This window comes from Lepisosteus platostomus, chromosome 21 (genome assembly GCF_059453375.1).
Source record: "Lepisosteus platostomus isolate fLepPlt1 chromosome 21, fLepPlt1.hap1, whole genome shotgun sequence".
Classification (NCBI taxonomy): Eukaryota; Metazoa; Chordata; class Actinopteri; order Semionotiformes; family Lepisosteidae; genus Lepisosteus; species Lepisosteus platostomus.
In genome coordinates, this window is record NC_142631.1 from 5,902,704 (window position 1) to 6,024,599 (window position 121,896).

A 121,896-nucleotide genomic window follows, 5' to 3' on the forward strand; every position below is an offset into this window, starting at 1 on the left:
TGGCTGCCGTCGCATCATCCAGGTGGATGCTGCACATTGGTGGTGGTGGTGGTGGAGGGGAATCCCCATTACCTGTAAAGCGCTTTGAGTGGAGTGTCCAGAAAAGTGCTATATAAGTGTAAGCAATTATTATTATTATTATTATTATTATTATTATTATTATTAATCTGCACAACCTTCTTGTCCACAGTTCTCTTAATCATCCATTCTAGGTACTTTTGTATGTAAGAGCAGTTTCTACACTTGCAAGTATGTATCCAGTATTGCATATATACTGTACATGGCATCTTAGGCCATTTCAAAATCACCCAAAGAACATGATCTGTATCTAGTAATGTTATTTACTGTACTTTACATTGACAAAACAGGAAGAAGACTGGCCTACTATTTCTGGGAAAATGTCAGAGTAGGGAGTATCAAAGATCTCTCCAAACTGATAGTTCTCCACTTCACCTCTCCTAGCCATGATTTCACTGACTCTTCTGTTTTTTAAGTGGATTTCAGACAGACATCAGAACATCCTTAAACTTGGATCACACCTCTCCTTTCTCTCAATGATAGACTTTCTTTTTAGAACCTCTTTATTCATTTGCAGATTTCATCTCTCCCCAGATATCCCTTTTTTTGGACAGTTTCCCACCTGGTCTGTGAGGTTTATATTCCAGCTATCTTCCTTTCTCTTTCTCCTAAAAACTGAAGAAGGCCCGACAGCTTAAATGTTGTGTTTTTTTCTTTTTACACTTCAGCTTGGAATTAACCTTTAGTTGAGTTCCCCACTCAAGCTTCATTTGGTAATATATATATCTAACTACTGACCTATAGTAACTGTAACTATTCATGGAAAAATAATTGGACTGACAGTATGCTGGAAGTTTAGTAGACATGCTTAGTAAGCTATCTGTATTTGAAAGATAAATTCAAAAATGTAAAAAAGCAAATACCATTTTAGTACTGTGGTCAGATCCTAAAAAAGTAAAATATACAGTAGAGAAAAAATGTATTAGAGGTTGTTTGGTATAACTTGTCTTGCTGAGGGAATGGCAGCCTAACTGTAAGAATGAGGCTGTCCAAAGCCAGGACTCCCTTTTTTCTGAAGAATGAGCCTGCTGCAAGGCTGTAGATGGGGTGGCAGGGGTGTGAGAAAGACACACAGGGTGAGATATACAGATATATGTACAAGAACTGAAATATGCAAGATTGGGATCTGACTTTCCTCACATTTCTGTTAAAAAATCCAAATGGTGTTTGCATTTTCTGCATAAAAATATAAAAATATTTTGCAATAAAGTTCATGCAAACACTTATGAGTTTGGTAGTTGTGTTTAAGTTTACTGTGACTCTTATACAGCAAAGTTATTTATTGAATCTACATTACTTTTGTCTAGTTTTTTTAAAACCACTTTAATTTTATCCGATCTTATCTGATACATGGTAGTATTTAACTTAAACTTAATGCAGTCTTGAAACACAGGATAATTTTCTCTAATCATGTCTCCTTTTTGCTGATGGAAAATCTGACTCCAGAGATATCTATCATATATAAAAACATTCAAGTCCTCTACAAAATTTATTTTCAAATGTGGGTACAGTATGTCATAAAAAAGTATATCAATGCTTAATTCAGTTAATCTGTTGTAATAGAAAATTATACATTCATAGACAGTGTGTCTGTAATAGCAATTAGAAAAATGAAAAGGGAATCTGTCTGTTCAATTTAGTTCCGGTATTGAATAAATGTCTAGGAAACTGCATACTATAGAAGAAAGAAATTAATAAGATTTACACTTGCTGGCTTAAGGTTTAAGATAATGAAGTTTACATTTATGCTGACTGTGAATCTCATTAATGGCATTCATTCCATCCCAATATTAAAGAAGAAGGCTGACTTAATTTTTGGCAGGCATTGTTTTCAATACTATTAAAACAGACAAATAATAGAAATACAGATACAAGCACAGCATACACAGCAGTTAATTAAAATACAGATACAGTATTTCAGATTGACCCCAGATCTCAGAGGAGGTACTACAACTCCAAGAAACCATCACTATGCTTTCAATCTCATGTTTGTTTAAGTTATTAAGTTTAAAACTGTTATTTCCTTGTAGCATAAGTTCAATTCATCTAACAGTCTTTTTTCAAAGCATTTATTTTTTAAAGGGCTATTTGAAATGAAAAGCTCACTTGAAGACTCACTTGCTATGGCTAAGCATGATGCATTGAAGAGATAGATGAGAAACTATCTTGAGAATAGAAAAAAATAAAGCACTTTTGTAGAGGAATAGCAAACGATCATGAATGGTCTTCCTGCAGTATCTGCAAAGCAGACTAATTCTATGGTCTTTGTCAAGACTTTAATGAGACCGTTTATTTTCAGCAATGAATATCCTGTTCTTTTCACAGTCACCTGTGTAGGGGTTTTGTTCATTTACTGGGACAATTATTAATTGTAGCAGTAAGTCACAAAATGATTCTTTGATGGCTATAGAAAACCGACCTTGCGGGATAACTCAGCAACACACACGCACCGGTACTAATCCACGAGAATGCATTTATTAATATATAAAATGTGCATATAAACATAACAGATCTTAAGAGTGAGGGTTAGCAGAATACAAAAGGTATATATTCAATCACGAAGAGTTACAAACCAAGAGGGTCATACATTCAGTATACCATTCATTTATACCGTTTCGTAAATTAACTTTGATTTCAACTTCTACAGTACATTAGATACTCAAAGGCAAGTACATCACTCATAGGAATTAAATTGATATCAACTGGGGTTGAGGTAACAATTGAATTCTCGAACTGTAATGCAGAATGTTGAATACTCATCCAATCTGTGTGGATTCAGATCTCCCGCGGACACAAGGAAACAGTGGCAGGCTGTTGCCGTCTCCAATCGCCATCCTCTGGCCCGGTGCCAGCCTGTCCTGTTGCAGCTGGAGGTGTGGGAGAAAGAGGGAGAGATTTCTGCTGCGGCACACTAGCAGTGGGCTCTCTGAAGACCGGCTAGTTAGTTCTGGCTTTACTAGCGAGAGTTTGTGCAGATGAAAAGCGACTGCAGGTCCAAGCAAGTCACACTCTTTAGAAGGGAAGAAGACCAGTTTGTTCCCGATGCAGCGCTAGTCCTGAATTCTGAGATTCAGCTGTCCACAGTTCCGACCGTAGTTCACTCGTTGACCAGGCACTCGGACACACTGGCCATTACGTGATTGTCCGAGATGAGTCTGAGAATGTCCTGGAGGAGCCCCTTTCTGGGCGTTGTGCTGCCTGTTTTATCTGGAGGAACTACGGTCGTTCATTGGTTGAATGTTTTGCGGGCATTCGAGACCCACGTGGGGTTACCCTGCCCTACCAGTTCCTGATTGGCTGATCGAGGCAGAGGATGAGTAACCATGCTCTCTGACATTAGGGTTGTAAACATCCTGGGATGAGACTCTCCCAAGGAATCTCCCAGACAGTAAGGCGCCAGAGATGACCATTTATTAGGGTGGCTGGAGAATCTCAGCCTTCGGAGTTGTTCCTTATCAAGATACTCTATCAGCTAGAAAAACACCTTAAATGTGAACCAAATGGAATGGCCTCTCTGTATCCAGCACCACTGAGATGAGGAAGAGAGAGACTGGCAAGGGAGCAGCAATCTTAATTCCTGTATTTTTAATAAACCTTGCTGCTACACCTGAAACCGAAGAACGTTTGAGACAGAAATGACAATATGGTTGCATGTTGGGTGACCTTGAGTAGACTTTAAATCAAACCTATAAAAGTGATTTCAGGTTTTAACAATTCAGCATCTCATGAGGGAAGGAGACAGGTCTTTGATGAGGGATTAATTAGGTTATTTACCAAGCTATCTGAAAGTGTATCAGGCGAGACATCAAGCCCCAAAGAACCTTTCAAATGACAAACAAACCTAAATATTTACAGGATATTATAGGATAGCCAAAAAACTAAAAGAAACAACATCACTTTTGTACCATACTGTACACTGTATATGAAAAGTTGTATATGTTAAATGGTATGATGATGTATGAAAATATTAAAACACTAATATCACTAGAATTACAGTACTTGTTTTAAACTAGTTGAGCCAGAAGGCTGAGCAAACTTTATAGTTTAAAACCACTAGAATTTCTGGGCCTAATTTCCTGTTTTTATCACATTGGTCAACCATTGAACGAAGTTCCTCTAATCTAGTGTTGTCAGTGGCATTTGAATTACTAAACAGCAAAAGACTTTCTTTGTATTTACTGTGAGCACAATTCTCTTCAGTATTGCTTCTGATTTTGAAGATTGCCTTCTATTGCTTTCCCTTCAGCATTTCTGGGACTGAGGTTTGGATGCTCCGTGCCTCAAGCTGGTCAGTGGAGGTGTTGTGTAGGTCATGAAACAATATATATTGAAACAACCTCTGGCAGCTAAGGCCTATAGAAAATCATGCATCAGAATGATGAATGGCTTTCCTAGCTTGGTAATGATACTAGCTCTCTCTTTTTTTAGTTGCTGTTGTTATTCTTGCTGTTCCCTAAACCTTTCAAAGTGGTGAAGTACAGCACCCTCCAAGGATACTAATTTATTAGCTGACTGCATCAGTTACCGAATGTTTCATAATTGAATCTTGTATTACAACAAAGGTTTTGAAAAAATGTCCCTCATGATTACTGACCTGGAATCCTACACATTGAGGGTTGAGAAATGGCCACTGGCAGGTAGAACTGTCTTTGACAGCTGAATATTTTTAGTTTTGCCTGGAAATACAGGTGCTCATGATACTCATGGTTTGAAATTGATTGAAAAGAGATTCTTCTGATCACAAATGAGTGCTGGCCTGCTTCCTTATTAAATTTCAAGATGTGGTTATTCATCAAATGTTTGAATACACTGTGTATACTCAATGAATATCTACTGATGGGCAGAGAGTATGACATTATATATTGTGAAAATATATAAATTATTGTGAAAAAAAAACATTTCAGTAGCAGATGGGAAATCTGTTGAAATCATATTACCAGATTAAGTGTCATATAGATAAAGTGAATCTTTTAAAGCTTTAGTATAAAATATCATAACTCTTGGTGCCCTTTATACCGTATATTTGATTTCTGCATCTGTTAATTTTCAATTATAGAATATTGTCTTGTGAGTTGATTCCACTAAACTGTAGTTTAAAAATGTTGCCATGTTTTGTAAGAATTGCAGGGCTGAGACCAGTCCTGATTTAGTTAATAAACTACTAGTTTAAACATGAAATCAATGTGCTTCAAAGTCACCAGACAAAACAAATTCACATTAATGCATAATAAATAGTGTAGCAGAAAAATCATAAACCCTCTTTTATTGTCTTCTTTGCCTTGTCTAAATAAGAATATTTTTTCAAATGTGCTCAGGTTTTTAATTGTTTTGTGGTTATCCAGGTAGAAGACACCTTGAAGTTCAACACTGAAGTACTGTAGATACAAATAAGACACAACTAGGAGACAAACCCATTGAAATGCATTTAAGTCTCCCTTTTTTCTATTATGAATATTAAATGTATTCAGTGATCAATGTTGTTATACCCCTTCCAGGGAACATTTGCATATTAAATGTGAAAAATGGTCCTTACTTCCTACCACAGAAGGTAATTTACCCAAAAATGAGCAGTACGTGTGCATGATTATTTTCACATCTTTTTCAAAGTTTGAATATGTAAATGAGGCTTTATATTCAATAATGGTTCTCCATATATACTGTTGGAGAAGCACTGCAATAACCCCGTCTTCATAAGTTTCTATAGGAACTGTATATTGTGAAGACATGTGGCTGTCTTGAAAGCACTGAAATATCAGGCTTTGTTTTCTATCTCTGGTCACCTCTTCTGAACAAACGTAATCTTCATATTACAGAAACTTTCATGTTTATTTGAAGTGGTAAGAGGATTTTAAGATAATTTAAAAACAAAATGTAGTCAAGACCGGTGAGCATGTATCTGGATGAAATCAAATACGTCTGTCAATCAGTATGATAATTATGTGCTGACAGAATAGCTACTGTATATACTAATAGGTTCCCTAAAGGAGCCTGTCTACCACAGGTAGAATTCCCTGCTAGAGAAAAGACATTGCTGTCTACATCCTGTTTCTTTGTATTCTTTTCTTCAGCAAGTGGAGACCTAATTAAAACTGAACTGTGTCACAAACACAGTCCTCACAGACCAGCCTGACTTCTCAGCAGATTCTTGGCAACTAAGTGTTACAAGCCTGTAACAATTGCAGTTTTTAAGTGCTGTGGAGAAGCTGGAGAAGCAGCTGGTCCTTTGAATCTTAGTTTTACTTGTAATGAGATTTTTATGAACACAAAAGAGCACTTTTATGTACAGAGCTAAGAATCAAATTAATTTGCAAAAATCTGCAGCTTCCAAATGCAGTTGCGAGGCACAGAAATAGACAGTCCTGGTTAATACATTTTATCTGGCTTTCACTGACATTTCCTAATTTTTCCTCATCCTTTTCTTTTGTTCTTTATATATCAAGGTAACAAAGCCAAAGAAAACAATATTAGAATTCAAACATAGGTAAGCAATGTTCAAAGACAATTACATCTTTGTTAGTGAATCAGTAGTGTTGCAGTTCATGTCCCTGATTTCAGAATGAACGGGGTTGGCTTATTATTTGTGTCCTATTATTTGATCTTTATCCAGCTCCCCTATATTTCTTGTGTATGAATATGTTGACTGGTCTGTGTCAATAACACTGTATATAAAACTGGCTGACCTTCAAATTACAAATAGTTCTGAGCATTTCACCTCTGTTTCAGACTTTATTCATCATTTGTTGTACTGTTTACACAAAATTGTGTGGTTATAGATTTAAATAGTACTCTATGTATAGCCTTATAACCTGAATTTGTTCTACAAGTAAAAAGACACATCCCTCCCTGATCACAGATGGATGCTGAGGTGGGAAGACATTTTTCATGGCTATAAATGTGAAGGAGACAATGGAGAATAACTAATAGACACTTAAGCTGCATGTCTTTAGGAGAAAAAAAAAACACCAGAGTTCTTGGTGGAAATCCTTTAATGGACCTAGAACCTTTAATGTAACAGTACCGGCCAACAAGATTGTCCATCTTAAAAGGCCATTTAATTAATAAACTGCATGATTCTATCAAGAGGATAAATAAAAGGAGGTGTCTGCATGCCTCACAGAATGGTGAGGTGCATGTTTTCATCCAAATGAACATTTGGAATAACCAGAAGGGGTAAACTTTCTGATAATATTTTTGGACTTCCTTTCTGGGCTCTGTTACATAAGCTGAAATGCCAAGATTGTCTTGCTGGGAGGCTGTTCAAGCTTGGCATGGCGTAGTTCCATTCTGTGATTGGTTTGACCTTTACACGCAAAGCTGGGAACCTGCATGACACAATGAATGTTGCTCAGATGGTACTCGGTGAGCCCCCGGAAGAAATAGTTGAGACACCATAAAAGTAGGAAAAAGAAAAGATTAAAAAAAGAAACAACATATGCTACCTCAGAAATCCATTACCAATGCCTTCTGAGGTGTTGCTCAAGGGAAGTTAGTGCATAATGTGCTATAACACTTCAGAAAGGGTTTGAGTAACAGCATGAAACCAAATCCAGAAAACATAACAGGGCTATCTGAAAACTAGAGGGCACAGTTTATAAAAAAAAATACTATATTAGAAACCATGTAGTAGATGGCACATAGAGTGTCAGCACTATAAAGCCAAATTTAATCAATGAACATGTTTTTTTCAAATTCTGTCTGAAAGTATTACATATGGTTTAATCTTCAGCCTATGTTTAACAGCTTCTTTATGAAGGTCTCCGTATAATTCTTCCAGGACTTACTGTATTTGACTGTTTTACATCTTTTCTGGCAATTTGAAGTTTAAGTCAGATTTTCAGTTGGTCTAACTGAGGAATTGTACTATATACAGTATGCTTTGAGATGTCAGTAAGTTCTCTTCATATCCATCTTACTTCAATTATTAAAGTGAGAGAAGCCACAGAAAACACTTGAAACCTGTACATGTAACATGTCCTCTTTCTAAACAATAATAATAGTAATTGCTTACACTTATATAGCACTTTTCTGGACACTCCACTCAAAGCACTTCACAAGTAATGGGGACTCCCCTCCACCACCACCAATGTGCAGCATCCACCTGGATGATGCAACGGCAGCCATAGTGCGCCAGAACGCTCACCACACATCAGCTATCAGCGGGGAGGAGAGCACAGTAATGCAGCCAATTCATAGATGGGGATTGGGAGGCCATGATTGGTAAGGGCCAATGGGAAATGTGGCCAGGACACCGGGTTACACCCCTACTCTTTTCGAGAAACACCCTGGGATTTTTAATGACCACAGAGAGTCAAGACCTCGGTTTTACGTCTCATCCGAAGGACGGCGCCTGTTTACAGTATAGTGCCCCCGTCACTTTACTGGGGCATTAGGACCCACATGGACAGCAGGGTGAGCACCCCCTGCTGGCCCCACTCACACCTCTTCCAGCAACAACCTTAGTTTTTTCCAGGAGGTCTCTCATCCAGGTACTGACCAGGCTCACACCTGCTTAGCTTCAGTGGGTTGCCAGTTGTAAGTTGCAGGGTGATATGGCTGCTGGCCAATAAGTCTTCAAAACCAGGTACACATTCAACATCAACATCAACTGAATATTCAAGGTTTTCATACTTACAGTAATATAGTACAAGTCATACAGAACAAATAAGTAGTATCCCTTAGCTAGGTATCAAGCTAATCAACTTTCATGAAGGAACTTGACTGTCATTTCAACAGACTGAAGCAGGAATTAGTTCTTGTAAATGCCAGTGTGAATTGGTCTTCTTTTGGACCCCCCTCGAGGACCCTAGTTCTTCTATAGCATTCCCCTCTGATTTCCTTCCTTTTCAGAAACTTTCACTTGGCTGTACTTATGCACATCACTGGTATTTCTCCTTAACTGCACTGTATTTTTTTAATTGCCAGGCATTAAATTAGATTAATTAATTAGATCACCCAACTATAACTATTACTTCATCTCTTCACCAAGCACCAGATTTTCACCAACAACCAGTAAGTCATCTTATCACTAACTAAGTGGGCTGATCCCATTTGGCCACGTAGGCTTCTCTGTACCCAATACTTGGATCGCTGACACAATAACAAGTTTATTGTTGTCTGCCGATTATGGTCTTGGGAGTAGGGAGTATTTGACACTCAATGAACTATCTAGTTTTCTCTCACTCTCAGAGGTGGGAGGAAGATACAGTATAGTGCTCTCTTTCCAAATAATGCCTCAATACTCTAGGTAACAATGTCTCCAGTCAGCCCAGGTTGAGCTGGCTAACCCCATTTCTGACCAGTGCAGCCCTATTGAGCCTAGCAATCAAACTACCACACAGCCTGCTTGTCCAGCACCTGTGACAGTGCTCAGGACAACCTTAGCAGTATTTTCACAAGCATTCGTAGTTCCCCGAGTCCCACAGCCCTGTAAGCCACCCATTCTTAATGGGCATTTTCTCTCTGAGAAAACTCCCTTTCACCTTCCATACTGGAGCTTGTAAGCAAACTGATATTCTTTTCTTTTTTGCTGTTCTTATAAGTCTCTTAATTAGCCCAGTGGAGTGGCTAATTCTATGTAGAGCCTATCCAAACAGCTTATTTCCCTCACATGGAATTTCACTCCCTCTTAGTGCTAATTAGTCAATCAGATCAGCTATACAGTGCCTCCTTTTACAGGATTTTCTAATTAAAAGGTGGCTTTCTCACAAAGGCACCTCTCGTTACTCACAGCAAGAATCTTACATTTAATTGAAAAGGGTAATACAAAGTTTTTAGTTTTAATACTAAAATAATATACTAAGGTTAGATAAAATATTAATTTAAAAGCAAATATTCTATCCCAGTATATGTATAAAAAGAGAAGACAATACAGATTTATGATAAATTTCATTGTATTTTATATTTGGCTTATATTGACTTTTCAGAGTTTAATAAAGCTTCGTTAAAACCTACAGTGAAACAACATTAGTTATATACAGTGAGAAATGATGTAATAAGTGTGATCTTTTAAAGATTTTAAAGATTCTATACATTATGGTTATATACCATGTTATGTACTTGTAACAATTATGATTTAATTGGCTTAATGATTTAAATTACTTTCTCTACCAAAGAAATACATACTGTATAAATAAAAAAAACAACTCTCTTTGCAATGTAATGTCACAGATGTTCAACAAATTTCTGATACATACACATATCTACCTTTCATCCATAATTCTGTAGGGGAAAAATCTGGCAGGAAAAGGTTTGTTCACAAACATCAAACATGTATAGTCAAACATCGGAGGAATGATACATAACATATATAAAGCCTAAATTTGGTCATTTGCCAGTCAATATTTTAATGAGTCAGAGAGCACATATATAATGCATATACAGTATCGTAGGTGTCTTTGTTGTTCCGATCTATCACATTTATATTTACATACAAATATTTATTCTTATTTGATACTGACCCCTGATACCACAAATTCAAAATTTTCTAAATTTAATCTCCATAAAACAAAGGCTTTTTTTAAATGTAATTAATCACAAATTAATTACATCACATCAGACGCAATACATTACATGAATTTCTCCCACTGATACTCAATGTGTTATGCTCCAGCTCCCCCAAGACTCTCTATTGAATAAAGCAGTCAGAAAATGAATGGATAGATGGATACTCCAAGCACCATTAAAACCACAGAGAAACTATTTCTCTATGTAATCTCTAGGTATTTCTCTTTGCCATCATGAACAGTGCCTCTCATCCGCTTCATGGGCAGCGGAGCACTTTTAGCAACAGTGTGCTCCAGCTCCGGTGTTCAAGAGAACGTTTCCGCAGGTTTTTCCTCCTGGCGGCTGTCAGGGTGTATAACGCCGCCCTAAGCTAGGACTGTTAGCCCTTCATTTGCTTGTCTATGGACAGCATGTTGCACATACTGTATTTTATTGTTTTTACAGTGACTATGATCTGTGACTATGATTTTGCACACACCTATGTATTTATTTTTATTTATTTATTCTATTTTATGTTTATTTTGTATTACTGTACGTATTCTAATTTTTTGTCTATTCTGATGTCTGTTTTTTTTTGCTTGTCTTGGGCTGGACTGCTGTAACACATCAATTTTCCTTCGTGATCAATAAAGTCTTATCTATCTAATACTCCTTTTCCTGGTCACTTCATTGCCTTAATTTTTGCTTACTGTATTTATTTTTACTTTGAAACACATCTTATTTTTCTAAATTCTACCAGACTTTCTTTTCTTCAGGTTTTTAGTTTTGTACTTGAGTCTAGTAGGTAGTTATTAATGGATATCACAGAATAGAGGTTTGATCTGTACTTAACTCCTTACAAGGCCCATAATGCCCAACTAATTTGGAATTGCCAGCTGTGATTTTATGTCTTCACTTGCAGCAATGATTTTAAAAGCTACATGGGCAGAATGAAGAGGGCGTGGACAGGCAACTATATTTAACACGTCAACCTGCTGAGCCATTTACATTTTTTCTCATTGCAAGCTTTATAGCTTTATACAGGAAGCCTAACAGTGATTGGAGGAGTAATGTTCTAACATTACACACTGCAGCACTGTGCCATGTGCACATGGGAAATTCAGGTTACACATCACAGATCCTATTTCAACTATTTATTTTTTAATGTTTTTCTTTCTTATTAAAGGTTAGCTACGAGAGGACATAAAATAAGTTTTAATGGTAACAAATGCCTCAGATGACGTTTATGGTCCATTACTGCAATGCAATTCAGTTGGAAAATTAGGTGTAAAGTTAATATTTATGGCCTGTTATATTCTTTTCAATGCGTAACAAAATCTGGTGCAACGTCATAGAAGGAGTGTCCTTTGGGTCTAGAGTTTTAAGAAGCCTCTACCCTCTTTGACTCTGTCTCTTTTAAAAATTGTAGTTTTCTCTGTGAAGGACAGGTAGAGAACTACACATCCCAAGATTCCATGGGGAGATGGCCTACTTATTTCCTGTCTAAAGAGTCTCAGCTGTGAGGGATTAGCTACCTTCTTTCTGGTTTAAAGAGGGCATGGCAAGCACAAATTAGGACTGACTTTTGTGGACTCTAGACAAAGAAATACTGATGTTTAGTAGTTATCTTAAGTATTCTAATTACCTATGTTATTCCTCCTAAAATGAGGGAGTTTGGTTGTGTTTGTGGGTACTGTTTTTGTTAAAGACTTGAGGCCATGGTACTTTTTTTCTGGTAAAAAAACATTGAGATTCTGGTCAGTTATGGCCCGAAAACTCCTGAAAATGTCACAAATGCTTATGTTTTCCTTCTAAAGTATGGCCTTGAAAGGTTAGTAACTTTTTAAAAGAATCATATTGAGGTGTTGGATTGCACGGAGTTTTTGGCATTAGTAACTGCAAATCAATACCAGGAACAAACGTTTCCTATAACTACTTTTTGGATTCTTTCACTCTGAACAAAAATGGAATCATTGTTAATGTTTATTTTCCTTTGACTTGTTACCTTTTTTTTCTATTTAATCTTATTTGGCCATTGCTGAATACAGTCAACAAGCGGGACTTTAAACAAAAGCTGAGGTCAAATTCTAATCTTACACCTCCACTCGGTGTGCAGACTCTGACTAAGTGTAAAAAATACTTGTGGAGTCCCAACTTTTTCTAGCTTTCCTCCTCCCATCCTCCACTGCACCCGTTCTTTTGCCTCTCTGGTTCCTTGTAAGCGAGAGGGAGTGTGACAGTGCTTATCTCTGGCCCGCTCTGTCATTTTCTCAGCCAGGTGAGTTAATGCCAGAGCATTAAATCTGGTTATGTTTTTTGATTCATTTAATTGCAATTAGAATTTGACCAAATAAAATGAATGTTGCTGGAAAACCTGCAGCATGAGGTATTGTCAAAATTAAGGGTATAGCTGCTTATTTTTTTCCTCAAACAAAATTTTACAAATAAAATGTTAAAACAAGATTTAAACATGGAAACTTAGATCATGTTGCTTTCAAAATAACAGTCCCTGCCTTTTCAGATTTACAATCAACTACTTTCTGTCAAATGCATCAACAGCACACTCTTATAGCTTAATTTCTTTGCTTGTTTTCACATGGTATTTTATTTAACATTTTCTACTATGGACTATATTACAGTGCCTACAGTGCCTAACTCTACACACTCCCTTGGCCTTTTTCACATTTTATTGGGTTACAGCATGGAACCATGATGTATTTAACAGAGAATTGTTGCCACTTATCAACACAAAATACTCTATAATGTCAAAGTAAAACTAAAATCCAGACATTTCACTAAATTCAAAAATGGAAAATAATTGAATGCATAAGTATTCACCCCCCAGAGTTCTTGATAAGACCACTTTTGGCAGCAATTACAGCTGTGAGTCTCTTTAGGAAAGTCTCTATCGTTGCACATCTTGACAATAGAATTTTTCCCTGTTCTTCTTGGCCAAATTTGTTCAAGCTCCATCAAGTTGGACAGGGACTGTTTGTGAACAGCAATTTGAGTCATTCCACAGATGTTCAATTGGATTGAGGCCTGGGCTTTGACTGGGCCACTCCAGGACATTAACCTTTTTGATTTTAAGCCACTCCGAGTGACTTTTAGTGTATGTTTTGGGTCATTGTCCTTTTGGAAGATGAGTCATCTTCCAAGTCCTGATGCTCTTGCAGATTGCAACACATTTTCCTCCAGGATTTTTCTGTACTTGGCTCCATCCATTTTTCCTTCTATCTTTGAGTTTTCCAGTCCTTGCTGCACAGAAGCATCCCCAAAGCATGATGCTGCATCTGCTTCACTGTAGGGATGGTGTTCTCAATGTGATGTGTTGTGTTAGGTTTGCGCCAAACAAAGTTTAGTTTTGGTCTCATCAGACCATAGAATCTTCCTCCGAATTGTTGAGTCTCTCACATGCCTTTGGGCAAACTCCAGTCAAGATGTGATATGAGTTTTTTTCCCCCCCCAACAAAGGCTTTCTTCTTGCCATTCTTCCGTACAAGCCAGATTTATGAAGTGTGTTTGCTCTTGTCTCATGCAGTTTCTCCCATCTCTGTCATGGAGGACTGTAACTCCTTTAGAGTCGCCGTAGGCCTCTTTTACTACGGCTGTTTTTGCCCGGACACTCAGTTTTGGAGGACGGCCAGTTCTGGGCAAATTCACTGTTGTTCCATATTTTCTCAACTTTTTAATGATCAATCTCATTGTGTTTTGAGGTATACTCAATGCCTTGGAAATGTTTTTATATCTTTGCCTTTACTGGTATTTTTCAAAAACCTTGTCTCAGATCTGCTTAGAATGCTCCTTGGTCTTCATGGTATAGTGTTTCCTTGGAAATACACTACCTAAGTGGGGAAGCTCCCAGACAGGTGTATTTATTCTGAAATCATGTGAAACACCTCAACTGCACACAGGTGGACTTCAGTCAAGTAATTATATGACTTGGAGAAGAGAGTTGGTTACTTCAGAGGTAATTTAGGTGTGTCAAAGCAAGGGGTTGAATACTTATGCATTTGATTATTTTCTGTTTTTTTAGTTTTAATTAATTTAGTAAAATGTCTGGATTTTTTGGACTTTGACATTATAGGGTACTTTGTGTTGATAAGTGGCAAAAACAATTCAGTTAAATACATTATGATTCTGTACTGTAACACAATAAAATGTGAAAAAATCCAAGGGGGGTGTAGACTTTCTATAGGCACTGTATGCATCTCTTTGCAAATACAAAGATTCACTTCTTATATCTGCACAAATTTGCACCATTATCCATCACATTTAGTGAAATGAACAGTGATCGCCATCCTTGAGTTAAATTACTGGTTATCAGATGACAGTTCTCTCACATCAGTGACTGATACTGAAATCAACATGTATATTGCAAATTAATGTAAAGGCAAGGAGCTTTATCTTGCAACAAAATCTTCAGGTTCCTCTTTAAGTGTTACTCGACAGGTCCAGATGAGTTAAAAAGGAGAAATATATACAATTGTCTTTTCACCTTGGAATCTATCCCTGTTAAATAACTTAAGAACCCCTTGCAAAGGAGTGCTTAACCAATTTAAAATGCTACATTGTGTTCCACTGTTTTTGACAATTATATATAACATGTATAATAAACTTGAGGCTATTCTGAGATTTCCAAGATCATTTTGCTTGTGAACAAAGGAAGATGGGAATCAGCTGTTGAGGGAATTGATCTGCTGTGAAAGAATGTTACAATTTATCTAAAGAGTTATTAGTCCCCAACTGTTTTTAGAACAGAGCTCCAAAGTCTATACAGTATATGTTTTTTTTGGCCTATATATTAAAATTGTTCTACTACAATAAAAATCAAACATGAAACACTGTGAAATGGAGGAAGCCCGAAGTATTATCTCAAAGAGACCCTTTAAGGTAAATATTGCAAAAAATAACAAGACAAGATAGTGTTTTGAATCTAAATTAAAACTGATATCACCTCATTAGTGTTCAGAGTCTAAAACATCTTAATTAGGCGCTTACACTGCAGATGGTGTAGTAAACCCCTGCACCCATCTAAGCACGTTACACTCATGCTTGGGGGGATTAAAACACTTCTTCCAAGAGCACAATGTGGAAGAGTAGTTTCAATAGTATTTTTATTTCATTTTTTATACATCAATACATTAAGTGCATTGTACCTGAAATTCATGCTTATTCATCCTTTTCTTATTTTTATTTATTTTTGTTATATACTGAGAAGCAGTCATTTTGTATAACTTTCCATTCCAGATAAGTGTCAAGGTCACATTTTCACAGGGTGAACTACATGAAGGTCAACAACTACAGCCATGATACACAAAGAAAGCATAAGGTGGTTGGAGCAAAGAGTAGGTCTTTGCTACTTTTTTTTTTGGCAAGCAGGTACTCATAACTTTACCGTATTGTTAGAACAGGTCGTAGTCTTTTATTTTATCTTGTAGACTTAAAGTAGGGGTCTACAAGATAAGAAATCATCAGAAATGATTACCTTATTTGTCTGTATATTTATATTAATGCCTTTTAAAATATTTTTAGTATTGTTCTGGCAGACACTTTTTGTGTCTTACAATATTTTGTGACTACCTAGCAAAAGAAGTATACTGTAAGAACAAGTACAAGTTACAAAACTTAAAATTCCTTAAAGAGTAATACAATAGCATTTTACGAGAGTAATAGCTATAGAATTTGTTTTGACAAGGTCTAAAATTTAGTGTTACTGAAGGATAAAGATACAATAATGCCTCAAAGATTGAAAAGACCATTGAGTAATGGGACATGCAACCAATCTGTTATCACTAAGCCAGCTGCTAACTGGACTCTCTCTCCAGAAAGCTTTAGGCTTAGGTGGGACTGAGCTCACAACTTTCCCCCCTCTCATGGATGGAACTCCAGTCCATCACAGGACCCCATTGAAAAAGATTATATTTATAGCAAAACAAAAAAAAAACACAACAAATTGGAACTACTACACCCACAAAAAAAACCCTTTCTCTAAGAAAGAGATCAAGAGTTCTACTACACTTAAGTCTTATCAGCTCCACACTAGAGCGGTAGTGAGACTCAGTCCCCCTAGATCTATCTCCCCCTCCTAAATAGGTACCATATAGCCCTGCCCCCTTGTACTGTACCACTGTTACAAAACTATGGAGCTGCATTTCAGCCCAGATAAACTAATTTCCCTAACATGGGAATTCATTTTTACTTTTAAAGAATAGAGTAAACAGAATGTACAAAAGAAAAATACCAACTCTGAATACTTTTTACTTATCTTTAACCTCCTGAAAAAATGGTACTTCCTTTAATGAAATATGTGCGCATGCACTATTCGGCATTGACAATATAAAGCCAAGCTGACAATGGGTATCGGTTTGGACCAATGAGGCCACCATACCCGGAAGTCGGACAGCAACACTGAAGAGACAGACAAACAGACAGAGCGCTCTCTCAGACAGATAAGTACAAATAAAGAGAAAAATTTACAACAGACTACAGAGTTTGTGTTTATGTATCTTCATGAAACAGGAACTGGATTTGAAATAAGAGGTGTTAATGTATTGCGTGCATGAAATAGGAGACTGCTAGCCAAGCCCCACCATGAGCTAGCTAGCCATCAGGAAAGTGTATGTAAGAACGTGTCTAACTTAAGATGGATAATGAGTGTTGTGTACTGTACTGTCTGCGGCCAGTGACAGAGATTCCTCTGTCATATTACCTCCCTCCTCTTCAGGATTGACGAAGGTCGGCAATCGCGATAAGTAGTCCGCAGTGATGTTCAACTTGCCAGCTTTGTGACGAGTTTTAAGATAATATGGTTGTAACGCCAAGTACCACCGTGTCACCCTAGCATTATGATCTTTCATGGTCTGCAACCAACTGAGTGCTCGGTGGTTAGTGTCCAAATCAAACTCTCATCCAAGTAAGTAGTAGTGGAGACTATCAAGGGCCCACTTGATGGCCAGACATTCCTTCTCGATGGTGGAGTACCTGACTTCTCGGGGCAGGAGCTTGCGGCTCAAATACAAGATAGGTTGCTCCTCCCCTTCCATCCCTTGAGCTAATATCTTTCCAATGCCCACAGCGGAGGCATCCACCTGTACCAAAAACCTCTCCTGAAAGTTTGGACTATGAAGCACTGGGGCAGAGCTAAGATGGTTCTTGACAGTGTTAGGTTCTTGAGAGAGTCAGGTACTCCACCATCGAGAAGGAATGTCTTGCCATCAAGTGGGCCCTTGATAGTCTCCACTACTACTTACTTGGACGAGAGTTTGATTTGGCAACCTCACTTATGGTGTGTAAGGTGGAGGAGGAAAAGGATGACTTTGCCGGCTTAGAGGTATGGAAGCAGCAGGCAGAAATGAATCTAAAACACCTGACTAGGGGCCAGATAGCAGAGTTGCAGCAACTGCTTGAGGAGTTCCCTGTCCTGTTTGCTCAGAAACCTGGGAAAACCAGCATTCTTCACCATGCCATTCACCTCAAGAATCCTATACCAATTCGCCAGAGACCACATCTCGTGCCTGAGAGGTTAGCTGGAGCACTGAAAGAAGAGATCCAAACCATGAGAAACATGGGAGTTATTGAGCCATCAACCAGTGAATGGGGTAGCCCCATAGTCATGGTACTCAAGAAGGATGGGTCACTAAGAGTTTTTTTGGATTGCCGTAAGCTCAACGCTGCCTCCCAGTTTGATGCCTACCCAATGCCCCGTATTGATTACCTCCTTGAGAAGATAGGGGCTGCCAGTTTCATTACCACCTTGGATCTCTGTAAGGGGTAGTGGCAGGTGCCCTTGGAGGAAGCATCCAGACCTTACACCGCATTCCGAACACAATTGGGATTATACCATTTTACGGTGATGCCTTTTGGACTACATGGAGCAGCTGCAACATTCCAACGGTTTATGGACCAGGTGCTAGAAGGCTGTGAGGATTACAGTGCTGCTTACCTGGACGATGTGGTTATTTTTAGCAACACCTGGGAGCAACACCTCAAACATCTCCGCCAGGTCCTGGGGAAAATACACCATGCCGGGCTGACACTCAATACCCAGAAGTGTGAATGGGCCAAAGGAGAGGTACGGTACCTAGGATACCATCTGAGGAATGGCCAGGTCCGTCCACAAGTTGACAAGGTGGAGGCCATTAGGAATAGCCCTCGTCCTCGGACCAAGAAACAAGTAAGATCCTTCTTGGGTTTGGCCGGGTGGTACCGACGGTTCATTCCACACTTTGCCTCCATTGCTGTATCTCTGACTTACCTCACTACTAAGGTGTCCAAAAATCCTGTTGTATGGACAGAAGAGTGTGAAAGAGCATTTAACACCCTTAAGAACCATCTTAGCTCTGCCCCAGTGCTTCATAGTCCAAACTTTCAGGAGACGTTTTTGGTACAGGTGGATGCCCCCGCTGTGGGCATTGGAGCAATATTAGCTCAAGGGATGGAAGGGGAGGAGAAACCTATCTTGTATTCGAGCCGCAAGCTCCTGCCCCAAGAAGTCAGGTACTCCACCATCGAGAAGGAATGTCTTGCCATCAAGTGGGCCCTTGATAGTCTCCACTACTACTTACTTGGACGAGAGTTTGATTTGGACACTAACCACCGAGCACTCAATTGGTTGCAGACCATGAAAGATCATAATGCTAGGGTGACACGGTGGTACTTGGTGTTACAACCGTATTATCTTAAAATTTGTCACAAAGCTGGCAAGATGAACATCACTGCGGACTACTTATCGCGATTGCCGACCTTCGTCAATCCTGAAGAGGAGGGAGGTAATGTGACAGAGGGATCTCTGTCACTGGCCGCAGACAGTACAGTACACAAGTACCACCGTGTCACCCTAGCATTAATCTTAAGTTACACACGTTCTTACATACACTTTCCTGATGGCTAGCTAGCTCATGAGGGTGCACACTTGGGGCTTGGCTAGCAGTCTCCTATTTCATACACGCAATACATTAATACCTCTTATTTCAAATCCAGTTCCTGTTTCATGAAGATGCATAAACACAAACTCTGTAGTCTGTTGTAGTTTTTTCTCTTTATTTGTACTTATCTGTTTGAGAGAGCGCTCTGTCTGTTTGTCTGTCTCTTCCGTGTTGCTGTCCGACTTCTGGGTATGGTGGCCTCATTGGTCCAAACCGATACCCATTGTTAGAAATGGGGGAAAAAGGAGCACCAATCTGAGTCCTGAATCAAACCCATGCCTCAAATTTCCAAGGGTCAGAAGAACTGCCTAGCCTAACACACAATCCTGACAGCTGACTTATAAATGTGTTCTTATCAGGTCCTAATGGAAAATAGGATATATGTAAAGAAACAAGTAAAGATTTATTCCATGCTGCATTAACATTCCATTGCATTTATTCCATGCTGCATTTACAGCCTATGCATGCATGCTAATGCAGCTACCTAATGTACTTCAGCTACTATGGGATATATGTAGTCTGGCACATCCATTAATAGATGGTTACATTGTCCCAAATTGTTTGCAGCTCACAATTTACCATTGGTAGCCGCACTTGGTTTACTGCCTACAACAGAGCCCTATTGAATTGAGTGCTACATCAGCTTCCATGAAACAGGCTTTCAAGTTTGCATGTTTGACATTACTGCTGAGTTATTAATAATGGCAACATTTTACAATACCCTAAAAACTGTTGTATACTACAGCACTAAAAGCCCAGGGCAGTTTGCTCAAACATTTAAGAGAGGAGCTTCAAGCCAGTTGTACACTATTTCACTGCTTAGAGTTTAACAGATTATCACCTTTGAATGAAGGAGTCTACACTCTGAAATGTTAAAATGAACATCTGCAATTTACATAATGTATTAATCAAAAACTATCAAATGCCTGCAGACAACTTTGTTGCTAAGGAACATGGAAGAGCACCAAAACAACTCGTAGCCACAATTCACATTTTCATCCATTTGCACCTCCTTTTGGAGCTTCTCACTGTGGACGTGTAAATAGCTTCAAAGCAATTTCTCCCTAGCCAGCCCAGAAGCTGTTTACAGGGAGAAGTTGGGAAGGAAGGTAAACAAGTAAGTTCCCCTAAGAGAATAAAATATTGAATAAAAGGTCATGACATGATTCTGCTCTGACTTTCAGCATTAACTGGGGTCAGAGAGAGTACATTAATTTCTGGAATAAGTGAATAGAGATTGCTCTTTGGATGGATAAACAATTCATGAGCTTCACGTTTTGACAGTTTTGTATAGAACATCTGACACTTTCAATATTGGTGCATGAGCTGGCCATGAACTATGAACAGTTTTTGGCCATGTAAGTTTAACCTTTGTGCTGAGTTGGCTTCTCATCCTAATTAAGTTTTATTTCTGATGCCAAGACATGCATAACTACACTAGCAAAAAACATTGAGTTTTCATAACTGTGCTCAACCATTATTGTATAGGGAAATATCTGCACTGCATTGCAGGTGATTGAATAATGCTGGTATAAGCCAAACACACCATTTTGTCATGTGATTTTGTAATGTGCCTGCCATTAGCTTGCACTGTTGCCTAGGGCAGGAAGTAATATTAAATATTCCAAACAGCTACACAATGTATGCCTTGGAAGTGATAGCAATTTAGACTAGTTGAAACACTGCATAAAAAGCCAGCTTCTGTATAAATCACTATTTACTGTATTTAAGCAGTAATGTTTTGTTGAATCCAAATGACATATTTTTGTTTTAAGGGGTGTTGAATCCCATGATGAAAGCATAATGTCAGATTTATACTTGCGAAGCATTCCAGTTTGCTGATATAAACACGTTTCTTATTGGATATGAACATTTATGTCATCTGAAGTGTTTAGGAGTCATTTCATTTTAAGTGTAAAAGTGGTGTATTCTGTCAAGACCCATCAGTTCTAGCAAATATGACTGTTATAATCTGTGTACATTAACAAAGCATGAATATTATTGGATGTTTTTAACATGCAACAACAGAGTATGTTTATACCTTTTGGTTTGCATGTGGATAGATACAACTGCCCAAGTTTGATGTTATTACAGCAAAGATCATTTTTAAGCATTAAATGCTTAAACTGCCAGTTGTATCTTGAGATTGGTTTACATAATAATGATCTATATTAGAATGTAGTAGGTATTTACACAGCCATTACTGTGGCGCAGTGGTTACCTTGCTGCCTTCTAGAGTTAGTGCCTTTGGTTAATTTTCTGGGATAATATCTGTACAAATTAGTGTTAGCAGTTCAGTGCATTGCCCATTGCCTTAACAAAAATGAGATTCCAATCTGCATGTTTCCCCTGCTATCCTGAATTGAATCAAGAGGTTAAATCAAAATCGAAAGGGATTACTCAGCTGATGGGGTACTGTAGCTCTCGTTTTAATAATTATACTGAATTTCACTGGTAAATCATTCTTTCGTTGTAAATTTAAAAAATGAACTTGTCATTCAAAATTGTATTACAAAAAGTGAAGTTCTTGATTATTCTTCAGATGCACGTAAGGTCTCGTAAGTATAGAAAAATAATTAAAAACATCCTTGAGACATGTATAGAGGGAATGTAAGTTTAAATTGTAAATTTTAAATAAGTAACCTGTCTTCCGATCCCATGTAGGGTACAGATGGTCACATTTATAATTCATTGTATGCAATGTAGTTTCTTCAGCTCCCTATAAATCATGCATGGGAAAGCACTACCACTCTGCCCTATAAATTTATTATTGTATCACTCTACTGTGAGGTGTCTGTGCTGTGATATATTATTGATGGCAGCTTTTGCCACCCATGGAATCAGAAATCGATTTAAAATAAGCATGGAGTTAAATACTAAAGGGTTAGTACACTGTTGATTTGGCAAGGCCAAGGAAATGATTAAAACAGATAATTGACTTGTAAAAGCTGACATGATGGCCTGTAAATAAACAGTACCTAGGTCACATAGTGTAATGGCAATGTACTGTATAGCAGCTAATGACCTTGCTTTGAATGACTCCTAATAGTGAATGACATTTTATTTCACTACAATTAGATGTCATGTGACCTTTGAAAATGGTAAATTGCTGTAGACTATGCTCTAGTCTATTCCTATTTTCAGTGTCATTTCACACTCCAAAAAGTTAAAAATATAAATGTGTGGGAGAATTGTTTTGCCTTTGGTGGGCGAGGGGTGAAACCTTTAATTTTTTTTGTATTGCCAAAAGTGGTTACAAACATAGTAGAGGCAATTCTTGGCTGACCTGAATGAAAGATATGCCAGAGAGAGCAACAGCAGCAAAGTACAGTATTTGATGCTTGCCGCTTTCCTGCTTGCTCGGGGGAAGGTCATCAAGCAATCTTATTTGAAGAGGATCCTAGACCATAAATCTAGATTGACCTTGCACTGGAAACCCTGAGTCAGTGGCAGATTCTCTGTGGCAGGAATGATGACCATAAGACAACAGCATCAGGTAAAAGTGTCAATGGCTACTGTAGCAGGTGTCACGCTACACAACATTAGCTTTAAAATGTGGCCTTTAGGAAAGATTGGGATCATCTGAAAGGAGGCAGCTGTAATGTCGCTTGTTTTGTTGATACTGCAACAGGGTACATGTCAGACAAAAACATTTGGAAGTGAAATAACAGTAGTACAACTGTTTAGTATATTATTCACTTAATGGTGTAAAAAGTAAAATTACTGCAGTTTAATACTTTGCATGAAATACCCACTACTAAAGATAAAAGGGGACACAATGTGGTATGGGTCCAGACACACAATAATGGTAATATAAAATGAATCAATCTTTTAAAAAAGTATATAAAGTACTAAAGTCCTAGGCCTATGTACAGTGTATATTGTATAAAAAGTGTAAATATTGTATTAATAACTATTACATCAACAGACATTACTTATTGTTGTGTTAGAAAAACTACATTTGTCTGATTTACAAAGGTAAATGGCAGATTTGATTATGGTATCTTTTTGTCACTTGGGCATACTTATTCACATTCATATCCAGTGTCCAGCAGTGACTTTTAAAAGAGAGAGACAAATTTCTTCCACAATTACGTTCAAGGAAGAATTCAGATACTCAAAAACATTTTTTGTGTCAATCCATAATGTAATTAACTTAATGTTAATTGTTGATACATGTCTTAGTACTACTAGCTATAAAATGCATAAAATAAGAATCAAGCAGCCTTGCATCTGTAACTTGCTCTGTTGCAGACAGACCTGCCATGAGAATGATGTTATCTGGGCAGAAACAATGGATTTCAGGTCTCCTTTACTATTTGGGCCCCTTAAGACTCTCTTGAGGGTTTCATTTAAACTTGTGTTCTGAAAAAAGCATTCTAGGAATGCTATTCAGAGGCAATTTAGCCAATTAAGGAAGAAACTTTCGATTGGTTTTGTTTTAATTTTAAGCACTGTATGAGCCTATTGAGTTTATTTCAGTCATTTATTAATCACATGAGGCTAGCAGCCATATCACTCTACAACTCACAACTGGCAACCTACTGAAGCTAAGTAGGGCTGAACCTGGTCAGTACCTGGTTGGGAGATCTCCTGGGAAAACCTGTGGTTGCTGCTGGAAGTGGTGTTAGTGGGACCAGCAGGGGATGCCCACCCTACGGTCTGTATGGGTTCTAACGCCCCAGTATAGTGGCAGGGACACTATACTGTAGTGGGCGCTGTCTTTCGGATGAGACGGTAAATTGACATCCTGACTCTCAGTGGTAATTGAAGATCCCCAGGTATTTCTCAAGAAGAGTAGGGAGTTATCCCAGTGTCTGGGCCAAATTTCTCTCCTCAGCCCTTTCTGTGCCCTCCAAATTGTCCATATTTATTATTAGCTTGCACTTGCCCTGTGAAGGACTGGCACCCTGTCCCAGGTGTACCCTGCCTTACGTTCGCTGCTTGTCGGGTATGCTCCGACTTCAACGCGACCCTCACCAGGAAAAGCAGAAGTGAAAATGGATGGATTAATTACATAACTTGTCTACGATTAGCACCCCTACAGTTCAATAAAGCTTAATCACTGAAATACTGAAAGTTCTAACCGCCGTTTCGACTAAGTTAGAATAAAACCAGAAGGGTTTCCTTCTGGTTTGAAAAATTTTACGTTTTTACATTGTTAACAAAGAAAAAAAAACTAATAGATTTATTGAACAAGACGACACTTTCTGTGGTCTAACCGGGTGCAAATAGGAAAAGTTGGTAGCAAAATGACTAAGTAAAACACAGTGAGACAATTATATATGAGGTTTATTAAAAAACTTAATGAGAATTTTTAATCAACATTTACTTCAAACCAGCAGAAACAACACAATCTCAGTGTGATGAGTGAGTTTGCCTCTTACTTCTACATTTTTTTAAAACATTTGGAGTCATGGATGTGAGTTGCAGTCTCATGTTTGACTCTGTATCCAATCTGTTGTGATACTTCGTTTTTGTGGACACGTATGACAAAATCCAGTTTCACACAGATACTGTAGGTGAACAGGAGAAGAACAGAAAGGGCATTCCCTGATAATACTGGATATTTGTTTTTGGTGCTGCACCAAAATCTGCCAAGTGCACTTCATTTAAAGCTGTTTGGAAGTAAGATTCTCAAATCAGGTCAATGAACTTCTCATATCCCTGTGACGTGAAGTCTTGACGTTTTTTATTGCTTTTCACACTTTTTCTTTTTTTTGTGTGGTTGCAGTAATTTCTTAGCGATATTTCTACCTAGTAATTTCTATTACTATTTTCTCTCATTGCAAGAGTTTTTGAGATTTGCCGGATGGCGAAATGGCAAACGGTTTTATCTCCAAACAAGATAGAAGTGCAGATGGAAGAGGAAATTTCATCCGCCATCTTTGAGGTACCTTCTTATGGAAGCCCGTTTCTTCCAGGAAGTAAAAAAAAATTAGCTAAGGTATCTCGCAATTGTGACTTTGTATCTCAGAATTGCGACTTTATACAGAATCTTAGAATTATTACTTTATATCTCACATTTGCGACTTTGAAATACTCCACATTTCATTGTCTGTCCTTGTGTTAATGTAATGGATTCGGGTTCTAGGGCTTTTTATCTTACATTTGTATGGAAGTCCATTTCCGCCAGGGGTGTAAAAAATGCGCTATGGTATCTTGCAATTGCGACTTTGTATCTCAGAGTTACGACTTTATATCTCTCAATTGCAACTTTTTATCTCACATTTGCGACTTAGAAATTTGCCAGCTGAGCTAAAGACCTTCTTTTTTAAGTAAAAAGGAATTGTACCAAAATTGTTTTGGATAGGTTTGCAAAATGTTATTGTTAAACATTAAAAGGTAAATTTTAAATTTAAAGATTTTGATATTTTAAATTTTATATTTAGATCTGGTTGGATAAAGGATATGTTCTTATTATTAATATGTTAATTATTTTGGCGAAATACTTCATCTACAAAAGTGAATAGTCTAATATTCAGTCTAATAGTCTAATGCTCCCTCTATTAATGATTTTAAAGTAAAATTCCTTTTTTACTTAAATTCTATTAGAAATTTAAAGAATCAGAAGGCAAGACATACAACGGAAATATGTTAAAAGTATAAGTTTCAGCTTTTATAATTGTGAATTCCTCTGGATGTGAAGTGTCTATTTCTGTATCTTTTTTTCATATTCTGTCTCCTTTTTTGTATTTCTGGTGTTTAAATAAAAACTTTTTTAAAAAGCCCACCATCCACTATTCCATCCGGGTACTATGGAAGCCTCCCTGGCGGAAATGGGATTCCATAAAAATCAGTGTAATTAATTTGATTTTTATCAGGGCAATTGACAAGACATGTCTTCAGGCTTATAGATCCTATAATCCTGCACTATTTATGAATTTAGTGTAACAGAACGGCCGACATACAGGTTGTACGATCTGGTTACAGTGCGGTGATGGCACCGTCCTCCCCTGTGCATAACAGGGATGTTGGCCGGTGGGGCTAAAGAAGGTCGTCAAACTTTTTGACAGGTGCCACGCCCCCCCTTTCAGCCAATGAGAGTCGCTCTATTATAACCCTAGGGAATCGGGGAGTTACGGCGGCGTGTGGAGTCTGGTGACGGCCGCAAAATCCCGGGTTGTGAGCGGCACCAGCCATGGTCGGGTGTCAGAGTGGTTTTCCGGAAAGTCGGTTCATACGTTGCACAAGCCGTGCGTGTGCGCTTTAAGAGAAACAGGACGCTGGTACCCGAAATGAACTGGCAGTGGCAGTTTACCCACCCAGACGTTTGAACTTTCCATTTCTTCCAACCAAAATTGACAAAAAAATGTTTTTCACACTGTGTCGTACGTGTGCTGAAACAAAACAGACCACTCCCTGCAACACGGTGATGAAAATTGCGCTTTGACTGGTGGCTGGTGCACTCCGGAATTACAGATGGCCTTAGATCTGGGGTATAGGGTGGGTAAAATGTAATAAATTTGGCATTTCGAAAAGTCCTCACACGATCTTTTTTCCGAGTACATCAAGCTAGATCTGAAAGGGAAACAGGAAGCTTCGGTGTTTCCAGAGTGGTGTACTGATGTTTCGAAACAACAAAGATATATCGACGAATATTATGAAAAAGAGGGTGTCCAACTGGACCCCGGCAACATTAAAAAGAATCCAGCCAAAATACAGCTTTAAAAAATTGCCCTGAACAGTTTGTGGGGCAAGTAAGGTCAAAGACCCAATTTACCACAGACCACCATTGTGAGAAACCCAGATGAATTGTTCAGGTACTTATTTGTGCCTTATCATGAGGTGTCAGCCTGCAAGTTTATCAATGAAAACACAGCCTGTGTTACGTGGAAACACACTAAAGACTATACAGGACTATACAGGCCATTCAAACACTAACATTTTCATAGCTAGCTTCACAACCGCCTATGCCCGCTTGGAGTTATACAAGCTGCTAAATGCTTTGCAAGACTGCTGTCTGTACCACGACACAGACTTCGTTATCTTTGTGAGCCTTGAGGGTGTGGAATCCGGAACTGGGTGACTACTTGGGTGAGCTGACCAACGAACTCGATGCTGGTCAACACATCACCGAGTTTGTATCAACAGGACCCAAGTCGTACCTTAAAGAAAACTCAGAAAGTGGTGTACGACAAGCAGGTGCTGCAAGAACATTTTACATCATTGCCATACGGATATTAACACACTGGATGTCAGGTTAAAGCACCCTTTTTCATGCATTTTGTCCGGACCCTCGAATTGGAGTTAAAGTTATTTTATAAAACAACTCTTGGAGAACGGTGATGACTCGTAAATCCGAAAACATCGTCTGGTGTTACAGCTACTGGCAACCTTTACACGTAGAGTTGCTTGTGAAATTTCCATGCATTCAGTTTATAGAAGGTCTACCAACGTCGTTTTCCGACGATCAGCTAGTGCCACCTGACAGAGTAAATTTGATTATAGTTGATGATTTGATGGAGTCTGCATGTGAAAATAATGAGATAGAAAAAGCTTTTACCAAATACGTACACCACAGAAAGCTTAGCATTATGTATAATGTCCAAAATGTGTTTTGTCAAGGCCGGAAAAGTAGAACCCTAGCGTTAAATACAAAGTACATGGTGCTGTTTAAAAACCCTAGAGATAAACTACAGATTACAACCCTGTCCCGGAAGATGTAAAGCCAAATTTGTTTTGGAAGCGTTCGATGACTCGACTAAAAAACCTTTCGGTTACTTGTTGGTGGATTTAAATGCCAACACCCCAGATGACTATTGCTTGTGAACAGGTCTTTTCCCCCCAGATGTACCCGTGGCTTATGTATTTAAAAAATCTAAAAGTCGGTGATCTCGCAACCACAGACTCAGTCGAAAAAACACGTTCGGTCCATCGACATGTCTTCATGCGTTCCTAGAAACCTCACTCTCTTACATTTTCTGACGAAAGCCGGCCCCAGTCAGTGGAAAGCTATTCTCTGCGGGGCTTCAAATGATCTTGTACAAGCCATAGCTGAAATCGCCTTGAATACCTTGAAAGGGAACATACCATTATCTGCTAAGCAGTTTGGGACCCTGAAGAGAAAGCATAAGCTTATAAGGACTTTGAGTCGAAAGGGTCTTTCTCTTAAAAGAAAGAGAATCTTGGTGAACCAGTCCGGCGGTTTTATCGGGACACTGTTGAGTATTGCAGTACCATTGATTATGGGGCTTCTACAACGCCGATAATGGAGCATGCTGAAAAAATGTACCTTGTACCTCAGAAACAGCTCGATCGATTCCGAGAGCGGTCTAGCAACGAAAGCGATGTGAGAAAAATAACAACCCGCAGGTTGGATGATGAAATGAGAGACATTCTTCAGAACTCGCATCTGGCCAAATATGAAAAAGTGAAATTGTACAGCCAGGTATTACAACCGTATTTGACATTAGTACGTCAGGAGGCTTCTGAAAAGGGGACTTTGAAAATTGTTGTACTACTCGAAAATGCTCCCACCGATCTATCCCGCGCGCTACCACATCAGTCGTCATCGATCAACGCTGACTTTGGGTATATTTTAGACAGCATGTCTCAGAGGTTCTGGAGAAATGCCGAGATATTGTTAAAGACTATAGCACGCAATGAACCGTTAATAGCCTGGAATGAAAAAGGAGAATTTGTGTACAAGGGGGCACCCGTTGAGGGCTCTCACATGATTGATCTTGTCAGAGCTCTTACACAGCAGCAACCAGTTGCAGCTGGTAAGAAGCCAAAAGGTTGGGATGTGTTCATGGAGGCTATGGCTAAGATCAACGTACCGGGCACATTGCTAGCCAACGCTGGATACAGAGAGCTACTTGAAAAACTCAAGTCTGCCCTGCTGGGGTGTGCAGCGTCTGTCAAAACTTTAAAAACCCCTGTAGAGATGTCGACCGCCGACCCGGCCTCTAAGATAATTGCCGAAATGTCTAGGAGACGAGCATTAATACCGAGACCCACATGGTTGTCTTTGTAACATTTTTTCTTTCACCTGAGGGTATGTGTGTTTGTGATAAATGACTTGACTTGAAATGTATATTAAAAAAGCATGAGCATTATAGTTACGGTAAAAATGTTTGTTATAAATGATTTGGATGCAATGTGTATTAAAAAAAAAAGCTTGAGCAATATAACCTTATATAACTGTGAATGTATAATAAAAATATTGTATTGATTTTAATTTATATTTTGTGTTCTTTTAAAAAAAAAATAACCACACAGACAATTAAATGGTTTGAATTCATTTTTATTTTAGACGGATGATTAACATTTATGACATGTTTTAAATTGTCGTAAGCTCACACATAATTGAACATTCGTATTTTCAAATGGCTTAAAAGGGTACAGGGGTCTTTTTTCAGAAACATTTCAACCATGCGATCATTCTGGATTGTATTTGTAGAATAAAGTTCTAAAATGTGTCTTAAAGATAAGCCTTTACATCTATGGTATAGAAAATCAGTCATCATCGTGTAGCGGCGAGGCTTATTAATAAGAAAGAATTAAGTGTTATGAGCTTTCCCAAATGAGGCCCCATCTCTGTGGTGCAGCCACAGAGAAACTATTCATGCAGGCTGATTTAAGGTTTCCTTTGATAAGGGACAGCTTCCAAAGGGGGATGCACTTAGCTAAGCCTGGCTATCATGATCAATGGTCATACATTGGCGCCTATCTGCCTAGGGAGTGCCAGATGGACATCTGGACTGCATTCCTAAGTGTCAGGAGTAAGTGACTCATATCTCACCTTGATCAACCAATCAGGGACTGGTAGGGCCGAGTAACCCACATGGGACTCTGATGCCCATTGAACTTTCAGCCAATCAACGAGCTGAAGTTCCTCCAGGTAAAAACAGGCAACACAGAGAGCCTGAGAGGATTCAGTAGAATTCTGTGGACTTTTCTAAAGGGAATTCAAAGGAGAATTCCAGGGCAGGACGGCCCAGGAGCAGAAGGCTCCCAAAGGCAGGACATTCTCGCAGCGCGCCTCCTGACCATCCTGAGACTCAGCCCGGACAACCACGGAACAGCCAGTGTGTCCGAGTGCCAGAACTTTCCTTTGTTCTAAGAGTCTAGAGCGGAGGTTGCCAGAGAGTAACCAGAGGATCCACCCGAGGTTAGCACCAGCAGCAAGCCTCATGAACAGGTCGGAACTGTGGACAGCTGAATCACTATTCAGAACTAGCTCTTCATCAGGAACGAACCGGTCCTCTTCCTGACTTGCTGGGACCCACAGTCATCTTTTCTCCTGTGCGCAAACTTCGCTAGTTAAAGCCAACACTAACTAGCCGGTCAAAGAAACAGCTGCAGCGCACCGTCACAAGCCGCACAGCACAGCCTGGCACCGAGCCAGAGAGCGCGGACTGGACAGCAACAGCCTGCAACTGTTTCTTTGTGCCCGCAGGAGATCTGAATCCCCAGAGATTGGATGAGTATTCAACTTCAATGCATTACAGCTCGAGAATTCAATTGTTATCCCAACCAGTTGATATCAATTTAATTCCTAAGAGTTATGTACTTGTTTTGAGTATCTAATGTAGAAGTTATAACCAAGTTCATTTATGAAACGGTCTAAATGAATGACATACTGAACGTATGTCCTCTTGATATATGTAACTCATTGTAACTGACTGAATTTATACCTTTTGTATTCTGATAACCCTCTCGATAAGATCTGTTAGTTTTACATGCATATTCTATGTATTAATAAATGTATACGCGTGTATTAGTACCTGTGTGTGTGCGTTTGTAGTGGAAATCTAATGAGTTAATTGATTCTTAAAAATGTAGAGAGCTTTGCAAAAAAATATATTGGTGCTTTTAGATAATATTTCAAGGATATAACTGCTATGCTACAGTACGTGCAGAATTTTAGAAAACAGTTCGTCAACAAAGTACACTGTTTAGGTTAGTTTAGAAGACAATGTACCAAAACAATATATGGTGTCTGGGTCATTAGAATTAGCTGAAAGTAACTGATAAGCTTTGAATAACAAATCTAGTTTTTCTTCTCTCGCTCTATGATGTAATCTGTTTTCTCTTAGAGAAAGGGGAAGTTTTAGAAGGGACCAAGTGCTGAACTTTTTACAGCGCAATGTCTTATAAAAACCCTGTACTGCTTGTAACAAATTGAGTCTCTGGTTGCACTTTGCGAAGTGGCAGCAGGGCTCCCAATATTGCAATATTGAAATAAAGACCTTACTCAGGTGGGAACTCTCTCTTGTGGCTTCCTTGATAGTTATATTTCCATGACAGCGTTGTTTGAGTTATATCGCATGGTTGGATTCTAAGGCCATCAAAAGAATCATTTTGTGATTTACTGCTACAATTAATAATTGTCCCAGTAAATGCCCAAACCCTAGAGAACTGGTGCCTTCAGAGAGCACACTACATTTTTTATTGGCGTCCCTGGGTGGACTATGGCAACACTACATTTTTTATTGGCGTCCCTGGACCAGCTATGGCAAGACTGAAATGAGTCAACCAAGCGGAATAATTCAATATAAAACGCAGCGGGTTTCATACACGACAATACAGTGTGCTGAAAGCCGAAAGGAAAAAAGTTCCCCTTGCTCTTTAAGCAGTGCTTGATTGTTTTGGGATCTTTTGCAATCTACCAGGTTGATTGCATACTTTATCTTGTTTTTCTGTGGTAAAACTGTGATTTCGTACTTAAAAGTAATACTCTTTAAGTTTAACGATGGTTGCTAAAAGGTCTGAATTCGAGTCGCTATTAAGCACTCTCTCTAGCAGCGACAGGTCTGACCACGATCTCTGCCATATCTCCGTCAGCGGAGAAGCTAGAAGAATAAATCTCCATTCTCTGAGACAGCTAGCGAAGGACATAGAGAGATTTGACCCCGCAGTGTCAGAGAATAATATCGAGAGTTATATTCAGGACCTCAGGTATACCCTGCAGTACCTGCCAAACGCCACAGAACAGGAGAAAGTGTTTCTGGTCAGGAAAACTACCAGCAGAGCTGTACATGAGTGGATGGCTAGGCAGATGAAAGAAGTCTGTAATGACTTTGAACAGCTGTGTCAAGCACTTATCCAAGAATACAGTGCGTTTATTGACCCGACTGCCGCGATAGCCGCCGCCCTTAACATGAAGCACGAGAGAGCAGAGTCCCCTCACGAATATTACGAGAGACTTAGACGAACTTATTTTGCAGGGCGAAATGATGAGGGTTGCGAAGAGAACACACATTTCAAGGGTTTATTCATTGCGAATCTCCACCCATCAGTCAGAAAGATGATCTTAATGCATACAGATGCACAGACCATGAAAATGACTGATATTAAGAGATTCGTGCAGAAAGCCTGGGAGTATGATGTCCAAAGTCGCTCTGAGCAAAAAGCTGCTAAAGCGACTGTGTTCGCCGTCAGAGCCAGCAGGGTTAACTCCCCCCTGCTCGAAGGAGCACAGGCTCCTGAGCTGGCTAAGCCCCGTTCGAAAGCAGGCACACAGGACCGCACCCAGCGTCCTAAGTGCCATGAGAACACCGGGGGAGGGAAAGGGCTAGAAAAGGCTGAACAAAAGGATTCAGTAGCCGTCCGCCTGGCCAGGCTTGAACAAGCTTTATTAGGACAGGGACAACCGCTCCCCAAGGCTGCCGGAAGCGTGAATGAGCTGATACTCTCCACTGGAGGAGGCGGAGACCCGCCCCCTCTCCCTCCCTCAGTCTATCTGATTGAGCAGAAGGGTTCCTGCCTGGATGGGGTCAGCCACTCCCAAGTGAGTGCTGACTCCACCCCTGAAGTCACAGAGCAGGCAGTAAAACACAGAGGAAAAGCAGGAAGCTTTTACCTCGAGGCTGCCATGGGAGATGTCTTACCCAGTGAGACACTGATTGACACTGAGGTTGAAAGGTGTTTGATGTCACACGGCAAGCTCAAACGGGTAGAAAAAGAAAAGGGCATGCGACTCAGAGTGGAACCTTTGGTGGATCACCAGAAAGGCAAAGTGTGGAAACAGGTCAAGGCTCCTAAGCCTTCTGTACAGAAGGAAAGGGGGGCCAAGAGGCAGACCGTGCTCACACAGTGCCCACCGAACACAGAAGCCTATGCGGAGATTCCTTCTGTTCCCTCTGGACAAGAAATAAAAATATTTTCTTGTTCCCCGGATATACAGGGAAGTCGTGTCCCGGCTGAGGTCACAACAGCCTCCCTGCCAAAAGAGCGGTGCTCCAAGCAGCCGCCTGATCCACCAGGTAAAGCACACACCTTTTACATCCCTAAAGAGGAGCAGATCTCCCCACCTGGCGATGAAAAGGAGCTTTCCCTGTGCACCCTGGCACCCAAGAGGGGTCAGGACCACCACCCCGCAGTGGTGGAAGGGATCCAGATGGCAGGAGAGCAGGTTGATGATGTAGCCCTCACCCTTAGACCTGAGAGGTCCTCTATAAGTGAGGAACTGCTTGAGCAGCTGTCACAGGGCCACCACCAGGTGCCCCTGGTGCAACATTCACAGGTTAGACAGGAGGTCCAGCTCAAAGCTGAGACTACCGCGCTGTGGACACACCTGATCCCAGATGCCGATTCCCTCTGCTGTGACCCAGGGAACCTGCAGTCAGGTAACATTATTTCTCACAACTACCAGGTAGTGAGTGAGACTGACCTGATTGTTCCTGCCTCGACAGCAGGGTTTCCAACACACCCAGTCCCCAGGAAGGGACAGGGAATGAAAGCTGAGCCGGTTTTCTTACAGCCACCAGCTCAGTCTGTCAGTCTGAGTCTGACCAACAGTGGTTCAGCCAGACTGGAGCTGGATGGTCAAGCCACCCGCCTGCCAGTGCAGGACATCGCAAAGAGGGGTGTCAGAATCCCCGCCCGCACTGACATGGGCCTGGTGAGTGATAGTAAGTTCAAAGACAGTGAACTAGCTATCCCAGTGCTGGGGCAGCTCCCTGAACCCCTAGAGAGGGAAGGGGGGAGCGAGCAGGTGTCCTACACCCACCCCCAGCGAACGACTGTAAACATGCCGATAGAGGGATTCCTCAATCAGGAGGTGTGCAGGGTGGACCTGAACAGTGAGAATGGGATAACAATCCCAGATCACTCAGGTGCTCCAGATGACCACTCAGCCGAGGGTCAGGCATGCTCCACTGCTGCACCACCCCCTGCAGGGTTCCTAGAGCACAGGCATGAACAAATTGAAAAAGCAGATGCCCTGGAAAAGGAGGAGCAGCATCAGCCGCTGCGTCAGATCTCCCCAGATTTCCAGGACGTTGGTGCCTAAGATGCCACAGGGCATACTGAGAAAGACACCATGTACACCCTGCGCCAGCTTAGAAAGGCAACAGTCACTCAGAAGGAGATGACTGGGATCAGCCACCCGAAAAACGTTTTGGGAGGACTGATTGCTGCCGCCATTGTTGCACGTTTGCTTTTTCTGGTAGGTTTGTGTGCTACTGGCACTCTCACCCTGACTGCCCCAAGAAGGCAGGTGTCAGAAATGCCAGAGGGTAGTGACAGACTGTATCGACAGCAGCAAAAGTTGGAAAGCTTAGGGAAAACCCTACAGGCAACTTCCTATGCAACAGGGTTAAACCTTATTCCCCAACCAGTGGACATGATTGTTGGTGTTATACAGTGGGTTTATGCTTGTGTGCAACAGGCCAGAATGTTGACACAAGACCTGTTGAGGGAGCTTAGTGCCACTGTAGCCAGTCTAACCACGGCACAATTCCCAACCCACTTGATTCCACTCTTCTCAGTAGAGGAGTATGTGACATTAACCCCATCGCTCATAGCTCACCCAAATCTTGAGATGGGTATGGCTACCAAAGCTATCCATTGGCTGTGTCTAAACGATTCACCAATGAAGGGTGTAAAGCTACTAACGAGCAGAGGGAGGTTAATGAACCCCATGAAGAGTAAATGGCTGGTCAGCACACCACATTTAACTGACACTGTGACTTGTGACAGGTATGATACAGCTACCACAATGCAGCTACCTAATCAAACAGTTTTCCTGCAAGTTCCTGAGGAGGCCATAGTACAGCTTGAGCTTAACACTGTACGGTCTGGAACCAGACAATATAAGACCAAACTTGAGGTCATGGATGCCTTCAGGTGCCACACTATTGAATTGGATAGAAATCCAAGAAACAGTAAGCCCTAAAGAGGTACAGGTAGTTAATTTGCTTTAATGGAACAAACCTCCAAACCACCCTAGCAGATACCCAACACAGGTGTTGTGGTTTATCGGGGGGCTGGGAACAGGAACTGGTGTTATTGTAACACTACTGCCGGGAAGTTGGATCATGACTGACAATGTACTCTGAATGCTGTAGTCTTACATCAAGATGTACTCCGGGTAGCATGAATGAGTCAAAGGTAGCATGCCAAAAGAAAGGAAGTTACTTCTTCCCAATTATCTGCCTACAGAGGTATCAGATATTGACAGTGAACTTCCTGATGTGTAATTCCTAGACTGAGATAATGTCTCCTACCGTGTTTATACATACTCCAGATGTTATTCATCCTGTTTGTTCCCAATGCTGGTTCCGGTATGAATTCTCAAGGAGTAATGTGAACATTTAAGATTAATGTTCTAATGGCAAGGGACATCACTTAACTCTGTTTTGTTTTGAAGGCAACAACGCCCCAGGACCTCGTGACCTTCAAAAAGGGGGGATATGTAGCGGCGAGGCTTATTAATAAGAAAGAATTAAGTGTTTCTGAGCTTTCCCAAATTAGGCCTCATCTCTCTGTTCATCTCTGTGGTGCAGCCACAGAGAAACTATTCATGCAGGCTGATTTAAGGTTTCCTTTGATAAGGTTTCCTAGGACAGCTCCCAAAGAGGGATGCACTTAGCTAAGCCTGGCTATCATGATCAATGGTCATCCATTGGCGCCTATCTGTCTAGGGAGTGCCAGATGGACATCTGGACTGCATTCCTAAGTGTCAGGAGTAAGTGACTCATATCTCACCTTGATCAACCAATCAGGGACTGGTAGGGCCGAGTAACCCACGTGGGACTCTGATGCCCATGGAACTTTCAGCCAATCAACGAGCTGAAGTTCCTCCAGGTAAAAACAGGCAACACAGAGAGCCTGAGGAGATTCAGTAGGATTCTTGAGAGAATTCTGTGGACTATTCTAAAGGGAATTCAAAGGAGAATTCCAGGGCAGGACTGCCCAGGAGCAGAAGGCTCCCAAAGGCAGGACATTCTCGCAACGCGCCTCCTGACCATCCTGAGACTCAGCCCGGACAACCACGGAACAGCCAGTGTGTCCGAGTGCCAGAACATTCCTTTGTTCTAAGAGTCTAGAGCGGAGGTTGCCAGAGAGTAACCAGAGGATCCACCCGAGGTTAGCACCAGCAGCAGGCCTCGTGAACAGGTCGGAACTGTGGAAAGCTGAATCACTATTCAGAACTAGCTCTTCATCAGGAACGAACCGGTCCTCTTCCTGACTTGCTGGGACCCACAGTCATCTTTTCTCCTGTGCACAAACTTTGCTAGTTAAAGCCAACACTAAGTAGCCGGTCAGTGAGCATCTGCAGCGCACCGTTGCAAGCCGCACAGCACAGCCTGGCACCGAGCCAGAGAGCGCGGACTGGACAGCAACAGCCTGCAACTGTTTCTTTGTGCCCGCAGGAGATCTGAATCCCCAGAGATTGGATGAGTATTCAACTTCAATGCATTACAGCTCGAGAATTCAATTGTTATCCCAACCAGTTGATATCAATTTAATTCCTAAGAGTTATGTACTTGTTTTGAGCATCTAATGTAGACGTTATAACCAAGTGCATTTACGAAACGGTCTTAATGAATGATATACTGAACGTATGTCCTCTTGATATATGTAACACTTCGTAACTGATTGAATATATATCTTTTGTATTCTGATAACCCTCTCGATAAGATCTGTTAGGTTTATATGCATATTCTATGTATTAATAAATGTATCCTTGCGTATTAGTACCTGTGTGTGTGCGTTGTTTGAGTTATGTCGCATGGTTGGATTCTAAAGCCATCAAAAGAATCAATTTTGTGATTTACTGCTACAATTAATAATTGTCCCAGTAAACGCCCAAACCCTACAGAACTGGTGCCTATAGCCACTACATTTATTTTGGCGTCCCTGAACGGCTATGGCAACATTACACGTTGCTAACCACGTCTTTGGCGATGTTTTTAGCTGCCGATGACATGTGCGGCTTAGCAATTTCAAACCCTCATTTCAGAAAAGGCACGGCTTTTCTAAATAGTGCTCTGAAAATACCCCCTATACCCGCGCCGTACTGAACTGGTAGCCCAGAAAATCCTGGTAATCCATAACCAGCCTGTTGTTTGTACTAGTGTGTACATCCTTTTAGATGTTTTGTCGCTTTCACAGGTCTGAAATGCAGCTTGACGATGACCTTACCAAATGCAAATGACACATGCTCGTTTTGATCCATCTTTATTTCAATAGTGATGGTGTTAAAATGGTCGATGCTCACCGGCACATAATGGGGCTTGTGGTACAATACAGTGACGATTTCACCATCCACACCTCTGAAGGGCACACAACACAAAAGCGGTGTGTAGACGTCACCTATTAACTGGTGTTCTATGATATCTGTGTATATATACATGGTGTTAAATCCACCAGTCATATTGACGGGGTACGGTGATTTTACACTTCGGACACCCTATTTGAAACCCAATACCCTCGCCAGATGGTTATGCACATGCATAACAAACCGGTTAACACCATCAATCCTTACCGACCGGCTCACACCCCAGGATCTCACAGCCCTCACCAGAGTCCCCACGCCGCTGTAACTCCCCGATTCCCTAGGGTTATAATAGGGCGTGGTCAACATGCAGGCAGACATGATCACCTTCCAACCCTAATACACGCTTTCATACACTTATTTATAAATCGAGGGATACGGGGCTTTTGGACCCTGAGGCTCAGGACCGCTCAGTGGGGGAAGGCGGGACATCCGACCCTTAACGACACACAATTGGCTCAGGAGGGGGCGGGACATTCGACCATAACAACGCACCATTCGATGACAAGGGGGCGGGACATCCGCCCACTGCGGTCTCCCATTGGCAGAAAAAGGGGGCACCTGTCAAAAAGTTTGACGAAAGATGTCGCTTTATTCTACTCTTAATTGATAAATCAATATTGCACTCATCTCTGTTTAATGCATTTGTAGCTGTATTTGTAGTCCAATACAATTTTCTTACTTACTCTTCTGTTTTATTGTCTTATGGTAAAGCTTTTCAAAACTATTGTTAAGAATTTAAATGTACAAAAGCTGTTTGTGGTTCAGCCACTGCCTTTTACTATCAACATTAAACAGAATGCAAAATACATTCTGGAAAGGCTCTTCACCCAGATATCTTCTTCCATTCTCTTGACACTGACAGCATTGTCTTGGCTTAAACGTTTAATAAAATAAATTTGTTTTGAATTGTATTTCAGCAGACTCAAACTATTTGATGTTAAGGAGAAATCGCCTACAGCATCCCATTTTCACATCCCAAAGTGCATTTTAATCATAATCTGAGGATCCTATGCATTTCCCTTGATATACTGTAGCTTACTAAATATAGAACTAGTATAAATATTTCATTTTCTGAAATATCCCATTATATGAATGTGAATTTATAAATTTGAATGTCTTATTCCCATATTGTAAGTTTGTGTTTTAATGTCTTTCTTACTGATTAACAAAAAATTAGTTGTTTACTCAAAGTTTAAAAGATTAAAATGAAAAAAACATGTTTACAAAAACCTAATGTTGAAGTTTCCAACATTGTGGTAATATTATTTTATTAATGTTTTGTATTGTATTGTATTGTATTTTTTTTTCACGGGTTTAACGTATTTGTTACATTTTGAATCTTCATTCAGATTTGGAATTTGGTATTTAGCTGTTTACCTCCCTGAATGTATTTATGTTGTACAGTATCTGAATATACAAATCATACAAAAATATGCTTTAAAATCCTTTAAAAATAATACATTAAGAGTAAATATACTGATGGGGAAAAAAGAAACACAACAACTCCTCCTACACACTCTGGCCCTCCCGTTTGTGTGGAACAGGCTGAAGAGTGACTCATCCATGAAGAGGACCTGATGCCACTGCTGATGAGTCCATCACAGCCCCTGTTTGGCCCAAGCCAGTTGGATGTGACATCTAGGATATGTTAGCGGAGGACCTCTGACAGGTCGCCTTGCTCTAAGGCCAGCAGCATGGAACCTCACTGTCCTGTCACTGATGCGGGCATTGTGTCTAGCGGCAGTTTCAGCAGCAGTACAGGTGACAGATCTGAAACAATCTCTCAGCTGGACCAGTCTGATGTATCGGTCCTGCTCTGGTGTGGTCACTCGAGGGTGACCGGATCTTGGACTGTCATCTGTCCTGCCGGTCTGCTGAAACCTTCACTGCAGTCGGGACACAGTGGAGCGGCTTACTCCATAGTGTCTGGCAATGCCGGTACATGACATGCCTGCCTGCAGCATGCCAATGGCCTTCTCCATTGTTTCTGGTGACATTGGAGGCATTATGGAATGCACAGAAAACTGACTAAGTGTGGCCTTTTTCTTGCAGTGACTTAAGCTTTGAATTAAGGCCTTTTTAAAAGTGACCTGACTGAGCATTGTTCCACCTGGACCTCGTTGGATAAAAGTGCACCTAACGAGCTTTCGTATGATTGGCAAGTTGCAATGCCTCACTGCACAAGCTGTGTTGCTGGTCTGAGGGCTTAAAACAAATTGACAACTTTTTGTGAAAGAAAATGTTGCGTTTCTTTTTTCCATCGGTATGCTTTAGGATTTACAATTATATTTCAACTGTTATGCACAAACTACACTTGGTTTCTGAGTATGCTTCTCAATAGCTTTGTGACATCTCAAAAAGCAATTTTGTATAGAAATTTTTGACAACTCAGATTTTTTAAACTCCAGGAGCAATTGTCAAAATGTCCTTCAAAATCTTGTCACAGGCAAGATGCAATGTTAACACAATACTGCTGCCTTGTTTGTCATCTTTGGGTTTTGAAACATCTTAATATTGCCTGTAAAACCCCAGCAATGTATTCCAAAAACTACACAATGCAAATGTATTAGGTTTTTCTAACAGCTTCCTTATTGTCTTAATGTCTGATGTACTGTAACTTGTTTAACAAAACCAAACAAAATCTTTTTAATGATATTTGGGGAATTGTTATAACATTTACTGATACCTGGTATGTTATTGCAGCTTAAAAATGTAACTAAGCCAACAGCATCAAACGGATTGACATGTACAGTATTTAGCTCAATGCTAGATGACAGCTAGAATGATTCTATACTTGCCATTCTTCTCATATGCCTAGATTTGTGTAATTACTGAGACCCCAGTTTTGTCACGCAGGACTGTGTACAATCATAGAATTCCCCAACTGCTGATGAGATCTCCCTCAAGAGCAGATATGCCACCTGAGTCTTCATTTCACTCTCCTCAGAATAAATTATTTTGCAATGCATGTACTGTAATTAGATTTAAAAAAACAGGAAATGTGTTAAATGCTACCTGCAGAAGTTCTCAGATGACTCTGCAATTGTGGGATGTATCAAGGGTGGGCAGGAGGAAGACTACAGAGGAATGGTCAGCAGCTTTGTGGAGTAGTGTGGGAGAACCACCTACAATTGAATGTAACAAAGACAAAGGAACTGGTGGTAGATTTCAGGAGGAAAAGGGTCAAACCTACTCCTGTCTACATCCATGGGAGTGGTGTGGAGATGGTGGACTCGTACAAATACCTGGGAGTGCACATCGATGATAGACTGGAATGGTCTAAGAACATCGAGGTCATTTACAAGAAGAGTCAGAGCCGACTTTACTCAGGTCCTTCAATGTACAGTATGTAGTAAGATGCTACATATGTTCTATCAGTCGGTGGTGGCGAGCGCCATTTTCTATGTGGTGGTACTGTATGCTGGGGCTCTGGGATTAGAGCAGTGGATTCTAACAGGCTAAACAAGCTCATCAGAAGAGCAAGCTCTGTCACTGGGTCTGGACCCCCTGGAGGTAATGGCTGAGAGGAGAATGGTGTCCAAACTAGAGGCCATCATGGACAACGTCTCCCATCCTCTCTATGACATTCTTGTAGAAATGAAGAGCACGTTCAGCAATAGACTGATTATTCCACGGTGTGACAGGGAGCGCTACAGGAGGTCATTCTTGCCTTCTGCCATAAGACTGTACAACGCATCCACCTTGCGTCTGGGCAGAGGCATCATTGACAGTGACCTGTTTCTGGACTGAACAGTAAACTGATACATCTGTTCTTTTTCTTTTTCCCGTTTAAACCCGTTTTTGGGCAATATATGCCAGGGACCTGTGCAATACATTTATATTTATATCTATATTGTGCAATACGACTTTTGGACTGTGAGTAATTCTTCTTAGTGCACCTCTCACTGTACTGATTGTATTGTATGTATTGTATTATTATTATTGTATCATTCGTTACACTGTTGCTGTGTTGTCTGTGTTAAACTGCTGTTGCACTGCAATTTCCCTCACTGGATCAATAAAGTATCTATCTATCTAAATGCAGCCAATTATAGTAAGAAGTATTTCTGATACACAATTTAAACTTGGCTTAACATTTCTTGTATTTGTTATGTACCTTTGAATTCTTGAATAATAGAAAAAAAATCATTTCACAGCATATTGCTGTGTTTCTGCTTAAAGCATTTTGGAATCAGTTTAAACTTTTTGGTTTTATTTCTACAGTAGCCTGTTCTACTTTATTAAACATTACAGACATGTACAGATTGTTATGTTATGTTATGTGTGTGGTCTGTGTGTGTTTTTGTTGGTATGTTCCGCACTTCTGGCTTTGATTGCTCTCCCTCCCCCATTGGTCTATCATTACACCACTGTTTCGGTATGACATCATCTTCAATTAACTTCTCGACCAATCACAACTCATCTTATTCAGTATAAAACATGGAAGCTTTCAGAAGGAAGAGGCCTTTTGTTTGATTTTGGTCTTGCTTTGCTTTGCTTTTTCGTATAACTTCGGCTTTGTTGTTTCGTTGGTTTCTGTTTGTCTCTTTTTACTTTCGTTTATTTGTGTTATCCTTATTTTGCCTTTACCTTGCCCAAACTTGTTATTGTATCAACCTCTGTGTTCTTTTGTACCCTGTTACTTGTCTACTCTCATTTGTATTCGTAGTTCACTTGTGTATTTGTGTGAACTTTTGTGTATAGAGTTAGTTTAGGTTGTTGGATACATTTTGCACATGTAGTTGATTCTTGTATTAGTCACACTAGTTTAGTATGGGTGAGTGCCATTTGTTTTGTATGGTTTTGAGTAGACAGTAGAGGTTAGCTAGGGTGTTGAAGATGCCGAAGACCATGTTTCGGGTTTTCTTTTAGAGTCAGGTTAGCTTTCCCTCACTTTCCTAGCCAGCTCCATTTTGTTTGTTATTTTCTTTTCTTTGGCACCACTCTAGTTCCTTATCCCTGTGTGTTATTGTGTCTTATTTCATACCAGTCACTTTTTCACCTTAAAATTATCACTTTTTGTACCAACCCATGTTATCACGCTTCCGAAGTCCCTCACCAGAACCCACCTGCATCCATAAATTATCCTAAATGTTACACCCCTTTACCCCTAGACACTTGGGGTCATAACACAGATACTGTACAATGGCAAAATTATTTAATTATTGGTTATGGTATAACCATAACTAGGCAGCTAGGTTTATTAAGTAATTATTTAACTTTGTGTATTTTTTTTGCTCTGCTTACTAAAGATGATTCAATATTTCAGAATCTCAGTGGAATCCTAGAATTTGATCATCTTGTTTATTCAGATAAAATATTTACTGTAGCAAAACCATGAAAATAGATCAACTGTGTAGAAAGAAAAAACAAGGTTATTATTAATATTAATTTAATTTGGAGCCACAAACTCATAGGTATTTTAGATAACATGAATATCTGAAACAAGTGAAAGGAAAATTATGAAAACTCATAGCACCAGGGTTTTTACAGTAAAACACATTAGATGTTCTCCTTATGTAATCTAACAAATGTTTGCAAGTTATCCAACCAAATAGACCATACAAGTATTGCAATTTATTTTTCTAAACAGCTTACATTTTCTTAACATACTATAAAGTACTTTTGACATTTAGAAATATGAAATTGACCTTTGTTAAATGTTTGCATATTAAATATTCTAACGTTAATAGATTGTCACATTATTGTTTTATACACATTTTTCATATTGCTTTTTAAGATGCATGTTTTATACATTTGTAAGGATAATTAATGACATGCATTCATATAATTACTGTAAGTATTTGTCATAGAAGTTGGAAATTTGGAAAGTTGGAAAGGTAATTTGGAAAGGGTTTGAGTTTGAAAAGGCACCAAATTCTTTTATAAGACAAGGTTTACATGTCTTTATTAGGTAACAAATGATCGTTAACCTAGAAACAGTGAAATATGTGTTACCAATTCCACCATGTTTTAGAAAACACAAGATGGCAAGAAGTATTGTTTATCAAAATGGGTTTATGCTTTCTTTGTGACATACTGTAATACCAATTTTAATATAATCTCTTTGGAGCGCCCAAGTTTACAGGCAATTAAAAATGTTAGTGCCACAGGATGTGAACATTCCAGATGTCAGGCAGTTATTAAAACTGGTCTTGAAATTTAAGGAATCAATAAATGAGAAAATGGATATCAAAGAAAATATTCTGTGCATGTTAAATATTAATGTCTAAACAAGTCTGTTGAATATGATTACGCATACAACAGGGCCAACTGGTCGTTGTATATGTGATTTATACATTTTTTTTTATAAAGCTTATCTTTAGCACAGAGTAATAATGGATTTGGGAATGGTCTTAAGCAAGTATCAAATAATAACAAATATCACTGCAGTCCAGTAACTAAGAAAAGTGCACAGTATTCCATTGCCACTAAATACAAATAATACCCCAAACAAAACTTGAATAAGGCAGTATTTTGGGACCTGAGACCTTATTTTATCCTGGTATGCTGGATTCATATGAGAAAATACAATTTATTGTGTTACCTGTATCTGTTTTTTAATGAGCAACTTATTAAACCTCAAAGGTACTCATTACACCATGAGCTCACACCTGGGTTTATGACCCTTTATTTATGGCTCAAATACGTATTGTCCCCTCAGAGCACAATTATATAAACGTAATGAATGCTCTGCCTTTTCAAATTGCCTTCATAACCTTTTTCATTAACAATATCATTTTAGAACATAATTTCCCCTTAAAAACAACAATAAAAGCAATTTTACTATAATAGGAAGAGGATGCTGACTACAGATGTATTAAACTCTATGATACAATTGGTTAGCTGCCTTAAATCTTTAAGGACTACTGGGGACAATTTTGATTCCAAAGAAAAAAACTAACTCTGCATTTACAATTTTTAAGTTACCTAGGTGTTTTGTGTGAGAAGGTACATATTCAATGATTTTTCAATTAAAAACATTTGATTTAAGTGTGGCATAACTCAATTAATTAATTCTTTTTCATTCATGTGAAGGACAACTTTGCAGAGTTTACACATTGAATATGGTCATGAGTCAGTTTTTTGATAGGACGATTTACATCTGGCTTTTTACATCTGGAGATGTATTCTAGTGTCCACCTTGATTCTTTAGCCTAATGGGACAGCTCACTGTAACTCTTGTCTTCTTTCTCTTTGCATTTGACACAAAGCCCAAATTCAGAGGTCAGAGTCTCTATTGGTTGGACTTTCAAGTCCTGTCAAGACATGAAGGGTTATTGGAGTAGCTTATCAGGTTAATTTAGAACATTACTGGCCGGATATGGCACCATACCTTTCAGCCCATCTCTAAAATATCACGACAATGGTAATGGGCTACCTAAAGTCAGTTTTGTCCTATTGATCTCAAAAGAATTTTATTTAGCATTAGTCAGCAGGTTATACAGTGATCTTAGCCAATGCAAGAATATCAAACCACTTGCAATCCATATAATTTCTTGAGCAAGTCATAAAATAAATTAGAAATCAGTTAGTATAAACTTTTCACTTGCCACTTCCATTTAAACTAGAATATATATAATTAAATCAACATTTTATTAAGATTATATTAAACTATATGCAATAGGATGAGAAGCATGTACTTTTATCTGTTTCTACGATGGAAAAAATCATCTCTGAAAAATCTTAAGAAGCCCTTGTCTGAAATAGCTAAGAAAAAACAATCAGAACATAGTTTACAGTAATCCATTGTCTCAACTATAATGTCTCTCTCCCTAAATGACAGAACTGTAAACATACTGCAAAGGAACAAGTAAAGCTTGTTCCTTTAAAAAGAAGAAAAACACAACATTTTGGCTGTGGAGCCTTCTTCAGGTCACACCTTTTATTTGTTCCTTTGAAGCCTATGCATGCTGATGCAGCTACCTACTTGAACTACTGTAAAAATACTGATAGCTATACCAAAAAACAGTTACTTTTGTGCCAATTCAATAAATTGTCTCAGTCTGGATGTGTCATTAGGCCTAACCATAGATCATCAGAAGTCATTACTGTATTTCATTGACTATGGTATTTAGCAGGAAGAACTTGTATCAAATAGGATAGCTAACTGTTAGTCTTTGTAACAGTACTCAGCAACGCTATTCTACTCACTCTATTTAAGGTCTCCCCTATAAGGTAATAATAGAATTGTTACCTTATAAGGGGGATCTGACCTTAAGATATCACTTTGGGAATGGTGATCATGTGGGCATGACAGTCATATCAGACTTACATTTTCAGGTCAGGATCTTTCATCTGTCAAAATTGATGCATTGTTTCTTGTTCGAAAATAAAGCTTTTAAATTGTCACATTAATTTGATATACATTGTAGCTATACAAACACAGTGTGACAGAGCAATATCTGGCTTCTGAAAAAAACTAGATTTGTTATTATTTGATGTCAACATCGTTCTGAAATGAATACATGAGAATTGGAATTCTACTGGTCTGGACCCCAACTTACTGGTTCATTCTTGTTCCATGGAAAATATTGGGGAAGATCTGAAAAGGTTGGGAAGAAGCATACAACATACAACATTAAACATTACACTGAACACAAAACATGGTGTGTGAGAGGACTACGGTCTAGAACCCCAGAAAACCCAGAATGCTAACCCTGTTACCTGAAACACTATACAATACTTTGACAGGTCAACAAGAGATTCACCAATATAGGAAATCAGAATTTCCTAAAATAAATTGACAGCAAACTCTCTAAAACAAGGTTGAAATTGCTTAGCAAGAATATGATCTCCAAAATTGATGAGAACAAGGTGTCAGGTAGGAGGACAAACACAGAGATGAGTTATGGTGCATCTTCTGTCTGTCTTCCTTTTCATCTCATCGATTCCCTGTGTTTTTATTAATTGTTTCTGTATGTTGAATCTTTTCTATGATTAACCAGAATAACCAGAATAATTCACCAGAAAATTGATCATCATTCTCTCGACCCATGTACAGTTGCAGCTAGGTAAACATCTCAAATTCTATCCACATTTCCAAAAAATGTTATACACAAACAAGCTAAAATACCTAAATATTTTTATTATTAAACAGAGCAGACTAAAATGAAACCTAATAGAATTAAATAAAATCCTCAAAGGTATTGACAAAGTCACTGAACAATCTATACAAATCAAATACCCTGACTTCATTAAAGAATCAAAATCTATTATATCCTCTGGTCAACTGGATAGTAACCCAATAAGTTAGATGGGCTGAATGGTCTTCTCTCATTTGTAACTGTTCTTGTATTCTTAAATCTGTATATTCAAATGAAATGATCAAATAGGTTAAAGAAAAAAATGGCAAAATATGCAAATTATAAGTAGTCTAAGATACCAATCAGCAAGATACTGTAGATGCTGTTACTGTTGTTGTTATTATTGTTAAAGTAATTTATTTCTGTTGATTGTGTAATTATAAAGAGATGCCTTTTGTTTGCAAAAGGAGGTCATTGCTAATAAAATAATTTCTAGCGCACAGCAGAGTACCAGTGCTCGGGCTGGACCAGCTGTTTGGTTTCTGCCTTGGGGATGAAGTCATTAGAAAACCTGCTTCCGTTGCTATGGAGAATTCCTGGGCTTCTATTCTGCATTAAAAAATGCACCAACTCCTATTTTGTTCTCTCTAGCTACCAGGAATGTCGTGTGTTAGATTTTTCAGCATTGCTTTTTGCAGGTTTTGGATCAGTTTTCTTCTATAGTAAGGTGAAAGTGAATATTAAGAACACCATGTCCTGAGGGCCATTGACAAAGTCCTCCTTTCTTTTGCTGCTTATTGTTTACTGTTTACACACTGTAGCAAACTATACTGTACTTACATCCATCCATTATCAGAGAGATATTGCTGATTAGGTTTTTAGTCACCCAACAACTGTTACAAAAATATGGAGCACAAGGTGGATCTATACCACAATAGGACAAGTACATTACAAGTACATTACAGGGCATACACACAGGGACAATTTAGAGACACCACTTAACCTAGCCTAGGTGATGTGGGAGAACCTGGTGTATCAAAAAAAAACAACAACAGAATAACAGCAGAAACCCAAAAGGCTGTACAGTTTTAATAAAATCCATGACCCACTAATTATAGTGCAACCCACACACAATTAAAAATTTAAACTCAATACAATATTATACATGTTTGCTTATCTTTTGTGGGTGTATTATTAATACTTTTTCACATTGATGTTTTTTTCTAATTATCTATTCAGTGTTGCAAGCGTACAATTATTCTGTATCTAACATAATGAAATAATGAAGCAGAACAAAGGAAATTTATTTACTGTTAATCACATTCAGTCCTCCTACAAATGATTAGAATCAATCAACATAATGTATCTTTTCAACATCCTGCTTCACTCAAGTCATAAATACAGAATTATGAAGAAATTATTTGTTAATCTCAAAGAAAAAGTCTGGTAAGAATTTGTCTTTGTGGAACTACATTTAAGAAGTCCAGGATCCAGTTACAAAGGGAGGTGTTCAGTCCCATGTCCTGGAGCTTGATGACAAGCTTTGAGGGCACTATGATATTGAATGCTGAGCTGTAATCAACAAACAGCATTCTCACATATGTTCCTTTCTTATCCAGGTGTGAGAGGGCTGTATGGAGGGCAGTGGCAATAGTATCCTCTGTTGAACTGTTCTGTTGTTACGCAAATTGCAGTGGGTCTAGGGTGTTAGTCAGTGAGGAGATGATGTACTGTATGCTTTGACCAGCCGCTCTAAGCACTTCATGATAACTGATGTGAGTACAAAGGGGGAGCCATTCAGGCAACTGACTCCGGGTTTCTTAGGACTGTTCTCGTCCCTGTGGATAATAGTGGTTTTCTTAAAGCAGGAAGGAACTATAGACTAAGCTAGAGAAAGATTGAATATGTCCGAAAATACATCTGCCAGCTGGTCTGCACATGGCTTCAGAGCATGGCCAGGGATAGCATTGAGCCAGGAGCCCTATGTGGATTTTTAAAAACTTTACACACATCCGCTCTGGATATGATCAGTGGGTGTTCGCCCTGGATTTCTGGAATCCTGGCTGGATTTGCGTTTCTGACCACAAAGCATAGAATAAGTTTAGCTCATCAGGAAGAAAGGCAGACTTTTGTGTGATATAGCTGGGTTATGTTTTGTAGTCTGTAATGGTGCGTATCCCACTCCACAAGTTCCGTGTGTTACAGCTGTAATAACATGACTTTATAGTTATAGAATACAGAATTTGATGGCTTTTCTGAGCTCGTATCTGGACTTTTTGTCTATCTATCCATATTGCCAGAATTGAAACAGCTGTCCTAGCATTTTGGCATATATCTCGCCATTTACCCACTGTTTTTGATTTGTGTATGTGCGAACAGTAATCCTGGGAACCACGTCTTCAATGAATTTATTGATGTAGCCTGAACACTGTGACATTGGTGTAAACAGAGATGGCCGCATAGTTGTGGGCATTCTTGATAAAGAAATATTTCACACTCTGTAGTCCTGGTGGTCCGTTGGACTGTTTGGGGGAAATTTCAAGCCAGCACAACTTAAAAAGAAAAGCCATACTCATCGCATGTGTATGAGTCCTCTGTGGTCAGAGTGTAAACAATCTGTTAAGCCGAGCCACAGCATCAGTTATGGGGCTAGTGAAACGCATTGTCCACAATGCATCTGGTGAGCATGGAATCCTCAAAACACAACCTGTTAAAATCCAGTTAAAGGAGAATACTCAGCCATATGCAGTGCACACAGCAGTTCCCTTGCCTCTCATGAAAAGGGTAAAGGAGGAGCTGGAGCGTATGGAGGAGAATGGTGTCATAGAGTAAGTGACAGATCCTACTGACTGGTGTGTACTGATGGTGACAGTTCCAAAACGGAATGGCAGCATTCGCATCTGTGTAGACTTGAAGAAGTTAAATTAAACTGTAAAGAGGGAGAGGTACTTTATGTCCTTCCTACTGCAGAGGAAATTATTGCAACGTGGTGCACGGTGTTCTCATCTTTAGATGCTGCCTCAGGCCTTTAGCAGATACCTCTACACCCAGAGGGCAGCAAGTTGGCAACATTTATAACACACTTTGGGAGATACTCCTTCAAACATCTCCCATTTGGGATCACTAGTGCCCCAGAAGTCTTCCAGCTGAAGATGACAGAGACTCTGAATGGCCTTGATGGAGTAGCCATATACATGGATGATATACTGGTGTATGAAGACACCTTGGAACAGCATGACCAGTGTCTTAGCAAGGTGTTGGAGAGGATTGAGTTGGCTGGTTTGAAGTTGAACTGAAAAAAATGTGAGAAAAAAGTGGTTGAGGCCTGATCCTGGGAAAGTCAGAGCAGTCCGGGAGCTCTCACCTCCACAAAATGCCCAAGAGTTGAAATGAGTTCTGGACGTGATCAATTACATGGGCAAGTACATTCCTAACCTATCAACAGTGGGCCGACCCTTGTATGAACTCTTGAAATCAAAGACTGCTTGGATATAGGATCATCCACAGCAGGATTTGTACCAGTGCATCAAATACATTCTGTCTACCTCTCCTCTCCTGCAGTTCTGTGATTTGAGCCAGAGAATTGGAGAATGCATTACTCCAGGTCTTACGTCATTGAAACACAACAGGGAACAACACTTCGACGGAGCAGGAGGCACACAACCTCTGGCTTCGAACAGTATGTGCAGTTAGCAGTCCGAAAAACAACAAAAAATAAACAATAAACAAGGACGAATGGGAGCTTGCAGGACGGCAGCCTTCGTCACTGCATGTACAGTAGTAATGTACATCAAATTATCATCATGAAGATGCAGAGGGGATAATAATAATAATAATAATTGCTTACACTTATATAGCGCTTTTTCTGGACACTCTACTCAAAGCGCTTTACAGGTAATGGGGACTCCCCTCCACCACCACCAATGTGCAGCATCCACCTGGATGATACGACAGCAGCCATAGTGCGCCAGAACGCTCACCACACATCAGCTATCAGTGGGGAGGAGAGCAGAGTAATGAAGCCAATTCACAGAGGGGGATTGTTAGGAGGCCATGATTGATAAAGGCCAGGATGCCGGGGTTACACCCCTACTCTTTTCGAGAAACACCCTGGGATTTTTAATGACCACAGAGAGTCAGGACCTCGGTTTTACATCTCATCCGAAGGATGGCGCCTGTTTACAGTATAGTGTCCCCGTCACTACACTGGGGCATTAGGACCCACATGAGCCGCAGGGTGAGCACCCCCTGCTGGCCCCACTAATGCCTCTTCCAGCAGCAACCTTAGTTTTTCCCAGGAGGTCTCCCATCCAGGTACTGACCAGGCTCACACCTGCTTAGCTTCAGTGGGTTGCCAGTTGTGAGTTGCAGGGTGATATGGCTGCTGGCTGTCCTTATCCACTCCTGTTATGATCTCTATAATGACCTACAGTATGACCAGTTTTCACAGAGTGTCAGCTTGTTCACTTTTTGTGGAGGTTAACCTTTTTTTTGCTTTCTGCCCCGGGTATGTCTTTTTTTCTTTTCTGGATAGCAGGTTGGGATATTTGGGGACAACAGATTTTACCACTCACCTACTCTTGGTATTGTTGCTGTACAGCTGCCTTACCAGTATCTCATAGATTCAATATCCAACATGTCATTCTCATCCATTAAATGTAGAGTCTTAACTTTTTAATCAGAAATTAAAATGTGACTATTATAGTATGTTGTGGATTACAATACCATTGTTATATAAAAAATAATACTTTCTTCAGTGAAAACCTGAGAGAACCGAACAATAAATATTAAGTCTATCTGCTTTTGTAAACTATTGGGAATACATAGAATATGTCATTTATAACATTACAGCTGGTCAGGATTAAAAAATTGTGTAAGCTTAAAATGATAGAGAACAGAGAGAGAGTGTTCATGCACAGAACTAATTAACAGAAATATTCAAAAGAGTTATTAGTTTCTTTAAGAGATAAATTATATTTTGTGATTCTATTTAAATTAGTATTCAAATCCTACTTTTATTTTAAAGGGAAAAAAATGTTCAGTTTTTCTGTGTTTAGAGCCTGACTCTTGACAACAAAATATAAATGCCGTAGGTGAAACACCTCTACCAAGACTAAAACCACAAACCAAGCCCATCTGTTCACTCTTAGCCTAACCTCCTCATTTTAATCTGATTACAACAGCTCTTGCCAGCTCTCAGTCAAAATCTGGTGGTGACAGTGAGTTCTATCAGTACACGCATATGAGCACTCCAATTTCATATTAATTTATTTGGCTCATGCTTTTATTCAAACACCCTATATTTGTAGCCATTATACAGCTCGGCATTTTACTAGAGCAACATGAGAAATGTAGTTTGCTCATGGGCGCAATGATGTTGTATGCAAACCCACACCCTTTGAGTTATAAATTCAGCACCTTAACTACATTGAAAACTTCACAGAAAAGCACACTTTCCATCTTTCTATGTTGATATTATGGAAACATCTCTTGAGAACAACTTTTTTGTATAGGACAAAAGTTCTACAGAGGTCTTTTCCTTCTTAAACTGGCTTTTTTGTCAGCTCTCTGGCTCTGGAATATGTAATGCTTGAGAAGTGACAAAAACATTTGAACAGGTCATCTAACTTCAGGTCTTAATGTTGGCATTATCGTCATGTCACAAAACCCCAGCCTTGTAAAAAAAACCCGAAATACTCAAATTGTTTTCCAGCAATTCACAGAAATTAGTTGAAATGACAGCTAACATCCATATCCTGTAGTGTGAATAGCGATATGTGAATAGGTGCCTTATTTCAGAATAGTAGCTTAATTAAAGGTTTAACAATTTAATTTGCAAGTATGCTGCAATATATTACAGAATATCATATATGTATGTTTTATTAATGTTTAAGTGTTTGTAGCTTTTTAGTTACTCCATAAATGTTTAATATGGAGCACCTGAAGTGTTTAAAATATTGACGTAACATAGCAATGGTTACTGGAAACAATTGCTTCAATCGTATCATCTCTGGTCTCTCAAAACTCTGATTCAGGTAATTATCAAATGCTTGATACCATTTAAGCTAATGTAGTTAATTAAGCCTCAGGTCCCTCTTGATCTGTTCATGAAATTGCAATGAACTCACTGGAAAACAAAAAGCAAAAGTATGAATTCATTCAAATTCAACATGTTTCTATCTGCATTTTAATCAGGATAGTACAATAGGTTGTCAGATTCCAGGTATCAACTGATTGCTCAGTATCAGTGTCCACTGTTTGACTTTATGATTATGATTTCAAAATTGAGGTCCTTGTGCACCCAATGAAGTCCAAGTCTATTTAAAAGGTAATGTTTTATTAGCATTTTAACTAAATCATTGCCATATATTAAAACCTAAGTAAAATGCACAAAGTAAAACTGAAGAAAAAAACATGCCCCTTGACAGTAATTAAGGAGTGTCAACATTTCATATTATCAAATATATTTGTAGGAATTTAATAACCATGAAATCTCTCAGCCATCTTAGGAAGTTAATGCATTGCCAGTTGGAGAGAGTGTGAAATGGGATTTGCTACAGTATCTGCAGTCCAATTACACTTACCGGTTGTCTTTTGCCTGTTCTGTTCTCTTCTCTACTCCCTATGCTTTTATTGCCTCTGATCCTAGTCGTGTAGTACTGCCTTGCAGTAAAGCTACACATTCTCTAGTGAGAATGTGAAATTGATTGTATTAAGATTCTATTTATTTTTGCAATATTTGACTGGAGGAATGTAGACATTTAAATTATTGATTTACATCCATGGTGATAATTACCAGGTGTCACAAGTGTCCAAAGAATAATCTATCGCTTTGGAGACAAAAAAGAAAAGCATATTGAAATTAGTTATTCAGTCTCCCTTACTAATATGCCCCTAGAGCATTACATACATAAAATGAAGATTAAATCCATCTTTGCTGTCAACCATAAAGTTACCTTCAGATTAAAGTCTACCATATTGCAGCAATAATGCTTCAAATGCAAATTTGTGTTTCAAATCCCATGGTCTCCTTTAGAAAATGTAGATGTATCTGAAAGCGAATAACTTTAAATCTGAAAAATATATGTATATTTCTGTGATACTGTGTTGCTGGGATCATTTTATCATCAGTCACAAATAGTGTAATCAGTGTTTATTTAATGAGAGATAGGTGTTATAAAACTGACCCCTAGTACAACTGTGTTCCAAGCAAACTGCAATTTAGTATCTGCCATGATTTTATATTAAAAATCCCATTGCAAGTAAGCTGCAGCATACAGAATCTACAGTATTCCACTAGCGCATACTGTGTGTGTTTTATACAGAATATAAACAATTGAGATGGTACTGTGTACATAAATTTTAAATGTATATAAAATCTATATATATAATATTGAGAGCTGAGCTGAACTTTCATATATTATGTCACGTATCCACTACTACGAAATTGTAGAGCCAGGATGCTGCAGCAAAAAAAGAAAAATGTAATACTTTCATGGTTCCAGCAGCACTGAGAATGTAGATCTGTTTATTACTTATTTTCTTGGATGTCCTGATAATCAGTGAGCCAGCTATCTTTAACCTAGCAGCGATATTTTTGCCCGAGGCTGAGATTCTAGCTCTCCCTTGGTTCTGTGTTTCTCAGGATTTAACAGCCCTGTATCTCCATCTTGTGAACAGCAGGCACATATTTAATGCAGCCACCCTAGTGAGTGGGAAACTGTTACAGTATCTCCCTGTACAGGTAAGGCTGCTCAGTGTAGAAGATTTCAGAAGATCATCTAAACAAATTTAGATGGTTAATGAAGAGTATATCATGACTGTGCTAAAATCCAGCTACCCTTCTACCCTTAAAAAAAGAGAAAAAATAAACTGACATTTAAACTCTCTCTTGTTTGTTATTGTTTTCTTTAATTACAACATTCATGCAAAAAAGAAACAGACTTACAGATGTCTTTTTTGTTTGTAAATCAAATATTTAACATTTCTCTTTCTGTGTTACAGAATCAGTTCAAGCCAATTACTATATCTCATACACACAAAAACTAGAAGTCAACCATGCTTATTGATTTTTTGTGGAATAATAATAAAGATGGTATTAATGACACTGGCATGTAGAATTTTATTACGTATTAATAAAGATTCCATAGTTGCATGACACTGTCCTGAATTATCCACTGGGGCAGGAAAATGAATGGAATAAAAACATAGGAAAATTTACTTTCTGTGCACCTTCCTTGTGTGTTTGCTAGTCTTTTCTGTGGCCTTGAATTTGTCTAGCCATATTTTAAGGGATCCCATGTGGTTAATTTCAAGTACATTACTGTATTGTTTGTTTAAGATGCACAGTATAGAGAAGTGCATCATATTCTTGTTCATAACTACACATGTGTTAATTTCCCTCCAATCCTTGTTTGATAAACACTAAAGCAATCTTTGTCAACACTATTGATGATCTTGAATTCTTGAATTAACTCTGCTTGATATATTTTTTGTTGAAAACTAAAGAGATGCAGAACTGATTTCAATTTGGACTATAGCCTTTAGCTTTGAGGTTCTTACTTCAAAGGAGCTCTAACTTGATAGAAAAGTTGCACTGGGTCAGAGAAACTGCCAAAGACAGTTTTTGATGGATTGTGCTCTGTTGGAAGATTTACAGTCTATGTACTATTCAAGTGTTGACTTCTGATTTGCCCTACAGCAAGAACCTGCTGAGATTTAAAAAACAACCTGCCGATCAATGGCTGTCATGGAGGAATGATACCAGTAAGTGATTAGTTCAGGTAAGAAGTGTACATAGCACACAGAAGGAAAATGGGGGAAAAAAACAGCAGCACAGACAGAAATGTAGCCTTCTCAACATAAACATTGAAGTGTAATTGGACACAACATAAATCCAACATCATTGTATATATTAGGATCAGAGTATGAAAAAAATGACCCCAAGATTAAATGTGTGAATTTAAGAGTAAAAAGTCTAAAGTCTAACTGATAAATAGTCAACATTGTTGAACAGATTGAAACTCCATTATGCTTTGCTTCCCGCCTTTTTACTAGACAACAGGTCAATTATCTCAGTGTTTTGTTATTCAATTGAGAACTTTGTATTTCCATAAATATACCACACAGCTGTGTCTAATTTCTAATTAACACAGACTTCCGCTTTGTTTTTCTTTTGGACAAACTTGACAGTGTTAAATAAATACTGTGATATTATACATGCATGTTAAATTAGTTTGAAAACTAATTCTTTGAGGAATTTTGGAATCTTAAAGAAGTGATAAAAGGGATTGAAGAAAAATATTTTTCATTCAGTTTTATTTCAAAATGTAGACAGAAATTTAAAATCAGAAGTGAAAAACTTTCAAAACAACTGAAACTGATGCCTAGTTTTTGGTATCAATGGAAATATGGCTGCCTTCAGCTAGGTGCCATGAAAATAGTTTTTCAATTGAGGAATTTGCACAAATATGCTTAGGTACAATAAAACTAAAAATCTAACAAACACAAATACACTTCTCTGTCAGGGATGCATTTCAAAACATACTGCATTTCTGCATTACTGAGTGCAAGTGGTAAGATGGCCTTTGCATTAAGTTAGAGAAGTTAGTTTCCTTGTAGAGATGCAACCATTCAAATGCACAGAGTACGCTGCAGTAAAACGCGGTAGGCAAAAGTCTTTACAGAAGATATTACTAATAGTATTAATAATTAATGACCTTGGACAGGCTGTAAGCTCAAAGTATTACCATGGTCCACTTTCTTTGTAACTGTCTGCATTAGCTTAACTGTTGCAACACGAAAATACTTTATTTTTTCAATGACAAAATGTAACACCACAGCATTTTGTTGATCTTATCACATATTCGTTTCCAATCATACAAAGTAAGTTTTGAGAATCTCTGATCCACCATGCCTTTCAAATGCTCATAAAAAAATATTAATTTAGGAACATAAACATATTATGTAAACTGTATATGGCTGGTATTGGTAGTTTAAAAAAATATACACCAGTATTCTACTTTCTTCCTAAACATTTTAAGCATCAAAGTCTTTCATTTAGTTACATACTGTGGTTATTTGGGGGAAAAAAATATGTGCTCCTTCTGACTATAATAAGTTTATTTACTTTGTAAAAAGTTATAATGTTTTAACCTTTTCTGCGAATATTTACACTCGCTATAAAAAACGCATACTTTTAATAATTTGATTAATAGGGAATATACAGTAATATGGAATCGCATATCTAAAGAAATTAATAACGATATAATTGTATTCATATACTGTAGCTCAAATCCTGCTAAACTAAAAATTAGACACAAGAAGAGTATTATTGGACAATGTTGTGAGGCTCTGGCAGAATTCTTTTGTAAACTAAAGAGTTATAGAGGAGACATGTTGTGTATCACATCTTTTTACACTTGTAAAAAGAACACTCGCTCAGTGGGCGGTGCACTGTTATCTCAATCACCCGTTAATTTGTTTCACACCACGGGAAGACAGGAGAATATGATTGTACTGTATCTGTATGATATGCTTGTTGCATTTACAAAATTAAAGTGTTTAAAATGTTTTAATTAAAAACTTACACCTTACACAAAGATTCTAAGATGATCACAAGGAAGTGTATTGCATGTCTAATGGTGGCGTATTGAAAAAAATCATTTAAAAAAAGGTTTCACAACCCAAAACAAGGCTTGGAAAGGTCAAAGGGCCTGCCTAGTTTGTGAAACTCTTAATAGCAGCATTGTGGGTGTTGTGGTTTAAATGCTATTGGCTCGTGAACAGCATCCCCCTATCCCAATGCATAGTGCCACATTAAATAAAACCCGATGAAAAAGAATGCAAAGCTGTATCAGTCTTCTGTGTAAATAATCGGTTTGAACATCATGGGTGCTGTTTTTAAAAAGATGTTGAGTAGAGAATAGGAGTTTTCCTGCTGTCAATATATTTGAGCCTTACCAGAATTTAAACAGGACATAAAGTAAGGGTTTCAGAAATAAAACAAAGCTTTTTTTCTCCAATTACCCATACCGTGCTTACAGTCTGGGTAATTGGAGACTGTGCTGTTCTGCTTCCTATGGTCATATATGGGTTTTTGACATGAAACTCTATTGAGCAGTATTCCTCACATTGTGAACGTATGTATACAGCGGTCCCCCAGTGTTCCAGATGGTGAATAATTACGATTCAATCAAAACCCTAAGTGTCAGAAAAAAACGTATTAACTCACTGATACGTTTATGTAGTGTTATGGATGTCTGAAAACGGGACGAACCGTGGAGAGGCAGGAGAGCAGAAAATGACCCTATGCGTAGCGGCGGACGGGACAAAGGCTCGGGCTTGAAAGTGCAAAGAGTTCAGGAGTGCCGTATAGAAACCTATGCCCTCAGGTAGCGGACGTGGGGCGATCTGGTGCTAGGCGGGTCTCAAGACATCCGAACATCAATGCTGAGCCAGGGCGGAGTGCTAGACCCGGGAATATATAGCCCAAGGGAAAGAGACGGACCGGAAGGACAGCAAATAACCGGAAATGAGAGACAGGACAGAGCAGGAGCACCATCTGGCTGCAGAGGGCGTGACATGTAGCAGTTGTGAAAAATGTTGTGGTCTTTAAAATGTATTTGGTTTGAAGGGTTTCTGTGTTTAACTTTGTGAAGATATGGACATAAGAATATTTATGCGCGGTCAAAAAAAGTTTCTGAAAACATTTGTCAGTCTGTCTGTGGGGGGAAGGGGAACTGTCTTTCATTGGAAGGTTTGCCTATTCTACTCATACAGATGCAGCCATTCAAAACGAGCGGGTTATACCGCGGTAAAACACGGTGGGCATTTCGCGGTATAACACGGGTTACCGTATAATAGCATATAACACTGCATAATACCGCAGGTAAGATAATAGTATTCGGAATGTACAGCGTTTGAGCTGTCGCCATCAAAGTCTTTATCGAAGATATTACTAATAGTATTAATAATGAATGACCTTGGACAAGCTGTAAACTCAAAGTATTACCCTGGTCTGCATTCTTTGTAACTTTATCTTTTCATTGATAAAAAGTAACACCACAGCATTTTGTTGATCCGATCACGCATTTGTTTCCAATCATACAAAGTAATTCTTGAGAATCTCCGATTCACCATGCCTTTCACATGCTCATATAATATATTAATTTAGGAACATAAACAGATGACTGTATGTAAACTGTACTGTATATGGCTGGTCTTGGTATTTTACAGAAAAAATACACACCAATATTCCATTTAGCAGCCATATCACCCTGCAACTCACAACTGGCAACCCACTGAAGCTAAGCAGGTGTGAGCCTGGTCAGTACCTGGATGGGAGACCTCCTGGGAAAAACTAAGGTTGCTGCTGGAAGAGGTGTTAGTGGGGCCAGCAGGGGGTGCTCACCCTGTGGTCCATGTGGGTCCTAATGCCCCAGTATAGTGATGGGGACACTATACTGTAAACAGGCGCCGTCCTTCGGATGAGACGTAAAACCGAGGTCCTGACTCTCTGTGGTCATTAAAAATCCCAGGGCGCTTCTCGAAAAGAGTAGGGGTGTAACCCCGGTGTCCTGGCCAAATTTCCAATTGGCCCTTACCAATCATGGCCTTCTTATAATCCCCTTCTATGAATTGGCTACATTACTCTGCTCTCCTCCCCACTGATAGCTGATGTGTAGTGAGCGTTCTGGCGCACTATGGCTGCCGTCGCATCATCCAGGTGGATGCTGCACATTGGTGGTGGTGGAGGGGAGTCCCCATTACCTGTAAAGCGCTTTGAGTGGAGTGTCCAGAAAAGCGCTATATAAATGTAAGCAATTATTATTATTATTATTATTATTTCTTCCTAAACATTTTAAGCATCAAAGTCTTACATGTGGTTATTTCGGAAACATTTTTACATGCTCCTTGCTCCTTCTGACCATGTTACTGTACATTTATACAGTATACAGTACTTTGTGAGAAAAGTGATAGTTTTAAGCTTTTCTGCGAATACGCTCGATATCGGAGTAAACAGAAGCATACTTTAAGAATTTGATGAATAGGGAATATAATATGGAATTACATATATTAAGAAATTAATAACAGTATAACTATATTTATGTACTGTTGCACAAACAGTAGCATAAGACTTTCCATTGATATTTGTTTGTCACATGACTGCCTAACTGGCGCCTTACTGTCTGGGAGATTCCTTGGGAGAGTCGCATCCCAGGTTGTTTACAACCCTAATGTCAGAGAGCATTGTTACTCCTCCTCCACCTCGATCAGCCAATCAGGAATTGGTAGGGCAGGGTAACCCCATGTGGGTCTCGAATGCCCACAAAACATTCAACCAATGAACGACCGTAGTTCCTCTAGATAAAACAGGCAGCACAAGGCCCAGAAAAGGGGCTCCTCCAGGACATTCTCAGACTCAGCTTGGAGAATCACGTAATGGCCAGTGTGTCCGAGTGCCAGGACTCCGTCGAGAACGGAGGTCCCCCACGCGTAACCAAAGGATCCGCCCGAGGTTAGCCCGGCAGCAAGCCTCATGAACTGCCGGTACCCCACTGCGAACGCTCGCCTGATCAATGAGTGAACTATGGTTGGAACTGTCGACAGCTGAATCTCAGGATTCAGGACTAGCGCTACATCGGGAACAGCCTTCTTCCCTTCTAAAGAGCGTGACTTGCTTGGACCTGCAGTCACTTTCCATGTGCACAATCTCTGCTAGTTAACCCAGTACTGACTAGCCGGCCTTCAGAGAGCCCACTGCCAACGCGTCGCAGCACGAATCTCTCCCACACCTCACGCCGAACCAGGACTGCCTGGAACCGGGCCAGAGGACGCCGATTGGATGCAGCAACAGCCTGTCGCTGTTCCCTTGTGTCCACGGGAGATCTGAATCCACACGGATTGGATGAGTATTCAACATTCTGCATTACAGCTCAAGAATTCAATTGTTACCTCAACCCCAGTTGATATCAATTTAATTCCTATCAGTGACGTACTTGCCTTTGAGTATCTAGTATAGAAGTTGTAATCAAAGTTCATTTACGAAACGGTATAAATGAATGGTATACTGCATGTATGTACCTCTTGGTTTGTAACTCTTCATAATTGAATATATACCTTTTGTATTCTGCTAACCCTCACTCTTATGATCTGTTATGTTAATATGCACATTTTATGTATTAATAAATGTATTGTTGTTTATTAGTACCTGTGCGTGTGTGTTGCTGAGTTATCCCGCAAGGTTGGTTTTCTAATAGCCATCAAAGAATCATTTTGTGACTTACTGCTACAATTGATAATTGTCCTAGTAAATGCACAAAACACCTACACACGTGATCCCGAAAGCACTACATTATTAATATCTTCCATGTTACAATAACATTGGAATGTTCTTTTTACAAGTGTAAAGAGAGGTGATACATGTCTCCTCTATAACTCTTCAGTTTACAGAAAAAATTCCACCAGACTCTCACAACATTGTCCAATAATACTGTTCTTGTGTCTAATTTTTAGTTTAGCAGGATTTGAGCTACAGTATATGAGTATAATTATATTATTAATTTCTTTACATACGCGATTCCATATTTTATTCCCTATTAATCAAATTCTAAAAAGTATGCATTTTTCTTATAGCGAGCATAAGTATTTGCAGAAAAGGTTAAAACATTATAACTTTTTACAAAGTTTATAAACTTAAAATAGTCAGAAGGAGCATGTACTGTAAAAACGTTTCCAAAATAGCCACAGTATGTAACCGAATGAAAGACCAGTACCAGCGATATACAGTTTACATAATATGTTTATGTTCCTAAATTAATATCGTTTATGACTTTCAGAAGTGTTACAGTATGCCCCTCTTCTTTTTATGCTCAGCTACTAAAATTTCCCTTTAGTTCCATATTCCATATAAATACTATACTAAGCAGATTAAAACATGTACAGTAAAGAGATTAAATGATTAAATTGTTTCACTAACAACCAGTGCACCACGAGTACCCCTGTCGGTCATTTTGGCCAGCCAAATCACGTACCCCAGTACACCGTGATGCACTGTTGGTAAATGCACACGGTACGTGGTTGTACCGTGCATTTTGAATGGCTGCATTTGTATTTATTCTTTTATTAGGGGCTGTGAAGGAGAGAGGGGTTGTAAATTATGAAAAAATACAGACTGGATTCATTTTAAGATAATTTAGAATTAATTTAAATTCAATAATTTGGATCAGTATTCACACTTTACAATGATGATATGCTGTAGTTGTGGAGTTAATAAGACCTCCTAATTGCTGTATTAAAAAGAATATTTGATTTTTTCAAGACTAGCTGATCATAACAACTTCGATCTTTATCAGAACAACAGGTAACACAGGAGATGCCACTCAATCCCTATACAGCATATCTTATTTTTAATTATAACAATCTTATTACTGTTTTCTGCCTTTAGAGAACAAATAGTCTTGTGAAAATCTACTTTGTGCTTCTGTTAGCAGGTTCCTTTTGTCTTTCTCACTGTTGTCCTATGAAGTTATGTAGTTGTATTATGTAATGTAGTTATTTAATTTGCCTGAGAGAAGAAACCTGTCACTTTTGTTTAGATATACACTCCAAATTACAGTATACTGAATACAGTACCTCTGAGCATCAGAATTAAAATTGTTGTTATAGACTAAAAAAGACCTTAATGTACAGTATATACCAAGAGAGTCATAACTTGGTTATGAAACAATCCATTTACATGTGCAAGCACTCTTAAAGCAATGTGGCCAATCAAAGTAAAAATCATAAGCAAAATCATAGCTGCATTTTATTTTAACATTTCAATATAACAAAAAAATCATATGAGTATAACTTACACCTGGCATAGCACTGTGGCTGGATTTAAATAAAAACTTAAACTCTCATACAGTACTACACCATGCCACGCCTATAGTTCTGGCATGTTTTCGTTTGCCATTGTTTTGCATCTACTCATTGGAAACCCACCATCACCTTTTGATTTTAAAATCTGGAAATAATGGAAAGGAAGAATTTTCTGGTCTGATGGTTCAAGGCCAGCAAAATGCCATTGTGCACTTTATCAATTCAGCCCACATCTGAGATATCTGGACGTAGACTTCAGAATTAAAGCAGAGTTTATCAAAACATATTAGCCATCCTGCTAAACTATCAGGTCCAGGCTTGGAGTTTAACACCTCATAAATACAGTTGCTTATTACTGTACATCAGACAAATTCCTGAGGATTGCTTTGGTGAACTTGAATGAAATGAACTAATCAATTCAGAAATGATCAGATTTCAATTTCTCATCAGGTTACATGGCATACAGTATTCTGAAAACTGTGATGCATCATGTAAACTACTGAAATTTCTACTGCATTGGTCATGTTGTATGCATGCTTTGAGATAGAAGCCTACCTCACTCATCCAGCTGAAAATGCACCAACAGAATGACTCAGGAAAAGGTGGAAGGATAGTTGGTGTCAAAGATGTGTACTGGAGCCTCTTCAGGCATCATGCATAACACTGTAGACAGCCAATTCAATGTACCTCTCAATACATACTGGCAGTGGAAAAAGAAGCCTGTGCAAACCTAACTTACATTAATATTGCAAATTGAAATTGTGGGTAACCTTTAATAAACATTGCATGAAGTTAATGAAAATTGGTACAGTATGAACTGCATTAAATTTTAAAGATTTATTCATTAAATTCTGAATACCTGATCCAGCCGAGCTATTGTTTGCATTCAATCTGTAACTGCTTTTATTGTTCTCATTGCTAAATATGTTACAACACAATCTTTCAGAGTATTTTAAAGTATAAAAAGTTCAGCATTGGCTTTTCTCAGAGCTATACTAAATTTTCCTTAATGGTCTCTTTTTTTACAGCTGTCTGTTAAAATCCCAACCAGTCTCACTGAGCTCTGGGTTAGACAAACAGGACAGAACAGATTAACAGGAACATGTACAGTATAACCATTGCCAGCAGCTAACGGGTCTTGTTAATTGTTTAGAAGGGGTCTAAACACCAGACAACATCTGAAAAATAGGGTTAAAGCCTAAACATATACGGTGGTATGAAAAAGTGTTTGCCCCCTTCCTGATTTCTTATTTTTTTACGTTTGTCACACTGAAATGTTTCAGATCATCAAACAAATTGAAATATTAGACAAAGATAACACAAGTAAACACAAAATGCAGTTTTATTTTTATTATTAAGGGGAAAATAAATCCAAACCTACATGGCCCTGTGTGAAAAAGTGATTGCCCCTCCCTGTTAAAACATAAATCAACTGTGGTTTATCACATCTTTGGAAAGCTGAGTTCAATTTCTCTAGCCACACCCAGGCCTGATTACTGCCACACATGTTCTCAATCAAGAAATCACTTAAATAGGACCTGCCTGACAAAGTGAAGTAGACCAAAAGATCCTCAAAAGCTAGACATCATGCTGCGATCCAAAGAAATTCAGGAACAAATGAGAAACAGAGTAATTGAGATTTATCAGTCTGGAAAAGGCTATAATGCCATTTCTAAAGCTTTGGGACTCCAGCGAACCACAGTGAGAGCCATTATCCACAAATGGCGAAAACATGGAACAGTGGTGAACCTTCCCAGGAGTGGCCGGCCAAAATTGGCCGACCAAAATTACCCCAAGAGCGCAGCGACAACTCATCCAAGAGGTCAGAAAAAACCCCACAACAACATCCAAAGAACTGCAGGCTTCACTTGCCTCAGTTAAGGTCAGTGTTCATGATTCCACCATAAGAAAGAGACTGGGCAAAAATGGCCTGCATGGCAGAGTTCCAAGACGAAAACCACTGCTGAGCAAAAAGAACTTAAAGGCTCATCTCAGTTTTGCCAGAAAACATCTTGATGATCCCCAAGACTTTTGGGGAAAATACTATGTGGACTGATGAGACAAAAGCTGAACTTTTTGGAAGGTGTGTGTCCCATTACATCTGGTGTAAAAGTAACGCAGCATTTCAGAAAAGGAACATCATACCAACAGTAAAATATGGTGGTGCTAGTGTGATGGTCTGGGGCTGTTTTGCTGCATCAGGACCTGGAAGACTTGCTGTGGTAAATGGACCCATGAATTCTGCTGTCTACCAAAAAATCCTGAAGGAGAATGTCCAGCCATCTGTTCGTGACCCCAAACTGAAGCGCACTTGGGTTCTGCAGCAGGACAATGATCCAAAACACACCAGCAAGTCCACCTCTGAATGGCTTAAGAAAAAAAAAAGAAGACTTTGGAGTGGCCTAGTCAAAGTCCTGACCTGAATCCGATTGAGATGTTTTGGCATGACCTTAAAAAAGCGGTTAAGGCTCGAAAACCCTCCAATGTGGCTGAATTACAACAATTCTGCAAGGATGAGTGGGCCAAAATTCCTCCACAGTGCTGTAAAAGACTCATTGCCAGTTATCGCAAACGCTTGATTGCAGTTGTTGCTGCTAAGGGAGGCCCAACCAGTTATTAGGTTTAGGGGGCAATCACTTTTTCACACAGGGCCATGTAGGTTTGGATTTTTTTCCCCTTAATAATAAAAACCTTCATTTAAAAACTGCATTTTGTGTTTACTTGTGTTATTTTTGTCTAATATTTCAATTTGTTTGATGATCTGAAACATTTCAGCGTGACAAACATGCAAAAAAATAAGAAATCAGGAAGGGGCAAACACTTTTTCACACCACTGTATACTGTTATGATGAAACCCTTAAAAATACTTATTATGTGAAGAGGTTTCCTTGACTGATTTCTAAAACACCTTAATTATTAGTTCTCCTAAATAAACATGTCTGAATCATGTCTTGAATCTATCTAGATTCAAGATGGCGGCGCGCATGGACGCAGCGGCTTCATTAGCTCTCAAACAATGGTGCTTTTTGTTCGTTATTCTTACGTTTTTTGTCACGTTATTTACTCAAAACACTGAAGCTTACTTCTCCTACGACCGGAAAACATTACTGGACATCAGAAACAACTGCAGGGATTTCTCCTTTAGTTCACTTGACCTGGATTACATCAGCTCGTCCATCCTCTACACCGCAGACCCGGAAGCGGCGGAGCCACCTGATCGTGACCGCCGGGAGAGGAGACGGCGCAAGTGGTGCGAGCGCAAACAGAAACGCGGTAAGAGAGCCGGGCTGCAAATAAGACTAAAAGAACAGTGGAACAGACCACCTATACCCAGCCTGTTCCTCGCTAACGTACGGTCCCTAGACAACAAACTGGACGAAATAAAACTCAGGCTCACTACTCGCCAGGAAATAAAAGACTGCTGCACTCTTGTGTTTACAGAAACGTGGCTTCACAACAACATCCACCATTCAGCTGGATGATTTTTTAACTCTCCGATCGGACAGAACAGCCGCCTCTGGTAAAAATAAAGGAGGAGGTCTGTGTATTTATGTCAACCAAGCATTGTGCAGAGATACTACAGAAATCGCGATCCACTGCTCACCCAACTTAGAATATTTAATGGTAAAATGCCGACCCTTCTACCTACCTAGGGAATTCACGTCGGTCATTATTACTGCTGTATACATACCTCCTAACGCTAATGCTAAGGAAGCAGTCAAAACGCTGTCCAAAGCTATTCGTAAACAAGAATCAGCACACTCTGCTGGTGTTTTTATTATTGCAGGCGATTTTAATCGGAGAAATCTGAAATCAGTCCTGCCTAGCTACAACCAACACGTTGACTGCCCCACCAGGGGAAACAACACACTTGACCTTGTTTATACTAATGTACCCAGTCCTCACAAAGCAGTACCTCACCCCCCTCTTGGACAATCTGACCACATCTTCCTGTTCCTACTCCCAGCCTACAGACGACTTCTCAAATGCACCAAGGCTCCAGTTATAACTGTAAAAACATGGACCAAAGAGGCAGAATCACTGCTTCAGGACTGTTTTGAGTGCACAGACTGGAGTGTGTTCAAAGATGCAGCCTCCCATGGATCCCACACAGATATTGATATGTATGCATCAGCTGTCACTAGCTACATCAGCAAATGTGCTGATGAGGTGGTGAGCGTTAAAAAGATACGCAAACTCCAGAATCAAAAACCTTGGATGAACACTGAGATCCGCTCCCTGCTCAAAGCCCGTGATGCAGCCTTCAAATCTGGAAATGAGGAAGAACTGAGAGGGGCTAGGAAAAAATCAAGAGCTGGCATAAAATCTGCCAAGAAACAGTACAAATCCCAGATAGAACACCACTACAACACCAACACTAACCCACGACGCATGTGGCAAGACATAAATACAATCACAAGCTACAAGAGCAAAACAAGCCCTGTAAGCGCTACTGACCCCTCTCTTCCAAACAAGCTTAACACCTTCTATGCACGCTTCGAAGCTCAAAACTGACTCCCCTACCACCCCACCCCCCACACTATCCAAGCTAGATGTGTGGAAATCATTAAGTAGTGATGGACCTGCTGGACCTGATGGTATCCCTGGCCTGGTACTCAGAACATGTGCCTGGCAGATAGCTGATGTCTGTACCGACATCTTCAACATGTCCTTGGCCCAGGCCACAGTACATAGCTGCTTCAAGACGACCACCATCGTGCCAGTACCGAAAAAATCAGCCCCCACATGCCTAAACGACTACCGCCCTATTGCACTCACCCCCATCATAATGAAGTGCTTTGAAAAACTACTAATTCCGCACATTAAAGCCAGCATTCCAAAAACACTGGATCCTCTCCAGTTTGCCTGTCACACAAACCGCTCCACAGAGGATGCAATCTCTATCGCTTTACACACCACACTAACCCACCTGGATAAAAGGAACACCTATACAAGAATGCTGTTCATTGACTTTAGCTCAGCATTTAACACCATCATACCCATAAAACTTTCTAACAAACTCAGGGCTCTAGGTTTAGATACAACCCTCTGTAGCTGGATCCTAGACTTCCTCACCAGCAGACCCAAGACTGTCAGGATTGGCAACCTCACCTCCAGCTCACTCATCCTTAGCACCGGTGCCCCTCAAGGCTGTGTGCTCAGCCCACTGTTTTACTCCCTGTTCACCCACGACTATACTGCTAAGTTCAGCACAAACACCATCATCAAGTATGCTGACGATACCACAGTCATGGGCCTGATCGCTGACAATGATGAGACTGCCTACAGGGAGGAGATAAAACAACTCGCAGACTGGTGTCGAACCAACAACCTATGTCTCAACATCAGCAAAACCAAAGAGCTGATTGTTGACTTCAGAAGACAAGGAAAAGTTCACTCCCCCATCTACATAGAAGGGTCTGCAGTGGAGATGGTGAATAACTTCAAATTCCTAGGTGTTCACATCTCTAAGGACCTTACATGGACACTGAACACCTCCAGTCTCATCAAGAAGGCACAACAACGGCTGTACTTCCTGAGAAGGCTGAAGAAAATACATCTACATCCACTGATCCTTACCAACTTCTACAGATGTACGGTGGAGAGCATACTGACCAGCTGCATCACAGTCTGGTACGGCAACTGCACCGCATCCGACCGTAAGGCACTACAGCGGGTGGTCAAAACTGCCCAACACATCACCGGCAGTGCCTTACCATCCATCCAGGAAATATACAACACCAGGAGTCTGAAAAAAGCCACCAAAATTATGTCTGACCCCACTCACCCCAGTCATAACTTGTTTGTTCCCCTACCATCTGGCAGAAGGTTCCGGTCACTCCAGTCGCACAAAACTAGACTCCAAAATAGCTTCTTCCCCAGAGCTGTCAAGTTGGTGACGCCCCCACTCCCTCCCACCATATTATGATCTCTCCTAACGTCTTCCTGTACCCACAACGACTGTACTCCTACACCACCACACACACGTAAGCCGAAATTGTACTGTCCCCTCGATAGCCCAGTAAAACTGTAACAGGCATAATAATATTTTATATGTATTAATTAACCATACTATTTTTAACCATACTATTTTTGCACTGTTCCAAGAATTACCTTGCACTGTTTTTGTCCTGTTATATTTTCTCTGTTTGCGGAATTTTGCACAGTTTTGATTACTTGATTACATGTTATTTATGTTATGTTATTACATGTTACTGTTATTGCTATTGTGTTACTGTCTATTGTCTTATCTTCTGTCCTATTTATATACTGCACCTGAGTGACTAATGAGAAACACTTTTCATTATACTATGCACCTGTGTAAGTTTAATGACAATAAAGTTGAGTTGAATTGAATTGAAGAACTAATATTAGAGCATAAAAGGTTGCAGATTTAACCCACCTAGCTCGTTTGGCTACTCTGAGGATCTCATCCAGTAAACTGGTAGAAGAAAGAATTTCAAATAGAGCTGGTTTGCAATGAAAGAAAAACCGATAGATATTAATAACGATGTTACCATACTTTGTAGTTTTAAAATGCTCTTTTCTGTTCTATCATATAATAATCAGATGTTATATGTAGAGGTATTTGGACTGAATTCATGCTTTCACACAACATGCTACCAACAAACTACTGTTATTGTTCTATGACAGAAAGCTCTACATGACAGTGGTTCCCTGGTGTAGCATGTGGATAGGTTTTTCATGAGGACCATTCATTTCCTATGCTTCACTTCTGACTTGTGCTCCTGCATAAATTCAGACCATGCACTAGTCTTAACTATAAATTTTACTTCTGCCCCTGCCATTTTTGGCTTCTTTCCAATACTTCATTCTTGATGATTATATCCTGAACATTCTCTTTCACTTTACCTGCACAACAGCAGAGATGAAAAACAAATGGCTTGTCTTTGTCTCACTGGCTTGCTCTTAGCCCAATGTCCCGTTCTCCATCTTGCATGCCTAACAAGACTAACAATCCATTTATATTACACAAGACAAACACTGTGCCATCAAGGAAACCCTTAATGTACAATGTGCAGCAATTTGGTTAATATGTATCTATAAATATGTTATATTTGATTTTACTATATAAGTAACATATAATGAATGCAAAGGAACAAGTAATAGGTTTATTCCATGCTGAAAAAAAGAAGAAAGAGAACACAACGTTTCATCCGTGGAGCCTTCTTCAGGTGTGTTGATGCTAGCCTCAGTATTAAAGCCACATTAATCCTCTATACATAGAGATTTTTTTGACTGTTTCATTATTTTAGTCAATTTTGTATATTTCAATTAGTGTAAACATTTGAGTCCTCTTCCTTTCTGTCTAGCTAATGTATGGGATATCTTGTTGCTGACAGGAAGGAATGAACAACTTTCATTTTTTAAAAGAAATCTTTACTACGCTGCTGCAGATGGGAAAGAAAGAAAAGGCATGGTCTGTATTCAGGATAGTGCATCGATGAAGGAAGGTAAAGCTCTTCAGTGTCTCTGATTGTCACTTGTCAAAGCAGTATAAAGTAGCATTGAACAAATATCTAGAGTAAATCAAACACAAAAAAAGAGATGAGTTTCCATAAGAGCAAAGATCTCAGGGACAGGCAAAAAGTCAGAAGAATATTCATGAAGTTTTCATCAACAGATGAAAGACAGATATCCCTGTTGAGCACATGTCCCTTGTGTGGATGTTTACCCATGCCTGATGCTTACTAACTTGGGGTTTGAAGGGGGTTTCTCTTTGTTAATTGTTTTTCTTCCGAGAATTCCCATGTTTTTTTTTTCCCTCCAAGCAGTGAGTGGGATTATTCCTTATTCCCTGTTTATCCTTGCAGATGAGTTTATCTGGAATCTTATGCTGCTCATCCTTGTCATGATTGTAATCCCCCCCCCCCCCCCCTTAAGGGCGCTCAGGCTCTTTCATATTTTAGTTGATTTTGTGCACCTGCCTCCTATCCAGCCCATCTTAAAAGCCAGACACTTACTCTGTTCCGGGCTCTGCATTGGAAGACGGACGCCCAGAGGCGCAGCTTGAGGGCACAGGCCTCCTATTGGCATCCTGACCCTGCTGAGTCCGGGGCTCAGAGCTCCTTGCCTCATCACCCCCGTTTTTATTCCCTCTCCCTGCACCAGATCCCGTTCCTGATCCCGGTTTTTAACTTTGTCTTGTCGTCGTCTCTCCTGGATTTCATGGTTTTTGGAGTATTGGACTTCACCCTGGTTTTCCCCATGGACTCCTTCGGACTTGATCGCCTGGACCAAGCCCCCCTGAGCACCAGTGCACCATCGTCACTTACTCCTGTTTGTCAACCTGCCCAGTTCCTTGTCGTCTCCTCCCCATGTTTGTTGCACTCCCTTCCGGATTCTACTGTCTGCATACTTTAGGGACCTGAAAAACGCAGCGTAACAATCCTTTGCCACAAGAAATTCTTAGATATTTGTAATGCTTTGTTTTTCTGCGTGACACCAGAAAGACATATTTCTTTCAAATAAATCTTGATGTTTCTTTATGCTTTGCACAATGCACCGTAACTCCATTCTTTTTAATTGGTATACAAATAAGGAAGTAAACATTTAAAAAAAAACATTATATCACCAACCTCCTTAGATTTCCTGGTCTAAAATTGTATTCATGTATATAAAACTTTTTTATGCAAGAATAAAGATTGTCCTAACATTCCTGGAAATATGCTAAGTATTTAGCGTCAGAAAAGCATATTTGAACTGAATACGATTCACTTCCAAGCACATGCATATTACATGCGGTAATTTAAAAAAAAGTTGACATTATCTAAAACCTGCTGTCCAATATGTCACTGGGTTTAAAACATCTTTCTCTTAGGATTTACCAAGTGCCACCCATGCAGGCCCATGAAAAAAGCTTGTCCATACAGTATATACAAAATCATTCCTCAAGAAAAATTAAAATAAACTTTGGATTTCAGGCTCAAATCCAGCTTGTACCTGCCAAAAAAGCACTGGGACAGCGTGCAAAGGGTATGATACCAATTCCTCATATCGACCAGATCATCTAAAGTTTTTAGGTGTGACACAGTAGTAAGCTAGCTCTGTTTTGTTGTTGGAGTAAAAAAAAATAAGATCCAACTCCAAAAAATGCTTGTGAAAGGTTGTGATTTGAGTGACATCTCTGGCACTAAACATTGAATCAGCCAAGAAGTAATTTTCCCTTATGCTTTTGGAAGAATTATAATATACAATAAAGACTGAGAATTCCAGCTGTTATTAGTGGTTTGATAAGTATGAAAGTAATCTTAATATGCCACTTTTCAAAATGAAGGAGTTTAGCATGTTCTTTTTATTTTGCATTCATAACTGAAACTGCAATATTTTTCTTCAGAAATCTGAATTTTACAGCTTTCGATGTTTTATGGGACTTTTTCCACTGGCAGCATTCTTCAGCACTTTGCTTAGAACTGTAAGAATTCTCATGAAAGAATAATAAGGATTGCAGTTCATATATTACAGAGTGATCAATAATTCAGGTTTTTAGGGCACCTTGGGAAATGGCAAGTTTTCTCATATTATATACATTTGTAGCTCCATTTTAATTTTAGTACTGGCTTAAATCTGTTAAGGTCTGGAAACAGAAAAATGTCTCCTGAAAGAGATGGTGCTCCTCATACACAAACAATCAAATTTTGTATCAGTTGGCAACCATTTATTTCTGTTTTCTTATAGGATAATTGAATTTTGGACTATGTATTGAACGCATCATATGGTAGTGACCACGTTTTGGATCTTGGTGCAAACAAAGTACTGCAACAATGCTAAAAACAACTTATCTTTTATACTGTAACTACTGTACAAATAAATAAGTAAATAAATGAAAACCTTCTTATTGTTGCCACTCACTCTCTTTAGGTTGCAATGGAATTATAATAGTGTGTATAAAATGCTTACAATTTCTATTTTCCCTTTATTGGCACCTGCATGTAAGCTAATCAGTGCATTAGTATGTGTAATTACATTATAAATTTCCTAGTAATTGAGCACTAATTTAAGATCATAACAAACCTGCTGAACGTAATACAAGGCTACACAGTAAAGGCTGTATGGAACAAAAAACCCTTCATTTATTAATACAAACTACCTCATTGCAGGTACAATACAGATTCATGTAAGCTGAACAGATAAAGATGCCACCAAGTTTCTCTTGCTAGGAAACAACAGAACAGCAGACTTCGTGAAATCAATGAGAAAAATGAGCCAATGGATACATATTCATTGACTCATAGATACATTACTTGATACGTTCTCTTGTGATATTTTTGCTAGACAGTAAAGATATGAGCAATATAGTTCTTTCAGCACAATCCAACCTAACAAAGACAGATATGCACAGATATATCAACACCAACAGTAATGTGATACAAGAACATAAACAAAGAAATGAAAAAGAAAGTTAACCCCATACAATGCTAGACTAGCCCCCCTTAAACTTTTATAGCATCATATACTGTAGCAAAGTACATCCAGAAGAGTTGATTGTGATGATATAAAATGCCCATGCAGAAGAAAGTAAGAAAAACAGATCCACATATTACACGCAAAGACGTAGTCCTTAACAGTTTGCTTCCAACAGTCATTGCCTTCATTTCTTTAGTTGATGTTTTTATTTGCTGTCAAAAAAGAATGCAATGATATTGATAATGTTCTTAACTGTGTTTACCTCTTAGTGCAGATCCAGGTGCCCCTTCCCTCTGCAATCTATGAACATGATATTCCAGTTCATAATGGGCCTACATGGTTATGCACAAAGCACTAGGATAGATGTAGAGGTAATGCTTCATAAACACAGTCATAATAATTTATTTCATAAGTATTTTTTTTTAAAAAGGCTTGACCTTTTGGCAGCTGTCCTTAACTATATTTTGTTTTCTAAATAGATGCCACTATTGTTATCTCCTTTACAGCATTTGTTTCCACCACATTTAGCATCATTTGATGTAAGGAAGGTCTTTGGATATGACTACAGCTCATCAGACCTGATGACATGGAACAAGGTGACATTGTAGAGAACTTGGTGTCCGTTGTTCCATGCATACAGGGCTCTGTCCTTGGGATTGTAGTCCAGCATGGAGATATGAGAGTATTTGTTTTGGAAAGGGATATCAATATACTCATAGGTGGAGGAGTTGGTGTGAAAGGCATAGTAGACCTTTGTTCCTCCAGAGTAACCATTGGTGACATACAGCGTACCACAAATCATAAAAGCTTCCCCAGCACTCCTCTTGGGGTGGTTGGTTGTCCAGCTCTTCAGAATCTGAAGAGTATTGGGGTCCAGTTTGCTGATCACAATGTTTCCGGCATTCTGATTGGTGGCATAAACAGCCCACAATCCCCCCTCATCCACCATGAGATCAATGTCTGAGTGGCCTCCCCAGGCATAATGATACATGTTGTTGTAACCGGCGTAGTCCAGCTGGCGTGACTTGCTGATGGAGGAGGTCTTGAAGTCAAACTTGATAATGATGTGGCTCTGAAATTTGTTGAAGTAGATGGAGCCATTGTAGACCACCTGGCCCGTTCCAGACCAAGGATGAGGCAGGCGGTGAGAAGTAAAATTGTCTGAGGTCATGAAATCTGCCATAGATTTGTACTCCCTCACAAAGCGATTGTTGTGGTACCCATCCATGTACCAAACCTGCAAGGGACAAAGCATTTTACACCTAACCAGAGGCTTGATATTTTATTTTTACAGTTGTTTTCTGTCCTACAGTACAGTATATTAATGAGGTGTATTGTTGTGCAGATAAAATCAGTATATGGGTACATTTGCTTCTCAAATCGTAAACAGTTTTTTAGTTTTCCAATTAAATGTCCTGAAACGTTAAAATCTTCAGTCTTTAAAGCACCAGAAATACAAAAGTACATTGTTTTTGCTAATTGTTGAAGCACATTTCCAGGCAATTAAATAAAGAAGGGACCAAGGGTCTATCTGTAGTTTAATATTCCTATGTGTATTGTTAGTGTCCCTAAGTTTTTCTCAACATGAAAGCCTTCACTGCTTGTGGTTTTGGTTGTACTGTAATTGATCTGCTGCTGAAGAAGTCAGAAACCCCTTAAGCGAATGAATAATGTATTTGTGGTACAATTTAAGCAAATTAATTACCCCTTTATACAAATTGTTGCATTTTTGCTGGCTTTCACTTTTCCAATAGCTTTCTGTTGGAGCCACAGATGGGATCGGCAATGGTTTTGGGGAGTGTGGTGCCCATATACAACCAAGTAAAGCATCATGAGGGCTGCTTTCTGGGACTTGAGTTCTACCATAACCACCATAAAACATACCGTATGTACAGTAATAGTGGTTTACAGGTCTGAAAAAGCTCTGCTCTCCAAGCAGCTGGATTGGGAGTGGTTTTTATCCAAATAATTCTGAATCTTTTCCCCTTATGTGTATTTCCTACAGTGTCTTTTACACTGTATCTCTGCTCATGCATTGCTCTGGGAAAACTTGAGCCTGCTTTCAAAAAGCACAGAGCACATGAAAGGAAATTAAAGATTTATGTTTGGTTTTCTTGTGAGATTGGAGTGGCTCAGATTGGAGGAATAATTTGTTATGAGCTGCCCTGCTAATGCAGTGGGATGAACAGAAAAATCAAAATTGGCTCTGTGCGCCAAGAAGAATCCAAACAGCTTCCTCCACTTTAATGAGAAGCACATGTGCCTGCTTCAGCCCTTCATGTTGCAGGTTTTACACAAGGTTCTCTCTAAGCTAAGGATTTAATTTGAAACCATAGCTTGTTCTGAAGAGCTTCCTTTGAATCCAGAATATGAACTGCAGAGTCCTACATCTATTTTTTTTCTGTCACTGGCAACTGAAACTCTCTTGCCTGATTGACTGACCACTCAGAAATTTAGCGCTTGTATGTCCATCTGTCTATTTAACTCCATTTAGACAGGCCATTTGTAACATTCCAATTTAGTCAGACCCTGATTTGGCACTAAAGCTATCAATGATTTATTTTAAAAACCTTAGCTTTCTGTTCTTTTTGGAATTTATAGTATTTAAATGCATTTAAAAAACAAAAGATACTGTATACTGAATTGTATTTGTGTTGTATTTTTTGCTCTCTGTTTTTTCTGTGTAAGTAATAAAGTCATAATACATTAGTAATTTGTTTTTTAGATACACCCCAATGGAATTATCTAGTACTTATTAGTCACTCTTCAAAATGATATTATAAAACAGTCCTACTTAGAAAATGCAGAATACTTAATTTGTGGATAATATTCATTCAAGCAGTATTCTACTGATACTTAAAATAATCAAATACAAATTAGTCTCCATAGTAGATCCATATACTGTAGGTTGGTTATATGATTATGTGATATACATTCTACTACCCATTAATAGGAAATACCAAAAGCTGTTGACAGACTAAATTTTTTTATATCTGTAATAACAGCAGATTTACTCCAGCAATTTTAATTTTTAATGTATTTTTGTAACGTCATTTCAGTGTCCATTTAATTTAATCTGTATCTTGCGGACATGATAACTGGGAGATATAACTACAAACAGTGCTACAGTGGTGATATTTTTACTGTTTGTTTTCTCATCAGTAAAAATACAGAATATTTCACTCACCGAACTCCCTTGGAACAAAGCACAAAGTCTATTTACAGTATAACAGTTTCCTGATGTAGTGTCTCAGTCTAATAAGTCTGTTTAGGCTGTTTAAAATGCATGAGAGAGAAACTATGAACAGAAACATGTTGCTTGAACACTCACACTAACAAAACTTACCCTATTATCACCCTCCGGTGCCAAGGGGTCAGTCATCCAAGACCCAAATCTTGATCCAGATGCTCTTATAGTAACAGGTTCGCTTATTCCTGTCAATTTGCCGCAAGCTGCAAGTATGAAACAAAATTTTATCTTGCTTTTACAAAGGCATTTTGAACATAATATACATTGCACATCCATTTGTCTACTGTTCTACAGTATTTCCACAGATTGTTTTTATTTGGCCATTACGATTGTAACATACAGCATTAATTAAAGGTTTAATTATACAGTGTCTAAAATATTTAGTTACTTTCCTTAAGATCAAGAAACAAAAAATGATTAAATTGCCTTCTCAGAAATATCCTTTTTCATTTGGCTTTTCTGAATTGTTAAATTGTAATAGGTTTAATAGCTGGATAATAGCTGGATAGGTGGATAATACACTATCCATAGGAATACACCTGCACTGTACTGTAACTGCTTTCTTTGTGTGTTTTGTCTCTTACAAATTGTCTTACAAATAATAGCTGATGGCAGTGTTAGTGTAATTGTGTGTGTGTTTTATAATGTATATATACTTAAAAAAAACACAAGTTAGGAAAGCATTTGGGAATACGTGTAATTCAGCGTTTGGTAGAGAACAGACATGAACGTAGTTCTCACACTTGTCAGGAAACCTGTCCAGATTTTGAGAGCAGTTAACACAGCAGTTCTAAGCAGACGTGTTCATGCAGAACGGATGGAGTGTTTGGAATCATTGTCAGGGCCTTATTTAAACTGCCCAATTCCATGCTGTGATTTTATAGGGATAGAGTCTCCTTCTATGTGTGTTTTATTTTCCTTTTGTAACATTTCACAAGTCTAAGCTGTCTAAATCAACAGTACTGTAGTTTACTATTAGCAGAGGCAGCTGTAGTAATTATTGACCATTTTTTCAAATGGAAAAATAAACAATATTTGTTTTCTTAGTGCAAAGGCTACCTCTTGCATTTCTTATAAAAATAAAACTTACATTTTCATACAGATTCCATAGTAATACTTATATGTTATAAATACATAACATCGAGATGTTAATACTGAGATATGAAAAATATTTGAGATTACACGTTAATTGCTACACAATTAAACATATCTTAACCTGCTCTAAAAAAACAGAAGTATGATAATATGATGAGGATTATATTAATCACATATAAAATGTTGAATTAACCCCAAAACAACCTTTTTTCTTTAAGTCCATAATTAAGTGAATAATTAATTGTTCAAGCACCAAAAGCCTGGTATTACTGCTATTAAGTAAAACTAATGCTGGGCAAACATGCTCTGCCTTTCAGAATCTGTGATCAAATGCAGCCAAAATTACAATTGACATAATTTACAGTATACTGTACACTGCAGTGTGGACCGAAAAAAATACTTCTATATCTTGTGTTTTCTTACTTAACGTATCTGTTAGCATCTTTTAACTGCAAGGGAATTCTGTCACATACTGTAATAGCTCAATTTAACATTTTCATTTCTCTCAATAGCTTTGCTTTCTTGAAAACATTTTCTTGCCCTGTCCTTACACTCTCTGGAGTACGTCTCCGTCAGCCATATCAGTCTAACATTCTAACTGTTTTTGTCTCAAGTTTGTAATCCTCAGATAGACGTCAAGTGATTCACAATCTCTTCAAAGCCCCTGTGCCATGGAGCAACTCAACCCACTACTCTGCACAGCATTATTGTTGTAAGGACTGTCTGCCTCTCTGTGTACTGCCTTGAAGAATGTTTGATATTGATGAAACTTTGTAAAAGACAATTATGCATGTGCTAAAGATTCTCAGTCCCAGTTTAATGTGTTTTTCTCTCCTCACCACTAAATGCCTCCCATTTCTTTGTTCTTTTTTTAAGAAAGGCTATCAATACCAAACTACTTTTTAAAATAAAAATTAGAATTAGAGAGAACCTAAAAAATGTTTGCACTGTCCACGGTCACATAAATAATTATAAATGATTATTAATTACCAATTTTGATTATATTTGATAATATTTACTTTGGCATAATTGTAAACTGTGATGGACTTAAAATTAAATTAAGATTAGTTTTCAACTGGGCTGCCAAGTCAGCCAAGTCAGCCACAGATCACACCTATCCACATCATTCTCAGAACATTTTTTAAGTCTAATTGTCATGACTTTTAATATTGGTGCATTTAATTCTTTTTACTCTAGATAGTCCATGCATGCTACGGAAGGATACGATTTTACACAGTGCATATACTGTACACCTTCTGTCTTGATCAAAAGTCTGTCAGCAACCCAGTCTAATTGCATATTGTGAGCAAAATGCAGAATAAGGATATCACATGTGGTAATCTTGCTACAACTCTATATGAAGTAGCAGCACAAGTGTGAGTACAAGTGTACTATAGCCTTACATTTGCATCAATATTTCTTTTTATACCTAATAACCCTTTATCAGGGGTGGTGTTCAAATTATTCAGATAATTCTAATAAAAAATTTAGAAACATTTTTTAGGACCAATTGTTTTAGTTATTCAAATTCTATGGAATATCAGTATGTAAAATGCACTGATCACAAAAGGATGCCTAACCAGCAGCTGTCGTGTTAAAACTGAAAAGCTGTAATTGTTCAAGTAGGTACAGTAGCTGTGTCAGCATGCATAGGCTGCAAAGGAACAGTTAATGGGTTTATTCCATCCTGAACAGAAAAGAAAGGAAACACAACGTTTCAGCCATGGAGCCTTCTTCAGGTGTCTTCACACCTGAAGAAGGCTCCACGGCCGAAACATTGTGTTTCCTTTCTTTTCTTTTCAGCATGGAATAAAGCTGTAATTGTTATGTAATTTTAGATTTTAAGATGCTGAATGTCAGAGAGATCAAAACTGAGACTGATACAAAGACAAAGTATGTGCACAATTGTAAGAATGTGTTGCTTAAAAGTTACATCAGTCAATGTCATATGATTCTATTTCCCAGACCAGGAAATGAACAGGCATTTGTCCTGTTACTTTTTTTTACACCCAACGACTGGTTCCTTAATTTCAGATGTTGATCGTTTACTTCATCTATGATAAAAATGTGGGTCACACAAGTGAACTTTTTTCCCCAGAAAACTACTCCTTCTGTGCTTAGCAATCTGTCTGTAATCAAAGAGTAAAGTAGTGGTCTTTTATCAACATGGCTCTTTATTAAAAGTTTCTTTCATGATATTTATTCCTGTCACAATATAAGACCTAGACATCTATACTATTTGTGCTCACATAAGGCACAGCCAATGGGAAAACTGAAGATAAAATAAATAACGAGCTGCTCAAATATGAACTACCCCTGCAAAGCATAACCTTTCTATCTGTCTGATCTAATATCATATGTTATATGCATCACTTTATTTATCTTTGCAGAGAATATTCTGTGTATGGATTCAGGTTTTCAAGACCATATATTTTAATTTTATAGAGTATTTCGTGTGTATTATATAAGTAGAAGAAAATGCAATATCTCAAAATGACAAGATATTGATCTGGGACTCTAAAAAAGGCAGACCTTGGTTCTTGCCTCATTTGCAGTAGCTCTGGAGGGTTTCTGCTTTCTCACTGAGAGAAAAGGCATGCTCATTAATTATGACTAGAACAGTCCCAGGTGAGTGAAAGCTTGGCACCTTATAAAATGAGATATTAATGAGATAATTTTTCTGTCTGCCTACTTAAGTAAAAATAAAGAAGCTTGAGGACACACCTGTCAAAAGAACAGCTACTCTGTTTTAAATCTGTAAATCTGAGCAAAAATCTAAAAAACGATGCCATCTTAAAACAAATTATAAAAATATACACAACATGCTATTTCAAACATTATCCTATACGTAACATATTTGTTGCATGCAAACAATGACACTGGGTGAGCATTAATTGTAATTACATCTAAAATCCGTGAGTTAAAATCGCACTTCTCCTTTTGAAGATTATAGTAATTACATATTTAATTTCACATGTAACACACAGAAAATAGAATTTCTGTGTATTTTTCTGTTTTTGGTTAATTGCTTATGGAACAGAATTTATAATTCATACCTGCAATCCTCTCATGTATTTGTTTCATACTAAACAAAGAGTCAAAATAACTATATTAAGGAGTATATCATTTAAAATATTTTGGTAACAGTTAACAGTTTGTTGTTTGTTTTCAGGATCTAACCAAAATCTTGAAGTGAGAAGTGCAGCTAATAAAATATATGTACATACATTAATGGCAGATTACAATGACAATATCAACTGTATCGTATTTTATAGAAAGAATATTGCAAATGTGTTAAATTGTATATTTTGCAGCAGATGAGTGGAAGCAACACATTAATAAGTATGTCTCAGTAACTTTGCATAATTCAACCATATTTACTTTGTAGTATAGTTACAACATGTAGCTCTATAGTGTTTAACAGGCATCTGTCCTCCTGAGCAGTGTTAGCTGCAGACAATCCACTCACCCTTTGAGTGGCCAATGTGTTATTGTGTACTCTGAGCCTACCTAATTTTTGCATGCATGCACGGAGCCTTTCTTCAAGATTTGACACTCTGTTCTGAAGCTCCTCGTAGTCATAGGCTCCAATCTCCTCCTGAAGTTCGTTTAGAACTGACGTCAGATTCTGGACTTCCTCTTTAAATTGCAATACCAATTTTGCATCGGCTTTGTACTCCTCCAACACTGGTATCAAAGGCCTAAGTTCCTCCATTTTCGCTTTTATTGCCTGAAAGGTTAAAATAAGCTTGGTTCAGTGTCATGCGTGCAAAAATCTACAACACCCTGCCTTGCCCTATTCCTGTCTGTCTCCCTAAGGTGAATGCAGTGTGCCTAACACTCTGGGGAAACTTTAAGACCAGATATTGTATTATAAATAACAAGCAGTATTAAACAGTCTTCAGTACACCAAAAACAATTGGGAAAGCTCTTTATTTATCATATTTTAAAATGCAACATCTTAGGGTTACATGCTTCAAATCACATACAACAAAGTTTTTTTTCTTTGATTTTCTTTAGTAATCAAATATGCATTGACAAAGATTTAAATAAAAAATTAAATTAAAAAAGATAAAAATTATTAATGGAATGGATCTACAATTGCATGCAGGAAGAGCTCAGTTGTGGTCAGGTTCCTTAGTGTTAAAGGTGCTAATTTGAAATAAATTGCATGGTGCAAAAATTCTGTGGCCCAGTTCATGGTTACAATGGATTGACCTGCATCTTCAGTCACTGCAGCATTGATAAAATTTCTTAAAGTTAGCCCTGCAAGCAAGAAAATGAGATACTGTTGAAGGATCTAGCTCACTAACCTGTCTAATAAACATATATTGTACAGTAAATGCCAGTACATTCCCAGAAATGTATATCTGTTGACATTGTGTCATACCATCAACATAAGGATTGCGAGGCTTACAACATGCATATAAAACCATACATACAGTTTAAATATTGACTTGAAATGTGCAAAAAGATCATAAAGATTCTGTTGTCTTATTATGTGGTTAGAGAATGGACATTAACTCCAAAGAACATGGCTGCACCATGTGAAATTTCTATTAACTTCTTAACAGAATGCTGTCATTTTTTATTAAGCATCATGTTTTTACAATGACTTTTAAAACCATATTTTGTGAGCGCAAAAAAGAAGTTAAAGAACTACTGTTTTTGCACATTTCAATATTATCAAGCTCTCATGCAATTTGAACATTGAATAGCCAATTATAAGCCATCACATTACATCACCTAGAAAAATACATTTCTGTAATTTCTTTTATCAGATCAGAGTTATTTGTTGTAAATTTATGTTTTGGGATGACATAGGACAGGAGCATTTGGTATGGCAAGAATCAGAAAATCTTTATAGTTAAATGTTGGGTGTTTTTTCAATGCTCTACGAGAGTAATTCAGTTTCATCCAGGTTGAGAGCAGTCATGCTCTCTCTGTCCCATCTGTGGTTATCACAACCCATACCAGAAGAAGTGACTTCTGAAATTGGGTGTATGAGGGAATTTTACAAAGCTCTACAAGGATGAAAATGTCACCATTTGGTGAACATTTGTCTAAAATCATAAAGATAACTTCACATGCCTTTACACTCAAAATGTAAAGGTCTACAACATCTAGGTATGTTCTTTCTAAAACAAAAAAGACTGTAGGGAACACCAAAGTAACTTTAAACTTTGGAGTTACAGACTTTTTTTTTCCCAATGCTATGTAACAGTAGTATCTACTGAACATCCCAGCATACCCTAACCAAATTTCTTTAGAATTGATTGAAACAGGGGTTCCCTCTTAGGATTAAAAGACTTGTACATATAAAAGACCTGTAAGGCATTAGGAGAATGTTATATTTGCAACTATTACATCTCCTAGTTACAGTATGATTCCCATATGAAAAAGTCCTGTAGTGCTGCCAAAACTACAGTACTCTAAATCATATTCATTGCTGTGCCCAAAAGGATTTTGATATGTTGTTGCAAATAATTTTTAAATATAATAATGTTTTGTTAGGGGGCATGATCATTTTAGTTATAGCACAGTCCATATGAAAACCTGGAAAGAGCAAATGCATTTTTAAATGCTCTTTATTTATCATTATTATTGTCTTATTTTTCAAGCTATACACTGTTTATTTATACAAATGGGACTTAATAGTGGGACAGGAGCATTCCATAAAAGCTGCATATTGATTTTAAAACTTAGTACAGGAGTATATAAGCCCTTCATTGCAAAAAGGCTGCAATCTGATCAGGTATGTGTCAGCATTTTTATTCTTTTTTTTGTATTCTAGTTTTTTTTATGAGACAGAGTGCTATGCTGGATGGGCATTTCATAATAAATGCCATTTCATGCACCCTGGCTCACTGGCATTGTTTTTTAGTGAAAGACGTTAAAAAAGTGCAGGGAGAGGTTACAGGGGATCACATACCTTGTATTGCTTGGCGAGGTTCTGCTTGTGACTCTCCTCCACCTGCCTAAACTTCGTTTCTAAGCCTCGTATCTGTGTCTCCATTTTTTCTACATACTGTAGATCCCTCTGGGTCCGCCGGTCCAGGACCTCAATGGACTGTGTCATGTTTTGCACCTTGAAAGCACAAACAGAAGCTACTGTAAGAATGCAAATGCATTGATAATGTCAGAGGAATGCATGCATTTGGAACACTAAATGCACTTCTTTTGTGTACTGTATTTCTTTTAAAGCCATAATCTGGCTGAACTACATTTCTACCTTATTTTACCTGAGTCATGTTTTTATTTAAAAGATTTGTCATATGTCATCTACATCAGTGTAGTTATATTATATGTCTGACTTACTTCTAGTTTTAAATTTTGTCATTCTGCACCTCTTTACTCTTTTCTTTACACCTCTTTTATATATTTTTTTTACTTTTTCTTTACACTCAGTTCATTATTTGCCATGTTTATTAATGTTTCTAGCCTGTCCAAGCTATGATGAAGCTTTTTTGCAAGTATTTGGAGAAGGGAAAAAAATCAGGGGTTGCTATATTCTGAAGGCACTTTTTGGCCATTAGGAAGAACAATATGGTGAATTTCTAAAATGCTGCCACATGTCATTTTCTGTTATTCGCTACAAGGTCTTTCTTGTTCTGCTCATTAACTAACCTAAAGTCTAAACTGTTGAGAATCATACTTGATATCTATAATATTATGGTAATTTAAAAATGAATTAATATTTACTAAAAATAATTGAAATCTACATACTCTGTAATGTGTAATTCTAACACTTTAGGATTTGTATCGGAGTATTTGTAAAATATACTACTGCAGCTGAGTTTGTATCAAGTTCTTCTGTGTTCATTGTGCACAGACTTCTTGAACAAATAGAACAGCAACATATCTATTTTGGGGGGCATTTTAGATATTCTTTAGAATTGTATTTGCTGGTTACTGAAGGGAGTAATGTAATTCTATGTAAAAACTTCTCAAAACATATGTACTTTAATAAATAGTTTAGCTTCAGGGGAAAATAGAATCTAAAAAAATATTATGGTATTTTGTCACTTGCTACACTGAGCTGAATAATTGCTAGCAAATGAAACAGTAAAAAATATAACTTAAAAAACAGAGTGATCCTTACTTATCACCACAGATTCAATCAAAATGAAGCTGATGTTCCAGCTCATCATATTTTCATATTGTCTTAGTATAATAACAGAATCGGATGTAAGAAAGATTAAACTATCGTAGATGTTGTTTTAATCCATTTGTCTGACAGCTGTTAAAATGTTTTATTAATACTAGCTAAGTGAAATTCACACCAACATTATTTTTTATTCAAATTTACATACCAAAATATGCTGACTACTTTATTCTACTTAATTATATTTGCTACTTGAAACATAATTTGAAACTGGCTTAATTTCCTATGGTGAGACTTTGTATATAAAATTAATCTCTCGGATATACAGTCTTGTTGAAGGGCCAGAGAATGGACTTTTTAATTCAGAGAGATATGTTATATGTAAGGGGAAATTCAAGTAAATATCGTATAATGTAATTCAGTTGCAAATCCAGTTGTGTAAAATTATTGCCTCAATCTCACAGCTTTCCACTGGAGTTAATATAAAGAATGAAGAGAAGAGAAATTCCACACAAAAACCTGTTATTTTTTCATTCAATAGGACCCTTTCGTGAAGAGAGCAAAAGAAAAATAGGAAACAGACACTTCCCTTAATAACTTCTTTGTCTTTTTGAAGCTCCAAGACACAAAAACACATTAACCTCAAGTGTCTAGAAATGACAGAGAGTCCTTGTAAACATGATCAGGCTTCAAATGAGGTCATTGGTGGCTATAGCATTATTGATAGAAGTTGGACAGATGCACAATAAATGCTATCAATGCCTGCTTAAGCAAACTGGTTACTTTCAAGGGGACTTATTACATGCAACCACCCTCCCCCCTCAATCCCCCATGGGATACAGTATGGAGGTTGGCTTGGTTACTTTCTCCAGGAGCTGTCTCAGCTGCTTTGTCCTGGCGTCACGGGAACACATCGTTTGCTGTGGCGCTACCACTGTACAGATACATCTTCCCTCGCTGTCCTGCGCTGAGCTGTACACCTGCCAGGACTCCTCTGGATTGGCTGGCAGCACCTAGTGATAAATGTCCCACAAGGGAGGGGGAGACAGGAGTGGGTGGTACCACAGGTGAGGGCATGGAATGGTGTTCATCAGTACAGAGAAACGAAAGATAGTAAGGGAAATAGAAAGACAAAGCAGGAAAGCAAACAAAAACATCAAAGGAGTTCACGGGGGGTAAAAGGGGAGTAGAATAAGCATAAGAAAAAAAACAAGAAATTAAGAGGATGGTCAGGATAAACAACATTTATTTAGTAAGTTTCATGGTAGTAAATGTAACTCATCAGCTACAGCTTTTCTTATGTCTTCTCTGCCTCCATAAACTTTTGATTTTGGTTAATTTTGTGCAATGGTTCAATTGCAGCCCTCTGTTTGGACTGTTTAATCCTAAACTACAAGACCATTTATTCTTTAAATATACTTACATAACTTTTAGGAGAAGATCATCTACAGTATATAATATGTAAAAAACCATCTGGAGGCTTGAGCTCCATTGTATAAGATAAGATCACTTTGTTAGCCAAATACAATTTCTTGCATTAAGAATTTGTCTTTTTGCATACCCCAACTTGCTCTCCATGAGACACACAGGCATGGAGAGAGAAGCTTGGGGTCAGAGCACAGGGTCAGCCATTGTACAGCACCCCTGGAGCAGCTGGGGTTAAGGGCTTTGTTTAATCCTACAGAGCAGGGTTCCTCTGCTGGCTGCAGGACTTGAACCAGCAACCTTTCAGCCACAGGGGCAGATCCTTAGCCACAGAGCCACCGCTCCACCCCGGGTATGGCAGCCCTGACCCCTGATAATCAACTACAACAGAGTAAATTCTCTTCATGTTAAGACTGTAGTTTTCTAATATACTAGGATACTTACAGGTACCATTTATCTTAGCTAACATTTACACAACAGAATAAACAGTACTGTATTCCAGGGGAATACATGCCTATAGAAATTATTTTTTTTATGATCCATACAAATGGATCTTTTTAGAGTTCAATTCACTGCCACTCTGACAGAATCAATTAAAATGTAATCAGATGTATTCTTTCATCTTTTTTGTCATTTTTTCATCATTTCATTTTTTTCATATTCATAATCAAATGAACTTTAAAGAAGATCAATATACTGTATATGATTTAGGCAAGAAATGCCATATGAAGATCGTTTACACATTTTTTCATAAAATCCCAAACTAAATAAAAATAAAATAATTAAAACTTTAGATCTGAGAACATATTTACGATTATTGTGTAAAGCTTGTTTCAGACTGTGCTGAAAACATCAGTGGTATTCTTTGACACGAGGGAGTGAATACAGGGTGTGCACTTGGAGGGAACAGAACTATTCTTTCATAAGAAACACACATTTATGCCTTAAATCATTGGACATTCATGGATCCTGTTTTTGATTTTGCATTGAGCCCTAATGGATGGCTTAGTGGATAAAACAGTTTTAATGAGAGCAGAAACCCATACGTGTATATTCCACAGAAATGATTCTGTTAACAAAGAAGATGATGTAATGTTACAACTGCATCCTGACACACCAAAGCTTGATTTAGAATATATATCAAGGGATTTTGCAGTAATGGAAGCATAGACAGGGATTGAATTTAAGGTGGATCAATGAAATGAAGGACAATGGACATGAAAACATTTATTGATCTTTCATATTTCTATATATGCTTTTTAAGAATTTGTATCATAAGTAGTTGAGTTTTAGGCTCCTTTTACAGTATCTCTATAAAAGCATCAACATTCCCCTTTTTATCATTATATAAAAATGATGATGCCACAGAACTACAAATACACAACTTTAGTACAAACCATTAAAAAAATCTGATCTGTTGTATTACAGGACATGTAATTACAGTACATGTAGTTTACTGACTGAAAAAGACTGGTTAGACAAAATGAAATGGTGAGGCTTCTATTTGCCTTGGAGGAAAGACAGACATACTGAAGGAACCTTTAATAAAATAGTATTATATATCAAATTTATTTAACAACAATAGGCATCTGTAGACTATGATTGAAGTTCTCGTCAAAAAAATTATAGCAAAAATGTTTCAATGCCTTTTGATAGACTCATTTTAATTTTAAAATATTTCTTCTGTTTTCTTTAGGAAATTCTTTGTGATTTTTAAATCAAAAGCACATCCCCCCATAATGTCTTCAGAATAGTGCTATACACATAAGGCATTAGTGGAAGCATAACTGAGTTGGTTTTGTTGCTTCCTTTAAATCGAAAGACAATGACTAGTAGAGAAATTAGCACTAGGTGAATGAAAATATGCCCGTGGATCAACTGCTTTCCAGAATACTGACAGCAGATGTACAGTAACGGAACCTCAATTCTTCCTGAGGCAAAATTACAGATTAGAGTATTAAGTGTTCTAAATAAATTGTTGATCGCCGATTTAATCTGTATTGATGGTTTAGTCGATGTAAGGAGTTAAAAAGTAAGCGGACGACGACGGGTGTCTTACAAAATGACGTCGTACAAGGTAATGGCAAATTTAACACAGCACAACACGTAATTTGAAGAAAGTTACACAAAAAATGGAATGGGAACTATAGTGTTTAATCCACCTCGATCCATTTTAGACATTCCGCTATTGCGTGTTTTGATTACTCACTAAGGAAGTACATATTTGTGATTTTTGAACGGTTCACATTTTATTTGTAAATTGGTGCAATCGGCATCTGTTAAAAAAGAGTTATCTGATTAAGTGAATCTTAAGCATAAAACATTACGAAAGTGAAATATCTGTGAAATACACTGGTTGATAAATGGAATCCACAGCTTCTAAAAAACATTTGCAGCAGCGCAAAACGTTCACTAAATTTCCCTAGGGAAGTGTGCAGATTTCTTGATAGATTATTGAGATAGTGTGCAATATGAAATACAAAAAAGCATACAATTAACTCAAAACGGAATATATGATTAAAAAGAAGAGCGGCGTCTTTAAATCCTGCAAGCTGAAACCCTGTGGTTTAATGTGCCCTTGCTCAGCCTCTCTTAAAACGCAATCAATCTTTACGAGTACTGTAGGTGCCCTTTCTGTGCCCTTCTTACAACTACAGCGCGGGTCTATGGTGCGCTGCAGACTGAAACTGCAGCACACCGCGGTGCAAGCAAGCTACGAGAAAGCTGAAATAACAGATGACTGAACAAAAACTCTTGGAAATCCTACTAAATCTCAGTGTTCGCTCGAATTGATGTATATGGATTCCCTTTCCATTGATTAAAGAGGACTACGATGGGGAAAAAAATATTTTGTTAAATCCTCCAGCACATTGCATTAAAGTTACTGTGAAACGGGTCGTGCAAAAGAACAAAAAAAAGTTTAAAATGTTTTTCTCTTCCGCTCACCGTCTTTTATTATTACACATGCGCCGTTATAATTTAATTAAATCGTGGATTTTTGTGAGTGGAAGGCGGCATGCAAATATTCAATCTATACTTATTACAATTAGCTAATGCCTGACTTACTCCTGTGCTTCGGTCCAAGCTTCCCCCTGGCGCTGCCGTTAGCTTGGTGGTATTGAGCCCAACCAGGGATGGCAGGGTCTGCGACATCCAGTTGGTGATCATTGCCATGGTGCTGAGCACAACCCCAATTTTGAGTAAAGGCACCGACATCGCTGCTTTGTACGTCTCACAAAAACCTTCATTCTAAACATTCCAGCGAAAAACATTGTTGGCAATCCATCCTGCCTGTAAACGCTTGGTGCAACACCCGTGTGCCTGGCGTGGACGTTCTTGCCTTGGACATCGTTGATCAATGATGCGAAGGAGGTTTTTCTGTCTTTTCGAAGAGCAGCACTAGTGCTCTGTTATTGAGGTAACACTGAGATGCTGTTCTGCACCACCGCTACTGATTAAACAGAAATATAGCTGAGTATCTTCCTTCGCTCCTTTCCCTGCACTGGTCTAAAAGCTCTCACGCTAGCCCTTTCTTTTCAATTAAACCCTTGATCCGCCCCTGTCTAATACGCTGTTGAGAAAGTGTGAAAGTGACTACAGGCTGTTCGAAATGGATAAGGGGGAGGAGGTAAGGAGGATCTATGTAACGGAGCGCAATGTGATGTCAGGTTTGGTTTGCTTATGAGACGCCCTCCTGTTGCCACTGGGGAGCTGCTGCCTGTGCTTTTAAATTGGATTTTATTGCCTTGGATCCCTCTCCTGTGAATTACAAAGAGCACGCATGCCCACGTTGTAGTGCTTTGTTGGTTTCTAGATGCTAAGCGTTGAATTACTCCAAGTGAAAACCACATTTCATCCACTAGAAAATTGAACTGTTCATTTCAATAGCATAACCTATTCCAAATTCACCTACATTTTCACAGTCTCTACTGTTGCAGTAAAGTACGTTTAAACGCTAAAATATTTTCTTCACGAACTTAAATAAACACTAAACTCGAGCCATAAAGATTTGACGGAATCTCTGTTACGTTCTATTTATGTATCAATCACGTCTTTAAAATGAGAAAATGCGTTACAGATTATTTTCCTTTGTACTTACAAAATTTACAACCTTCAAATCTGCTTCTGGTTATTTTAATGTATGGAATTGCTGTGGCGACAGGTAATAAATTACTACCTTAATACCGAACCTTTGTGATCTGTTTCTCTGCTTCGCTGCGGTAGAGGACTTCTTATTATGCAATAGTTTGTAGACATTTGAAATGGAAGGATTCCGTCGCCCCCTTGTAGCAAACTGAGGTTATTGCAGAAGTATTCTCTGACTCATTCTCTGACTGTTGTCTGTCCCATATCCTAACATGAACTGTACTTGAAACAAAACAATTCAGGTTGATGGTCTGCATTCTTTAAACTTCGTGTATTTAAATTGATTTTGATCTGCATTCAAGTTTTGTTCTTGCTTTGTATTCTTGTAAGGAAAAATGCTCTTTACAAAATTTGTTGTAGGTACGTGTCGTGTATGTGTATTTCAGCATATGTATCTTTGCTGTTACTGTGCAACACTTTAACAAAAGAGAACATATCTACATATATAGAGTTTTTGTTTATCGACTAATGAAATAATTAATATTCAAAGAGTTCGGGTTATTTGTTTGGTTTGATGCCTATTCAAATTATTCAATGCAAGCCAGCCAAACCGAAGTCACTCTATTTCCATCGTATCGACCTCATGCTTGAGCACAATGTAAATAAAAATGTAGTATAAATTAAACATTATGAACACTGTTTAATGTTATTGTACATCTACTTACACAAAACCACCAAAATAATATTTCTAAAACGAGGATGGTGACGTTGGCCACCAGGAATTCGAAAAAACAAATATCCCAGTTACAGTAAAGATCTAGATCTCCTGACACTGTAGGTGTCATTATTCAACAATATCAACGATATAAATGCATTATACGTTTCTTTTGGCAAAAATGTAAAAATGGACATTCGCATTGTTCAACATACCTCTTTGTGGTCAATTTTATTATATTTAACCAAACTCATGTATCCTGGCATTTCGTAATCCAATGATTTGCGTTAGGTATAACATATTCTGCTAATTTTTTTATATCATACACTTTATGGAACCAGGGCTCCATAATCCTAGGCTCCACATTGTAGCATAGAAAGTAACGATAATATCTGAGATATTACTGGGTACTGGTGCCTTTAATAAAAGAAAAATGAGTACAGTACATACACTAGGCTGTATCCAGCAGAAACTAAAAAAGTAGGTCACATTAAATTATCTATTTATGTACAATTATTTATTTTATCCCTTAGGCATCTAATAGCATATCATTTGATTGTTATTTCTCTACCAATACATTTTTATTCCTAGCACAAAAGTTCCTTTTTTATGAGAAAGTAAAAATCATACAAGTAATCCTGCATTTATCATTGGGCCAATAATATATCACTAAGCTTCAAGTATTTTTTATGTTCTTGTAGATTAAATGAAAATCAAGCCCTGTAACAGAATTGGGACATTCTGAGGAGTCCCTGAAAAGTAACGTTTAATAAAATTCTCAGAACTAAAATTTCCAGTAAAACTAACATTGTATTAGTTTTCTTACATAGTGTTTAACACCCCTATGTGGTTTTAGGGTCTCTACTGTTCTGTAGACAGTTTTCATATTTTTTAGATTGAGCTATACATTCAGGATTATGACTTTTTGTCCTGCTCAGATATCTAGTTATAGTCTAGTTTTTGAATGTCTTGTATAGATAGATCTAATATAGTCTAGTTCTTGAATGGATATGACCTTCCAAGGCCATAGAGCAGTTGATACTCTATATGTTCAATAATTCTCAAAATTTGAACATATTAAATAAATGGAAAACACCCTGGTCCTGTAAGTAAGATGGAGGAGACACCCTGACTTGAACGCAGTCCTTAAGTTCAATAATGACTGAACACTTTTGCAGGTTAGTTTTAACAGGAAAGAAAAGTCTTGAGTTACATTAAAACATTGTGCACACTCCTCAATGATTAAGATTATTTGTTTGCATTTCTTGAAGGAATTCCACAATTTCAATAAGAAGCTGAAAGGCAGAACAATCATATTGATTATGGGGCTTAACAACAACAACAACATCAACAACAACAACAACAACAAAAGTGACATTGCATCCCACTTCGGAATTTGCGTTTCCCTTTATAAACACACATATATACAAGAAAGAAATAGTCTTTATGTGTACATTATTATAAAATGGCTTTTTCCAGAAAATGAGAAGGGTACACCCATCATTAGAAAGCCTCCTAACCTTGTGAAGACTGTTGTTACCATGAATCTCTCCAAGAAGCATAGACTGCAGAGTGGGATTGAGCGCAAACATCCACTCTCTCCTTAAATGGAATGTGTCTATTAAAGGGTAATGGAGAAAAGAACAATGCAAAGTAGCCATTCAGAAGAAACCTGCACATCACTGGGAGATGAGAAGAAACCAGAGCACTTGGAGAAAATGTACACAAACTACAGACAAGACTACATGACGAAGGAAAATAAAGGAATAAAATTGAATAAAACTTGTTTTTCTATTTTAATTTACAGCAAAATTCTGAAAAAGTGTTTTTCATGATGAGAAAGTAGAAAAAGTGTTTTAGTAAAGGAGCACCTCCACTTGACTGGTAGAGCTGTAGAACAGGATTAGGTGTATTGTTTGTCCTGTTAGTATATAATATTTGTGGTGTTCATTATAACCTACCTCTTTTTATTCTTATCTGTATTATAAGGAATGGGAGAAAAATGTGACAAACCTTTGATAAGTAGCACAAGTTTTGTAAATATTAAATCACTGCAGCAATTCAACAGTACCTCCAATTAAAGAGTCATTTTGAGTCTTCATAACTGCTCTGCAACAAAACTAAATCTATGTTTCCCAAATCCCTGTAATCAGAGGACAGCCAGGATTTCATCAGCCTTGATTTCAAATGACAGTAGCCAAAGCCTTTAAGTGCTCTTGCTTTCAGATGCACCTTAATAAAATCCTTGTGCTGCCAAAAACATCAAATGACCCATGACTATTATTTATTATTTTGTCAAATGCAGACTGATTTTGCTTTAAATGAACAATGTAATTTGCACATCAAAGTAAAATGATTTGATAAATAGCTACCTGTCTGCATTTGATTAATGACAGAGCATGGGGTGTTAAATTTTTAAACACCTCCCCTCAGATCCCATTGAAACAAACAGCACAAAGCCAGAAGAATTACAATTAACGGTCTTTGTTATGAAACTGATACCAAATAAACTTAATTCATATTTATATATTTATTTCTTTGCAGTACAAAAATAAAAACATAGAATTTACCCTCGAGGTACATAATTGTTTGTGATGATGGGAAGTATTTTAAAAGTGGACCTGTAAAAAAATGTTAATTGTAGGGAGCATGTCATACTGTATATGAAAGTGATGATAAAATACTTGAGATTCTGTACATTATTTAACCTCTTTTTGTTACTTACGGAATAACAGTGTTAATGGCTTTGAGACAAGGGATTTAAACTTCACTGAAATTTCTGGTATGTCTACATACCTGTGGTTTTCTACCAAGTATGATGATATTAATATCTGGGATAGAAATCATCTATTTATTCTGACAACAATCTACTTATTAGAGATAATTTGTTTTCAGTGATTTCAGACAATTCTCTTGCGTAAAGAGATGACACAAATGAATGAGAATTGCTATTGAAGACTGTAAGAAACAGTATTAGGTACTGTATCGCATACGGCCACCATTGCAGGTTGTTCTAGCCGGCTTACCAGCGCGGTGATGTCACTGCTCTTCCCTGTGAATAGCAGGGACTGCAGCCGTCGGGCTGACGGGAGATTTCCCTTTAGCTCAAGTGGCTGGGTCCCTGTTGAATGATGCTGGAGGCCCAGGTTCGAGTCCCCGACGGTGGGGGGACCAACCTGAGGCAGCAGCGGCGAGGGGGCATACTACCCCCGTGAACCCCAGATCGTTACAGTACCTTTATAGAAATCCATCAGGATTTCAGACTAAGTAATTAATTTGAAAGAAATGGCATCATTGCACCACTGAAAGGTTTTTACATCTTTTTAAATATATTGAGAGTATTTTAAGAGTAACACTAATATGAACTAATTGTGTATTCAGTACCACGTAATGAACATATACTGTACATATTCATGTTCATGAAACAGTTTTTTGGCCTTCCCCTAAAAAGAGTGGCTCGTTAATTCTGATATAAAAAAAAGAGCTTAAGTTTCATTATAAGCAGTGAGTATAATGTAGTTACTATTAAGATACCAAATACTGGGTGCCAGCACTTCAGATTCTGACAGATTTAATTGTAATGTGAATCAGCAGTAAATCTGTCAGAATCTGACAGTCTCAAAGCCTCCAAATAACAATATTTTTAGCAGAGGAGAAAAGAAGATTTCAAAATATTCTGGGGCTTTTAAAATGTATTTCTTCAGCAAAACAATGGTGTCAAAGAAAACTGTAAATTCATTTTTCCTGTGAAGATTTATTTTACAACAGTACAGCAAAAAATACTTTATTTTTCACTTCAATTAATATTAATTAATATTAACTCTAATTATGATGCAGTACTGTTTCCATCAATGTTTGGAAAATCAGCTTTCACAATTTGCTGTTTTAAGTAGGTCAGCTAAATGAAACGTTTCAAACAAGAAAAAATGGGTGGCTGTAAAAAATTACTAATTCCACATATTACTCCTATTATTTTCAACTGTCCTTTAATGAGGAGGTCTAAGATTGATCCCTCCTTTTAAATCCTTAACTTTAATGTGGTCTACTGGGAGAAGAAAGTCATGTCTCAACCTTACTTCTGCATTGAATTCTTTAAATTATTTTCTTTTTTTTTTTTTACTTTGACAGTTGTTTTGAAACAATGTTCAATAAATTAATGATTTTGTAAAAATATAAACCATATCATCTAGGGCAACAATTTGCTATAGGTGTCCAGTAATATACTGTACATGTAAAGAAATGTACAGTTCTAATTAGACTTACACTCTCATGTTTTTTTAAACATCTCTAAACTCATCTATTTGAATATTTTGATACCAATATAGTCTATTAAAAACATGCTATACTATTTATTTTGACTTTTGAGTTAATATCTAAAAACACAAACCCTGGTCAACAAAGTACTTTAAGCAGTTAAGTTATGTTGTAAGAATTAAACTTAAGTAAACTGTGAAGCAGACTAAAGCAGGCTAGGAATTAATTAAGAATAAATAGATTTTTTTTAAGATGATGATGATACTTATTTGCAACCAAACATCTAATCCATTGTGTAATTTGTCTACTATACATACAAACATACAGTAAATCAGTTCTGTTAGTTACAGTATACAGTATATGCTTAATATTGCTGCTTTCAGTTTACACATTGTAATTTAGATTAAGTCAAATAATGCATGCCTTTCTCAGGGGTTACAGGGGTTACAGTGACTAAATGCAAGTTAATCAATAGATAAGGACAGAGTGTTTTTTTTCTTTTGCCTAATAAATGCCTAAATGCTAGTATCAACTCAGCCATTTTAAGGTTTATAGTGTATTAATACAGAGTTGTTGCACAACACTACTTTACAGTGAAATTTGAATGTTACAGAACGATGTATTCTTGTAGTTAATTCACTCTTTGGGAGAAGATAAAAAAACATTATAGATTTTGGATTAAATACTTTTCAATTTGTTTAAAAAAACAGAAACAGCACATTCTTTCAAAAAGATATGGCCAGCAGCCATATCACTCTGCAGCTCACAACTGGCAACCCCCTGAAACTAAACAGGTGTGAGCCTGGTCAGTACCTGGATGGGAGACCCCCTGGGAAAAACTAAGGTTGCTGCTGGAAGAGGTGTTAGTGGGGCCACCAGGGGGCGCTCACCCTGCGGTCCATGTGGGTCCTAATGGCCCAGTATAGTGATGAGGACACTATACTGTAAACAGGTGCCGTCCTTCGGATGAGACGTAAAACCGAGGTGGTCATTAAAAATTCTAGGGCGTTTCTTGAAAAGAGTAGGGGTGTAACCCCGGTGTCCTGGGCAAATTTCCCATTGGCCCTTACCAATCATGGCCTCCTAATAATCCCCATCTATGAATTGCCTTCATCACTCTGCTCTCCTCCCCACTGATAGCTGGTGTGTGGTGAGCGTTCTGGCGCACTATGGCTGCCGTCGCATCATCCAGGTGGATGCTGCACATTGGTGGTGGTGGAGGGGAGTCCCCATTACTTGTGAAGTGCTTTGAGTGGAGTGTCCAGAAAAGCGCTATATAAGTGTAAACAATTATTATTATTATTATTATTATTATTATTATTATTATTATCATATGTTGTAAATATCTAGTGTTGAGACACTATGTTGTAGACTGTTTTACCTATAAACCAAACATACTGTATACTGTACATCTGTGACATTTTATACAGTAACTTTTCTTTGAACACATACATTTGGAATTGACTCAGCAATGTACATAGGCTTATTCATTCAGAGGTTACCAAGTTAGATGTATGACAACTTTATATAAGTGACTATTTTTTGTTTTAATCTATGACCAATAAAATAAACTTTTATACTGGAAAAATTACATGACACAGAATCTATTTGTATTCACAACAATGGTATATTTTTCAGCCATCTGAAATACTTACATTAAAGATAAGAACTGTTACTGTAGGGGTATTTGACAGATCTTTATAACTCTAAAAAATTCCCATTAGGAAATTAGTTTTTCTGTATAACCCAACTATATGGAACCCTGCAGATATGTATACATTTCAATGTCAATATACAACTGTACCACAAGGGCAATTTAAATGCCACCAGTTTTATCTGTGTATTGTGTGGAAGGATAGATACTGTAGCAGTTTGTATTGAGTATTATACATAAAGAACTGCTTGTTATGATTTAAAATACATCTAATTAACAACAAAATACATGTAATGGCTTCATATTCTTGTGTAGCTTTGAAATAATTTTGAAAAAAGCAAAATAACCTAACATTTGTACTGCTGAAGGATGTTTGTATGGAAAGTTTTAAATAACTTAGATTCACAAATACATGTGAATACAGCCTCATGAAGAGCTTTTAATTTAATGAAAGCAATATGAATGTGCTGTCAAGATTTATTAACTGTTTAATAATGTTGAGACAAAATTAAATATTTAGAAGTTCTTCATTCCTTTAAAATGTAACAATATATCAACGATGTATTTCTTAGATAAAATCAGATTAAATTCTAAAATATTCTTTATAATAGATAAAAACAGAACGTGAGGTGGCTGCTAATTATATTCAGATGCATTTTGCATTGCACTCTAGAGCATTTTAGTGCACCTAGATTTGTGATATGGTGACGTAAATAATGAGCCTAAGTAATAAATAATTAATTTAAATAATTCACTGGCATTCTTTGATTGCTTTTATCTGAAGTGTTGCTGTTTTGGTTACATAGGGTTATCTAATGTCTATTCTCTGAATCCGCTACTTGAACGTTTTTATCTTCAATTAGTGCAGTATTTGACACATTGAAAGGAGTAAATGTGTGAAACTATACTAGGGTTGAAAGAGACAAAAAACATTCAATTAAATAAAATTAAAGTGTTATTTTTGTGACTGTATTCGGGCAAATTATAAGGTAATTTTGTCCATGTATGAAAAACACTGAAAAATACTGATGCCGCCGTCACAAGATTCGCTCTGTAATCCCAAATTTACAGGACCATTTATTTAATAGTAACTATAAAGTATTAGTTTCCAATTTCAATTAAATGGACTAATTACTAGTGTAAAAAAACTTACAGAAATACAGAAACTGTTTTATTCTGAACGTTTAATCAGGAAAGTCAAGTTTCAGTGTTTTTACACGATGTCTATTTCTTTCTCGGTTCTTTCCCGGTTACTGCCCGCTCTGCGGTTGCTACAGTCCATTCAAACCATTAAGTAGGTTGCTGTAACAAAATCAGTCGGGCTAAAACTACACCAGTTCCTGAACTAGACTTTTAAATTGGTGGCTCCTTTTGACAAGGACTGAAGCCCGATTTTTATAATTCACTGACTTGTAACATACTGTAGTTTTGCATGTGTTCAGTTAGAGAAAGTTACGCAAGACAACAAATATGTAGTTATTCCATTATTGTTCTTATTTTACAAATACAGTTTACTTAAAAGCTGCACAGCAGTTCCAGCATGTAGTAGAGATTGCGGAGTTTCTTGCGCTCAATTTGCTACGGTAATTCAACACAAAAACGGATAACCTTTGTTTAATCCAGCATGCTGCCGAGCAGGTTTTTTTGACAAGTGTCACTTACAATACCATACAGTACATGCCAAATGCCAGCTGAACCTGAGTCCTTGCTGAACAGCACCCTCACCTTGCATGTTAACTAAATCGCTCCATTCCGGACGAAAGCAATATTTTTTCCCCGTCAACTCATGGTATGCATATTTAAAACGAATAAGCAATTCAAAGAGGGGCGGAGAAGTATTAGCTACGGCACCCTTAAGGTAAGAATTTGGTCTTTGCTCATCTTTTTTACAGAATGTACCGAAAATGAATACGGTAAAAGCTACGCATTCTTCTTATAAATAAGGTAAGCAATTAAGCAATACCAGAGATCCAATCTGGCAGAGATGTTTGGCTCTATTTAAAGCTGAACGACATAAGCAGGGGTATACACAGGAAAGATAAAACGTTTGTTATAAAATTCAGAACACAATGGCAGACGAATCATTATGTGGCAGACGGTTATTGGTCTGCCGTGTACTCGTACTAAAATAATTCAAGCTATGTTAGGATACTAACTACCATTCTCAATGCTTCAAGTAATTACATGAATAATAACTCGTTTTACACAAATTTAATACGTACAATAATATTTCGTATAATAAATGCATATACACATACTGAAACAGCAACGAATACTATTGGTTTGTATACAATTGCTTTCTAAATGCCTATTTCATGCAAGACCTGGCTTTTATAACAAGCTGTAACCATACATTTGTTGTAAAAACAAAACATTGATAGTTCTCTGAGACTTTTTACACCCATCAAAGATTATTTAAAATTAACCATATAAATAGCCCTTAACGACCCATTATACGAGCTGTCATTCTTACCTATTAAGTATAATTGTACCCTTTTTATTTTGACCTTCTTCAAACTTCAGAAGGTCTAACATGGTTGCTGCTTGGTTCGATTCAACTTCCACCCACTATCCTACGAGCACCCCCTTCAAAAGATAAATAAAAAATTGTATATTTTTTAAAAAAAATATTTGCCTATCTTTGTAAAGGCAAGTGCTATAGTAGCGACAATACTACCATCCCGTCGTCCTCCGGTCTGCAGACTGTAATGTACACATTGTCGGGATATAATCTTTGTACATTCGTCTGCTTTACTGCAAAATAAAACTAATCTTCCCAATAGTTTAGCGTTAGACGGATTTAGCTTTCGTAAATTAAGCTAATCAAGGTTTGTATAGCTTTAAATGGTGGAAAATGGCGTTTGTGAACCTACTTGGGTGAGTTCTGTGCCCATCAAGATGAGAAGGATAAGACTCAAAAGCTTGCTTGCGGTCTGCATTTCTTGCATCCGATGCCAGGACCAGCGCTTTCACATGCAGATCTTTCTGTTCCCCACACTATTTTCTTCTCCTTTCGACAGACCCTGTTTCTTGTTGCAGTCTTCTGTGCAGCCTTCAGCACCAAAATAAAGGAAAGCAAGAATTCTGGCTTGCGAAGCCGTCACTTTGCATATTTATTGTATCCCAGTTTCTCTGTGTGAGTATCTTTTTCTTCCTCTTTAATGGCTGCTTCTCCGTTTGCTAGACATTTGCAAAGAAGAAAATTCAATGGAGCACGAAATGATTATTCTTCTATTGCCAAAAGTTTGCTTCGGAAAGGGGGGCTGACAGAGAAGCAAGAGGAAAAAATTGAGAAAGCAGGAGCTAGCTACGGTTCTGAAACAGGATATGACATCAAACAGGCGTGGGAAATTCAAGTAGAACGAGAGAGAGGGGGCGAGGGAGTGGTGAATTTTTTAGTCTTTTCTTAATGACAGGTTTAATAATGTTGTTGACAACCTATGATTATATATATAGCGCGTCAAAATGCTATGCAAACCACAAAGGAGAGGTCGATAATTTTAAGTGCTGGAAAAGACACTGCTAGAGTTGCTATGGAGACTCAGTCTTTTCCCCTGAATTATCACGGTCCCCAAGCCAAGGAAAAAAGCCAAAATATTGACTTTATAATTTGAATAAAACTTCACTCAACCTATCTATGATACATTGTGTACAGTATATACTTGTATATACTGTATGTATGTGCTTGGTTAGAATATTTTAAAAATATTTATGTGCCTTTTTACACACCTTATAAATATATATGACTTATTGTCTTTGTTATAATATTGTTTACAAATCTTGTTTGAAATACAAAGATAATTCCACAAAATCACATAATGATGATATATTTCCTGCAGATTTGGAAACGACCACTTAAATATGAAGTGGCACAAGAACGTACTTCTGTCATAATATGCATTTGTTACCCATGTTCACCATTTTTCATGCTACTCTTGACTTTCTGGCAATATTTTATTAATAATAATATTTTTTAGATTTGCTTCCTAATAATAAAAAAGTAAAACTAATATCCTGATGAAACATATTTTGATGTATTTTATAAAGAAATACAATGGTGAAATCTAAATAAACTCATTCCCACTTTTGAAAAGGAATATACCGTACATCGGATAGTTTAATTAAAATCAAAGAAGTGTTCCACCACTTTTTCTCGATTTAGACCTGTATAATAGGTTCCACAAATTTTGTAAAATAAGACTTGATTAATCCTCAAATGTGATTGCTTGCTGATATTGGTAGAGTGAGAATGTAATTACATACATTAGTGATCAGGAAATATTGGAGCAACAGTTATTCTTTTCTATTAGCAAACTTTAATAGAATTAGAACTTTAATTGGAAGAAGAGCATTTTTGTAAAGTGACAAACTTCCATTGTGCTAAGAGAAATTCAATATTATGGGAAGATTATCTGTTTCCTAACTCAGTGTTCTAGTGTATTTGTTATGTGTCTATTGTAATTCATTTGTTACAAGAGGAATCTTAATAACATTCTAGAGGAAGGTTCTGGTCATGTTTAACTCTAGTTCTGCCTTCTTAAAAAGAATGGTTAATAAATTGTCTACTACATAGTGGATATTTATTTTCATTTTGAGCTGAGAAGTATGAAAGACTAAAATCTGATTCACAGTAGGTGTTCATCTAAAATTAAAAAAATGTTTATAGAAAAAAATAATACGGCATTGTTAATGATGTGTCCTCCTAAAGATAAACTAGTAGATCTCAAAAGGAACAGTTCTGAAATATACAGAAGAAGAAATCAAGGAGTTTTTGTACTACGTAAAAGATGAGGGTGTTGTGTTTTGATTACCTGTTAACACTCCAGACAAGCTTCTTCTCTGAAGAATCACAGTATTGCTGCTCAATCTTTAAACGCAACACAGATATTGTGGAAAATATAAATTAAGATCCTCATGGTTAGCCTGACAATAACCAGATAATAAATAACAATCCTACAGAACAGATATCATGTATCAACCATTCCTTATATACAGCTTCCAAAATAATGTCTTCCATCTGGAGTTTCATACCACCAGTTTTGCATTAAAGATTGCATGTCTTTCATCAACAGATGATTTATGGAATTCTGATTGTATTTCTTCTATAGTCCTCAGTGAGTAATGCACATATCTCTCACCAACTGAAATAACTCTTATTAGGGTAAGTGGACTGAAAATGAATAAATGAATAAAGTAGCAACAGGCAGACTAGTTTGACCTACATGATTATGAGATGGTTAATACAATATAATATACAATATACAATATAATATATAATATATATATATAATATATAATATATATATGATGAATAACAAAAAAATAACATTACACTCACTCAGGAAGATTCATTTAATGTAATACCAGAACACCCTCACATATTTCTGTGATATTAGACTTTTCAATGAGAAAAGATGACATGTGCCTTCAACTGTAAAAGTAAATATCCCTTTAGGCACTGAGGGAACTGCCTCAGTTGAGGGTAATTGACTTCAGAACAGTAAGTAAGTTATAACAAGATATAAGAGCTGGCTTCTTTAAAAAGATATAAAATACAGTTCATCAGTGACACTGCAGACAGCAACATAGAGTGTAATTATACCAGGGCATATACATTGTCACGGATGTCAGAAGGGACGAACTGTGGAGAGGCAGGAGAGCGGAAAAAGACCCATATGCATAGCGGCAGAACAGGGGATTAGCCCGGGCTATGCAGTTCAGGAGTCATATAGAAACTAATGCCCTCAGGCAGCGGACGTGGGGCAACCTGGATGCTAGGCGGGTCTCAGGACATCCGAACATCATTGCTGAGCTAAAGTGAATGAGTGACCCGAAAATATATAGCCCCAGAGAGAGAGACCCTGGAAGGAGAGCAAAGCGCAGGAAACTAGGGACAGAACAGAGTAGGAGTGCCCTCTGGCTTCAGAAGGTGTGACCGTACCCCCCGCCTTCATGGGCAGCTCCTGACGCCCATACAAATAAGTGAACTGCACAGCACTGGGGGGAGGAAAAACCTCATTTAACTGAAAGGAAACCTCCGGGAGTCCATGGCTGAGAGCTGCCTTCTCCTCCAGGATATAAAGCTTTATTGGATAGAGGAAGGAGGGGGGTCAGGTAGAGCTCCAGAGATTTTTTTTAAAAAAAGAAAAGTACACAAGCAAACAATGACAGAAATAAACCTGGGAGACCAGGGTAACAAACTACAATAAACAGATAGGAACCAAGAGTTTCACAACACAGGGGTCAGGGGGACAAGAGAGAAGGGGAGCCCAGGAAGTGAAAAATAAAAATGCTAAGCAAAAAACAAGAATAAAAACACAATAACCTGGGAAAAATACCACAGATTGGGCAATAGGCACGTTCACATTCTATCACTGATATTGGAGTGGACAACCTGTGGAAAGCCAGGCCACAGCCTGTTTACAGGCACGGATGTCCGGAGTGATATCCAGCAATAAGAATGGAGGAACTGCAAAAAAGGCTCACCAAGCTAATGCTGATATCGGCAGAAGACAACACAAGGAAAGCTAGGCCACAGCCTGCTCACAGGCAGGGATGTCAGGAAGGTTATATCCAGCAATTAGAAAGGGAGAGGAAAAAAGGCTCACCACCCTATCGCTGATATCGGAGTGGACAACCCGAGGAAAGCCAGGCACATGGCTCCGCTCACAGGCATGGATGACCGGAATGATGTCCAGCAATGAGGATAGGAGGGCCAGCTCAACATTCAATCACGGATGCCAGAAAGACAACCTGAGGAAAACTAGGCCGCAGCCTGCTCACAGGCACAGGAGTTAGAAAAAGCATCCCGTGATATGAATAGGAGACCTGAGAAAAAAAAACCCAGAGAAAAAAAACTGAGGAAAAACAAAAAGCTCCACTTGCGGGGACAGTAGGAGGCTCAGCATTCTGTCACGGATGTCGGAAGGGACGAACTGTGGAGAGGCAGGAGAGTGGAAAAAGACCCATATGCGTAGCGGCAGAACAGGGGATTAGCCCGGGCTCAGCAGTTCAGGAGTCTTATAGAAACCAATGTCCTCAGGCAGCGGACGTGGGGCAACCTGGATGCTAAGTGGGTCTCAGAACATCCGAACGTCATTGCTGAGCGAAGGTAAATGAGTGACCTGGAAATATATAGCCCCAGAGATAGAGACCCCGGAAGGACAACAAAGCGCAGGGACAGAAAACAGAGAACACCAAGGACAGAACAGAGTAGGAGCACCCTCTGGCTGCAGAGGGCATGACATACATTAAGAGAAAACATACAGAAAAGCAGAAGCTTAAAGCTGCTGATCATTATCAATTTACTGTTTTAAAGATCATATTTACATTGCAATCAGCTAAAATTAGAAATATATTTAATCTGAAACTGTTTACCCTACAAGGAGAACCTTATATTTTCTTACATTTTATAAAAAGTCATCTTCACAGTCAGAAGATTCATTGTAATGCATTGACAAGATATAATAAAAAAAATATTGGCATTTACATGGTTAGATGAAATCATCATAATTTTTCTATGCAATTTATGATTAATCTGTGCTGTATTTTAAAAGTGAAAATGTATTTCAATTAATCCTTGCTGTATTGAAGGGAAAATAAAGTTTTAAGTTTAACTATAGTGCTTTATTCAAGACAGTACTTTGATCTATTCATGTTTTTAAAGATAAATCAGTTTTCCATATAATCTACAAAACTATAGAAATCAATCACAATTTTATTTTATTGCCTCTTTGTTAGTCTTTTAAAGGGAACATGTGCTTTGTATGTAAGAAATCAGTGTTCTTTTCAATAAGCGGCAGCTCAGCTCATTGTATTATTTGTAACAGCATTTTTATACTTTAAAGAAATGTAATGGTTCTGCCAATTGGTTTCAAAGCTAGCTTCAGTGTGCTCTAAATTTAAAAGCCTGAAGCCAGCCTTGTAAACTGCAGTCCGATTCAATAAGGAAACTTAAAGATGTAGTGCTTCACATTGTCTGTGTCATGTATTGTAACGAGATCTGGGTTGTGACACATACTGTGACAATCTAGTCCCTACAAAAACAAAAAAAAATGTGTCTTTTGCATTTGGTTTTTGTAACGAACAGTTCTTTCCGGACCCTATGCGGACAACACAGTCCGACGGAGTGGGGGAACACTAGGGAAACGTCATGCAGGAAAACAGGGCTGAAGACAGGGGGGCGTGTCCAAGGTGCGCTGGTGCACGGGGGAGGTGTGGCCGAGGCGAACAATCCCAAAGAATAATCCATAGAGTATCCAAAACACGAAGGTAAGTCCAAAACCAGGAGATCCATCAGAACTCGGAATTAAAACCACGAAGGCCGGGTCGGAACCGGCGGACGGGGAACAGGAACGGGAACGGAGGTTAAAACCTTAACGGGACCAGGCGCTTCCTGGTCCCGGACTCGCACGATATGGAAATCAGATGCAGAGCCCGGAAGAGCGTCAGCGCCTGGCTTATAAGGTGGGCAGGGAATAGGGCGCAGGTGCATGGAATGAAGTCTTTAGTGAAAGGGCTGGAGCACCCTTAAGGAGGGGGGACTATAGTCGTGACAGTTTTATGTAGTTCATTTTTTAGCTTTTTGTGTCAATTATTTTTTTCTTGATATTCCAGCTTGCAAATGCTTGTTCAGAATTAAGTCACCTCATTACTTCAGTAAAATTCTGATACTGTTACAGGCAGTGAGAGACGTAGATAGACAGCATGCACCTTTTCAAATTCTCAAGCTTATAGTCCCCAGTAACATAATGGAGGCGTTAGAGATTTTATAACTCTAAAACTGTTAAACTTTACACGAAGGACTAATGCAGGAACAGCACTGCAGGCTCACAGGTGCCTAAGGAATAATAGTGATTGCTTTTTCCTGGAAAGATAAGAAGAGTATTACTGACTATGACCCCACTCAATCTGCAGTGCTTGACTGATTGCTGGGAGAATCTTGGTCAAGTAAAAGTAGAGCCCAGAATTGAACCACTGATCTTTGGATAATAGAACTGGTGTCTTTACTTGATCAGGTGTTCTTCACATGCTGTAGAATAATTCCAATAGCCAGTGCCTCTGAGATGTGCTTTAGTCCTTCATATTGAGGAAAACATGTTCTTCTGTCCCAACACATTTTATGAGTGGGAAGAAAAAAAAAAGCATAAGACACATTATGGTTCTTAGATTTCACAAGTCTCTCAAAATCATAATCAGAATATCCATTGTGCATATTTAAACATTTGAAGCTATGGTGATATTAGCTTCTGTAGATCCACCGTCACAAACAGTTTTTTCCGGGCCCTATGCAGACAACACGATCTGGTTGGTGAGGACACAGTAGGGAGAAAATCAAGCAGGAGAACGGTATGGAGACACGTCCAAGGTGAGCAGGTGTCCGGGGGAAGTGAGTCCGGGGTGAACAATCAAAGACGAAATCCAAAATAGGGAATCCAAAACAGAAGAGTAGTCCAATGGCAGACGATTCATCCGAAGGAATTAAAAACCAGGAGTCGAGTCGGGACCTGCGGGGGGAATCAGGAACGAAGGGTTAAAACCATAACGGAGCCAGACGCAGCAGGAGCCCGGGCTCTCACGAAACGGGATTCAATGAGGAACCAGTAGTGGAGTCTGCTTCTGGCTTTTAAGGGGGAACGGAAATAGGGAACAGGTGCAGGTAATGGGAGATAACAAGGAAGGGCTGGAGCGCCCTTAAAAGGAGGGGTTAGCGATCGTGACATCCACGTTACTTATAATAATAATAATAATTAATAATTGCTTACACTTATATAGTGCTTTTCTGGACACTCCACTCAAAGCGCTTTACAGGTAATGGGGACTCCCCTCCACCACCACCAATGTGCAGCATCCACCTGGATGATGCGACGGCAGCCATAGTGCGCCAGAACGCTCACCATGTGGTCCATGTGGGTCCTAATGCCCCAGTATAGTGACGGGGACACTATAGTGTAAACAGGTGCCGTCCTTCGGATGAGACGTAAAACTGAGGTCCTGACTCTCTGTGGTCATTAAAAATCCCAGGGCGCTTCTCGAAAAGAGTAGGGGTATAACCCCTACTGTAAATGTATTGTGTGAAATATTGAAGACCATTTCAAATGTCTGTTATTAATTACAGTTCATTGGACAGTACATACAGTAAGTCTGTTTAAATTAACAGAATATTGCATATCTTTACACTAAAGATCTTCAATCCTTCAGCTTTCCTATAAATAGAGCCTGTGTTTTTGCATTTCTTTTGGATAAAGACCTCACAGGCAGCTATGAGGAAAAGCATATGTTTATCTATAAAGGGTGACAGTTAAAATATTTAAATATTTAACAATGATACAGTGGGCCCCAGTGTGGTTAATTAAAATAGAACACTTCTAGGTTACTTTATTTTAGCTTTAGGTGGTTTAAGATGGTTTTAGAATAATGCAAATCATGTTTAATGTTATAATTAACATAAGTTCTCCTAAGGATTGGTAACAAAATAGAAGAGTGCAATTGTAAAATCTATTACTTTCATCTACAGAATTCTAGTAACAGAGCAATGGCAAATAAACAATTATGTAATTAAAAGTACATAAAATATTAAAGAAAACATTGAGTCTGAGTTCTACATAAGTAGAGAGTAACCAATGAAATGTAAGAGTACCATCTACTGGTGTGTGTTATTTAACGGACATTAAATTCCCTTCATTGGTATATCAAAGAATAAATTTCACAGAGATGGATTACATCACAATTTACACTGAGGAAGTCTAAATACATTATTTTTTATACTGTAATTTACATGTTCAGATATGAAAAACTGATTGCCTCTTAATGGTTCACAGACAATGTGTGAAAATAACACTTTCATTAAAGATGATGGATGTATCTTTTCATTTGCTGCAAAAAAAGTGTTTCCATGTTGTTCTAGAAATTTAGAGAACATTGACATAATGTTTTTTCCCAAGGACTCAAACAGAAGCAAGATGTGTAAATGAAGTCATAATCAATGTTATTGCTTATTACACTTGATATTGTATATAGCCAGCAGCCATATCACTCTGCAACTCACAACTGGTAACCCACTGAAGCTAAGCAGATGTGAGCCTGGTCAGTAACTGGATGGGAGACCTCCTGGAAAAACTGGTTGCTGCTGGAAGAGGTGGTAGTGGGGCCAGCAGCAACCATGGTCATGGTCACTGTGTAGTCCATGTGGGTCCTAATGCCCCAGTATAGTGACAGGGACACTATACTGTAAGCAGGTGCAGGATGAGATGTAAAACTGAGGTCCTGACTTGACTCTCTTTGGTCATTAAAAATCACAGGGTGTTTTTCAAAGTTGTAGGGGTGTAACCTCAGCGTCCTGGCCAAATTTCCCATTGGACCTCACCAATCAGGGCCTGCTAATAATCCCCATTTGTGAATTGGCTTCATTACTCTTCTCTCCTCCCCACTGATAGCTGATGAGCTGAGAGCTTGTAAGTGTTCTGGCACACTATGGCTGCCATCCAGGTGGATGTTTCACATTGGTGTGGTGGAGGGGAGTCCTCATTACCTCATTACAGTGGAGTGTCCAGAAAAGTGCTATATAAGTGTAAGCAATTATTATTAAATAATAATTAAATTAAAAATTATTATTAAGTTATTAATAGTAATTAAATATAAAAATACCAGATTTACTGTACCATCAATGTGAAACATGTAATAGTAATGGAGCATAGAATGAATATTGTAAAACCATGGTAAAAATGTTATAGTTACCATTTCACACAGCAAAGAAGACAACACACCACTGAACTGGAATATTGTGCAGTGCAAAGTATAGACTTATTTCCATCCTTGTACTGAATAACTTTCCATTTTCAAGCTTTTGAGATATTTGGGAAGAGTACACTGCAAATGCTTAGCAGAGACTAAGCATTCTCTGTTGTGCATTAACCTGAATTATGATGTGGCACTTCTACATTGGCTCCAGTTTAAAAATCTGCTGCAAGACCTCATTTATTTCATGAGTTGCAAAGCTGGAGGAAGGTTCCACTGGTGAAATAGAAATAGTGCTGTGATACTGTTCTCAGCATGGCATCTGCAGTGAGAAGAGCAGAGGAAGATTAATTTTAGTCACTTTCAAAATGATCCACTAAAATCTTCAGCTGTTAGGGAATTATAAAAGACTCCCTGCTGTATTTGACTTTTATTTCCTTCTAATGCAGCTTTAAAGTAAAAGAACAGTATACAAAAACCAGTCCATACAAAAACCAGTCCACGAATTCTTATGATTCAAATTATTTGCAGAAGGAAACTGTCCTGTTTTCTTCAGTGTGACTGAGATGACTGAAGGTACTGTATGTACAGTATTGTAGGTACCAATGGATGCGACCAATGTTCCCTCTAATTTTTAAGGGCCTGTGTGCGCAAAGATTTCATGTTGTGCAAATGTTTTTCCCCCTGACAAAAACTTGTGCTAAATTGAGTGTATGTAAAATTGTAAACATTAAATTATTTTTTGTTAATATATTCGTTCTCATAGAAGCATAGAGATCGAAAAGACTGGGACAGCAATTCAACAAGCCCAGTGATAGAGACTGAGTGTCGAGCGAGCATGAGCATGAGATTCGAGACTATGAGAGCATAGATATCGATTATTGAGTAGCAATAATAATGCACACAGCCAAGTTGGGCCTCTCGCAGCCAGTCTCGTGGTCAATTTAGCATTTTTCAGTTGCCGACTGTGTTTGTTTTATTATTATCATATTTCTGGTGGAATTGAATTTTTTGTCCGTACTGTAGTTTTTCCTATGTGTGCTGATTTCACAATCTGTGTGCATGAGCAGACACGTACAGCTTAGAGGGAACCACAACAATGCTGGTGCCCATTTCTAGAACTATGCCGATTCTGATAAATTTTCTTGCTCAGAGTAGTGTCTACAGCAAGGATTTACACCCTCCACCTCCCCTTTCCGCTTGCAAAAACACTCTTTCCATATTCAAAATCAAATTAGGAAAAAATGTGATAAAAGTAGTTTAGTGTGAATGTACAGTATATCATCACTTAATTAATGTCTAATGGTAATCATAAAACATACAAAACATCCTCGTGCTCTCACCTATAAGGATCTGCACGGCTTGGCACCTCGGTATCTGTCTGAGCTATTATCGCCCTAATCCCCACCTCGCAACCTCTTTTCATTCTGGTCTCTTATCTGTCCCCTAAGTCCATCTACACTCTATATGTGACAGGACCTTCTCCTGTTATGCCCCCAAACTCTGGAACTCTATCCCCAAGGATATTAGAGAGTCACCTGTATTCAGTACCTTCATTTACTGTCTCATCTCTTTGTGTATTCTCATTGTGCATATCTTGTGTAATTTTTTATTGTTGTTGTCATCATTCTGTAAAGCGCTTTTTGAAGCCACTTTTGAAGACGCTATATAAAATAAAGTTGTTTATTATTATTATCATCATCATTTTTATACTTGCTCCTACGAAGGTAGGATGTCAATGACCAGGGTTTCCGTCAGAGAGGATCAAAGGGTAGATATCTAAATTGTGGGGCTGAAGTCGGAGTTGTGGGATGAAGGTAGGATGTCGATGACCAGGGTTTCCATCAGAGGGGATCAAAACCTAGATATCCAAGTCATGGGGCTGAAGTCGGAGTCATGGGATGAAGGAAGAATATTCGAAGACCTGAGTATCAATCCGAAAGAGAGAGAATTTCTCAATAACAATGGCGAGGTAGGAGCTCTAAGGGATAGAGGCTAATACCGAGTGCAGGTAATGAGGGTTTAAATATCCCAGGAAGTGGAGGGTTTGGTAATTAGTGTGGTTTCGTGATTGGATAATGCTGGCTCTTGCTGGAATTACCCATAGCTGTGGTCGGTTTAGCGAAAGGTCGTTTACAGTTGCTGGTGAACGTGACAATAAGTATCTTTAATGTGCTCATTATTTAGCTCTTTCTGAACAGCAATGTTTTGTTACCGCAGCAGTAATACAAACCAGTTTGTTCTTGCTCTGTATTAAATCTTAAAGGACATTGAGATTAATTTAACGTAAAATAAAGGTAGTTGCTTGTGCATGTACTGTATACACACACTTGCTAATTAGCTGAATATCTGTAATGGTTGAGATATTATTTATAGGCAGAAGCAAAATCACTGCTTCACATTATTACACTGGCACTCATGAGTTTACATTTTCTTATGCTTATGGGAATAAAAAGGAAACAAAAGATCTAATCAAACCCAGAGGTCCACCCTAAGCCTATTGTACTGTTAGAAAGCCTTTTAAAAAGTTATATATCCTCTGTAATGACTTCTGATTACTTTTCACATATATAAAATGCAAGTCTTAACATTTGTATGTGGATGAAAGGGATTTGTTCAAAACTGTTTTTTTTTTCAATCAACATACTGTACCAGGTTGTAATTGATTCATTTGTTGCAGTTCAGATTGATCTTCTCCTGGCAATGATAGCTCCTTAAAATCTTAATTTCAGTCAGATGAGGGTAAAATGCAGAAGTTAATTTCTAATGAATCAAGCGTAATGTGTTAATCGTTCTGATTTCAATTCAGTAAGGATTTGCAGTTATGCTTAGCTTGTGTTTGTCACAGAATATTTAATGGTTTTTGGTGCATGAATAAACACAAGTACTTAAGTTTAGTTTAGAGGATTTAAAACAGCTTCTTTGTGGGCTCACAAATTAATAGAGCAGTCATATGTTGCAAATAATTATTTCAGCATTAGTTAGATAGTGGGGCCCTGCTATTCTGGATTGCTCATATTTTAGGAGTCTCTTTCATTTGCAAATCTCTCTCCCCTGCCTTGGACTGTGTGTATCACACTTGGGACCATTCTAATCACAGTATCCCCTACCAGCCTCCACTGAGCAGATGTCTTTGATTCTGTGTGGAGAGGAAATTGTTTGGCTTGAGTGAATTGCATCAATGCTTTGTTGCTGGGTAACATTCGATAGGTAGGTCAACTACTTGAGAAAAGATCCTACCAACGCAGTGTAGGGCTACCATTTAATTTCAGTCTGCTTTTTACAAGTATGGGCTGGGGTGAAGCTTGCATTAGAAAATTCAGTTTGAGGAAAAACTGATTTTGAGGGAACCTCAACTGCAAAACAGATTCATGTAAAAACTACTTAGGTGTTGATGACAAAATTCCGTTTTAAATTTTAGACGTATTCAGACACTGCTGACAGTACAGTGGTACCCTAAGCAATCTTACTAATAACCATATTTATGTCTAAAGCAGCCCCTTAGCATTTCCTGTTTAAATTTTGCACATGAGGATTGAAGTAATGCCCAAATGTATGTGTTAAAAAGCCTTTGAAATTGAGGCAGTGGACAAGAACTCCACAGCTGCAATTTTTCAGTGAAAGACAATGCATATTCTCAAACAATCATCATGATATTTTTCATATTATGAATTCAAAAACTAATACCAGAAATCCATTTACTCCAGTGTGGTTTCTAACAATTTGTTTTGCAAGTAAGAGAACAGTAAAAGCACCCAAGCTACATTAGAGAGGAGAGAATAAAGAGAAATGCTATTTGAAATTAATCAGATTCCCAGGGGGTCTCAGCTTAGGCCTGCTGTCATCCAGTTCACTAAATAATGCATGGAAGAATTAAGCTGGTAATTATCGACAAGTCACAATTGCATGTGCTCACAATCATTGTTTTTACCTGTTTTCCAGGACATTGAATTTTACTGTCTCTTAAATAATTGACAGTCTGGAGCCGGGCTATGTTTTACTGTAAAGCTGATTTTGGCTAAATCTGAATATTCCCACCAAAGGCGTGTATTAAAAACCTGGATGCTCATGTTCACAACTAGACTTTGCAGTCCTCCCTCTCTGGAAAATACCTGTTCTCTGCTGGACAATTCAGTATGCAAGTGTGTGCTGAATTAGCAGTTGTAGTCTGTGTACACGAAGGAAGAATCAAACGATTGTTTTCCCAATTGTCTAGGAGGCAACTTATCACACTGCACTGAAGGCTGACTGTTGACGTTCCAGAGCATATTTACCCAAAGGCTGACTTACACCCAGAGGCTAGCTCCATCTACTGTCTTTTTTCATGTGTCTTTAATAAACAAAATAGCATCTTTGCTCAAGGCCATCGACTGGCTGGCTGGAAGATATTCTGCAGTGTACTTGCAGAGGGACTTGTCTCCTAATCCTTTGAAGAATACTGTACATTTAGTTTGATGTAATATTGATGATAACTACAAAGGAACAGTAGGCCTGATTAAACAGATGGACAAATAGAGAATGATTTAATTATATATGCTTTTAATGTTAATTAAAAAGATGCTGTGTCTGGGTTGGATGTCAAATGTTGCAGTAAAAAAAAAACACTTTTTGATACCTTAATATTTTTAGACTACTGATTGTTTCCTAAATGTCTATGCTGTCTTTTTACAACAAAATAAGTTAATAAACCCCACTTGACTGCTCATACAGTATGTCATACTGTTTGCCTACAAGTCTTGGTAAATATATATATATATTTACTATATATTTATTTATTTATTTTTTATTTTATTTTTTCTTTGTTTGGAAATGGATTATGTGAACCAAAGTTTTATACTGTACTTCATGTGAAATGATCGTAAAGCTGGAGGCTCCTGAAAATGGAAACTGAAGCCTGCAATTAGGTTAAGCTTTTTTAAAACTACAGAACTTCCCTTCTCTTCATCTTCCTTCACAATTGGTAATTGGTTTGTCACTACTTGTCACCTTGTATAGTTTAGCTTAAAATTCAGTGAAAACGTTGTTATTAGATGTTTCTTTTGTACCTCTGAATATATGAGAATAACTAAAGTAGGCCTGCTACAGGACCTGATTTGACCTCTGTTGGATTTGAACTGTTTTTAATGTACAGATGTTTGGGAATGATGCTTTCCTACAAAGACACTATATAAATAAAAGATTGATTGATGCCTGAAAGTTTTCCAAGTCTAGGGCAAGACTTTTTTTACAAAACATTATCTTCAAAATGGTTTTTATTGCATTCATTTACTGTAGGTTCATGTATTATTAAAAGAAAAATAATTATTAGAGAAAACTACCATGTTCTGGATCATGTATGCATTCCCATTTGATCATTTATTGTATATTAAGGGGCTTTTAGGTTCATTTTCACAAAGGAGGGGAGGCTTTTTAATCCAACACCTATACTAACATTTATGCTTGATGAATATTGTTTTCTTAGTCTTGGAGAAATTTTGAAAACTAATGTGAGCAAATTGCTTGAAATTTGATACCTTATTGTTATACAATTAAATTAGAAAGCTCAAATTACAAGTCATTCTGCAAGAGAACAGTACATTAAGTATAATGATACTGATTAAGTTTTTTTGTATTTTATAGTATAGTTGAGTATTTAGAATAAGTAACTGTTTTGCCAAATGTAAGTAAATATTTTCATGAACTATTAAGCAGGGAGATGTTTGGTTGTTCCTTGAAAATTCACTATCATTTATGTTTTGTCTTGTGGCACTGCTTTATGGCACATTTTTAGACTCGTCTAACCATTGTATTGATATTCCACACAAAATATGTGAAATCTGTGAATATGTCCTTACATACTACTTTTGCAAGGAAGTATAAATTATTCCATATTTCTTATCCTATGTTCTGAGTTCCCTGTGTAAAATTAAGACACATTTTAAGTCCAAAGACCACTTAGGCATACAGATCACTTTAAGTGCTCTTTAGTGTACCTTGTTTCTTTAATTCTTTTCAGATAATTCTATGCCAAGTAGTTTTTGGTCATCTACTTAGGCTTTTTCTATGAAGTGTCCATGTAAGGGCAGGTTTGGGAGATGGGCTATTAACCAAGTTATGAAAACTATTGGAACATCACCAGGCCTTTAAAAATTTTGATTGACTTTTTATACAGATATATGTGCTCTTATTTACCCAAAAGATGTAGTTCAAGTAGGTAACAGCATCAGGAACAATAAAAAGGTTTATTCCGTGTTGAAAAGAGAAGAAAAGAGACACAACAATTTAGCTGTGGAGCCTTCTTCTGGTGTGAGGGAGAAGAAGTCGTCAGCTGATATACAGTAGCATCCTCACAGCCCTGACATGTTCTCTGAAGCGGTGTCCCAGTCCCCTTCCTGTTTCCCCAATGTAGATAGCTATCTACATTGGGGGAAGGAAGGTGACTGTGAGACTGCTTCAGAGAACATGTCAGGGCTCTGAGAATCAAAGATTTCTCCAAGCCCATACAGATGCAGCCATTCAAAGTGCACGGTACAGACACGTACCGCAGGTAATTGGCTGCAGTGTCGCGTATCATGACGCAAGATGACGCTGGGTACCGCGGTACGTGATTGGTTGAACGACAGGGGCACTCGTGGTCCGTTGGTCTGTCGAAGAAAGACTTACTGTAAACGTCTTTACTGTGCCCGTTGTAGATATTGAATTTTACCACTGAAGGGAAATCTTAGTAGCTGAGCATAAAAAGAATAGGAGCATACTGTAACGCGTGTGAAGGCCATAAACGATATTAATTTTGGAACATAAACATACAGTATATAGCTGGTCTTGGTACTTTAAAGAAAAAAATACACACCAGTATTCCATTTCTACGTGCCTGACTAACAACTGGCAGGTTGTGTGTTCGAATCCAGCTGGTGCTGGACTTTTCTTTTAACAAACATTTCTTCGAAAAAATAGAATAGCGATATTATGGACAATCAATTGACTTTTATATTTCAAAATATCGCAACATGATCGATTCTAAGTCATTTTTGATAACAATGAATAGTCACCTTCTTCCCTTCTGACAACGGTCCCTGCTTCTGCTTCCTGCTTCTATTGTGTGTGTGTGTGCAACAGAGTAAATTTTTATAGAGAAATGGAGGCTGGACAGTATGCGTTACAATATAAACATTTATATTGATTTAAATCGTGTTCTGATTTAAATCGCAAACGCGTGTTTAATTATATGTGTTTTTTAATCATAATCAGGCTAATGCAACATACATTGATACAGTATCTTTGTCTTCTAAGTATCTTAATAAACGTTCAGCATAGCTTTCTACCTGTCAAGATTTATATTTCTTGGGATTTTGGGATCAAACGTGGAAGGATTAGATTGTAATTGTTTTTATTTGTCAAATACGTGATTGTATTTCTGAATGTTATGTGACACCTACAGTAGTTCACTGCTTTAAATACATCGAATTAAGAAAGTTATGTGTAGCACTTTAGATCTTTTTTCTGAACCAGGGAAAATCTGATCATGTTTCTCTATAACAATAATAAGGACAAGACCAGAGTTATGGTTTTCCAGAAAAAAAGCCAGACCCCCATTAGTCTTCCTGAGATCGTCGGATTATGAACGAATAAAAGCATCTTATTAAAAACGCGTTTGCTTTTGTCTGGGTATTTACTTTGTAATCTGTGGTTTACATCTACTGTATTGTTTTGAGATGCCACTTTTAAAGGTGATATGTAAAATAAAGTTTTTTATTATTGTTATAGAGAAACATGATCAGATTTTCCCTGGTTCAGAAAAAAGACGATTAAAATCTGTTATCTTTCCAAGAAGTTTCTGCTTTGTGCTAAGACATTAACGAGTACAACCCCCCTCTCTGCGGGAGGGCTGGCTGTGGCGAATTAAACCGGTTTCACTGGTATTTTCAATGTAGGAAGTACAGTAGGACAGCACAAAGAAAAACAGACATTGTGTTGTACAGCACGGAGCTCAGTCAATTCAAACAAGTTCAGTTTCAAAAGAACTGCGACGGACATAAAAACTCCCTTGCTTTTAACAGAGCGTTCCATAATTTCTAACTACGAAAATGATTTAAACTGCGACACTTATCATTCACCAAGAGCTCGAAATATCGCAAAGATCTTCTAGAGCACAGCAAAGACTGTATTAAAAGAATCGCGTATCTCAAGAAATTAATAAGATATAATTATATTCGTGTAATTTGTATAATTATATAATGCCAGCGAACTCATGTTTTTATGTCCACTATAACTACGCTGGGCAAACGCCCAGTTCATCTGGCATTTTCTTTTACGCTGCGGGCATTCTCCTGGTCTGTGTCTTCTAGGATATAATGCCAGCAAACTCTTGTTTTTATGTCCACTATAACAGACAATCTCCTTTGCTTTTAACCGAGCGTTTAATAATTTCCTAAAATGGAAATGATTTACTTTATTTCCCTCACGGGATCAATAAAAGTATCTATCATCTGTCTAAACTATGGGACAGAATTCTGGGGTCTCCCCATACCAGAGATTATGGTAGGGCTTCAGAATGGTGATTGGCTGACACCATCTGACACCCCTCTGATTGGAGAAAAAAGACGTGCTGGTTTGCTATACATACAGTACTGTACCAGGAAGAGGATTTCTTTCTGTTCGAAACATGTATTTTAAAAGTTTAAGAAGTAAAAACCTTACAGCGTACACAGATTTCATTATTTTGTCTTATGCATAATAATGTTCACCGCTCTGTCTAGCAAATTAATAATAAACTTTATTTTATATAGCGTTTTAAACAAATAAGTAATTAGATTGCTCATAAACCTAATCACTTGCTTTTTCTTTTTATTTAGGCTCAGATTTCAACTATAGATCGTATTATTAATAACCATAATAACAACCAACCAACAAAAACAACCATATAAACATAATTGAAGTCAACTCCTAGGTACTGTAACTGTCGTGTGGATAGTTTCACAAGAATCAGACAAAGGTTTAAGCATCGCTTGTTCTAGATAAAACTGCAAAAAAAAACAAAACAACAACCCATAATGTACTTCTTTGCGGCTCTGTTTGCCCAAATCATATATTCACAACGTGAAATCTAGAAAATAATATTACGTAACCAAAATCCGCAATATGGAAACAGAACCTGTGTAATTGTTGATAGATGATGTACTCGTAACATTTTTACAAGACAAACTACAACATTTAAAAAATGACTTGTATGTACTTGATATCTCTAATCAATCCACGGCCACATTGTTAAAAGCAGAGTCCCAGCACAAAACGAAACTAAACACATACCGTTTCGCGCTTCTTATTAGTTGCTCAAAAGTAATTTGACCGTATGAAATGCATAATATAAACCTAGAAACATATACGTGAGCAGTATTTACGCACTGTAGTATCGGTGTTAAGACATACCTCTCAAATGCTGTAAATCACGTTAAAAATATCTCAAGACCGATTCTGGTCATAATGAAACCATGTTTCGTGTGTGTTTTCTTTAAAGTACCGAGACCAGCCATATACTGTATGTTTATGTTCCAAAATTAATATCGTTTATGGCCTTCACACGCGTTACAGTATGCTCCTATTCTTTTTATGCTCAGCTACTAAGATTTCCCTTCAGTGGTAAAATTAGATATGAGTATTCAATAGTTAAACGGGCACAGTTAAGACATTAAATATACATATACATACTGTATACAGTACAGTTTTCATACGGTAATATGTTTATGTTCCTAAATCAATCTCTTTTATGAGCATGTGAAAGGCATGGTGAATCGATTCTCAAAAATTACTGTACTTTGCATGATTGGAAACAAATGCGTGATTGCGAAATGCTGTGGTGTTACTTTTACAAAGACGGTCAATGAAAAAAAGAATGTTGACCAGGGCAATACTTTGAGTTTACACTTACAGCAGTACACGAATATAATCATACCGTTATTAAATTCTTTAGATATGCGATTCCATATTATATTGGCAGAAAAGCTTAAAACTACCACTTTTTCACACGCTATTTTTACATGCTAGTTAAATACTTCGATGCTTAAAATTGTTAGGGAGAAATGGAATACCGGTGTGTATTTTTCCTTTAAGTACCGATTCCTGGAATCTGACTGGCTGACACCCTTCTGAAGTGGTTCCATAAAATCTGGTATACGGAAAAGAAAGCGTTGATAAATACAAGTGTCTTTTAATACACTCTTTGCTGTGCTCTTGAGGATCCTTGTGATATTTTGAGCTCTAGTTGAATGATAAGTGTCGCATTTTAAATCATTTTCGTAGTTAGAAATTATGAAACGCCCTGTTAAAAGCAAGGAAGTTTTTATACCCGTTGAAGTAAAACAAAATGCCTGACAAAGTATGGCTTGGACAGATTCCAAGTGCTTGTACAAATGTGCTAAAGAAATTATACTTTGAGTATACAGCTTGTCCAAAGTCATCCAGTATTAATACTATTAGTAATATCTTCAGTAAAGGCTTTAATGCATAAATATTTCTGATAAAGGTAGGTTGTGTACTTTTGTCCAACTGAGCAATCTTGCTTTCATAAAATATACCAACATTTTAATGACTGATGATTAACATGCTGTAATACACAGTTCAAAATTAAAGGCTCAAATGCTGTACATGAGAGGTTAAGCTCCCCCTGGCAGTTTTACAAGGTGACGCCAGATAGTTTCCGGCAGAGCATCAAATGACACGCGATTAACCACGTGACACTGCGTGATACCGCGACACGCCTACCGGGGTATGCCGCGAAATACCTCGCCCATTTTGAATGGCTGCATCTGTAGTTTCTCATTTCACCTCTAATGGCCATAATCACACTGATCTCTCCATCTGCATTCTCAAAGAAGGGTTTCAAGTATTGCAGAAAGACATCCCAAACCAAAATTATCCTGAAACTAGGATCACACCTTCCCCATTCTCTCAATGACAGACTCGTTTCCTTCTAATCCTCTCTATTCATTTGCAGGTTTCAACTTCACACCTCTTTTCACCTCTCTCGACTTCGAACCACCTGAGTACCCACTCTGCCTCCCCCCGCTCCCACCAGCTCTCCACTCCCGGCTTTTGTTCTACCATGCTATATCAGCTGCTGACTTTCTTCTTTTTCTCACACACAAAGAAGGCTCCATAACTGAATCGTTCTGTCTCTTTTCTTCTCTTTTCAGCGTGGAATAAACCTTTACTTGTTCCTATCCAAAAGATGTGACAGATTCCGCAAAGACATCCTGTATTCTGTAGTAACTGTATTTTGGTATTCAAGCTGTATTGACAGGTTATCAATATGTTTCTTATCTTACAGAATACTCTCCTTGCTTTCTTTTGATATTCATTTAGGTGGTTTATGACAATAGCAAGTCACATGTGAGAAAATAATTTACAGCCAGATTCGGATTATAGCCAAAATATCCTCCAGTAGTACACTGTGTTTCATTATTGTATTTCACTACAAGCAACACCCTGTTTACTCACAACTGCCTTCAATGAAGGTGCTATATGACATGATGTTTATAGGGGGGAATAGAAACATGTAGTGTGTTTTTTTTAAATATTGAATTACTACATACCATGGTTAGGATTTTCAATTCCACCTGCTGCATTTGTTCACAGGAATCAAAGTCAAATAAATAAACCTTGTGTCTCCTGTTTACTTCGCATTTTTTAAAGTTGCTTCTGGGTTTCAAATCAATGCCAAGATGGGTACAGGGGTAAAATCTAATTCCCTTTTCAGTGTGCTGTGGCAAAAGCTAGCAAATTACCTCAGTCACCCTACCAGCCTCCAATTCTTATAGATTGTACCTACTGTATGAGGAATGCCAGCATAAGATAGATAGATACTTTATTGATCCCGTGAGGGAAATTGCAGTGCAACAGCAGCTTAACACACACAACACAGCCACAGTGTAACGAATTATATAATAATAGTACAATACATACAATACAATACAAGAGTTACTCACAGTCCGGACACACAAGAGCAAACCAGAACAGAACAGTACACAGAAAATCGTATCACACATATGAATATAAATATAGATGTAACCATAGATATAAATATAAATGTATTGCACAGGTCCCTGGCATATATTGCACAAAAGTGGTTGTAAACGGGAAAAAGAAAAAGAAAAAGAAAGAGAACAGATGTAGCAGTAGATGTGTATATGCGTTTAGTCCAGAAACAGGTCACTGTCGATGTTGCCTCTGCCAAGACACAAGGTGGATGCGTTGTACAGTCTTATGTACAGTCAGACGGCAAAAATGACCTCCTGTAGCGCTCCCTGTCGCACCGTGGATGAATCAGTCTATTGCTGAACGTGCTCTTCATTCCTGCAAGCCTGTCATAGAGGGGATAACATGCAAGCATTGAGGTTTTACATAAATGCTGCACAAAAAAAATCAATTGTGATTTATAATTCAAAATATAATGTGTTTGTATTGATCTGAGTGTGTTTCCTTACCTGTGTAAAAGTTTGCATTTATAGGACAGATTAATAATATACTGATAATAAAAAACAAAAGGACATAAGCAATGTGAGTGAAAGTTGAAATGACCTAATTGTACTGTACATCAGCAGTCATTGCTAGTTCGTATTTGGAAGTACTGAGAGAGGGAAAACAGATTTTCATACAAGCATTAAATATTACAATTCCATTACTTCATTGTTCTAAATATTTGAAACACAATAGTAAATCAATTTTAAACCCAACATTTATGAGGTCGCATTTTTTAAATGTAGTTCTTGTAGAATAAGTAATTTAAGAATATGGTCTGGTATCAAAGAACTGATGTGATTTTTAGCAGTAATGTCAAGTTTGTATTTAATGGGACAAGACAGATTTTGGATTCAATTAATACAGTATAATATAAGCCTTTAGCTTGCCCACTAAATATATCCAGGCTACTGCCTGACCTGTTATATTCTTTGTCAGTGATGTTGAAACAGTTACAATTATTACTTGATTTCTCAGGGTCCTCATTACACAGTAAACATCAGTTTATTAAAAGGACGTCATAGATATTGATTTAATAAAATCAGAAGTAAACAACGTATGTAATGTTCAGTTCCCAAGCATGTGACAGTTCTCTGTAGATTTGATTAAAACGTTTTTTTTTCATTCATATTTATTTTAAATTAAGCAATATTTACTACTGTATGTACAGTATAGCCTTAGTAATATAAATGTTCATATGTTTAACAGCTCTGGAAAAAATATATTTGTATTTTTAAAATCCTGATTACAGTAATATTGCTGTAT

General features: G+C 38.0%; 1 protein-coding gene across 2 annotated transcripts; it reads right to left on the reverse strand.

Moving 5' to 3' along the window:
• Positions 1-72,963: 72,963 nt before the first annotated feature.
• Positions 72,964-100,235, reverse strand: olfm1b (olfactomedin 1b). Of its 2 annotated transcripts, none has more exons than XM_088614608.1 (6): positions 99,777-100,235; positions 85,633-85,782; positions 83,597-83,752; positions 81,175-81,394; positions 76,666-76,772; positions 72,964-74,556 (listed from the first exon to the last, which is right to left on the reverse strand). In XM_088614608.1, the coding sequence occupies exons 1-6, from the start codon at positions 99,849-99,851 to the stop codon at positions 73,882-73,884; spliced, it is 1,383 nt and encodes a 460-aa protein (XP_088470734.1). In that variant the 5' UTR covers positions 99,852-100,235; the 3' UTR covers positions 72,964-73,881. The 2 variants fall into 2 exon arrangements, with proteins under 2 accessions (XP_088470734.1, XP_088470733.1); XM_088614607.1 differs by lacking the exon at positions 99,777-100,235 and adding an exon at positions 89,261-90,071.
• Positions 100,236-121,896: the final 21,661 nt, after the last annotated feature.

Coding starts and splice junctions, on each gene's coding strand:
- olfm1b (XM_088614607.1), bottom strand. CDS start 89,410: ATGTCGGTGCCTTTACTCAAAATTGGGGTTGTGCTCAGCACCATGGCA. Junction 83,753..85,632: donor TGAGACAGCTCCTGGAGAAA/GTAACCAAGCCA, acceptor TGTGCTTTCAAG/GTGCAAAACATGACACAGTC. Junction 76,773..81,174: donor TGCATGCATGCAAAAATTAG/GTAGGCTCAGAG, acceptor TCATACTTGCAG/CTTGCGGCAAATTGACAGGA.